The following is a 144,179-nucleotide window of genomic DNA, read 5'->3' as shown; positions in this document are numbered from 1 at the left end:
TTTGGTCCTGTGTAGTTGTCTATCGATGTCGTTTCAAGGTTGGTTGTTCTGTTCCTAGTATTCCTGTTCTTGAGTGTGATTTGAGTTTGTTTCTGAATAAAGACTGCTGCCCCTATCCTGCTTTCTCTCTGCTGCAACCAACCGTGGCAAAAACAAAGCTACAGTATACAGAGCTAGAAATGCAATTCACTCAGGCAGGAAACCGCTGTGCAACAGTGAAAACGGGCCGTCCGGAAACAACTCCATCCAGAAACAAGACCATGCAGAAAGAATTAATGTAATTACTTTTCCGTCTGAAAAAGTAAGGGATCACTCTTGATACTTTTTAGAGAATTAGAACAGTAATCTAAGCCATTGAGCGTACATCGGTTTCGGTTCGCTATTGCAGTGCATTGTGAGATTGATATTTGATATTTTGTCAGTTGAATACTTTCTGGCCCCACTATAGTTACTATTCAGTGAGGAATTAGAAAGTTTACCAGTATTTGTAAAAACGTTTGTAGAAAATTAAAACTCTACTGCAATTTCTCTACTATTTTATGTGTCTTTAGAATGAGTTGTAAAACCTTCAACTGAGAAAGTCTATATGTCTATTATTTGGGTTGCCAGGCATTAAGCAAACTCACGCTACGAGTTCCTAGGTGAGGACACAGATAGTTTGCCGTGCTGGGAGAGATGACCCAGTGCAGTGACAGGCAAAGCATTGCAATGCAGCGTAAAGACACCCAAACTATTCTCTGAGCGTGCATTAGATCCCTACATAAACCTTTGATGGAATGTTCCCTGCCCTGGCAGATGCTGACGTTCAAAGAGAATGGCTTTCATTGGTAATTAAGCCGCTGTTGTGGTGCCCTACTCCATCTACTAAAATCGAAACAGTTTGTTTTTCTAGGCCACTGGTCTCTTTTTCTGCATTCTACTACACTCTTGTGCAGTGTTGAAGAGTCACTAACTAATTGAACTACATTCTTCTGAAGCATCTCACCTGCTATTCCACACTCTGTTTTCCTATTTTTCCATCCTATTATCACACACACTTCTTGACTGAGGCAATAATCAAACATGCATGCCCAAAATGTATGTATCTCTGCACTGGGAAGCACTGGGTATTCATTTATTTTTTCTTTAAGCTCCAAAAACCATTCATCAATTGCAGTCTCTGTGCAGACACCTACAAAGCAATTTACATATTTTTGATAGCAAAATACAAATTAATATTGTAATATTTATTATATAGCAACAACATAATAATGTATTTGGCTAGCATAGTGTTTTGCAGTTTCATGTAGTGTAAATGTATCTGCTCAAATGCAGTCCCTAAGTGCATATTGCATATAAGTGCAATTCCAATTGTGTTTGGCGCACATAAAACTGCTCTAATTGCAGTATATTTATTTTAAAAGATAGTGTACCCTATCCAAATAGATTTCAAAAATATTTAATCACTTCAAATTAGGTGTTTCAGTTTTGAAATCAGTTATCAGTTTTAAAACAGAATCACACATTAGTGGTTGTTTTCCATGATGGTGTTTTGAAACTCATATCAGTGATTTGCAGATGGTTTGGAATTCATAATTTTTTATGCATCTGTTTTTAAGCAAGTCAAGCAGAAGTGTGAGTTTTATTTGTGCTGCTTGCAGCTGATCTTCCCTTGTTCTGCTACTCAAGGACACAATATGTCTAATATCCTTTACTTCAGTATCATCCATTATCCAGCTATGAATCACGTTACTCATAATTCAGAGGAGAACAGATCGCGACTGCCCTCCCGCATCTGCAGTTAGAATTTATAATGCCTCTGGGAAATATGGTCAGATGTAACAGAATGAGATTCGACTACTGGAGAGATATCGTTGAAACATGGTGTTCGCATTTATATTAGTGTCATATGGAAATTCTACACATTTACTTTTAGCCATTCTGAACAAAATTGATTTTCAGCCATTGTCACAGTGAGTATGGAGTAACAGATAATTTACTGTGGAATATTAAGAGAGGTGTTCACTTTCCATTACAAAGAAATGGGGGCGAATGCAGCAGATAAAACGACAGTGATGTGCCAGCATACCTAATCACCATTCCAAATCGTTTAGCTTAACTTCGGCTGAGCAACTGCAAGTCACTTTCTGCTACACTTAAAGCCAAGAGAGCCAACAAAACAACCCTCTGCCAAATCACCCTCCAGCATCTCTGTGTTGGGTTTGTGCTGTGTTGAGGTGCTGGAGTAATCCCTTTAGTCCAGAGGCAATCTGCTTACATGCCGAATGACTTTCCATACATAATTCCATCTTTACAAAAGAGACTCCACAGAAATGTCTCACCTAATCATAAGGCTGCAGCTGGAAAAGTGCCATAGTTCTGAAAAATTGACTAATGAAAGGAGTTTTGAGTGTTAAAATTACTTTCCAAATCTATGATGATACATTTGCAAAATTTAATTTGCTGCAAAAGGGATTCAGCCATATAGAGCAGGAAATGTGTGTGCTGTATTTCAGTTACTTTTCCTGCAAGAATAGAAGTCAATGTAAGTCCCAAGTTAGCTGGTAAACAAATCAAGTCTGCATGTGTGAGAATCTGTAATTTAAACAACTGTGCACATCTCTACTCGAGAACTGTTTTCAACACTCAATTTTAGATATTAGATACATGGAATCACATAACACATTTGTTTTCATGGTAACACTTTAGAATAATGGTCCGTCATTAATAAGTAACTATGCAGAAAGTAATGAAGGACTAATGAGTAGTACTAAATTAACACCTCAGCTACTACTGTTAACTAATATGGAAACAATATTAACTAATCAGTAAGTAATATTGAATTTAAGACTAAGATAGTTCCTTATTAGGTAATCAATAGTTACTTAATGAGATTGGCATCATTAAGAACTAATAAGTAATTATGACAACTTATAAAGAATTACTAATTAATTACTAATCACAACATTATTGTGACATTTTGAGGTTTTTGAATTCTGTTTTTGAATCTTTTTCAGTGTTTTCAGTTTTTGTGATTCGTTTTCCCCTGTCTTTGTGATTTTGGTTTAGTACTGTTAGTTTTTCCCTGTTTGTTTGATTAGAAATTCCCATCACCTGTGTTCTGTTAATTATCCCATTAGTCCCAGTTCATTTAAGCCCTGTGTTTTCCCTCAGTGTTTGTTGGTCGTCGTTATTTCATGGTTGTGTGTTTTGAAGTCCTGGAGTTTCTTTTCCCTTGTTCCTGTATGTTCATAGAAGTTAAGTTTGTAAATAAATTGCCTAAACCGCAGTTCCTGTGTCCTCGTCCTCGGCTCCCTACACAAGCCTGACAATTATTGTGTCTGAGATGTTAGCAATTATCTTTTTTTACCTTCAACGTGGTCATAAAATTCATCACTACTTACTCAAGTGTTACCTAGTCACTCTTCAAGGACTACTTGTGATCTGGACCATTATTTTAAAGTGAAAAAGATGTTTTTCACTTAAAATAATGGTCCAGATCACTAGTAGTTCCTGCATAGTGACTAGGTAACACTTGAGTAAGGAATAATCTTAGTACCTAATAAGGAATAATCTCCTAAATTTTATATTACTTACTGATTAGTTAAGCTTGTTTCTTTATTAGTTAATAGTAGTAGCTGAAGTGTTAATGTAGAACTACTCATTAGTCCTTCATTACTTCCTGCATAGTTACTTATTAATGACGGACCATTATTATAAAGTGTTACCTTTTTCATGATCAGACAGAAACAATGATCTATTCACAATAAAAGAAAAGAAAATGTAAAAATGCAATTGTTCCACAGACTAAGAGATCCAATAGAAAAACAACTAAGGTCTATTGACTGTCTAATCTATGAAGGGATTTGTCCATGGGTGCTCCTCAATTTATTATTTGGTTGAGCAATATCAATAATACTAACCTCCATCTTAGCTCTAAATTATTTATGCCCAACTTTATCGGCATACATACAGTATACTTGCATAGGGCAATATACTATATAGCATATCTCAACGGCTTGATTGCTTGTATTGTTGCAAAATGTAAACTATATTATCACTCAACTGTAATCTTCTGAAAACAACATCAAGCTGCTTTGAAACAATATGTATGAAAAGTGCTATACACACCAATCTGACTTTACTTGACTTGCCTTTTTTAAATGATGACAGATTTTTCACTTTTGGGCAAATTATTCCTTTAAGCTTGTGTTAGATTAACAAATTTGTTTAAAAAAATAAGGCACATACTGATCTGGTTTTGAGGAAGTTGATTTTATTTTCACTGTTAAAATTTACAATAGTTTCACAAAATGTTATTTTCCTTCCTACAGTATTGCATTTGTTGAGGAAAAAAGTTGCCATTTTGCAATGCCCTGCCTGTGAAAATTCTAAAGAGCCTCTCTGGAAAATATCAATCTGCACAATTTCCAAATTGGATTGTTTCAAAGATGGACCTATTTAGGAGAGACATGACATGCTGTACCTAACTATCTGAAGTGCCATCAAAGGAACACCTACTGTGAATGATTATGGTGCAATTACTACTACTTACAATGTCCCACAGAGGTACAATTGCACTCAGATATGGTATATGAGCACACACCACAACCCGTCATCACTGACAAAACAGGGACTTTTCTCTATCTTCCTCATCATTCTCAAGCTGTAACACTCTCAGAAAAAAAGGAACAAAAGCTGTCACTGTGGCGGTACCTTTTCAAAAGGTACACCTTTGTACCTAAAGAGTGCATGTAAGTCCCTCAAAGGTACATATTGGTACCAAACGTGTACATATTAGTACCTAAATGGTACATATTAGAACCCTTTTGAAGGGTACTGTCCCAGTGACAGCTTTACCTTTTTTTCTGAGAGTGAATATACCATCATAGCCAGCTGGGATTGTAGATTAAGAGCCTCTAGCTCTGAGGCATCATTATGGTAGCCAGTTTTCTTCATTAGTGATTAAGAATGAACTCACGTGTTTCCCACTGCATTCATACAGGGAAATGAATTTACAATGAGCATAAATGAAGGGGCAAATTACAAGCGCTGGTCTATTTGACGTCTTGAAGGTATTGAGAATAACGGTTGCAGACAGGTCTAATACAACATCTGTTTTGTACCCAGTGGTGGTGAATTCGAGAGTCCATTATCACTGTGACCCATCAAAGGACTATGTGAATGTTTATATCATAATTTTAGATTATTTATATTGAAAAATGTAATGTATTATTCAAAACCTCACATACAGTGGTTATAAGAATTTGCTTGTTTAATTTCATTCTACTATATTATTATACTGTATTTTAATGTCTGCTTCCTGTTTGCTACTTCATTTCAAATGTGTGTACAGACAGGCATGTAAAAATTGTCTCTCCTGGTATAGGTGGTAAATAAAAAAGTAGCAGTGACAATAAGGGAACATTCCAACAATTCCCCCAAGCTTTCCTTCAATCTTCAGCTCTATTCCTGCTCAAAAACTGTACCCTCCATTGTCTTTCCATTTTTTCTTTTAAAAAATCATCCATTTTATAATTTATCATTTCATCATCCAAATTATTTTCTCACCATTTTGTTTTCACCACCAGTTAAATTTTGTGAAAAGTGCAAAATCTTTATAATGAAGTTTAGTGTAGCATTAGCAGGTGGATAATCCATTAATTAAGAAAAGAGTATAAGTAGATCATAAAGTTGTATTAGACTGATTAAAGGAGCACAATATTTGTCAATCTTTTTGTAGATATTGCTGCCTGATATTGTTTCTAATGGAGAGGCATTTGATTCTGCTAACTTGTCAACTGCCATTAATGTCTTGGTTATATTTGCTTGGTTATACTTGGTTATATATAACGTTCAATGAACAAGTTTCAAAGAACAATCGTTGATATGTATGTGTCACATCATACACATACACATCCTTCTCGAGAGAAGGGGGTTCAGCGTCTGGACCTCGTGGCTCAGGTCCCGCTCATGCTGAGGCAGAGCGGCGATGTGCGTCATGGGGTTCTCAGATGGAGCTCGCTGATCGCCTTGAGAGGGGTGTTATCCTCTCAGATGATTCGGCGGCTGACGAGGGTGAGCTGCAGGTGGATGATTTTTCTCCTCCTAGTCCCGCAGAGATTGCTCTTCCGGACGAGCAGGAGATGGCTGATGAGGGTGGTGATAATCGGATAGATCCTGAATCCTCTCAGCCACCCTGCTCTGTGATTGCTGAGCTGGTGGATGTTATGGAACGCGCCGCGGGCAGGCTTCAGCAGAACGTTGGTATGTGTCGATGCTGCCCATTGATGAGACGTTCACGAACTATCTCGCGTCTTGGCGGGAATCAACACTGAGAGCTTCAACCCTGCCATCCAAACCGTTGAAACCAACATCGCGTTGGAATGGCAGAGCATACACATCGACGGGTCAGGCTGGTGCTGCCCTGCACACCATGGCGGTGTTGCAGGCATACCAGGCTGTTCTGCTGGGGGATCTCGACCAGGGGGCAGGGCTGTCTCCTGAGGCAGTTGCTGAGCTGTGCCGCACCACAGACCTAGCTATCCAGGCCACCAAACAAAATGCTGCCGCGATCGGCTGGTCGATGGCAGCGATGGTGGCCACGGAGAGACATCTGTGGTTGAACCTGGCTGACATTGGGGAGAAAGAGAAGGGCTTTATCCTGGATTCGCCTGTTTCGCCCTCTGAGCTTTTCGGCACCTCCGTAGAGGCCGGTGGTTGGAAAGTTCAGAAAGGCGAAGGCACGCTCAGAGGCTTTGAAAACTTGTACTGTATACCGCTGAGATCCGTGTCCATGCCCTGACAGATGGGAGGGCCTGGCCCGTCACGGTCCGAGGACCTTAGAAAGGTCAGAGAGCCAGCGTCACCTCTCATGAACCCCCTCCGTGGAGGAGTAGGTCATTTAAAAAAAATAATGGAAACGTTGAATGCTGCCGCTTGGTTTATTTTCTAAGCTCATCTGTTGATCTGTGGATCGAGCAGAGAAACTCCCCTCGCTGGCAAGGGTTGTAAGCGCTATGCTGAGTCATGCTCTCCTGGATACCCCGTCTCTGAGATCCGGGCAGAGTGGTTCACTGTCAGCTTCGCAGTCCCTCGGGTTGGATGCCTTACCTAAGGCAAGTGTCCAGAGGCTCTGTCTTCGGACAGATAGGAAGTTGGCCAGACTGAAGTGTCCCATGTAAGTGACAGTCTGGCATTTCGGGTGAGTATGTTCCCCTGAATAGTGATTAGCTGGCGTTCCTTCAGGTTCCCTAGCCACATTCCCTAAAACGGACCCATTCTAATGTGAAGCTGTGGTCCTAGGCCCTTGAGCAGGCCCAGGTAGGCCTTTCATTAAGCAAAGTTTATGGATGTTTTCCTGCGAAGCATATAGATTGGGCTATGACCATTGGGAATGCTGTCACTGACAGCCCAGTGTGACCTGAGGGTGAGCGGTTCTGGCATTTCATTTGAATTTGCTGGTTCTGACAGTTGTCACAGCCAATGGGCATGCACTCCCCTTAGCATGGCGGCGTGGGTATATCGTTCCCACTGCATCATTCGACGCAGTGCGAATTCCCATTCGAAAGGGAACGTCTCAGGTTATGACTGTACCCTTTGTTCCCTGAGAACAGGGAACGAGACACTGCGTCTTTTTGTCATGTCTCGGGGCCTGCTTGCCAAACAGTCCCTTCAGATGATAAGGTGAATGTCATGTTTGCAAGGCGCCCTTATAGTAATTTCAGACACCTGTCACGCCTGAGGCGTTCCCCAATGCATCATTCGACACAGTGTCTCGTTTCCTGTTTTCCGGGAACAAAGGTTACAGTTGTAACCTGAAACGTTTTCATTTAATAAATGAACAGTTTGGAAATGGATCCTTATCTCTCCATGTTGAACCCAATCCTGACAGAAGAACGGACAGGATCTACCAGTGGTTTGTCATCTCCTCTTGACCTAGGGTAATCACTCTCTTGAGGACCATACCTGTGATTTTCTGGACCTTGCATATCAGACCCACTACCCTGAATGTTCCCTGCTAACTTTCTACAGTGCCGGACTCTGAAAAAAAAAATGTTAACTTTAAATGTACAACAGCTTCACACTGGGGCAGTGCCCTTAAAAGGACAAGTTTGAGCCTTATCAACCCTTAAAAGCTGCATTTTAGACCCTGATTAGTGATTAGTAGGGGTGTGACGAGACTAAAGTGCAACGAGATTTCTCGTCGAGTGAAAAGCTGTCTCGTGATATCGCCAAGACAGATTGTGAGGGTGAAATTAACCTAGAACAGTGGTTCTCAATTCCAGTCCTCGTGACCCACTGCTCTGCACATTTTGTATGTCTCCCTTATTTAACACACCTGAACCAGATCATCAGCTCATTAGGAGAGACTCCATGAACTGAACTGAGTGTGTCAGATAAGAGAGACATACAAAATGTGCAGAGCAGTGGGTCACGAGGACTGGAATTGAGAACCACTGACCTAGAATATGCCACAGTTGCCACCGCTACATTCACATTACATTCCGGTGCCCACCGTGTCACCGCCTCCACTGTCGTTTTGCTTTTTTTATAAAAATAAAAACCATTGTAAACTATTGTAAACGTCTGAGTTTCAGTCGCACACAGTGCAGTAGGAATCACAGTTTACTGATCGCGTGACGATGGCTGACTATTCGTTGCGCAATAGAGCCAAACGTATGATAAATTAATGATAATAAATCCTATTTGGTAGAATGCGAGCTCAGCACCACTGTTCCTTATACACAGAGTATGTGTGATTGCGAATTTGAAATTGAATGTAAGACACAAGCTCCCTGATGCGCGCAAATTATGCTGCATACATACAATAGCCTGTCTCCCAATATTAAACCTATCTCTGGACTGTTTAGTAGTGGCTCTGGTCACTGTTTTGGTCTCTGTTTTCACTTTGAATATTGAGAGAGTACTCTAACGTCTGAAGAACGACAGACAAGGAATCCTCCATTTCTGAACTTTTAATCGGAAAGCAAGAACAGCTGTACACAACTCACCAGCTTAACTCACTCGTTTGTTTCTCTCTACCCGGCCTTTTTCTTTTTCTTAACCCTATAACTGCCGGTGCAAAAAAACAAAACAATTTCACAACAATTATAAAGAGTCTGTGTGCTACAGTACTTTGATTATGGTTGCTTGCACTTATTGTTTGCACCTAATAAAACTATTTATTTTTGTTATTTATACTGTTTTTATTTCTATGTTCAATTTGTGGAAAGGTGTTCAATTCGGAGGTCACACACAGCCTCAATCAAAAGTTCTGGAAGCTCATAAATGTGCAGGAAGAGACCCATATGAAATCATACAGGAGAAAAGCCAGTCAGTTGAGTTTGTGGCAAAACCTTTTACAGTGCTTTTATATTGTTGTCTTTCAATGCATTTGATAATTCACACTCATAAAGTAGAACAGAAATGACATTCATTACAAGATTATTAGTTAAAACATTTCAAAATGCACCTGCAGACTATTTTTCCAGTCTATTTCTATAAAATATTGTGCAAAAATCTCGACTCGTCTCGTTCTTGTGAACCCAATCTCGTGTCTCGTCTCGTGAGATAAGTGTCTCGTCACATCCCTAGTGATTAGTGATATGTACCCTTAAGGTACTATAATTAACTTTTATGGGTAAATAAGGTATGCCTCTTCAAGATGTCCCTTTAAGGGTAATACAAATGAGTATTGAGTCCATCAGATGCTCAACCATATCTACTGTCTTAGGACAAAACCTGCTACCAAAACTAAAACCCCATGAACAACAAAGCATTTATCAAGGACTACGATCATCTGCCTTTGGACTCGAGAGCAGAAACGCAGACTTCATCTCAGAAATCAAAAACATAGACATCATCATTCTGCAGGTGATATGAAGCAGAGGAGATTGACCCACTGGTTGATCCCACATGCTACAGATAACTCATTATCCCGTCCATTAAACCATCTGGAGTGTCACAGGAGGACTCAGGGAGCGTGTTAATCTGGTACAGGTCAGATATTGCCCACTCCATCTGAATAATTAAAATAAACCAATTTTATCCATGGCTAGAAATTAACAGGTGTAGGAACTGAGAGTGATTTAGACTCGTTCAGTGAATCAGGGAGATGAATCGTTCAAACTGACCAAAAGAAATTTGATTCCAAATCAACAATCAAACCATAAAATCAGAAGATCCTGTCATGTGGTGCCAGACAAACTAACTTCTCCATACCAACTGGAGAAAGAACCATTAAAGGGCACCTATTATGACTCTTTTCACAAGATGTAAAATAAGTCTCTGATGTCCCCAGAGTATGTATGTGAAGTTTTAGCTCAAAATACCCAACAGATCATTTTTTACAGCATGTTTAAATTGTCATTTTTTGGGGCTCAGAAAAACGTGCTGTTTTAGTGTGTATCCTTTTAAATGCAAATTAACTGCTGCTGCCGGCCCAGGGGGCGGAGCCTCACGAGCTCGCGCTCAGAAGACAATCTCAACAGAAACTCTCAGTTGCGGTGTTCATTTCGACTCGGAGTTGGACAATAATGCCCACAGAGCCATAGAATATATGCTGTATAGAGATAGAACAGGTATAGTTTAGTTTAATTATGGTTATAATTTATTTGTCATCTGCTTTTATCCACTATTAATACAAGCCTGCTGTAGCAAACCCCGTCCGAATGATGACCAAAATATACTGATGGGTTCAATGACGTTTATTGTACATGACACACAAGATGAGCGTTAGTTTTACTCCAGAGAATCACTGTAAGAGCTGAATAAACACAGTATAAGAAGTGAGCTGTGGCGGATTTCACCCTCCAGCGAGCCAAAGTCTCTTTCTACAGCTGCATCCCCGCGTGTGTGTGCTGAACTTCAGTATACCTTTAAAGCCGTGACACGCAACGGATGGCTTACGTAGCGTCGAGTTTCACTGTAGCAGCCCTTGGCATCAATAAACCCGTGTAGAGTTCGACCGGTGCAAATATCTTTATTGTTTCTTCACGCACCGTGAAACTAAAACAAACAAAGCCACAATATATCTTACAATACACGCATCAAAGACACATCTTCCATTAAATTAGCATTACACAATCGATTTTTCCACGACATCAACAACAAATAAAATCAAACACCTACCTCGCTCCGCTTACCAAGGGTACAAACATCTAACAGAGGGTTGGGAAAATCCATTTAATCCTCGCCATTCCTTTAGACAGCGTACTACATGCGCCAAACGCTTCCTGCTCCGATGTGGATGTATCTTTTAACGAGCGGAGCCACTGAGCTTGCTTATATCAGTTCCGGGGTGCGTCTGTTACCCGGACGTGACGAACTCATATTAACGACACAAGCAAAGTAATGTCCACTTACAATTAAAGTCTTATCCATAAACCCTTTCATTATCATCAACATACACAGCGAAGTACACAAAACACTCGTTACAACTAACAGTAAACAAATATATACACACCTTTTCAGTGGGTGCTTAATAAACTGGTAAACTTTATATCCGTAAAATGACTCGATGAGCTGTCATAAAGTGCGCGCTCTCACTTTCACTTCTGCCGTGGTCAGTAACGTTAGGACTGTCATTCTGAAGACCATAAGCTGGATCACAAACAGTAGGCTACAGATCCATCCTCGAGTAACAACGAGAGTAAATGAAGACTGCTATGTTCATTCTTACATCCAACAACAACACACCTCAATCGCTTAGGAGACATTCTTGTCTACAGCTGCTCAAGCGTCGAACAATGGCGGACTCTGTGTCCAGCTCACTCAGGGCGGGTCTATGCTCAAACTGAAGTGTCAATCAACCGGCGTGGGAGGGGCCTGTGCAATTCTACGTCACATGGTGCAATGAGAATCTGAGAACAGAAATTTGTATCATTCTAGGGTGGTTTTGCTCACACACTGCCAACACACATTTATGTTCAAACACCATGTAAAAGTGAATTTTGCATAATAGGTGCCCTTTAACATGTCAATGGTTAGGCAGTTTACCCAAGACGCATGGTCAAACAGCTGACACATTGTGACTCCCACAAGGAAAATCGTCAGTTAACACTAAAGTGAGGTTGATTCCCAAGACAGAGACTTAAAGCAAACATCCCTGTGAGGCCTTTTTTGACCTCTTGAACACAGGAATAAAATCCTTTCTAAAATCCACAGAGACTTTGTGCTAGACGGACCTATATTCAACTGTCATTTCATTGCATAATTCTACATAATTCTACAATAATCCATTACTCATTGTTCATGTCCTTTTGAATAACCATTTAATAGTTATTGGTATCAGTATGAATTGTTTTCCATTTCTTGAATTTTGGTATTAATCAAATCTGTGTAAAATGTATCATATTCTTATTATAGAAATCATGTCTAAATTATCCCCTGCTAAGAGTAGGAAAGTTAGAGACCATGTGACTAATAAGATACAGTAACTTGTTGATTTATGTATGGGAGGAGACAAACATCTGTAATGACTGGACCGATCAAACACACCATTGTCCTGTCCATTGTCTTAAACACACACTTAATCTTCACAACCCCTCACCCAAGCAGACTCTGTGATGTCTGGTTGCCCCACTGTGAATGATCACCCTTTTTCTCCACTCATACACTTCAAAGACACTGGGAACATTGATTGTTCTCAATGAGAGAACAGTACAGGCGCGCCGGCAGGCTCCACACACACCGAGCCGTGTGTACCTTCCTCGAGCTTAACAGAGTCAACTAACTCCTCAAGTTCACCATCGCTTTGTAACTTCAAAGTGTAAAAAATCGATTGTAACTTCATCAACATCAGCCCGAACTATCAAGACTTTCTCCTCGTCTGTATATCCGGAAGCTCTTCAACAGCTAAGGCAAATGCAAGTATCGTACAATATACTAAATCGCTGTTTAGTTAGTCAAAGTTGTGAACCCCTTTGTTAACAAACTAATTGTTCTTCCAGGAGGCTTAATGACTCTTTTCATAGCTTCATTCCCAGTGGGCAATTGATGTTGAAAAGACATCAAATTGATGTCAAACATTGACATCAAAAAACAGATAAAAAATGCAGGTCAAAACTTGACATCAATCTGACATCCACATACTGATGTCCTATTCTCGACCAAAATAACGACACAAAAGTAATAAAATGCTGAAAAGATGGAAACTTCTTGAGTCTGCCGCCTTAAACTGTTATAGTTGTTATAGTTATAATGGTATCACTATAAATTAAACAAAATGTGAATAATATCAAATACTTAGCAGTGCTCGCAAAATCGCCTGCCCGACGTCCCGGGGCTATTGTGTTTTTAAGTCGGGCTAACGTTACCAAAATGCATAACCGGCCTGCCCGACGGGCTATCTGAAATAGTGTTCGCTTCAGTCTTGTTATAATCAGATTCAGCGCGTTCTTCATCTTCAATCCGCAGCGGCGCCGAGCAGAGCACACGTCAGAAACAGAGGACAGGGTGTGTGTGTGTGTGTGTTCACCTGAGTCTCATTGGTCTGTCAATGTCAGAATATTTGAGATGACCAATCAAATCAAAGTAGGCGGGCTTTATATACACAGAAGCTGCTGAGTGCGAATTTGAGCAGAGCGACTGACGCTTCAGTTTACGGTCGAGTTCGAGATGAGATGTAAGTTAGCTAAACTAAATATTTCATATTTGACAGCTTTTTTAGGTCATACATGTGACATTTTGAAATGACAAAAATAATCAGACAAACGAATATACTTTTGTCGAATTTCGCCATTTTGAACTGAAAATAGGCCTTTGCAACGTGACTAATTAGTTTACTGTCATTGTGAGGGGACATTAACAGAGCATTAACAAAGCCGTTTTCATCATGTTAGGCAGAAGATTAATAATGAATGTGTACATGTTGAGAATTAATATACATTTTGTAGCCTTCAGTAAATAAAAAAAGTTCAGCTTTAGGAGGGGAAGAGACAGGGCAAGATGAGGAGACTGAGAGAAGAAAGAGTGATGGATAAGAAGTGAGAGCTGAGCAAGTATTGACACATAATCTACTGCCCACTGACATTGTTTTAAAGCTATTTCATATCCTTTTTTGGCCTTCAAACGTCTTGAAATGGACATATCAGAGAAATAAGACCCCCTAATAACCTTAAATGTAGGACCTCTTTGATTATAAAGCCCTGTCTATGGCTCTGTATTAGGAATGCGATCAATAATTAATGTGTACATATTGTGAATGAATTTAATAAACTTAGTTAGGCTACCTAGCTTTCTTAGTAGCTTTCAGTAAATGAACGCGTCTGAGAAAATGATTCATAAATCAATCTATCAGTTGACCCTATGTTTACTTCACTGACAGACAAAAATGAAAAGCCTATATCAGTCAAAGCTCAGATTTAGGAGGGGAAGAGACAGAGCAAGAGAAAAACTAAGAGAATAGGAGTGATGCTGATGAGGAGAGAAAAATAATCAGCTGCCCCTGCACTTGCATGGTTTTAAAGCTATTGTTATCCAATTTTTTTGGCCTTCAAAACATCTTAAAATGCACATATGTAGATCAGAGAAATCAACATTTTCTCGGGGGTGCCCCCGGACCCCCCAAACTAGGCTACCTCACATTCGGGACCTCAGTGATGATAAAACCCTGCCATCTGCATGTTAATGAAACTTAATAGTGAGCATTAGACCCTAAACTAAAGTGTTACTTTTATTTTTTTATATTTTTTTATCATACTCTCATTGGGGGCTGAGCCACAGACACAGACTGATTCATGTTCCACACTGATCACAGACATTTCAGTTTAGCTAGAACCAGATGCATATGATATTTTGTGTTTTGAAAAAGTTTTTGATTCATTGTTTTGACTCCTAACAAATTTTCTACATTAAAAATTGTCTTTTTATCTGGGCTAGTAACATTCATTTCGGGGCTACCAAAATCTGAAGAGTGCCGGCCCGAAGGGCTACCAGCGATTTAGAAATTTTGCGAGCCCTGCTTAGAGTGGGGTTACAGCAAAAATGCTGTTTGTAATGAATTACAGTTCAATGTTGTTAATCAACAAATCAGTATCATTTTTAGTAAATGTAATAATTACTTCACTGCTTCTATTTCAGCGTAAATCAAATTAGAGACCAGTTTCTGTCAGGACCACTATCGTCAAATATAATTGACAATTAGTGTGACCGGTCTTTGTTGGAACTCTGCGTTGTGTTGATATTGAGTGAGACCGGGCAACAGAAATTTCACAGGCCGGGTTTTATTCTGCATGAATAAAAATAAAAGATTACAAGCTCGAGTCTGTGGCCTTCTTTCACAGTTCAGCCTCTCTTCAGTCGCATTTACCGCGAACTGAAACACAATTTACTCATTTTGACATATTTCAGTTTCTCAAATAAACAACTCAATATTGTTTAACATATTTCATTAAAAAAATAAAGCATTTTACATAAATTAAAAACAATATAAACAGAAACATGAAAGTGAACATACCTGCATGAATAAAAATAAAAGATTACAAGCTCAAGTCTGTGGCCTTCTTTCACAGTTCAGCCTGTCAGTGAAAGGCATTATTTTAGCCAACAGAGCTTGCACACTCATGCTTACATTAATGAATTCTCTCCAACAATACATGCTTTAACTCATAACATCATTCACACAAACTTCATACATGTTTGAATACGATTAAAGTGCATTTTAGAACAAATTACATGTTAGAAATATGACATCTCAATTAATAGAAATCAATATTAGAAGAATAAATGAAATTCCAGAATGCAAAATAATGAAAGAAATATAACAAATGATAGTAACAAAGGGAGATTTTGAGTGAAATTAATTAATAAATATAACACCCGTTACATTAGCATACAGTTAGGATTGGCGGTATGGTTCTGTTCTGGGCAAGAACTAGCATGAATAAGAGCAATAACCCCCCTTAGGGTAAACAGAACAGAACCAACATGAATGTATTGCAGATATCATTAATTCAAGATTTTAAAGTACAACATAATTAGAGAATTTATTCTGATTCAAAGGGGAATGAGAAGGCCAAATCCTGACTGAAGAGAGGTGGAGCTGGGGAGAGAGGAGGGTAATTCGCTCCTGAGAAACGCGATATCTGCTGATAATACTGAAGGAGCTTATACAGTATATGAATACAGTGATAGGCGTCGTATTCCTACAGGTAGATGTGGATCAGCTGAGAGTTACTGATGCGACCTTGACTAACGTGACCTGCCAGAACTGATGCTACGCTTAATGTGTTTGTGATTTAGTTAAATATAACTTTTTTGCACATTCGTGTGAGTTGATTCTGGTCTGCTTATAAATCAATGTCAATTTTACGATTATGATCACAGCTACATGCTAAGAAAGAGTTATTTTCTGTGGCCACGGAAAATATCCTTTCTGAAGAGTTGATAGACAATCAATACTGAGTGTTCCCTGGACTAACAGATTACTTGATGGAAATATTAATTCCGATAATTCAGATACATGAAGTTAATTAGATTAACTGATCCAAATATTTACAATTAATTATAACAAGTTATGATTCATTATTCATATTTCCTTTTTGAGCCAAGTTTAAAAACTCAGGATAAGACTATGGGTTAAGAATAGTAAAATGGCCTAAAACCAAGGTTAGAGCCTAAAATAGCATCATGCAACCCACCTTACTACTCGTGTCTCACGTATTTTTCTTGTCCTTCTTTACTCGGGTTTTTCTTTTCTTTTCCATTGAGAGTCTTGTTTTCTAAGTTAAGTTTTATTTTTTGTTATTTGCAGCAAAGCCACAGTCCACTGAGTCCAGACACACTCAATTATCAGGAAGACAAACACCTGCCTGGATGAGCTGCTCTCCCTCCACCTATTCACAAGGCACAACTATGGAGAAATAAACAAAAATGGAAGACATCTTCTCCATTTAAGTCACATACTGGGTCTGTACATAGTCAATGATAGGTTATGAGGGGACTCTTACAGTAGGTACACTTATAGCTCATCACATGCCAGCAGTACAATAGACTTGCTTTATTACAGACCTAAACCCAAACTCTCTGGAAATTGTAAATGAGGGCCCAAATGCAGAGAGATGCTAAAGATTAGAGAGATTATTGAAAACTCAAATGTAGGTGCAACGCCATCATCTCGGACAAAGTAAGGGACAGGCAGAGTTCGTTACACATAATCTGTGCAACAAGGCAACCAAATCCGAAGGGTAATCTTAGACATAGACATCAAACTTAATCTTAGACATCATCATGCAACAGGTGATATGGAGCAGAGGAGATGGACCCACTGGTTGATCCCACATGCTACAGATAACTCATCATCCCGTCCATTAAACTGTCTGGAGTGACACAGGGAAGAGACTCAGGGGGGTATATTAATCTGGTACAAGTCGGATATTGCCCACTCCATCAAAATAATTCAAATAAACCAATTTTATATATGGCTAGAAATGAACAGGGGTAGGAACTGGAAATGAATCAGGAAATGATAACTCGTTTAAACTGACCAAAAGAGCTGAATTCGAAATCAACGCTCGGGACCATAAAATCAGAAGATCTTGTCGTGTGGTGACAGACTAACTAACTCTTCCATAGCAACTGGAGAAAGAACCATTAGCATGTCGCAAGACAGCTGGATGGACATTTAAAATGGGTTGATACAAGGAAGAAAACAAAACAAAGAAAAGAAAAGACAGGACAGAAAGGGCATCTAAACAATCCCAGTCCTGAAGTTATACAGTAAACATTATACATCTTTAATGCTATTGACATAACCTTTTCGCCACATAGACTTTTCACCATCAAACTTTTTATATGTTATACTTTGTCTTTGATAATACTTAGACTTTCCTGTTTAGGCAATGTGACATTTATCATGTCACAGCTTTCTCTCAATCCGGTCTCAGTTCTGTCAGCAGGCATTACAGCTGACTAAAACATTTACCCACTAGGGACAAATAGAAGCAGAGCTTAAAAGAGCCAGACCTGTCAATCCAATCCATTACTCCCAGGCTGAACCATATGGAGTCAGTCAGAATGAGAGACAGCAACTTTTTTAAAAGGTCAGGTTGCTCATCTGAGTTATTTTTCATTGACTAGGTCCCCTAATGGTCCATTTTAAACATAACCAATTAACCCCATGGATTACATTCAACCTAACAGACCCTTTATCATTACCAAAGGTCTAATAAAATAACAACTGAACTTAAGAACTTATAATAGGCCGCTTAAATGCAGTCATGTAAATGATGACCTTAGATGTTGCTTTAAAGTCGTACATAGCAGATCAAACAATATTTTGATAAACATCTAATTACCCAGGGCAAGGCAGTTTATATCCTCCGTGGTAAATTCACATGTCTTGCTTCAAGTGTAATTCTGGGCTTAATGGCACTGTTGTGCATTAATGCTTCACTCAAGAATCTATGCATTAATTTGGCTCCTGTTCATCAGGCTTAATTATAGCCATTAAATGAATCAGATGAGCTGCTACAGTCAAGGTCACTGGGGTTTTGTATGGAGAAGGCTTAAGTGCACTTTGGAGAACAAATGGTTAGTTTTTCATTGGTTTTCTAAAAGCTAAAGTCTAAATTTGTTAAGACAAGAATGAGTAATACATCACAAAGGGCCCTTTGAGCACTCCAAATCTAATGCTGAATAAATAATTATTAAATTCAAGTATGACTAAAAGCAAATGAAAAAATAATCTGAAATTATGCCTCTAATTTACCATATGGCTCTGAATTGTTTTCTCAACTTTGTAGAGACAAAACCATCAAACTGAATGAACTCAAATAACACCTTTTATAAGGAACTTTGTGGCAGCAATGCTAAATATTTACTCTTTAAATTTTGAATGGAAATTTAATTAAACTATTGTTTGTTGCAACTATTATTGGTAGATTTTTTTTTTTAATGATTGATTTGTTGATTATTATATTTGATTATTATTATAGCTCTGACAAGACTCTCAACATTTCTTTCATGGTGCTGTGTGCAAATAAATCCAAACATAGAGGTTAACAAAATGAACTATCAAGAATAACTTCTATACACACATTGAAGAGAACACAGAAGCTTATCACACAGTTACCGTTAACAATGACGAACACTAAACTAATGAAACCAAGGGCTTAAAGACACAGAGAATGCAATCAACAGAACAAGGAACAGGTGCAAAACAAATGAGAAACTATGGTAACAAACAATGAACTAGAACTCAGGCAAAACAGTGACACAGGAAATGAAGCCAAACAGAACGTGATGGTGACGATTACAACACAAAATAAAAAAGGTACAAGACAGTGTACTTAATTGATAGTTAATAATTAGTTGGGTTAATTATTCCTTTAAAGATGCACTCAGTATTTTTTCTCTTTAAAAATGATTAATACTTTTGACAAATAAATGCACATGAGATCTTGAGAGATGCTTCTAGAAAACACCCATCCAGGCTTTTGCCATGACTGATGCCAAGTGCTGGAGGAGTGTTTTTAATTAATTCGGTCTTGATAGTTTTACTCTTACATTTTAATAAAACATTGTGTACATTTTGTGAATAGTTACAATAATTTGTATTTAGACAATTTAGACAATATTTACAGGGGATAATACTCCCTGTAATTCACACCATGGAAAAAGTATCTGCACAGTGAAATCTGAAGATAACTAGTGACATCATCCTTGATCACATACACCTCAACCAGTTTTAGAAGTTAATCAAGGCTATTCGTTCCCTATCCCATTGAAGTTTATGTGGAGGAATCTCCTCTACTGAGCTGAATTAGGTGTGTGTTAATAAATCAGCATCAAATCAACCGTCTTGCACAGTTCCCAGAGAAAAACAGATGCTCCATCTATCTGGGGACAGTGGAATTATTGGACATTAAAGAGTCTCAGGTGATAAAGCAGGGATGATCTGAGCCCTGCCTCAGTGGATAAATCTGAAGTCAGCCATCAACTGTTATGCCATGTTCCGATAATTAGTCTAATAAGTCTTCCAGGATATCTATAAGCAGATGGACTATATATTTGCCTGAGTTAAATCAACAGCTTACCTGAAGAAGAAAAGAATGTGACTGAAAAGCAGATGTGTTGAGTAGGATGTTTCTGCTGACCGTTATTTTCCATTCAAGTTCATCACTTTGCTTGCTGTTCCAAAGATGATGCTATGCACACAATTGGTTAAAAGGTGGACACCTTCTATGAGGTCTGGAAATGTAAATAAATATAATAAACCCAAACTACACGGAATTCTATAGTTAACATTAACAAAGGATCAGAATACGGTTGCCAGACCTGTTTGGAGTGCTAAATACAGTTCCGTTCATAAACAGTAAAAATAGTAATATTAAAAGAACCGTTTTCTATTTTAATATATTTTCAAAAATGTAATAGTGAAGTTCCTTGCTATCTTGATATATAGTCTTGTGTTTCATTTCAGTTTGTCAGATACAGTCTTTGCATGTTTTCTGCTTAGCTGTTTCATTTTAGAGTTTTTATTTCATTTTTTAGGATACTTCCTTCTTGGATTATTTCATTTTTAACAAACACTGTAAAGAGACCCAGAGCCCTGCATATTCCCACCATGGAACCTGAGCCGACGCAAACGCCTGCCACAGACCCCCAGCTTAGGGAACGGTCCGTCCCATTGTCATCGCCCTCTGTATTGTCTGTACCTGAGCCAGTTCCCAATGATCAGTCCATTCTGGAGAAAGAACTCATCAATTTGCCTGTCATGGAACAATAGCCCTTATACCATCTCCTTAAAGTCCTTCCTGCTCCACTGGTCCCGTCCGGCATGTTAGACTCTCTGGTTTTGCTCAGTTCCCCTGTCTTTTTCCCTCCGCTGGTTCCGTCTGGTGTTGGTGGCTTCCTGGCTCCCTCCAGTTCGCTGCCAAATTTTTTATTTTGTTAATATTTTTTCTGAAGACGAACATAAATAATGATGGAAGCCAACAAATAAAATGTCATGAAACAAAGTAATCCACTGCTGACTTCAGCAATCCTTGTTGCGTTCAAAAATTAACTCAATATGTAATAAAGATATCTCAACACGATACAATTCTGGTTATTTACTATGGTATCTTAATGCGTTTTGTGACAAGGTAGAGGTTTAAACTGCCACAAAACACAACCACTAGAGATGGTGGAGCAGGGTTGGCAAAAATGATCTTTTATTCAGCCAAGAACTTAGGATGGGCAAAAGGAATTCAAACACATCTTTTTCCTGGTCCAAAATTGGATTGCCACATCCTATGGATGTTTTCCTGGTCCAAAATTGGATTGTCTCCATGTGCAATTTGTTGAATTTTTACCCATTTTTTGGGGTCGAAAAACCAAAATGTGGTTCACTTTGCATACATCTGATACTTTTTGTCTGAAGAACAAATGTTGAAGTTAGAAATATATCAAAAATTGCATAGAACATACCTGCTGAGTGCCAAAAAAATATATTTTTATATTTAATATAAAGTTTGTATGCCTGCCCTGTAACTCAAGTATTAAAGATATCTAAATATCCTTTTAGATTCTGGTTCTTAAACTTTTCTTTTGTCAAGATTGTTGAATTTTACCCATTTTACCAAATGTGGTCATTGCATACAGCAAACACTTGTTTTTAAAGAGGAATTGTTCCGGAGGTTAGTGAAGAAAGATGAACTTTGACAATGTTTGGCTGACTTGATGGGCTGGCAGATTTGGGTGCTAATTAACTGATTATTTTAACAGGAACAGTGAAAATTATAAGGAAATGGTCTATAACAATATTCAGTTAATTAAGAAATCATTTTGATGAGACTTGCTACATATTGGGTTACATTAACTAATGGCTTGATCATAGATCATGCATAAAACCATATCAATACAAAACAATGTTCTGGATATATGTGTGTTCATCCTAGGGATGAGCCTCTATAGGGAGATCCGTTTGGACCATTTCTCTGATGATACAGTATGATTTATCAGTGATGCGGGTTTATGATCTAACTCTTTTGGTGTAACCAGGCTTTACATATACATCGATACATCTTTCAAACTCAGGCTCGAAAAAATGGCTTTCTTTCCTCTTTTAACCTGTCCATCAAGTTGTGATGCTAAATGTTTTGAGAAGCGTTCAAAGCAATCTTTCAGATGTAAATTCTTTGTTTTTCCTTTCAGTCCTTTCAGCAGAGCCAATTTTTCATCAGAGATATAATTAGCAATTATGCAAAGCCTCATCCCACTCAATGCTTGACATATTGACTCAACATGCATTCTTGGCATTAATGTTAACACAATTACAGCTTAATTTAAGGGCAAATATTTATGAATTTATTTTAACATTATTTATTTTTACACTCATTGTCACTTCTTATCACTTTATTATTTTGCTAATTCCTGTTGATAAATCGTGAGCTTAGAATTATAAGGTTCTATCTCCGTTTAGGGTAGTTCTGAGATATTGAGCATCAAAGTTTTTACATCCCAGCTGGCAAAACTGTTATGTAGTATAACCTACTATTATAGCTCAACAAGACCATCACCCTACAGGTACTTTGAGGATAGAATATCAAAATCCTGGCACATTTGGAAATGGGATTTTTTAAGATGGCCCAAATGGAGATAGAACCTTATAATTCTGAGAGCTCTGATTCTGTTTGGAATTATAAGGTTCTATCTCCACTTTTACAAATAAAACCCCACATTTCAAAGAATAAATGTATATAACCATTGATTTGAATCAATTTATATATTTATAATACAAGCACACAGCTTGTAGTATATAATATAATATAATATATAATAGTATAGTATACATCAAAGCCAAGCAAGTTTGTAAGAAAAAATGTTATTTTTATTTTCAAAGAACATGGACATGGATGCATCCTGATGCATCCACCACCCCCACCCCCTCTGTGCTCTGAAACATTTTAAAAAATGAAAGATGGATTAGTTAGAAAGAAAGAAAGATTAGTTAGAAAGATAGAAAGATGGATTAGTTAAAAAGAAAGAAAGAAAGAAAGAAAGAAAGAAAGATGGATTAGTTAGAAAGAAAGATAGATTAGTTAGAAAGAAAGAAAGAAAGAAAGATGGATTAGTTAGAAAGAAAGAAAGATGGATTAGTTAGAAAGAAAGAAAGAAAGAAAGATGGATTAGTAAGAAAGAAAGAAAGAAAGAAAGAAAGATGGATTAGTTAGAAAGAAAGAGAAAGAAAGAAAGAAAGAAAGATGGATTAGTTAGAAAGAAAGAAAGAAAGAAAGATGGATTAGTTAGAAAGAAAGAAAGAAAGAAAGAAAGATTAGTTAGAAAGATAGAAAGATGGATTAGTTAAAAAGAAAGAAAGAAAGAAAGAAAGAAAGAAAGATGGATTAGTTAGAAAGAAAGATAGATTAGTTAGAAAGAAAGAAAGATGGATTAGTTAGAAAGAAAGAAAGATGGATTAGTTAGAAAGAAAGAAAGAAAGAAAGAAAGAAAGAAAGATGGATTAGTAAGAAAGAAAGAAAGAAAGAAAGAAAGATGGATTAGTTAGAAAGAAAGAGAAAGAAAGAAAGAAAGATGGATTAGTTAGAAAGAAAGAAAGAAAGAAAGATGGATTAGTTAGAAAGAAAGAAAGAAAGAAAGAAAGAAAGAAAGAAAGAAAGAAAGATGGATTAGTAAGAAAGAAAGAAAGAAAGAAAGAAAGATGGATTAGTTAGAAAGAAAGAGAAAGAAAGAGAAAGAAAGAAAGAAAGATGGATTAGTTAGAAAGAAAGAAAGAAAGAAAGAAAAAGAAAGAAAGATGGATTAGTTAGAAAGAAAGAAAGAAAGAAAGAAAGAAAGAAAGAAAGAAAGAAAGAAAAAGAAAGAAAGATAGATTAGAAAGAAAGAAAGAAAGAAAGATGGATTAGTTAGAAAGAAAGAAAGAAAGAAAGAAAGAAAGAAAGAAAGAAAAAGAAAGAAAGAAAGATAGATTAGATAGAAAGAAAGAAAGAAAGATGGATTAGTTAGAAAGATGGATTAGTTAGAAAGATGGATTAGTTAGAAAGAAAGAAAGAAAGAAAGAAAGAAAGAAAAAGAAAGAAAGATGAATTAGTTAGAAAGAAAGAAAGAAAGAAAGAAAGAAAGAAAGAAAGAAAGAAAGAAAGATGGAATAGTTATTAAGGATAGATATATAGATAAAGTTTGAAGATAGATAGATAGATAGATAGATATAGATTAGTAAGAGAGAAAGAAAGAACGATTGATTCGTTATAAAAAAAAGATAGAAAGATGGAAATGCCATCTTTTGCCGGCTTCAATGTCCAGGCTAATGTCCAGCCCTTAGCTCTGTATCCAGGCTACAGAGCTAAGAGGTGGGTTTTGATTGGTCCGTCCGTGTTCATTCAGGGTTTTGATTGGATATTGAATCTACTGGAGATAGAACCTTATAATCCCAACTCGGTTTATGTTTTGTGAGATGGAACCTTTTTATTTTATTAATAACTAGTAACAAAATATTTTTTTTACAAAAATAACACCACACAGGCATTAATAAACACCTAATGGATCAGATTATGTCAAAAACTCAATTTCGACAAAAAGTGGAGATAGAACCTTATAATTCTAAGCTCACGAAATGTGCACCTGTCGACGCAGGTGTTGCAAATATACATGAACATATACAGATATTGGTGCAAAAAATTGTGAATCATAATTTTTGTCATACAGGCTCTATTCAGTGCTGAAAATAAGTTGCCGTCTGTGTAATATTTAATTACAAATTTTGTAAAATTAGTAGAGATAGAAGCGATGAATACAGTTGTCTGAGGAGATGAGAGGAAGCACAATTTAAAAAAAAATTAATTATACTATCTCTACAATATTATTTTGTTCCTTGTGGCTGAGAATAACATATAGTGGAACAAAAAAGTACAGGGCAGGAGGTTGAGCATTACAAGCCAAGGTTCTTTCAGTCATATTTGTAGAAATAGTTTAGTCAGTCCAATTCAGATTTCTGTAGGAATACATATTATTCAGCTTCAAGTAAGAATGTAGTTCTGTCAGCTCTGAAAAAAAAAATCTGGCCATGTTTAAATGCATTCCATAGAAAACAGCACAGGAAAAAGTCTGCATTTTATGTGCCTTTGGTGAAAGGTCTACTTAAAGGTCCTTGCACACTGAGTCCGAATTTCTCGCACATTAAAAAATAAATACGACCTCACGTTGTGTCAATCACATTTAAACACTGCCTTCGAAACTTTCGTCCGTCATTAAAAAAAAATCGGTAACACTTTATTTTGATGGTCCCTTTTGAACGTGCTGTTGACTATAAGTAACTTTGCAACTATATGTCAACTAACTCTCATTGGAGTAAGTAGACTGTCTGCTTAATATCTGCAAACACTTTATTGTGATGGTCCTCCAACAGACACTCTACTGACTATAAGTAATTTTGCAACTACATGTCAACTTAATCTAACCCTACCCCTACCAGTCTACTAATACTTAACTAACACTCTAATGAGAGTTAGTAGACATGTAGGTGCAGCGTTACTTATAGTCAACAGAACGTGTTAAAGGGACCATCAAAATAAAGTGAAACCAAAAATTCTGCAGTTTTCGCATCCATAGCAAGCATTTTGAGATTTTTACAAAAAAACGCATACGTATATTCAGACTCGGTGTGCAAGGAGTCAGGACCTGGCTTCGTTTTTATTGTGGAGGACATCGGTTTGTTAAGCCAGCTTTTCAAAAGAGCCTAACAGTAGTTACCCTGGGACAATATACATGCCAAACCACTCTAAAGCATCACTGTGACTCCTTATTCCCTATATTGAACAAAAAGTGCTTCTTCAAAAGCCTCTTGGTTATTTCTTTGTCACTTTTCATTACAGTTTTTTTCGATTGCTAAACGACAGTGAGCACAACTGGAGCTACATGTGCAAAACTCTAACTACAGTCTGCACTACCAACAGTCAGCTGAGCTAAACAGTTCACATCACCTGCAAAACTCACTCCAAGCAACACAACTCTTAACACATGGCTCAAAACAGGCTCAGTGCAGCCAAACACTATACACAACCCTCACTGAGATAACACACACTGTCACTCAGAACACACTGAGAGTAAAAACACTAGCATCAAACACCAATACAGAAAATACAAACTTTTCATCTTTACAGTTTGAACAATTTCAGTGACTTCATACAAAGTAATATTTTCTTCAAAGAAAAGAGTGACATTCTTTCACATGATTTATTTAATTTTTTAGAACATAACAATTCTTTAAGGTAAATGAAAATTAGCAGTTTGCTTCAATAGTCTGTAGTAATTTACGGAATTACAGTAATGAGAAAAAAAAGGTAGAAACTAAAAGTACATACTGTAATTCGAACAAATAATTGAGAGGCTAATCCTGCCTCTCTCTAGCATCAGGCCACAGGTTTTCATCAACATCACATCTAATGTTCTCTCTTGCCATGCACCTGGGGAAGAACCTTCTGGAGTGCCTTATCCATCCCTGGCAGTCGTGTCCTCACATCCGGCACGCATGGCTTCCAAAAGAGACATTTGGTCATGTGGGTTGTGACCAAACACTTTCCACCTCCACCCATACAGAAAAAAAAAATATTGAAATATATTTTACGTAAAGTGTCGAAAATATATGTGGCATATATTCCAAATACATTGAAATGTATTTGCATTGTTGGTCACTTATATTTATCATTTTGAAATATATTCTGAAATATAACAAAAATATATGATGTTACAGTAAGTGTGAAATATATTTACATATATTTAACTAAAATATATTTATTGGGCCAATTTCGAATATTTGCATATATTCCAAAAATATATTTCATTCAAATATATTTATTTTGTGTATGGGAGCCTTTCAGCTGAAATTGCAATCAGCAGTGTTTGAAAGGCACAAGGCTGAAATCTATTCTGTTTTGAATGTGTGGTTCACAGTTTTGACAGCAGTGTGTTAGCATTTGAACAAAGTGCTGTAAATCCACAGTGTTGTGCAGGTTGTGGTTAAAGTCATGGGATAAGTGTGTAGAGTTTTGAAAACTGTGTTCAAGCAATGAAAAACGAACTAGAGTTTGGTCCACATGAACTGCTGCTGTGCAGACTGTAGTTAGAGTTTTGCACATGTGACTCCAGTTGTGCCCACTGTCGTTTAGCAATCGAAAAAAACTGTAATAATGCATTGTAAAAGTTGGATGAGCCCAATACTGAAGAACTGCATAAAGCAAATAGCTAGGCTACCTCTTTTATGCGATATACTATACAGCATAACACACACACAAACACACACTATGACAAAATGAAACTGTTATATAATCATGCAGATAATGATATTGGATACAATGTAGAGTTATAAAGAAAAGATTAGCACTTATAATAGGTGTGAATTGCTGAAATTTAAATGTCTGTGCTGATATGAAAGGCACATAAATGTAAATCTAATGGATTAAAATTATGCCTCTGCAATGTTGAAAACTTTCTGTGCTTCAACAGAATCATTTCAAGGTTCTTAAAATTCAGTCATTTTCAATTCTTTCCAAAGAAAAACAGCCCAAGGGTACCACTGGAGATGGCAATAAAAACAGAATCAGTGGCTCCGGAACCACACAGGACAAATTACTACCACAGCACTGTTATGTCCATGAAGGAGAGAGAGAGAGAGAGAGCGAGAGAGAGAGAGAGGGGGGGGAGGGGTGAGGGAGAGGAGGGTGAGAGAGAGAGGAGAGAGAGAGAGAGAGAGAGAAAGAGAGAGAGAGAGAGAGAGAGAGAGAGAGAGAGAGAGAGAGAGAGAGAGAGAGAGAGAGAGAGAGAGAGAGAGAGAGAGAGAGGGAAAAGAAAACCTAATCTCATGCTTTGGGAATGAGTCTGGGGGCAACTTTGCCTCAGATGTCTTCCACAACCTAATTTTCTTCATGGCAGGAGGTATAGTGTTTACTGGATGTAATGAACATTATTTCCAATGAGACTTTATTTCTCCAAATTTGCATATGACCGCATTTAATAATTTTCATATTATAAATGATTATATTTGTCTGTTGTGATGTCTTAAGGCCTGATATTCACGGCGAAGTTCTTCGTTCTTAGGGGCAAACAGAAATTCGAAATACCATTGCAGCGGTATACTGTTGGTGAACATCCCGATGCATCCCACACATAAAGTATGAAAATATGTGCTCCGTGCTTTCCTTTCAGTAATAAAATAAACACAACAGATATGAGAGTGGTGAGAAAACGTCAGTAAATAAAGAGATCATAGCGATGTGGATATGTTTGCTCAAGCTCTGCAATTCAGCATTCCATGCAAGTCACGTTTATTTATTTACCTCTTTATACATAATGTTTTAAAGCAAGTAGTTATGTGGTATTAAAAAGGAAAAAAACTGTGTCAGTGTCGTTTTCGAATAGAATTTAAAAAAATTATAGAAAATTAGATTTTCCCCTACGCACCTGACTTAAGTTTGCCTGGGGCATCTCCAGTCGACACCCAAGCGTTTACACTCGACACTTAATAATATGTATATTATAATCTAGCACTGCGTCTACAGTTGACAACTGGCTTCGAGTCGAACGACGCAGCGCAGCATTAACTAGACAGACTCCAGACAATACCTTCGAATATGCTTTAATCACGGCCGGAGGATCTCAGACCAATTTCAGAGAGAATCCCACCAGCAAAAACTACACTTCAGCTAAAGCTACACTTTAGCTGCATCCCAAACAAGTGTGCCGCACAAGTTCTGAAAAGGGAAGCCAAGGCATATCTATCGCCCCCTGGTGACTGACTGCAGAATAGATCTTAAACCCTGCCCTCTCCATGTAATCAAACGGGATGTGAGCCAAACTTAAAAAATCAAAATACACTTCAGTTCATTTTTTTTTTCAAAGATGGTTGCTATCATTTTAGGTATAGTTCTCATCACTCAGAACTGTGTTCGTTTTTCCAATAAGTTTGGTTTTGGTTCGTTTTTTGATGTTATAAAACGTAAGAAACGTAAGTGTGTAGCGTCATGATTGACATGTGTGCTTGCGATTGAGTCCTTTTACATGTGTGGGCCGGACCTACAACAGTCTACCCCAGAATTCATTGCGTTCCGGATTACACTTTTAAATGTAAGTATTTGGTTTCAACTTACTCGAATATCTAATGATACAAATGTAAAAATAAAAATATTCTTTAAAGCAGTACAAATGTTGACATCTTATTAAGATGCGATTTTATATAGTTGTATACTTATACATATTTATAATGTACATAAATAGACCATGGTGAATATATATAGGCAAGTTGTTAACCCTGTTTTGTTTTCCAGGCACTTGGTTCGGCCTTTGCTGACTTTGTGGCCCTTGGGAACCGTTTTCACAGAAAAATATATGCCTTTTTGGCCATTCAATTCCATGACAATGGCGTTTGACGGCCTGAAAACAGGATTCAAAGTGCAGGTTTTCTCCATGTAAACTACAAAAACCTAATTTATTGCCAAAGGTGACCTCATGCACATGCGCACTACGTGTCCAGTCTATTGGCGCGTAGTGTTTCTTTACAAAGTGACATCGCCAACTACTGGCCTGGTAGCAGAATACAGCGTTTTTAATGAACGGGGATAATTTTGGCAACGTTGTCTATACATGAAAAACACAAAGGAAAAACGTTTCCGTTTTTAGTACATTATTGTCGTGTAAACGCACCCTTAGATGTGGCAAGCTCTTTCAGGACTCTTTTAAATAGCGCTAAACTTAGCAGCACACTTGTTTCAAATGAATCAATTTCAGAACCCCTTTTGCTCTCTTGCCATCTTGTTTAATCTGTTAAACAAATCGCTTTTGAACTGCATAGTTTGGATTCTGCTATGTGAATTTGGCACAGCCCTAAAAATATTGTTCCATTGCATGCCTTCAAAATGATTGGCTGTCACATAAACAGTCAGCCAAGAAAGAGGATGAACTCAACAGCGGGTCTTCATTGATGGGTGAGCACAGCATACAACACAGGTGAGCAGAGACAGAAGGAAATAATTATGTGGATGAATGGAGTATGAAAAACAGTCCTTTTACTTGCAGGTGGGGAACAATGAGAAATGTAATCAACAGGGAAGTATAGAGTTACTGTAGGAACACACAAGGAGAACAGGCAAAGAATTCATGGGTGAATGTGCTGGGTATATATGCAATACTGATGTTCCCTTTCGAAAGGGAACTCGCACGGGAACGCCTCAGGCGTGACAGGTGTCTGAAATCACAATCAAATCACGGTAATCCTATTGACCGGCGATAGCCCATGAATCATTAACGTGTGACCTGGAAGTATATAATCTTATCTTGCAAAACATGACATTCATCTTTTCGTCTTCAGGCACTGTTCTGTCTGTAAGCGCTTGAAAATCAGGTAATTATGAAATGCACTGAGAAGGCTGAGTGCTTTCAGAAGTATGCAGACCCGTGCTCAAGATATTTGACGCCGGGTGACATACACAAACTGTGCGTTTTCTGTCTGGGAAGGAAGAGTTCGCACAGGCAAGTCTCGAGGGAACTGTCTGTGCAAATTGTGAGCGTTTTTCTTTGAGAGTAATCCTCTCAGACGATTTGACGGCTGACGAGGGTGAGCTGCAGGTGGATGATGAAAGTTTTTCTATGAAAAAGAGAACTTAGTCTGGCAGCGAGTGCTCTTCCGGACGAACAGGAGATGGCTGATGAGGGTGGTGATAATCGGATAGATTCGCACACTAGGGGAGAAATCGCTCGCGATAAGAGCGGATTCTACCCGGTCATAAACCACCAGCTCAGGTAAGCCTTCCATGGTGGTGTTGCAGGTATACCAGGCTGATCTGCTGGGGGATCTCGACCAGGGGGTGGGGCCCCTGAGGCGGTTACTGAGCTGTGCCACACCACAGATCTAGCTCTCTGGGCCACCAAACAGACTGCTGCTGCGATCAGCTGGTCGATGGCAGCGATAGTGGCCACGGAGAGACATCTGTGGTTGAACCTGGCCAACATTTGGGAGAAAGAGAAAGGCTTTCTCCTCGATTCGCCAGTTTTGACCTCTGAGCTTTTCGGCACCTCTGTGGAGGCGATGGTTGGAAAGTTCAGAGAGACGAAGGTGCGCTCAGCAGCATTTAGGACCATGTATACCACTGAGATCCATATCCACGCTCAGACAGACGGGAGGGCCTGGCCCATCACGGTCCGAGAACCGTAGACAGGGCCAGAAAGCCAGTGTCACATCATGTACGCCGCCTCCGTAGAGGAGTAGGTTGCAGAAGAGGCACGAGTCCCGCAAAAAGAGGGATCTGAGGAAGGTGATCCAGCACAAACACACACAGCGTCAGTGATGGATCACCTCCCCTGAGGGCGTGATTATATCTTAGCCCTCTCCTCTCTTCCCCGACTCCCCAGGCACTTCTTACATCAGGCCTGAGGCTGGGCCCATGGTGAGAACAATGTTCTGATGGTCCGCCTCTGATTGGTTAGTGAGAGTGTCTCTTTCAGGCATCTAAAGGTGGTAGACTCCATGCTCATAAAGAACTGTCTGGTGAGTCTTCACTTCGCACGCCGCAGGTGAGCTGAGTTGGTCTTCTTTAAGAGTAATTTTTGTGTGCAACTAAATGTATCTCTCTACAGACCTCGTTCCCTGTATAGAGTTATGGGGTCACGTCAATGTCAATGTCATAAGGTAAGGTCAAATTTTTTGGTATTAGGGCCTGAAGTTCCCCTGTTAGGTGGCTAGAACAATAGAGAAAAGCACCAGTTGTATGGGCTTCTTTTGTGAGTATGTAATGGCTTCCCTTGTTGTCATATGTAAGATAAAGCGAGGTGTGCCACCGCTCATAGTTGTAAAACTATGTTTATAGCTTAGGCTTCCTCTCATGGTGAGATTATTTGAGGCCACTGCTCATTCATATAAAATATGTTATCACTGGAGAGTTAAGTGGCAGAACGTCATTCTAGAAAGAAGAATGGGAATGTTTATGCTACTGCTTTTTTTTTTTCTACACACACCTGTGTTAGCCCTCGGGCTATTAGCCACCTCAGGGTAGAGTAGTTGGTCTCTCTCTCAAAACAAAAATTATTGGAGTATAGACTAACGCTGGAGCTTCAGAGAGAGTTCTTATGTCCGGCCCACAGGACCGTCTGACATCTTTTGGTCCCGAGTACATCGCCCCCTTGAGCTCTGTTTGGGTTTTTAGTAGGCTGAGCGATTCTGCAGCCCCTCATAGAAAAAACTCACCAGGGCCACCTCTGTAGCTGGCCTAGGCTATGCTAGGGATAGTGGAGGCGTTCTGCTAAAGCATTTCTGCCTCTGGCCCTTCACTTAATGTAGGTTTTTAGCATCCCTATATGACAGCCTCCTCCCATGGGAGTTGTTAGGCCAAGGCCCGCCCCCTTCTCTGCATTCTGGGGCGAGAGGAGTAAAGCAGCTTGGTGTAGAGGCATGATTTATAAAGACCCTGGGTTAGGCCTCAATAAGGCTCAAGAGGGCGCGGTAGGCCAGCTTACCTCAGGTGGTTGGCCTTAGTAGTTCGGGCAGTAGACTCACTGATGGGTAGTAGACCTTAAACAGGCCTCCTCGGAAGGGAGTCCTAACGTAGTGGGACAAACATTATAGCTGCGACCAGGTAGCTAGCCTTATTATGCCTCCTGTGGGTTGCCTCAATATTTGTGTTGGTGTAGTATGGTTCCCAAAGGCAAATGCGTGTAGCAGAATAGACTGGCTATCGGCTAGTAGGCCCAACTAGAGTCCCCGGCAGCATGAATTTGGCTGACAGCACTGACTTGCTTCAGGCCTAGTAGGCCTCTCAATCTTCTAAATGAGTCTTGAGTGACGGGGTATACAAACAGTGGTGTTTATGGTCTTGACCTTAGCAAGGCCTCCCTGACCCTGAGCCCCATCATGGGGTGCTCGACTGTTAATTCACTGGCCAATCAGACAATTGGCTTCAGTGGGCCTCTCTGGAGGCTAGCCCCGATTATGATCAGCCGAATGAGATTGACCACTGTTAGGCGGTTGGCCTTATCAGGCCACCATGTAGCTCGGTCCCCAACCTTACAGCCATGGCAATCAGTTTTTTACCTAAAGAAAACTTTCAGACGACCGGCTTTAACAGGCCGCTCCGAGACTGAGCCCCAAGATTGGGACTGATACCCGGAATCAGGGTTCATAGCAATAACCAGTTTTAGCTTGCTATCAGGTAATAGGCCTCTCCAGGCCTCCTTGAAGGCAGGTAGTAGGCCTCTCCAGGCCTCCCTGAAGGCAAGTTCCCAAAGATGCTAGCTATCAGGTAGTAGGCCTCTCCAGGCCTCCCTGAAGGCAGGTAGTAGGGCTCATCAGGCCTCTCTGAAGGTGAAGTCCCAAGGATGGGCAACTGCACAGCTAGCTGTACTAGCTGCCAGGTAGTAGGGCTCACTAGGCCTCCGATTTCCCAAATATGGGCAGTAGGTAGCCAGCCCTCTGGTTATCAGGTGGTAGGCCTCACCAGGCCTCCTTGTAAATGGTCTCCCAGCGACGTTGTGTTCTGGCAGCTAGTGGCCACTTGCTATCAGTTCAGCTCTAGCGCCCTAATATGACTAAATGGTCTTTTTCTGCTACTGGATTCCTTCCGGAACCTCTTTTATCTAGCCTACAGCCTGGTTTGCCTACCAGGCAGACCATGTGCTCCCCTCATTGAGGGTCACTGTGAGTACTCGGCCTCTTGAGTCTGGTGGCATTTCGGGTGAGTATGTTCCTCTGAATAATGATTGGCTGGGGCTCCTTCAGGCTCCCTAGCCACATTCCCTAGAAGGGACCCCTTCTAATTTGAAGCTGTGGTCCTAAGCCCTTGAGCAGGCCCAGGTAGGCATTTCATTAAACAAGGTAATGAAGGTTTCCTGTGAAGCGTATAGCTTGGGCTATGACCGTAGGGAATGCTGTCAGCTGACAGCCCAGTGTGACCTGAGGGTGAGTGGTTCTAGCATTTCATTTGAATTTGCTGGTTCTGACAGTTGACACTTCCAATGGGCATGCACTCCCCTTAGTATGGCCGCATGGGTATATCGTTCCCCAAAGCGCCATTCTATGCAGTGTGATTTCCCTTTCGAAAGGGAACGTCTCAGGTTACAACTGTTACCTCTGTTCCCTGAGAACAGGGAATGAGACACTACGTCTTTTCGCCATGCCTCGGGGCCTGCCTGCCTAACAGTCCCTTCAGACGATAAGGTGAATGTTGTGTTTGCAAGGCGCCCTTATATACTTCCAGGTCGCATGTTAATGATTCATGGGCTGTCGCTGGTCAATAGGATTGTGGTGATTTGATTGTGATTTCAGACACCTGTCACGCCTGAGGTGTTCCTCAAAGCGCCATTCAACGCAGTGTCTCGTTCCCTGTTCTCAGGGAAAAGAGGTTACAGTCGTAACATGAGACGATCCATTAACGGGGAGGGTGTGTGGGTGATTGGCACTGACAGTCACATACCTATAGTTTATTTATCTGTTTTGAAAAGATGGCTTGTTTGTGGCTTTGTATACTATAATTATTGTTTGGGAGGCTACACTTTTGGAGAGCCTAACCCAACACTGCTATACTGTATATGTATTGTTAATCAGTGTGATCGTTGGCATTTCACAAGGATATCTCAGGCAGGTAAGGAGTCTGTAAACCACAATGGATACCATACAAAGGCTACGTTCAGACTGCAGGTAAAATCAATGCCCATATTTTTTTGCTCACATGTGACTCAGATCTGTTTTTCTCATGACAGTCTGAACAACACAAATCACATGGGATCTGATCTTTCTGATTCAGATTTATGGCACTTCCATATGTGGTCCTGAATGCAATACAGGTCAGATGTTTTGCAATCTGAACAGTCATATCGGAAATTATTCAACTTTTACATCACAGATCAACATTCGTCATTCGTCTTCAAAGATTGTACATACCCCAAAGTTATCAAGACAGTTGTGAAAGGTAGTCAGTGAAGACAACACATACATTTAACTGTATAATTTCTATATGTTACATACAATTAATGGCACCCCTGGTAAATATGATCAAAAATGGCTGTAAAAAAGAAATCTGCATTGTTTATCCTTTTGATCTTTCATTCAGATCAAAAGGATAAAAGGATAAAAGGATAAGGGGGGTGGGGGGGGGGGTCACATTATGAAATAAATGTTTTTCTCCAAAACACGTTGGCACCCCTAGAGGTTTTTTACAAGTAAAATATCTCTGAAGTATATTCCCATTAATTTTTGTTTTTTTGTTTTTTAGCACACCAGGGTGACTAGGAACATGAAATTGTCTAGCTATGACTTTCACAGGAGTTTAAATATGAGGAAACACACAAAGGCCAAATTCCGTTAATCATCCATCACAATGAGTAAAACCAAAGAATATAGTTTTGATGTGCAGCAAAAGATTGTTGAGCATCACAGAATAGAAAGTGGCTGTAAATATATAAAGAATTGAAAATCCCCATTTCTGACCATCAGGGCAATAAGGAGGCAATTAAGAAGTTCCAATCAACTAAAGATGTTACGAATCTGCCAGGAAGAGGACGTTTGTCTATATTGTCTTAATGAACAGTGAGGAGGAAAGTTTATGTGGCCAAAAACTCTCCAAGGATCCCAGATGGAGAATTGGAGAGATTACTTGAGTCTTGGGGTTCAGAAAGCCTAAAAAAAAAAAAAAAAATCAAACAACCCCTACATCAGCACATGTTGTTTGGGAGGATTTCAAGAAAAATCATCCTCGCTCCTCCAAAAATAAAATCCAGCATATTTCAAAATATTTCAAAAAATCAAAACCTGACTGCCTCTGCTAGAAATCTTATAATGGGCCGTGGTTGGATCTTCCATCAGGACAACAGCCTGACATCAAACATCAAAATCAACACAAAAATGGGTAACTGAGCACAAAATGAAGCTTCTGCCATGACCGTCCCAGTCCCCTAAACTGAACCTCATAGAAAATTAGTGTGGTGAATTGAAGAGAAGAAGCGTCAGCATGAACTTGTGAATCTGAAGGATCTGGAGAGGTTCTGTATGGAGGAATGGTCTCTGATCTCTTGTCAGTTGTTCTCCAAACTCATCAGGTATTATAGAAGAAAACTCAGAACTGTTATCTTGGCAAAAGAAGGTTGTAAAATAATTATGGCCAGCGTGTTTTGGAGAAAAGCATTTATTTCATTATGTGATTTCCTCCCCACTTTCAATTCTTTTGCTTGTGAAAGGTTAGATTTTTGTGATTTTTTTTTTAATGAAAGATCAAAAGGATAAACAATGCAGATTTCTTTTTTACAGCCATTTTTGATCATATTTACCAGGGGTGCCATTAATTCTGACCACAACTGTATATATTGTACAGACTGTATGTGAGTGTTTGTAAGCAGACAAAAGCTTTGGTTGTGAAATTATATTTCACAAATAATCTGTTTTTTGAATCTAAAGTCTAAACAAATAAATAAGGCAAGAACAGTATGCAACTCTCATGAAATCACTGAGTTTTCAAAATGCATCTTTTGTAAATTGTATCATAAATTTCAAAGCGATTGAAAACCCTGTAAATTAAAACGGTTAGCTATGCAGACTCAAAGGCGGCCTTTCTTAGAGCACCGTTTATGCTGAAAAAGTTGCCATGGTGAGCAAGAGTTCTGTGATCAGTTTGAATCAACCAGCAGCTAATGAACTTTTAACTCTGTCTGATGTATGATTCTTTTTCTCACTGTTCTCATTACGGATGTTTCATCACACACTAGCAGCCGGCTCCTCAGGCTAGCATGGTTATTAAGACCTAAACCCAGTGAGATGAAAAACCAAGAAAAGAAAAAAAAAACCCTCACTTCTTTGGACTTATTGATTTGCCTTACCGGGGGCGAGGTGTTCGACTGCCACTCTATTAGGGGAAAGCCACCTACAAGAAATGGATGTTGAAACATGAAAAGAAAGAAAATTGAGATTTACGCTTTTGTGTTCTAGTGTTTTGTATAGGATGGTAGGCTATGGATTCGATCACAGAGAAGTGTCTTAGTAATTTTTGCTCTAAAATTTCTGAAGAGTAAAATCAAAATATGTGTTTTAATAATTGTTTTTGAGAGTTTGTTCAAATATATGATAGTAATAGGGATGGTTGACTTACTATAGAAAACACAATTTAAACATATTGCTACATTTACAAATACAATTGACTGTTTTTCAGTAACAAGTCAAAACAAGTAATGACTAGTGCTTTTTGGTGAGGTTAATCCTTCTTTATGAACTCTCATAGGATCTATTGTTCAAACATATAGAGATCTTTTGACACTTATGCTGTATTTGAAATAGAATATACTTCCCTACTATATAGTATGTGAAAAAGAGTAGTATGTCTGAATACATAGTAGACACTTTACTATCCCATGAGGCCACAGGAGGGGATTTATGAATAGAGGTGGAGCGATGCAACTGATGCTGGTAGGTCACGTGATAACGACAACATGGCAGATGTAGTACGACCGAATTTCATTCATACTACCCATATTCATACTATATAGAGCATACCTTTTTAACAGTCGCAAAGTAAATTCAAATTCAAATGTAGTCCCTGCTCAGATAGTATGCGATTTTGGATGCACTGATTTCAGACTCAGTGTTAGTGTATTTTTTCACAGTGACAATTTTCACATGATTTAACACCCAAGTGCACCCAAATTCAACTTATTTCTCTGCGCAGGAGATTTCTGGGTTACTCTTTAGTTACAGTGTAATAATACATTTAAGTTCTGAGTAATATCAATTAAAGTTTGGTTTAAGGTTAGTTGCATATTTAAAAAAATATACATATTTGTCCGTAATAAGTACATGTAACGTATAACAATGACACTGTAAAATTGTAATGTGAATGTTCAGTTTTGGTTTTGTTTCACTGTGTCCTGTTCCAGTTTTGCCTGCCTAAGTTAGTTTCCTTGATTGTTAATGAGTTCTCTTACGAGAGGTTCTCTCGTATTGCGTAAGTTGCTTACGCTATGAGTAAAGTAATCTTTTCTCGAGATATGAACCAAAAAATTATCCTTAATTTTTGTATTTATTGTCAACGCAGTGCAGCATCAGGCAGCCTACCACTGAGCCTCGCGTGACGCGTCATAGCCCGCCAGAATGGGGGTGGCTTAGTGTATATAAGGAAGGGCTCGGGGGCTGCTTACCTGATTTTCATCTCTTCAGCGAAGCTCTACGCATCGCTGGACTCTGAGAGAAGCCGCCGCATTCGAAACAAGCGACCAGCAAGCTTAGGATAGCGTCTGAACAAGCCGGTCAACTTCACCGCCTTCAGCCTGCCGTGCCTGCTACGCTATCCGGTGACATCAGTGAAAGTGTCCTTTTTGCTTACTTGTCTGTGTGTTCGCTGCTGCGACGCACGTGTCTGAAAGAGCACGAGGTGTTTGTTGCAAAATGCCTCGCACTTCCTGTGGCTCTTGCAGAGCCCCGCTCAGCGACGGAGACCGCCATGTGATCTGCGCTCTCTGCCTGGGACGAGACCACGCAGCCCTCGCTCTGTCTTCGGGAGGCTGTGCCCACTGCGACGAACTAACAATGTCGACCCTGCGGGCTCGACTTGCCGTGTTCGACGCCGAAGCTGTCACTCCGCCTGTCTCTGGCGGGCCGCGCAAGAAGAAGCGCCGCTCCCAGAGACCACCGGAGTCCGATGTGGCCTTTGAGTGACAAACAGCTGTGGTGATTATCAAGGTGTCCATGGTGACTGATCAGTGGTGGCAAATAGAACTAGGAACACATGTGACTAATGAAAACAAACAGAAGGTCCATGAAAACTAAAACAAACAGAACATAATGGTGACAGAACGCCCCCTCCCAGTAGGCGCGACCTCGCGCTGTAACAGAAGAAGTGAGGGAGGGATGGAGGGGGCTTTGGAGGTGGCCGAGGCGATGCCGGAGGCAAGGAGGCAGGAGATGGTGAAGGGATGGTGAAGGGATGGCAAAGGGTAAGTATGCCGGCAGAGGAAGCTGGAGGAAGTTCAGGCGGAGGGTGGCTGACTGGGAAGAGGCGGAACTGAAGGGACCCGGGTGATGCAGATGGTGATGAGAGCCTGGGAGGAGCCTTGAACAGGGGCGAGATGGTAGATGCCCAGGCCACAGCCAGAACAGTGCTCCATGGTGGCATCGATAGAGGCAGGAGCCATGGTGGTAAACATCCTGACGCCACCATGGCGCATTCTTCCATCTTAAAAATATATATAAATTACGTCATATGCTCTCAATGACAAATGTACAACAATTAGTTCATGCGTTCATGACATCAAGGCTAGATTATTGTAATGCTCTTATGGGAGGTTGCCCTGCACGCTTAATAAATAAACTACAGCTGGTCCAAAACGCAGCAGCTCGAGTTCTTACCAGAACCAGGAAGTATGACCATATTAGCCCTGTTCTGTCAACACTGCATTGGCTCCCTATTAAACATCATATACATTTTAAAATATTGCTGATTACTTACAAAGCACTAAATGGTTTAGCTCCCCAGTACTTGAGCTCTTAACGCATTATAGTCCTTCACGTCTATTGCAATCTCAAAGTTCCGGCCAGTTGATAATACCTAGAATATCAAAATCGAATGCTGGCAGTAGATCCTTTTCCTATTTAGCACCAAAACTCTGGAACAGTCTTCCTAATATTGTCCGGGAAGCAGACACACTCTGTCAGTTCAAATCTAGACTAAAAACACATCTCTTTGACCTAGCATACACATAACACATTATAGACTTCTATAATTCAATGTTATGCTGCGTAGATTAGGTCAGCCTGAACCGGGAACACTTCCCATAAATCCTGATGTAATCGTTACATCATAAGAAGAATGGAGTCTACGCTAATATTAGTCTCTCTGTTTATCTGAGGTTTACCGCAGTCCACCGGATCCAGATCTGATGAAGGACCTGCGCCTGGACACGATGATAACACAGTCCTGAAGTGTCAACTAGTCTCTCCCCTGTGAAGACCTCCTTCCCTTCCCTTTACCTCTGTACAGATAAAACATAGTCAAAATAGTTCCGGTTCACATGGATACTCTGAAGCGATAAATAATTCTGTATTATACATTTTTAAGGCCAGACAAGTAATTAGGTGAGGTCAATTTGTAAAGAAAGACTACACGCCTGTGTGCATATATATTCAAACGCACACACCTATAGACTAAACACGTAATACACATGTGCACGCCGTCAGCGTTTTCACAGGTTTGCGTTTTTAAAGCTTGCGCAGAGATAAAAAAAAAAAAAAAATATATATATATATATATATATATATATATATATATATATATATATATATATATATATATATATATATATATATATATATATATATACATATATATTTTCTTCAAGGCTTGCACCTTGGAACCTATTTCAAGGTGTGCGTTCTTGAGCCACCAGGCACTGTTGCTGTGCGAATGAGCGGGCCGGAGCGCGTTAAGGGTTTTCTGTTGTGTTAGCGGCCCCTAAGTTAATAACTAATGATCTCTGCAACGGAAGTGAATCAATCAAAAATAACTTTATCTGGACAATAACTTTGAAAGATAAAATGATAAAAATGATAAAATACGGCCGGAGGTGATGGCCGGAGGTGATGCCGCTGGAGCGAAAGCCCGCCGCATAGCCAAAGGTCTGAGGTGGAGGAGTGACGAAGGAGACCCTGGCGAACGCAACTGAGCCACAGCGACGGCCTCACGCGATGCTGGTGTGGGTCCAGAGGGCAGGGGCGAGCAGTGGTGACCGAGGGCGGTGGCAGAGCCTGAGGGATGGCTAAGCGGGCCGCAGATGAAGGGATGGAGGGCTGAAGCGCAGCAGATGGCCCGCAAGTCCACAGCGCAGGTGTGGCAATGTCTGATGGAGCCGACTGACCAAGGGAGCCCAAAGAGTCCCAATGGCCGATGGTCCAGCGTGTGCGAAGCGAGCGGTGCAATGACTGCCGAGCGATGTCTGCAGAGGCTGCAGGCGAAGTTGTGGGCTCCTCTTTCCCAGGCGGAGACGGCTCCCAGCTGGCCCGAGATAGATCCGTGCCACTGAGAGGAGTGGTGGATTTGGAGGGACTGGTGAGAGATGGTGACGAGTGGGTAAAGGGAATGGCTGAGGGCTGAGGACGATGGAAGATAGCTAAAATTAGTCCAATGCAAAGGGTCCACTCGTCTATAGTGGTAGGGAGAGGGAGGCTGGGTGGGTCTGATGGGACTGAAGGTGAAGAATCATTAGCTTGAAGGGTTGAAAGTGGTGCTGCCAGTCTTACTCTCTCAGTGGTGGGAGGGTGGGCGGGACTCTCCTCCTTGCCCTCCGATTCCACGGAGGCTCCCTCGTTGACCACGCAAACCTGGTCAGACTCACGCATCTCAGGCTACGTGACGATGTTGGGCACAAATCCTCTGTGGCTTGGGCTCGCAACGGAGAAGAGCTCGAAGTCTGCGGTGGGCTCAAACTGCTTTGTTCCGACCAGAGGGTTCTGGCTAGGTACTGGGTCTGGAGTAGGGCTGGTGACGTCCTCCACGGTGAATGCTGATCCACAGGAAACCAGCACCCACTCCACATAATCGGCGAAGCTCCCTCGAGGAGGTTCCCTGGACAACTGCTCTCGGGTGGTGATGTTAAGTCCCGCACATAGAAATGTACAGAGGCAGTCATCCAGGAAAGTTGTCTGAGGCACAATATCCAGAAAATCTATTAAATGTTCCTCAAGGGAGCTATTTTCCTGCTCAAGGCAGAGCAGCTTGACTGCAGGGAAGTCCATGATGACAAAAAAAAAAAACTAAAACCGAAACAAAACACAGAACAGAGATGATCAAATAGAACTAGACGGCAAATAGAACTAGGAACACGTGACAAACGAAAACAAACAGAACATAATGGTGCCATTAAACCCTGCAGTTGAGTTCATTCTCCATCTGAGCATCTGATGATCCATGACATAGGTGTCATGAGAATTACAAATGTTTCTGTTACAGACTATATATTCATTTCTTTGTAAGAATTTTTTTTTTTTGCAAAGAGGGAAATTGGAAACAATGCAGAAGTTAGCAATATCAGGGTTTTATAAGCGTTGTTTTACAAGCACAGCAACTAAAATAATTAGTTCAATATAATGAATCAATCATCTTTTCATTACACCCATATCCATAACAAATTTTGATATAATAACTTTGATATAATTTGTAATCATTGCAGTTTTATAGCTGTTGTAAATAATATAATAATAATACATATAATTTAATCAAATATTCATTGTACAGTATTAAAATAGATCCCTGAAAAACCCATATTCGTCAACCTCTAAACAGCCCATTCATCTGAATCGCTCACCATCGTCCTGATTACCTTATACAGTCTCACAACATTTTATTTAGTGAAGCAAAGTTTTTTATATATATATATATATATATATATACACTCACCTAAAGGATTATTAGGAACACCTGTTCAATTTCTCATTAATGCAATTATCTAATCAACCAATCACATGGCAGTTGCTTCAATGCATTTAGAGGTGTGGTCCTGGTCAAGACAATCTCCTGAACTCCAAACTGAATGTCAGAATGGGAAAGAAAGGTGATTTAAGCAATTTTGAGCGTGGCATGGTTGTTGGTGCCAGACAGGCCGGTCTGAGTATTTCACAATCTGCTCAGTTACTGGGATTTTCACGCACAACCATTTCTAGGGTTTACAAAGAATGGTGTGAAAAGGGAAAAACATCCAGTATGCGGCAGTCCTGTGGGCGAAAATGCCTTGTTGATGCTAGAGGTCAGAGGAGAATGGGCCGACTGATTCAAGCTGATAGAAGAGCAACTTTGACTGAAATAACCACTCGTTACAACCGAGGTATGCAGCAAAGCATTTGTGAAGCCACAACACGCACAACCTTGAGGCGGATGGGCTACAACAGCAGAAGACCCCACCGGGTACCACTCATCTCCACTACAAATAGGAAAAAGAGGCTACAATTTGCACAAGCTCACCAAAATTGGACAGTTGAAGACTGGAAAAATGTTGCCTGGTCTGATGAGTCTCGATTTCTGTTGAGACATTCAGATGTTAGAGTCAGAATTTGGCGTAAACAGAATGAGAACATGGATCCATCATGCCTTGTTACCACTGTGCAGGCTGGTGGTGGTGGTGTAATGGTGTGGGGGATGTTTTCTTGGCACACTTTAGGCCCCTTAGTGCCAATTGGGCATCGTTTAAATGCCACGGCCTACCTGAGCATTGTTTCTGACCATGTCCATCCCTTTATGACCACCATGTACCCATCCTCTGATGGCTACTTCCAGCAGGATAATGCACCATGTCACAAAGCTCGAATCATTTCAAATTGGTTTCTTGAACATGACAATGAGTTCACTGTACTAAAATGGCCCCCACAGTCACCAGATCTCAACCCAATAGAGCATCTTTGGGATGTGGTGGAACGGGAGCTTTGTGCCCTGAATGTGCATCCCACAAATCTCCATCAACTGCAAGATGCTATCCTATCAATATGGGCCAACATTTCTAAAGAATGCTTTCAGCACCTTGTTGAATCAATGCCACGTAGAATTAAGGCAGTTCTGAAGGCGAAAGGGGGTCAAACACAGTATTAGTATGGTGTTGGAAAAAAATCATGTAAAAGAAACTTTTAGATACTTTCTTGTTAGTGTGTATTAAGAGAAAGTTTTAAGGTATGAGAAATGTTATAATACTAATTAAATTAAACGATAACTGAAGCATAAATTGTTAATGATCTGCTTGTGACTTAACAGTAACTCATTTTTTATGAAGTGCAGTGAGAGCATCTATAATCATTTGGATAATTACTGTTATTGAATAATATCAGTCCACAAATCTGACATGATGCAGCCTGGGATCATAAATCATTTACTGTGTTCATTCATTTGGTAAGAGGAGCAGGACTAAGTCTGGGTTCTCCCAATGTTTTTTTCAGTTTCTGTCACCTGATGGAGTTTGGGTTCCTTGCCACTGTCGCATTTGGCTTGCTTAGTCTAAATTTTTCTTAATATTGCCAATTTGACTGCACTGACACAATCAGATGAGAACAAAATTTGAACTCAATTGAGCTGGATATTGACACTGTTGTCTTCTTTATAGAGCTCTGAATCTAATTGATGCATTTTGCTGCATCGAAATGGTTTTTCAAATGAATTGAATCAACATTGATCTGACTTGAGCTGATAACAACACTATTGTCTTCTCTAGCGCTTCTTTACAACAGAATTTGTCTCGTATTTGGTGAAGCTTGCATCATTGACACTATTTTCCTGTTCATTACCGTGAAGCTGCTTTGAAACAATCTGTATTGTATCAAGCGAGCAATAAAGGTAACTTGACATTGTATCAATCACACATTCAATGCCAATTAAATAACAAAAAATATATAGGTCTGCTAGCTGATAAGAAAATGCCACAATGACAGATGATAAAAATATAAAATAAAATAAACTAGCTAAATAAGGAAGTAAATAACTCAAGTCAAGTGAATAGAAAGGAAGACAAATACGCTATATAAGGCTAACAATTCATGATGCTGCATTTATTATTAGGGTACTGGATATGGTTAGTTAAAGTGAAATTATACAAAATGGAAAAATAAATTCAATTGTGCTACTAGTATGATAATAAAAATGCGTGTTTTTTAACTAATACACTATCAGGGCGGAACTATATATTTGACGGAACGTTTTCTGAACGGAACAGTAATGGGACGCACCGCAAACACTTCCTAACAACACAGCTCGATCATTCATTACATTTAAAACGAGCCAAAACATTCCACTTTTTCATGTAGTTTTGACATATGGCTTCAACCATGATTCCGTACACTGTCAATATTAAACTGGCCGCAAGAACACTGACCGGAACCGTTAATTTACAGAACAAGACAGCAGTGGACTGGTGAGTAGCTTTAGCTTCTGCAGACTGTCAACACATACAATCATGATCTAACCAACAGAGTTTGACGTTTTCAATAACATCATAAACATTATTATCATCACATTGCTTTTGTAGACATGTGTTTCGTAGGATATATATATATTTTTTGAAAGTAGTCTCTTAATGTCACCAATGTTGCATTTACTTAATAAAAAATACAGTAAAAACAGTAATGTTGTGACATATTATTACAATTTAAATGAACTGGTTTTTGTTGTAATATATTTTACAATGTATTCCTGTGGTCAAAGCTGAATTTTCAGCATCATTACTCCAGTCTTCAGTGTCACGTGATCCTTCAGAAATCATTCTGATATGATTGGGTTCTAAAGAAACATTCCTCATTATTATCAATGCTAAACACAGTTGTGCTTACTTATAATTATAATATTAAATATTTTTTGGGAAACTTTTTTCCCCCTTATGGGAAAGGCACATTAATTACACTGTTTAAAAAAGACAGTAAAAACATTTATGAAATTAATAATTAATTTATTTAATTAATAAATATTACAAAAAAAGTTCCATTTATAATAAATGCTGTTCTTTTGAACTTTCTGTTTATCAAACAATCCTAAAAAGCATTCACAAAGTATACATTATTTTACATCTTATCCCAAACAAAAAAAACAACAAAACAATTTGAGTAGCTAAAACTGTTATCACCATTGATAATAATAAGAAATGATCTTAGAATGATTTCTGAAGGATCATGTGACACTGAAGACTGGAGTAATGATGCTGAATTTTCAGCTTTGATCACAGGAATAAATTGCAGATAGAGAAAGAGAGCCTATTTATTGTCTTTACATTCATCATAAGTCAGTGCCAAAAAACAGTGTATAGTTAATATTACAAGATTACACGCATTACACATAACACTCGTGTCTGGTTGTCATTAAAATCCATACGCATTGTTGCTAAATGATGAATAAATGGACAAAGATTTACTGCTTTCCCAATTGTCCTGTTTCAGTTTTTTTAACTGATAGCTCCAGATCTTTGCATTAAAGGGACAATGTGTAGGAATTTCTCCCATCTAGTGGTGAAATTGTATTTTGCATTCAAACGAATTGTGCTCTTCAGCGCCTCGCTTTTTCAGATGCGTGTTGCATCTACGGTAGCCGTTACGTACCATAAAGCTATGACAGGATGTCTTTTAATAGCACTTCATCGAGTTCTACTGTCTGTCTATATAATAAAGTACACAACCAAGCAATGAAAAAAAGCTTGTAATTAAGACCGTAACATTGACTTACCTGTCGAGCAGAAAGCAGGCAACTTCAGCGTCTCTTTTGAAAGCTTTCTCCTGCATTAGCTCTTTCCACCTGGAAAAAGCTATCCCGACATTAACCCTTGTTTTTTGTAATCTCCGGTCACGTTTCGTTTTTACGGTCTACTTTGGACTTTTTCGACGACGAGGACTCCTTATCCTGTGACTAACCGTACAGTGCAGCCTTTTAAACTTGCCGGGGCAGTGACAAGCGCCTCTCACTGCTCTGCTCCTCCATTTCTGCTGGTTTCAGTCACGTGACGCTGGCTCTGAATGAAAATGCGTTGTGGAAACGCGTTGGCCTAGTACTTTTTGTCCCTCTATAGTTTTTCAAGATGGCGGAACTACATGGAAGCCTCCGTGGACCTACCCGTCCCATGTATATAAAGATAATAAATTCTTTGTTTACGAGGATTAGTCTGATCATTGGCAGAGGTATTTGAACACCATTGAGGACATATTTAAGAATAAAAATATTGATTTTAGATAATAAAATACCTAAAAAACTACACATTGTCCCTTTAAATTTGTATTCTAATATTTAGAAAAATAAGTAAAGTTGTGATAAGTGGAATGTTGTTACAGTGAAATCAGTGTAGATTCGCAGCACACACACAAATCTCTTATTTATTGTTTGCAGTGCTTCAGTTTAGACTGTAAATATGCTTGTATGGTTCTGATGGGATGATATTACACACACATAAACATGTTTTCTGAGTTTGTTTGGCATTGCTGATAAGGTTTGAGTTGTCACCAGTGTTTCAGCTTCCGGTTACTACAGCGGGGAAGTTCCTGTAATAAATCTTTGTTCCCCATTGTTTCAGTTCCTAAATTTACTGGCCACTATTGTCAATCATAATGCAGATTTTCTGTTTTAATTTTTTTTGGGTGGATTTTGAGTAAGTAACATAACGGTAACACTTTACAATAAGGTTCATTAGTTAACTACATTAGTTAACATTAACTAATAATGAACTGCACTTATACAGCATTTGTTCATCTTTGTTAATGTTAATTTCAACATTTACTAATACTTTATTAAAATCTTGTTAACATTAGGTAATGCACTGTGAACTAACATGAACAAACAATGAACAGCTTTATTTTTATTAACTAACATTAACAAAGATTAACAAAAACAGTAGTAAATGTATTGCTCATTGTTAGTTCATGTTAGTTAATACATTTACTAATGTTTAATAAAGGAACCTTATTGTAAAGTGTTACCAACATAACTTCATATTTAGAACATTATTAACCGTATCCTACAATACTGTGTCTTCCATTGTCCATTATTTTGTATTTATGAATGGTGTGCTGGATGTCCTGTCAGTTTAGGTCAGTGTGACTGGAGAACATTGAAGTGCTCTGAAACCTTGAAAACCTTTATTTCATCAGATCTGGCTTTAGGTTATTATTTTGTTTGTCTTGTGTACTTCAACAGGCTTTGAGTTCTGGCAAAGATATACTTTCCTTTATGATGTCTGTGCTGCGGGGATAGACTAGGTGAATTTGACAGTATGACTTATTGAATATTGTTGATAAAGGACCACACAATATTGGAAACAACGGACATTGCGGTATTCTGTTTTACTGCGATATACTGTATATTGCAATATAAAAAACAGTTTCACTAGATGAATTGAATAGTTTTAATTAATCATTCTAGGATTATTGGGGGGATTTTGTAGGGGAGTGCGTTGAAAATAATAAACAAAATAAAAGCATAGATTAATACAATAGAACAAAGATACAAACAAAATGAACAGTAAAATAACACTGCATAGTCTTCACTGTATAAATTGAATATATTTCATCTTTGTTAAAGCTATGGAAGTGATTTTCTCTTTGTATTTTGTTTTTTTAACATTAATGACACAGACGGCAGCAGGAATTTTAGGCTGCTGTCACTTTAAGAGCTAATGCACAGATCCAATATAATAATACACATTCATTTTCTTTCTCAATTGTTTATGTTCACGTAAGCCATAAGCGACTATGTTTACGAGGATACTCAGGCACTTTGACTCAATTTTGCTTGTATGTGTGTGTGTGTGTGTGTGTGTGTTTTAATGGACACACATACAAGCAAAATTGAGTCAAAGTGCCTGAGTATCCTCGTACACACGCACACACACACACGGAAGAGAACAGAATTAGGTGTTCATGTGCTTTCTGCGCGGCTCTGTTGCACTTAAACTGTTTAAACTGACAGGACCTAAAACACGTGCAAATGATAAACTTTCACTCTATGATGGTTAAACTTCGCAATTAATCTGTGAATCGCGTGCGTTTCGAACGGTGGTGCCTGGTCCGAACGGATCACGGATCAATTATGATCTCTACCGCAATACCGATGTTAGACCGATATATCGTGCAGCCCTGTCATTGATTCATGCATTTAAAAAAATATATATATAGTTGTTGATGGCTTGGTTAGATCAACAGTTTAATTGTCATCTGATCATAAACTGTCTGTTTTATTATGTAACCTTAAAATAACCTTAAATTGGTTGAATCTCATGAAACATTCCTATAACGTGTCTGGGTCATATTTCAACCTATTGTAGGAAATTTTGTTTAAAGAAAATGAGGATTTATAGGACCATTACATTTTTTGTGTTGTAACTGTGATTTCTAATTTCCCATTCATATCTGTAATGTGAAAAAAAGCATGAAATAGGCTTTTATTATATCAATTGTTTTGTAAATGTATTTGTGCATTAACTGTCCACATTGTTAGATTCACCCTGCTACTGTTTTCATCTTCCTTCTGTCTTTGCTCAGGGGATGGCAGGGTCTGATCGCTCAAGGCTGTCACTCCAGTATCCTCATCATTGACCCAAATACAGCTCAGACCATTCAGGTCCTGGAGAGACACAAAGCCAATGTGGTCAAGGTGGGTTTTAAATATTTGTTCTATTTGTTTTACACATTGTTCACTTGACCCAATATAAACGCTGAATAGCAGATGTGTGCTTTTCTTGGTTAATTTGTTGAAATTCTGACAAAATATTCACCATCAGAGAAGATGTTAACCATGGTAACAAGAATCACTCCAAAAGGCTGTCTACACCTTTGACTGTCTAAAGCTTTGCAAGGGACGTAATCAAGTTGGTTTCCCTATTCTCTCAAAGAAACGGGGTTCCCATGGTTACAGAAATGGGAATAGGAGGGAATTAGGTGTGGGTGTAATGACCAAAATCTTATGTCACGTTATGAGAAATATTTCTCTATAACGATATATATCACCATAGAGTCATTTTTGTTATTTTATTATATTTTTGTTATTACAAATAAGCAAATTACAAACAACAGGACAAATACAATAGAACAAAGATAGAAATGAATGAAACTAAGTTTTTCAAGTACTGTATGTTTATTTAACATGTCATGTAGTAAGAAACGCTAGAAATTGAACAATCAAATTTAAAAATAAAACACTGCATAGTCATTACTGTATGTATAATTTGATTCTTATTAAAGATTTAAAGGTCCCCTATTATGCCCCTTTTCACAAGATGTAAAATAAGTCTCTGATGTCCCCAGAGTGTGTATGTGAAGTTTTAGCTCAAAATACCCAACAGATCATTTTTTACAGTATGTTTAAATTGTCGTTTTTTGGGGCTCATTAAAACGCGCTGTTTTAGTGTGTGCCCTTTAAATGCAAATAAGCTGCTGCTGCACGGCACAGGGGGCGGAGCTTCATGAGCTCGCTCTCAGTCTCTCAGGACAATTTCATCTCACGGAATGATGATAATATCAGAAACTCTCAGTAACGGTGTTCAGTTCGAGTCGGACAATAATGCCTACAGAGTCAGAGTGCTGTATAGAGATGGAACAGGTATAGTTTAGTAGTTTAATTACGGTTATTATAACGTATTTGTCATCTGCTTGTATGTATCCACTATTAATAGCCTACAAGTCTGCTGTTTCGGACCAGGTCCGAATGATGATCAAACATATACTGATGAGTTTAATAAAGTTTATTGTACATCACACAAAAGATGAAGCGTCAGTTTTACTTCAGAAAATCGCCTTAAGAGCTGAGTAAACACAGTAAGTTATAAGAAGTGCGCAAGTACATAAGCGAATTTCGGTAGAGTTGAGGGAGCATTTTCTTTAAAAACAAAATAATTCCACCTTGTCTTCAGCGGCTGCCTCAGATTTCGGGAGTAAATAGAGAGAGCTATGTGGATTAATACATCCAGCCACACAACACCTACAACGCTTGGGAGACATTCTCATCTATGGCTGTGAACTCGATCAGGGCGGGTCTATGTTAGAACGGCAGTGTCTGTCAACACTCGTGGGCGGGGCCTGTGCTTAGTGATGTCACTAAAGCCGCATTCTGAAAACAGGTCGTTGGGAGACACTGCTGATGATTTATGGGGATTAATAAAAAAGGAGTGAGTGGATTTTTATCACTATTGGGTGGTTGTGTACACACACTGCCAACACACATTTATGTCCAAACAGCAGGCAAAAGTGAAATTTGCATTATAGGGGACCTTTAAGAGTTGATGCATCCTGTCACCGTTTAAACGGCCCTGTCAATCATCTTGTCACAGTTAAAATCATCCACATTCAGTTTGATTTAATTTAATTTCCTACAGTATTGGAGAGAAATGTAGAAGCATGTTGATCTGCCAGTTGTGGGTCTTTCATGCGGAGTGTGTTTGTGTTTGCACAATGATGCATGTAGAAGTTAATGACCAAACGCATCTTTATAAAAGTTCACAATGCTGTTGCTGATGAAAAACAATGTGGATGACATTGATTTTTTTTTTTTTTTTTTTGTCAAATTAAATACTGATTATAAATCACTCAAACCTTCATCTAAACGTCTCTACTGTTGTTAGAAAAGGTATCAAAAAAAGAAGACCAAAAATCCTCAATCTCTTTGACAAGAAAAAAACAGACTTGTGAGTGTGATTGATAGGAGCCAGAGAATCCATATTGCAAGTGACATCTGAACCCGGAAAGAACTTCCTTAGTTTGACATTTGTGAAATAAGTTGTATGGAAAACCTTAAATTGATTCAGACTTATTCTGGCAGAGGATGACGAAGAATTAACCCTGACACCACCATTCAAAGCGACGTCCAAGTTCTGTCTCCCATCGATCTTTAAACTGAGAGGTAGATAGCAAAACAGAAGGAAGAAGTAAGATCTATAAAACACAGAGCCATGTTTATGTGTTAGGCAGTTCTCATATAGAGAAGATTCAGACAAATCTGGAAAGGAAGATTAACTAAATTATGCACTTGGTAAATTAGACCTTGGTATTTTCAAAAAAACAAACAAATCAAGGTCAGAAAAAGATGCAAAAACTCCATCAATCAATAAATCAGAAAAACATAAAAGTCCTTTTCCCATAAAACAAAAGCTGTGAGGGCACAAACAGATTGCTATTGCAAACAAGACCTTAGAGAGAAGAAGCAGCGAGTATAAAATGTTATTTAAATTGCCTCCAAATCCTAAGTGAAGAGCAGTCAACTGAATTTGTAGAGTAATTTGAGGGACGACTAGATAGGATTGTGCTTCTACCCTTCACCGATCAATATGAGGATAATTATACAACTGTGAATTGTGCTAATATTTGCCACCCAGCAATTAACCAAAAAATTAACCAGGGAAAAATATGAATCTGCCCTGCCATAAAGCATCTGATCATAGCAATGTGCGGATATGTTTGCACGAGCTCTGCAATTCAGCACTCCAGTCACATTACATTTATAAAAACAGATTTCATGAAAGCAAGCAGCTTCACAGTGTATTAAAGGGGTGGTGTAATGCCCTTTTCACAAGATGTAAAATAAGTCTCTGATGTCCCCAGAGTGTGTATGTGAAGTTTTAGCTCAAAATACCCCACAGATATTCTTATATAGCATGTTAAAATTGTCACTTTTTGAGGGTGAGCAAAAACGCACCGTTTTTGTGTGTGTCCCTTTAAATGCAAATGAGCTGCTGCTCCCAGCACAGGGGGCGGAGCTTCAAGAGCTTGTGTCCTTTTACCTCACACAGACATGCACTGGAAATGTCAATGCTTATGTTGAAACTGGAGTCAGACAATGATGGAGAGACTCAAGAAGAAGTGACAACATGTAGAAGCAACAGGACGTTTCTGAATGGTTAGTTGATGAATTTATGTAGCTGATGTGTAGTTATCTTCTAGTCATTGATTAGCATATTCTGTCATGATAATCTATAAATCTTGTTCCCGGGGGCGGGGTTTATGTAAATTTTAGGGTTGGTGATGTCACTAACCCGGGAGGAAGCTCGTGTAGTCCCTACCAGCCGTTTGCTGTAGTCCTTAAAAAACGATTTCTTTAAAAGCAAATATCTCCCTTTGCTTTGAACTTTTGAGCGTTGTAACTTTGCAGATGTTGTTTATGCTCAAACAGCAACATTACACACTAACTAAAGTTAGAAAAGTGAAATCATAATCAACCACCCCTTTAAACACAAAAAAACAGTCTCAGTATCGCTTTCTATTAGAATTACAACTTAAATTTCTGCTATAGAGCAGCTCTCCAGTGTGTTCATGTACTCGCGTCTGACCTCGACGACTGAACAGAAGAAATGAGCCGGAGATTTCCACGACAAAGAAGGCGGAGCCTCACATATAGTCTCATGCCAAAACTGACAATTCTTATCATTGTGGAATATTGCAGTATTTATTATAAATGAATTATCCGTGCACATCATTATTTTTTGAATTCATGTGACTCGTAATCTTGAATCAAAATAACTTCCCCTCCCTCTTGCAGCAACTATTCTCTTCGCTGGTCTCTCTCACTCAACCTGTCACTCACATGAGATCCACCAATAGCAAACCACAACCATCCAAAATCATTTCCCACCCTACGTTTTTTTCTTGCTTGAGAAGCCATTTCACTTGGATATATAGGGAAGAAATAGTCACAATAAGGAAGAAAAGGATATTGCAACCTCTGTTTCATGGCGACTTTCAAGACTTTTCAAGAATTTTCGTGAATACTCCACACGATGGCCATTCTGACATAATTGTGTGCGTTTTTGACCATTCAAGTGCAAAATAACATCTTTCAGTGTCTTGAAAGAGAACTGAATTTCGGGATCGCATGGCACAGCTGACTCGATTCTGCAAAAAAGCATTCACTGAATGTTGTCGTAATTCATCATAAACAGAATTAAAAAACACAAGCAATGATCATTTGATTGTTATCAGTATTGCACATCCTGAAGTAACTGTTGTCATTGCAGACAGCAGAGGCTGGTATCTTTACTCAGTGTTGTGTTGCAGTGCGGACTGAGAGGCTGTAGTTTATTTGAGCTGGTCTGTGTGACTGCAGGCTGCTTGACTCATGAGTTATAGCCTTCAAAGAAGCCTGCATTTGCCAGCAGTAGGGAGCCCTGCTCTCTGACTTTGTTTTCCTTCCCCGCCGTGTGCTTCATAGTTTATACCATGTGACCACCACCATAGCTGCAAAAACGCAGGCCTATCCACTTTATTTTGCAATGTGGAAGTAAAATATTTCCTATGAATGTGCAAAACTTCTGATGAAAATATCTCGATGAATAACAAAGTGCAGTAAACGGTAAAAGTATTTGTGCTACAAATCTGTGTGTTTATGATTGCTACAATACATTAAGATAATATAAGAAATAACAGTTTGCAATATTGAGCCATTTTGTAAAGCCAAAAATAACTGGAAATGACATTCAAGTAACAAATGTCTGTGCCCACTCTGGCATTACAAATAAGGTGGATAAAAGAACATAATAATATAATATAAATAATAATAAAAAAGCATAATGTTTAATATGTGAAGCAACATTGATGTACTACATTTACTCTGATGTATTGGTCTTTAGCACTTGCGTTTTATTGGTTGTTCATCCAGTCCCTAGGGATTTCATTGTGGTGTTTAGGGCTGTCATAATTCCTCGATTAAATTCAAGTACTCGATTAAAATAAAAAAAAACCCTCAATTGCAATTTACCCGGCAAAATACGGGAAGTGCCGCATTCCAAGGATGAGAATCCATGAACCACATTATTAAACATTTTTATAAGGCTGCACGATACATTAAAACCATTTAAAAATCATAATATAGCATAGTGCTATAGTGTGATTCAATTAAATAAGTGTATACAGGGCCTAAACCTAACTTTTTTTGCTACACCTGCCGATGGCTGGTGATTTAAGAAAATTACCGGCCATGAAACGTTTTAGGCAAAAACAGGCAGTAATGACACCAACATTTTAGATACCAGTGAAAATACTCAATTATCTATTCCAATTTCGATACCACAGCTAAAACTACTAGTAATTAGTAATTAACTAATATAACTAATATAAATTTAAAACATTATTAATGACAAGTAAACAGTCAAAAATAAAATAACAACAAATAATTCAATTAATGCAATAGTTTTTACAAATGAAATAAACAGTGCTTTATTAGGTAGGCTTTTCAAGTAGGTCTGACAGTAATTTTCAGCTATATTTTCAGAAATTTAATAAAGTAATCAAATGTAAAATAACACTGCATAGTCTTCACTATATAAGTTAGACATACATAAATCCTTAATTAAAGTTACAAAAGTTATTCAGTCAAGAGCAGTGAGTGATTTTCCCTGTATTTTGTTGTTTGGTTAACATTAAAGGGTTAGTTCACCCAAAAATTAAAATATTCTCATCATTTACTCACCCTTAAGTTGTTCCAAACCTGTATGAATTTCTTTTTTCTGCTGAACAGAAAAGAAGATATTTTGAAGAATATGGATAACCAAATAGTTGATGGGTCCCATTGACTTCCATAGTATGTGAAAACAAATTCAACTGTTTGGCTGTAAAGGCTAGAAACTAGCATTTCTTATGAAAAATAGCCGCCTACATATTTAGAAACAATAGCTACAACATGACACATCTGTAACATAAGTCTATGGGCCTAGCGAAAAATCTATTCCCTTAACAGATCTTTTAGAAATTCTGCAAGAATCAATAAGAGTGGTCATGAGTAGTTTAAAAAGCTTTCTAATTTATGTTGGTGCAGTATGATGTTTTCTCCTCTTCTCGCCAGTCTTTATAGTTTATGTGGCTGTTTTAGATCATATTTGACTTTCGATGTACCATTTAAAAGTAGTAAATTTTCAACAGAATTCAAATGAGTCACACATTTTATCATCGATGTCGCTATAGAAACAGCAGACGCAAATGTTATCACACTCTGTATCAGTCATATTGGCTTCAGTCATGCTGCGCAGATAATTGGTCCTAGTTCAATTTGGTTCAGTAATGTTTCCATTAACCATGGTATAAAAATTTGGTTGTACTTGCTAGTTTTGGTTATTGGGAGGGGGAAAGGTTACCTCTACATCCATGCATACTACTCTACATTGAAACTGAATGACTTCTGGTCTGTCGCTTGTCGGAGATTGTAGAAAGGTGGCTTTAGGCTCTTTTGACTGGACCAAATGCTTAGCAACATGTATACAACCACTTAGAAACCAGAATGTACAAGTGGAAAAACTTAATTTTGTCCTGTTTTTACTGCGTTAGGTAAAATGGTCCAGAGAAAACTACCACCACAGTCTCAGCTCGCCCTACTCTCTGCGCCTGGCATCTGCGGATGCGGCAGGGAAGATCATTGTGTGGGATGTGGTGAGTGGAATGGCACACTGTGAGATCCAGGAACACACCAAACCTATTCAGGGTAAGAACACTTTTTACCAAGCTCATCTTAAAATAAACCATCTCTGTGCTGGTTAACCAAGAAATGGGGAAAAACAGATGATATATTAAATATTTAATATACACTATATGGACAAAGGTATTGGGACACACCTCTTAATTATTGAATTCAGGTGTTTAATTCAATGCCACTGTGTCTAAAATCGAGCACCTACAGTATAGCCATGCTGTCTGTATGTACAGACATTTGTAAAAAAAAAAAAAAAAAAGGGTTGTTCTTGTTCTGAAGAGCTCAGTGAATTCAAGTGTGATACTGTGATAGGATGCCACCTTTGCAATAAGTCAGTTTGTGAAATGTCATCCCTGCTAGATATTCCACGATCATCTGTAAGTGGTATTATTGGAAAGTGGAAGTGTTTAGGAACAGCAGCAGCTCAGCCACAAAGCGGAAGACCATGTAAAGCCACAGAGCGGAGTCACTGGGTGCTAAGGTGTGTAATAGTGGCCAATGCTCTGCTGATTCCAAAGATGAAGAGTTTCAAACTTCATCTGGCATTAATATCAGCAGAAAAACTGTGCGGCGGGAGATTCATGGAGTGGGTTTCCATGGCCAAGCAGCTGCATGCAAGTCTAACATCACCAAGTACAATACAGAGTGTCTGATGGGGTGGTGTAAAGCAAGCCGCAACTGGAGTCTGGAGCAGTGGAAACGTGTTCTGTGGAGTGAAGCTTCTCTGTTTGGCGATCTAATGTGCGAGTCTGGGTTTGGTGGATGCCAGGAACACCTGCCTGACTGCATTGGACCAACTTTGTTTGGTGCTCTACTGGATAAACATTTCAAAACCTTGTGAAAAGCTCTCCCAAAAGCTCTTTGTTAGATAAAATTGGATATCGTCCAATGAAGTCAATGATCAATGAAGAGCATGAAGTACCATCTTCAATATTAATGTCTATTTATTTAGAATGCTATCAATGTCATTAAAGTCCCTGTTGGTGTAATGGTCAGGTTTCCCAATACTTTTGTCCATATAGTGTATATTAATCTTATTATGTACGATTTTATTTAATTGGTTGATATTTATATAGACTTCCAGTCAAAAGTAGTGAACTTATATCATGAATGATCAATGGATTTTTAAATAAATGTATCTATCAAATGTATATATGCATTTTAACTATCAACAGCAGTTATGAATCTTTGGTGGAAGAAAGTTGCCACACACACAAGACAGCTTTTTTTAGGAAACACTTACTTTTCACTATTTCCTTATTTATTGACATACTTGTTCCGATTCTTATAACCATCCATTTAGATATTTTGCTTTGTGACGTTATTGCAATTAATTAAGAATTAAGAAGGTTCAACACAAATTCTTATTGCCATAATGAATTTTATATTTAATAGCCATGATTCACATTCTCGTTGTGATTTTCATGAAATGCTCATTACTGTAATACAGTAACTATCTACTGCATTACATCAAAAATTACTCTAATACAGTTTTTTCTATTTTGCTATTTTTTCTATTATACATTTTTCAATACAGTAAAGAGTAAAATACTTTTTTGCATTGCCGTGATGAGAATTAGTACCAAATTTGTCAGTTGGTGGAAGTTGTAAGAAAGCTTTATTTTCAAGCGTAATTGAGTGTGTTCTTTCTTTCTTTCTTTCTTTCTTTCTTTCTTTCTTTCTTTCTTTCTTCAAAATTAAAAAAATAATAATTTTACCCTGAAATGCCCTTGAAAAGCTTTGTGAGATTCACTCCAATAAATCTCTGAAACTTCCAGAAAACAAATGAATGAATGAATGCAAATCTCTCCTCAGATATGGACTGGCTGTGGGCTCAGGATGCTTCACGCGATCTACTTCTGGCTGTCCACCCTCCCAACTATATTGTTCTGTGGAACGGAGACACTGGCACCAAGCTGTGGAAGAAGAGCTATGCTGAGAACATACTGTCTTTCTCCTTTGACCCCTTTGAGCCCTCCAATCTGGCATGTGTGTATTCAATCACATTCATAATTGTAATTTGTGATGCACAGACGCGTAGATCATTATTAGTGATGTTCGAATTGCATACTAATTCTTATTTTGAATTTGTTATTTCTCCCTGATTTGTTAACTGATTCACACAGCTTGGACTCTTTGTTGTAATGAAAAAAAAAATCAAACAAACAATTAATGACTTTAGGGTGAAATGAATTTACTCACAAATCACATAGTTATTGTTCACTCAATACAATGTTGTACATAGGAGTACATTTAAAAATCATCAGTCTAACTGTACTTTACTGAACCTTTCAACATTGCTAAAATATTGGTTGCAGTATCTGTGTTCTGTACTGTATCGTACATCCCGGATAGAAGTCATTATTAAGGCCCGTTCACACCAAGGACGAACTGTAAAGATATAGGTTTAAATATAGTTTATTCACACCTCAGCTATAACAATAACGGCACAGAGAAACTGTCCAGTTGATAAATGATCCAGTTGATAAATGATAAAAACATTGAGAGCCAATCAGAATCCATCCTGCTGTAACGAGCTCGAGCATTTAAAGCGGCAGATTCACTTAGAATAAACAGAACGATATCATCCGCTGGTGTGGACGCTATTATAGTGGTCTTTATAGTTATCATTCTTGGTTTGAATTGGCTTTTAGTGCATACTGAATGTTTTTTTATAGTTTAACTGTCCATTCGCTCAACTGTTTCTCTAATGTCTGCCATTTATTCCTTCCTGTCTCTGTCATAGTGCTGACCAGTGAGGGTATAGTGTTCATCACAGATTTCTCACACTCTAAACCACCGGGCAGTGGAGGCAAGAAGGTGTATATCGCCAGTCCTCATTCCAGTCCGGCCCATAGCAAACCTGCCGCGGCTCAACCCACCGGTGCCAAAAAAGCCCTCAACAAGGTCAAAGTGCTCATCACCAATGAGAAACCCACGTGAGTCCAGCACAGCCCAGAAACACCATAGCACTCTGAGCAGCACATACCGAATGTTTGAATGACAATTTGAAAGAAGTTGGAAAGAGAGTGTTGAGTATTTCCAGGCCTGTCGTGTGTATGTGTTTGACATTAGAAGCATGTTTGACCTTGTATTATCTTTGTTTGTAAGCTGGGTGAGAATGAGGCTGGAAAATAGCTCAGGACCCTTGCCTACATCTAGTATTTAACAGTATTTTTAAAGAGCAACCCCTTTGATGACCCTTTTGAAAAATGTATGACACAAAACAGCCTTAACCTGTTAGCCAGCAACCCTACTTTTGAAAAATCCACAGAAATGGCATACCCAAACTAAAAGAGGTACAGTTCATGAACCCTTTGCACTAAAAGCACAAGTATGATCTCATTTGAAAGCTGACACTTAGCAGTTTATTGTAAATTTTACAATGAATTATTTGCATAATGAATAAATATATAGCTTCAAAATTTTGTAAAGTTATTAGAAATATATTTTTATGAAATATCTTCATGAGAATTAAATTGAAGTTGGCATTGTATCAATCTAGAAATGCATTGCAGCTATAGCCACATGTCTACCATGTTATATTTCAAATCTGAAGATAGGTCTAAAACTCTGTATTAGTGTTGCACGGTGTACCGATACTTCAAAAGTATCGCGATACTCAGAAATTAAAAACGTCACGATACCTAAATTTATCAGTATCGATACTTAAAAAAAAAAACTAAAAAAAAAACGCCTCCCTATGGACATCTGTGTTTTTTTCCTGACGCACGCAGCAAAGAACCTGCCGCTGTCAGTGTCATGTGACAGAACACTACAGCGAGATGGCTGCATGTGCGAGCACAAGTGGTCCACGACTCGTAGAAAAAGATGACGCGAGGAGTGACATATGGAAGTACGTTGCCTACCTTGCTCTGTTGCACGGTGCACCGATACTTCAAAAGTAAATCGCAAATTAAAAACGTCACGATTCCTTAATTTATTAGTATCGATACTTCTAAGAATGACCGCGTTCCAGATTTGTAAGGCCGGCGACACACTGGCTGCGTGTCGTGTCCGTTTTTATTTCGGCTCCCATGTTAACTGCCTGCGTGACACACGCGTCTGGGCGCAGCTCGAGACGCGCGGAAAACGTGTGCATGCTAGAAATAGAACCGACGCCTATTTTTCACGCGACACGCAAGCGTGTTGGAAGCGTTTCCAGGCAAAATAGAATAGGAAAAGATGTTTCTATGTCATTTTGACACGAATACATATTAATAAATGACATTTTGATGTTTGAAAGTTTTGACATAAATACAATATAAATGTAATTTAAAAAAATATTATCGATTTTCAAATATTGCACCTCTCAATACAGAACGAATTATTCTGTAGCCTATTTTGCCGTCAACACTGCCGACGTTGTCTTTGCTGCTATATATTTATGTTTAACATGAAGTATAGGCCTTCCACAACTCTCTCCCCACATACCAAATATATCACCAATGAGGCTTATCATATGTTACCAATATTAAACATTGTTTAATATAATCGCTGTTCATATTTTTATTCAAAGTTCAGAATCAAGATAAAGCTCTTATGTTTCTTATGATAAATGAGATAATGCTGCTAAATTTATAAAAAAATTTACCTTGAATGTCATTGCTCTAATTTATTTTTTATATTTTGATATTTCATATTTTGTTCAAATGTTTAATATATCTGCTGTTCATATGTTCATTTATTAGTGTGTTATATGATTAGAATGTTGTCCCGGTTTTAAAATAAAGCACAGCAATGATATTTGAGAGTGTTTCTCCCTTTTCAGGAAAAGTATCGAAAAAGTATAGAAATCGCAATACTTGACTTGGTATCGGTATCGAAACAATAATTTTGGTATCGTGACAACAACACTACTCTGTATTTAGTTAAATATTTTTGTATGACTTTATTTTGATTAGACTCTAAAATTAGACTTACATTTTTAATTAAAGCAAAAGCATATTAAATTATACAGTGCTGGAAAACATCAATTCTGTTGGTTGGTAGCCTTATTTCTCTGATGTTTCATTACACAATTTATGATAATCTATATTTCATAAAATGGAACAAATTGTCATGAAAATGTTTTGACAGTTAGAAATGGTATTGTGTTGTTGTGTTGAAACTGATACATTCAGACATTTTTGTGACAGTGGCAATTATTATTATTATGATTTTTTTTACCATTGCGGTGCTAAAGGGCCAACCGCTGACAGTTGACACTGATTGTAAAAGGTCAGAAGAGCGAATTTTATCTTCCACACAAGATATGAATAGCTATTTGATGCTGAAACCAAATTACCTGCGCCTGTGAAATGCGTTATACAAATAAACTTAACGTGCCTAACCCTAACCCTAACCGTGTCCAACCAGCACAAACTGTGTAAACATTTTATTTGTGGTGAGATAAAGATTGGAACTAATGAGATAGTGTTTTTCTCCTTTGCCATTCTAAAGGATGCGAATACAGGGATTAAAAGTGAACAAAAGAAAGAAACATTTATAATCCCCTCCTAAGGGGGACGTGAGTGAGGGTTTGGGAAAAGAAACGAGATTCCATGTCCAGAAGAACAGGCTAATTCATGGAATAGGTTATTGTTCAATTTGTGGAAAATTGGAAAACAGAATACTAAACCAACATATGGCTTAATTATATTTTAAAGCCTACCCCTACCCCTACCCCCTAACCCTACCTGTTAGGAGCACAGAACCTGATGACACAATTAGTGTGACAACAACAAACCACAACTTGCTCCTCACACAGCGCCTTCAAGATTAAAATTAGCACTAGAGATTGATTTGTTTGCTATCCACCATTTCAATCCCGCATGTAAATGCAGCTCACCGAACATGATGTAAAACTCCGGACCAGTCGGTTGCGTGCATCCGTTTTTTAACGATTCTTGACTGTCGTACAGAATGGCATTAAAGACAACAGAGATCCCACAGTGTGACATGGCTTATAGCTGGGATCATGTTCAGTTTCTATTCAGTTTTCATTAATATTTTTGTTAAAGGGTTAGTTCACCCAAAAATTACTCACCCTCATGTTGTTCCAACCCCATAAGACAGAACGCAGGCTCACTATTGGCCAGCATCACACGCATCACACACATGACCAGCGTCGGCCAATAGTGAGCCTACGTTCTGACGTACAACCCAGAAGCGCTGCGCTGTTACACTACGTGAACTCGTGCACGCACAGAAGAAAATGAATAGTTAAATAAAGTTGTTATTTTTGCACACAAAAAGTATTCTCGTCGCTTGATAAACTTATGGTTGAGCCACTGTAGTCACTTGGACTATTTTAAACATTGTCTTTACTAACTTTCTGGGCCGGTGTGGTGAACAAATGAGTCCTATTGAAGAGATGAGTCCGAGCTTAGGACCTCATTAGTATGCCAGTAGTATGCCTGATCTAAATCTGTTCTTGTGATAACTTGTAGCTAACGTGAGCTGTCTAAACTGTTAATAAGAAAAATAGTAATATACACAAATAAACATTATTTTATGGTTCTTTTCATTTAAAAAAAGTGTACTTGTAACATATTGTGCTGATTATTACGATAAAAAATAATGACATGATTATAATTGCATTACGAATTGCTGTGAATACGGTAAGGCAGTATAAGCTTAGGTAAAACTCAGCTAGCACGATCATCGGATAATGTTAGCTGTATGCTATGCTACTATCTAAGCTAACTAAAAAACACACTAACAACGAGAAATGTTTAATTTCACAATCTATAGCTTCGGTTAAATACTAGTATATGAAACGTATAAGTTAAAATACATTAATGACTCGTTATAACGTAGTACAAACGTCTTCTATAATAAAGTGATTTTGTATGATTTGTAACCAGGCACTAAAGCGATTACCCATAAAACGTGCTTTGAACCAATCGGATTGCTAGGGTCCTACGCTCTGACTCATCTCTTCAGTAGGACTCATTTGTTCACCACACCGGCAAGTTTCAATCCCATAGAAGCCTATGGAGGAGTGATGCAGCTCTCAGATTTCATCAAAAATATCTTCATTTGTGTTCTGAAGATGAACAAAAGTCTTACGGGGTTGGAACAACATGAGGGAGAGTGATTACTGACAGAACTTTCATTTTTGGGTGAACTAACCCTTTAAGTTAGGAGTAGGAGCAATAAACAAATAAATTAATGTAAAATTTGTAGGTGGCCAAAAGGAGTAGATAACGGATATTAATATATATAATGTGCATTTTGGCATTATTTTGCATTTGCATTTTTGCATTTGTCTGTGATCAAACAAACAATTAAAAAGAATATAAAACTTGAGGTAAGAATCGCATCCTGTATGAATGATCCTAGTCTTTTCTGTGATTTCTGCATCTCAATCACCTTTAATATAATATTCCATTTATTATGCAGCCCCAGTGCTCAGAGCTACAGGAACACTTTTATTTTCATGCTCCATCATGTTTTCCTGCTAGACTTGTGTGCAGACAGAAGCGGGATGATGAGGCCAGGACACATTCACTTTCTCTCTCTCTTAATCTCTCTCTCTCCCTCTCTCTCTCTCTCTCTCTCTCCTAATCTCTCTCTCTCTCTCTCTCTCTCTCTCTCTCTCTCTCTCTCTCTCCTAATCTCTCTCTCTCTCTCTCTCTCTCTCTCTCTCTCTCTCTCTCCTTTGACATTCAGTCAGTCAAACTGTATTTGTCTGATTCCTCCTGATTCATCTTTCTGGTCTTCCTCCATCTATGTGCTCATTGTTTTGCTCTGTGATGTCAGTGGGAGTTTTTCATGTGGTTTTATTTTCCATCGATCGTGTCTCTCACTGTCTGATTGAATGATAGCAGGTCTTAGTGGAGCACCTTGTCTCACTCTTCTTCTGTTGACTGCTTTCTTATTAGCAGTCGGGTTTCCCCAACCCACGTCCCATTGCCTCCTACAGTCTGATTGATTCAGCTTATTCCCAGAATTGATTTCCTTCCTCTAAACCAAAAGAAAGCCCATTCAGATCTCATTAGTCCTGCAATTTAGATGGAATAGATAGTGAGAGAGCAACAGACACAACTGTAGAGTGAATTTTAAAGGGCTCATATCATAGTTTTTTTTCCATTCCACTAATAATAGCATTCAAGTTTTGCAACAAAAACAATCATAATTTAGTTTTTCATGACCATTTTCCTCCCTCTTTATGGAGCGTACAGAGTCCTCTTGTTATGCTTAATGCAGTGGGGTGTTTTCATCGTGCGTTTCAAAACTTTTTTTTCTCCACTCACCAGTACAATGTGTTGTGGTCGGTCACTGGCCCAAATCAAAACATTCTAGTCTCTTTATATGGCTCGGCTCCCTCCTGTAAGTCTATCAGAACGTTTTGCCCATTTTATCACTAGGAAAATGATCGTAAGTCATTTTAGAAAAGTTATAGCACACCTCTCTTCAACAAGCTGCATCCTTTGAGATTAGGTTTTTAAAATCACTAATTCTCAATTTGAGCAACAGTATATGCTTGTCTTACACCACTTAAATAAGAACCAGTAAGGAATTTAATAATGAATGGTTGAAGCCAATAGCCTTGTGCGTAGCGCTCTGACACACACTCGGGCAATCCGAGTTCGAATCCTTGTTGTATTTTCCCATCACACTCTCCCACTGCATTTCCTATCTGCTCTCTATACTGTCCTCTATAGAGATGTTTCTGCAGAAAATGCATTTGCAGTATATGACCTTTAAGTAGCGCTTTAACCATAGACTTTTAGTAGTCTTATAGGACCTACAGTGCCTTGCGAATGTATTCATACCTCTTTTTTGTTATGCAGCCTTATGCTAAACTGCTTTAAATTACTTTTTTCACACATCAATCTACACTCCAGACACCATAATGACAAAGCAAAAAAACAGATTTGTGATATTGAAAATCAGGGCCTCAAGACATTTTGGGTATGATGCTACAAGCTTTGCACATCTGTTACTTTTGAAATGCGACAGTCTCAGCTTTCAAACTTTTTTTGTAACGATATTCAAACAATAAAGGCTGTTTTGTCACTTTTTAATGTGGTGTGAAAGATTGATGTAACACAGTTCAGGCAAAGCAGGAGCGCATGTGAACTGATAATCTCTTCCGCTTTACTAATAGTTACAGCACTAAATAAACATAAATGAACATCAGAAGGTACGTTGAAAGATATAGTGCAACTATATTGTGTCTTCACTGAGAAGAGGCTTGAGTCTGGCCAGTCTGCTGTAAAGCCCAGATTGGTGGAGTGTAAGTTTCTCCCAACCTCTATATGTGACCCTGGATCACAAAACCAGTCACATGTCGCACGGGTATATTTGTGGCAAAAGCCAACAATACATTGTATGGGTCAAAATGATCGATTTTTCTTTTATGCCAAAAATCATGAGGATATTAAGTAAAGATCATGTTCCATGAAGATATTTTGTAAATTTCCTCCCGTAAATATATAAAACATTTATTTTTGTGAGTGAATGCCGCACAATCGCCAACATAAATGGACAACTTTAAAGGAGATTTTCTCAATGTTTCGGTTTTTTTGCACCCTCAGATTCCAGATTTTCAATAGTTGTTGAACCATACATCAATGGAAAGCTTATTTATTCAGCTTTCAGATGATGTATACATCTCAATTTCCAAAAATTGACCATGTGACTGGTTTTGCAGGGAGCTCGACCAGAGTGACCATCAGCTTCTTGGTCACCCCTCTAACCAAGGTCCTTCTCCATCGATTGCTCAGTTTGGCCAGGACAGGTCTAGGAAGTGTCCTGGTTGTTACAATCTGCTTTCATTAAGGATTATGGAGGCTCCATGCTTTTTGTGAAACTTTGTAGTCTTCCCCAGATCTGTGTCTCGACACGGTGTGCTCTGCAGACAGTTCCTTTGACCTCATGGCTCGGTTTTTCTGATATGCATTTTCAGCTGTTAGTCCTTTTATTGAGAGGTGTGTGCCTTTCCAGATCATGCCCATTCAGTTGAATATGGCACAGGCTAACTCCATCCGAAGTGTAAAACATATCAAAGATGATCCAGCGAAATTGGAATGCTTCTGAGCTAAATTTCAATTGTCCCAAAAAAGGGTATGAATACTTATGCAATTAAAATATTTTTTATTTTTATTTTTAATAAATGTGCAAAATTATCACAAATATGTGTTTTGCTTTGTCGTTATGGAGTGTAGATTGATGTGAAAAAACAACAAAACTTAAGCTGTTTAGCATAAGGCTGTAACAACAAAATGTAGAAAAAAATTAAAAGGAAACGAATACTTTTGCAAGTATATAGGACCTAGTATATAGTTATCAGGCAAACTTATCAAGCAGTCAACCTTGCTTTGCCAATGGGCTAGATTTGACGGTTTCAGTTGTTGGATAATCGAAGAAAAAAAATTCATGTTCACAGGAACAAATTTAGGACATTAGTGCAACTTATGTCGACCTATATGCATTTATTTAGAACAAATTCAAGCAACATAGTAAACGTCAAGACATTTTCCTGTTGGCTACACAGCAGGCATACCACTACACCGTAGTTTTACACATTTAATAGGTGTGCTGTGCAGTTATTTATTTCAATGAATCTTGTTAAAAAATGTTTGCCATAAAATAAAGTCAGGGTTAATTAAAGCAAGGTATAATCCACAGCTAGGTGTGCATAGCGTTTTAAAGCACAATGTGGAGGCAAAGAATTCATTGCAGGCCATTTGTCACATGCAGGTTCATGAGTTCACGCTTGACACACTTGCGAAGTGTGTTGTAAGCGCTTTATGTTGTGAAGTGTGATGTTAGTGCTTTTGAGGCCTGCTTAAAATGTCTTGAAATTTTGCACACACAAGAGAAACATTGGCCATTAGGCCCGGGCAAGAGGAGCCGCATGGGTGGGCAGGGGAATCTACAGCGCACCCTTTTGCACTGTACATAAAATTAGGCCATATATTGAACACAGTTATGCTCATACGTTTTCCTAACCCTTGCAGAAAATACAAGGCAAAATAAGAGGGATCATTAAAAATATATTTATATTTATATTTTATATATATATCATTAAAACATTTTTTAGTACTGTCCTGAATAAGCTGTTTCTCCAAACATAAGTTTACATATAGTCTAAAAGACAAAGTAATAACTTAATTTACACAAATGAAAAGGTTCAAAAGTTTGCATATCCTTGAATCTTAATACCGTGTCTTATTATCTGGATGGTCAGAGACTCGCACTTAAACTGCCTGCAGTTCTATATACAAATCCTCCAGGGCCTGCACATTCTTTGTTTTCGTTTTTTAGCATAATCTGCAAATTTGAACTCTTTACAACAGTGAATATATGATTTTAAGATATTTATTTTCACACTAAGGACAATTGACGGACTGATTAAACTATTACAAAAGGTGAAAACATTCACTGATGCTAAAGAAGGAAGCATGATGCATTTAGTTGCATCAAAACTTCTCGAATCGGATGCTTGTGGTAAATTGTACTTATTTTGTCTTCTGGGAAACATGTAAATATCTTATGTAGTTTCTGAAGTGCAATGCTAAATGAAAAAAATATGATCTTTAAACGAAATGTAAAAAAAACAATTGCACATCTTCATCCTGTTCAAAAGTTTTCCAGATAACCAAGAAGCAACTATCTGTGCCGATTAATCAGCAAAAATAAATAAATATTTTTTTATTTATTCACTTAGGAAACTAACAGCCTCTGTGGAATCGCTACGCTGTCATTTCACTTTTGTTGTCACTACAAATTAGCATCGCAAGAGCCTGATGCCACAGTGCTCATAATGTAGACAGTTCAGTTGATTGTAATAATATATTTGTTTTAAATAGATTACATTTAGAATGCATTTTTCTGTTAGAGAGCATTATTGTGTGCTACTCTCAGTATTTTGAAATCATTCTTTTTTTACTCTTTTATTGGAGTTTGTGCATGTAATGTTTTGATTTATGTATACAATTTTATACACGCATTCAGAGCCTATAAAGTTTGATGAAAGTGACTTTTTTTAAAATTACATTGTTTAAACAAGAAATGCAATTTATAGTTTACTTTGGTTTGAATGCACAGAGCATAGCGGTTGTTGGTTGTGTTGTATCTGTTGAATAATTAGCAATTGAGTTGCATAGTTTTGGGTCCTGTTTTTAATTTTGAAAAATCGTTTATGTAATGTAAAAATACCACGTGAGTAGGTTCACACTACACAGCATTAGATGACAGATTATTTTCATATGTAATTAAAATGAATCGAATCAAGAGTTTGTGAAACGAAATAGGAAAACTGTACTCATGATACTCTATCCTAGGTTGTAGCGCACTAGCTTTTCAAAGTAGACTCCTTTGACCGTGAACACAGAAAGACACGTTAGTGGACTTTGTTTTCAAGCACTCAAGTCTCTTGCACATGCTCTGTTGTAAGCTCACCGTCTGCGTGGTCACAAAAATTGGGCTATTTTAATCCCAAAGTATACTTCAGCCGTCCGTGGACTGTGAGTGTAACGCCATTTTCTTCATCAAGAGGGTCCATGGATGTGAATGGAGTATACTTTGAAAGTGTAAATGTAATCTATTTAAAACAAATCTATTATTACATTGGCTGAAATATACTTTGTGCTTAACTTACTGCCTCAAATGGCTTATTGTTTGAATAATCCACCATACTGTTTAAATGGTGTATCCAGAGAAAGGAAGCATTATAATGTATTGAAATTGCTTTTTTTTTTTTAATGAAAAGCTATAGTGCATTACACTGTCTATTTTAAATAGTTATGAAAGACTTCATAAAAACATCTGAAACCCTTGTTCCCTAACAGTAGTGGGCTGTGCATTTCACACCTAGGCCTTCAGGGGTGTCCTACCTTAATGAATCCACCTCTTAATACTATCATTATGATGCCACGGCTATAGAAACCATCAATATTATACAGAAATGCAGTATAACAGGCTGTTGCATCACAGACGGGTATCTCATGCAGTGAGAATGAATGCACAAAGTGATAACTTAATTTACACAAATGAACAGGTTCGAAAGTTTGCATATCCTTGAATCTTAATACCGTGTCTTATTATCTGGATGGTCAGAGACTTGCACTTAAACTGCCTGCAGCTCTATATACAAATCCTCCAGGGCCTGCACATTCTTTGTTTTTGCAAATTTGAACTCTTTACAACAGTGAATATATGATTTTGAGATATATCTTTTCACACTAAGGACAATTGACGGACTGATTAAACTATTACAAAAGGTGAAAACATTCACTGATGCTAAAGAAGGAAGCAAGTTGCATCAAAACTTCTCGAATCGGATGCTTGTGGTAAATTGTACTTATTTTGTCTTCTGGGAAACATGTAAATATCTTATGTAGTTTCTGAAGTGCAATGCTAAATGAAAAAAAAGATCTTTAAACGAAATGTAAAAAAAACAATTGCACATCTTCATCCTGTTCAAAAGTTTTCCAGATAACCAAGAAGCAACTATCTGTGCCGATTAATCAGCAAAAATGCAAAAAAAGCTATTACTAAAGCAAGAAACCCAATTAACACAATTCAACATGTCTTTGACTGCAGCCACAGCTGTGCCACATACATCATCTCTAGCAGAAGCATCCGCTCTCGGTTTTCCATGCTTTTTTGTTGGACCTTTTGAGTTCTCCGAGCACGGAAACCCCGGGGATTACGGTTTTCCCTGGGATTTGAAATTAAGGCAAATTCTGTGTTTTTGTGCAAATTCTACAGGAAAGAAAACGCAAAAGCATAAATGGCTCTTGAAAACTTGTTTTGAACAATCAAAAGTATGACATACATTTCTTTAAGGTGATATGTACAAAGTATTTTTCATTAAAAATTATTTAAACCCACATTTATTTATTTTAAAATCGCGATTTTAATAGTATGAAAATGTTGAAAATAATATAATAATATTGAAAATGAAAAAAAGAGAAGAATTTTCAATCATAAATTTACAATAAAAAAAAATCTATCATTTTCAGAACAGAAAAAACGGGGGCTGGGTTAGCCAGGGTTAACTGTATAAACAAATGTAGGCTAAATACAATGCATTATAGCCTACTCACCAAAACTACTGATTATTTGTACTCAAAATCCATCCTCCTTTCTTTCCTCAAGAAGACTTCAATTACACTGTTGTACAGGTTATCTGTGCATTTCAGTTCCAGCAATAAGTCCCTTTCTATCGCCATCAAGGCTAATGCTGAAAGTCGAGTCTGTCCAGTCTTATTTCTGGCATAGGTTTTAATTCTCTTTAGGGCTGAGAGTGTCCGCTCGACAGAAGCCGTGGACACAGGGACAGTCAGCGCCAAACATGGCGATGTGTACAGCTGGCCCATGCTCTCACAGAGTTTTCTGCTGAGGGAAAATCAAGGAGATCAGCTGGACTTTTCCCTTCAAAATCAGTCATGGCGTACATTACAGTCAGTTCTGTTTTTAGCCGGGACACTCTGTGTTAAGTATGTAAGTATGGGGTCGAGGAGGGAGAGAAACATCAATTTTTCATGGTCTTGAAATCTATTCCGTATCTGGCAAAGAATGTGGTCCAGAACAGTGCTGTGGAGTTGGTGGTAGTATGCACAAAACTCCTACACCCTTGCCAGACAGAATTATACATCCAATGTTTTGCTCTGTAGTATTGCAAAAAGCACATCTGAATACTCAAAAATCCCATTAAATGTGTGAAGCACGAAACAAAACTCAAAAACATCCAGATGTGCATTAAATGCATCAGCACAGAGTCCTCGTCATACTCATCATGATGTTTCCAGTATGTGGTGAAACAGCTTTTTTTTAGGGCATCTCTCTTCTCAAACCTGTACTGACCAATCTTGATGTGTATTGCCACCACGTTGGTGCCACAGGAGGAAGACGCCGCTGGCAGATTTCGTCCAGTAGTTGCATGTGCCTAGGGCAGTGGTTCTCAATTCCAGTCCTCGGGACCCGCTGCTCTGCACATTTTGTATGTCTCCCTTATTTAACACACCTGAACCAGATCATCAGCTCATTAGGAGAGACTCCATGAACTGAACTGAGTGTGTCAGATAAGAGAGACATACAAAATGTGCAGAGCAAGGGGTCCTGAGGACTGGAATTGAGAACCACTGGCCTAGGGGATCTGGGGTAAAATGCAGCTAGGCCATTTAGGTTGGCAAAAAATATCTTGCATTAAGCTTTGAGGCTCCTTGACTCAGTACTAAATTCAGTCGATGTGCATAGCAGTGTATGAGTAAGGCCATAGGTGCCCTCTCCTTAACTTTAGATGACATGACCGGTGCGCCATCAAAACACTGTGCCACAACTTTATCTAGACATTCATATTCCTCCAAGAAACTGACAATAAGAGCAGCAATGTCATCAGCTCGCTTGCCTCTTGTAACCTCTTCAAATCTGAGAAGTCACATAACGCAGTGCGAGCTGCGCTGCATTACTCGCCTCTGTCGTCTCGTCCACCATAACAGCGAGAAAGGGTGCTTTATTAATCTCCTTTTTCTCTCTTCTCCCATCACTTCAGCAGTGCCATTGATCAGGTCGTTTTGTATTTTGCCTGACGTCCCACAAAACACTTTGTTAGTGGACAGGTGGTAATGTAAGTCTGTGTTGTTTTCAGCAAGAAAAGAAAGAATCTCCAAATAGTTGCTTCTATTTCTGGATCCAGCGCTTTCATCGTGTCCCCGAAATGAAAGTTCTTGTTTACCCAAAAATATGACACAATCTATCAGTATTTTCAATATTTCCCCATTTTTCTTCACCTTTTCGTTGTGGAGCTCCGTTTCCCTGCGCATCTGTTCATTGAGCTGTAGATCCACTCAGGTTTCCCCAAACGTTTTCAAAAGCACAGTTGCTTGTAAATGTCCGGCTGTGCTTTGGTGTCTCACTGCTGCCTTGGTTAGACTACTCAAGTTTGCAAACCCAGTGTGTCTCCAAACACCAAGTCAATCGACTGCAAATAACAGGCATTCCCAGCAATACAATTTGCAGTGCTCCTCGGTGGCTCCTGAGCCAAGGGTACCGCATTGAAAGTGACGGGTAAACCCTTTCCCCCACTGTTCCCTAAATAGGGAACTAAACACTACGTTAGTAGCTTACACTTTGGGAGCACCGCGGCTGTGTGCATCCTTGGTTAAATCTCTCTTCCACAATCTCCTCCATCTCCTGCAATATAGTAAACTCTATTACCATCCAGTTATTTTCATTTTCATGTACAGCTATTATTCTGAATTTCTTACCTGTTTTTACCATCTTCCCATCTGCTGCATTAAAGTCTATCCTTATCTGTCTGAGTCTGATATTCTGTTACACATGGGCTCAACAAAAGACCCTGAAAGACCATCTAAGACTGCAGACAGGTCCCAAGAAGAAACAGTCACAAGATAGAAAGGTCTCAACCCTTGCATAAAACTAGAAACAAGTGAATGTTTACCCAAAGACATATTCCCTTAAAGACAGACCAGACTTTGGAGGGTGGCATGAAGAAGGGCAAATGCGCTTCAGTGGTTTAACGACAGACTCCGTTGGGGATCGGGAGCACGATGGAGCTCTTTGACTGCCTCGGGGTTTAAACCAGCTCCTTCATCCATGTGCTTGAGAATATCTCTGCTTTGTAACTCTGTGAGACAGCCATAGTGTGCAGCACTACCAGCTGCCATGTTAGAGTTCCCAATCCTGCAAGGTTTTGATGGCAGTCGAGGCCGCAACTTGGAGGAAGAAGCCAGCGAACTTATCCTCGATTGCTGGCATTCTAATATACATCTGATGCACTGAACCAATTTCATTGGTGAAGTCAGAGGCAGCTGCATTAGTAGTATACCAGTCTGCTTCTAAGATCTTGCACTTTGCCACAAGGAGAATGTGAAATTCAGCTGCTGAAGTACAAATAATAGCAATGAAATAACTTTGAAGAAAGCACAGGCCATATAAATCTCTTCTTAAAGAAGAAATCTAAGGCGTGATGACGTGGATATACAATACAATGGATTGGCGTGTCTATACAGGCTTCAGACAATCGCTACCACCCATAGAATCAGCTACTATCGCAGCATTGAAGTGAACCTATCAAAGGGAACATAATGTCTGTGTATTTTTAGCTGTAATCATTATTTTTCACTCTGCCCACTCTGTTACAAACACTTTTGTAAACACGGATGATAGTCGGGTCAGCCTTGACTTTGGGTTTTAATGATGCTGTCATGTGGGTGGTGTGTATTTTTTCCTCGTTATGGAATAAAGCCTCATATCTGTTCCTGTTTTTTCTCTTCGCAAGCCGAAGGCCACACAAGCTCGAGGGCCCTTTTTAGAAACAACGTCTCTCTGTAGCGTAAAATAGACAAAGTGGTTGTTAAAAAAGAACAAGAGTGTGTGTGAGAGAGCAAGAGTATGCTTGTGTTCTTCTGAATGCGCATGTAGGAGTGAAGAATGAGAGACTTAGCTTAGGGGACGCTGTTATGGATGACCACAGTTCCTCAGGACCACACACCTGACCAATCCCACGCTCGCTGCCAACCACATACTCCCTGCCAAACCTGACTTACTTCGTGCTCTTTTAGTTCCAGACAAATCCTTTAATCATGATTTTTCTGTCTTGCACTTCCTTTGCTCTGGCATTTTAAGCCTGATAATTTTAAAATGTCCATACAAATAACTAGGGAGTCTGCAATAATATTTTCTCATGAATGCTGTTCAGGCCGGCTTCTTTTTTTGGAGTTATGTGGTCAAATGTGACAGATAAATATTTATTGAGATTCACCCCCATATGATTTTGACTGATTTTTATCATATATTAAATATTCATGTTCATGGTCATGTTCACACAGCAACAAAATACAGTTGTCAGTCCTACATTTGAGTCCTTAATATGGTTGTGTTCACAAACACAGTTTGGTTAATTATCACATTGGGCCCGCACTATTTGTTAATTGCTTGTAATTTGTTTATTTGTTATTACTGACTGTTTGCTTGAATGTTTTGAAGCTATATTTAGTTAATTGAAAATTACATAGAAATCACAAACATACAATTGTTTTTATTTATTATTCCTTTGTAATTATTTTAAAAAGTACTTTCAATCAAATAAGTAAAAATATATATATATATATATATATATATATATATATATATATATATATATATATATATTATTTTTTTTTTTTTTTTTTTTTTTTTTTTATTAAAATCGTTTAAACTAATTACCTAAAGGCACAGTGTGATAGAGACCCGAACGGTCACAAGGAGAATCGCACCATGAAGTAAAAACCAGGGCGATGTTGGCATCCAAAAAGATGTTTAACAGCAGATGTGCAAAAATGTGCAAATAAATATGGTAAGAGAAATAAAAGATGTTATTAATAAAAACTAGAACTGTTGTGTACTAAAACAGTACAAACTCTCCTCTTTATCTGAGGCCAGAGTTTCAGTGCATTTTTGCAGCGCTTTAATAACCTTATTCAAATCTCAAAAACCATGATCCACCCAATCCCCCTTCCACTAGTGACGGCTGCATTAAATACACACATTTTTCCGCCTATTAATTGGATTAATTTTTTTTTCTAAAATGAACTCTTGCTTTACCATGATTAATAAATACACAATATGATTAAGAACAAGAGTTAAAACAAATCAATAAGTACAACAAAATAGGACGGATAAAACCAACACATACATTTGCACAACATTTCCATAAATAGCTAAAATGAGCAGTAAGCACTGCAGTTCATGCTCTCCTTAAGGCCACTCCCACTCAGCTAAAATGAGAAATATAAAACAGCAAACCCCACGTAAATATAAAAAAATGTATAGAAACAGTAAAAACAGTGATGGAAGACAAATTCAGTGTCTCTCCATCACACAGTATGTAGGGTGAATTCAGGAAAAAAGTGTCCCGATCAACCCTGAATTCACCCTAAGTTTCCTCGCTAGTGGTCGCTAATTCAAAACTATAACAATATCAGTGTGAATGAGCGTGGATTCCGTGGAATCATGGGAGTTGTCGTCTTCACCTCCACAGCTGAATGAAAGCAATCCGATGGGACTCGGGCAGAAATCATGTTTAATTGATGAGCTAATGTATTAAAGTTTTATTAATGTTACTGTGGTATAAATCAGGGTGAAGAGAGCCGGTGGAGCGATTTGCTAATAAGAGGCAGATACCTGTACGACACACCGGCCTGGAGTCCCATGGGATGACGACAGTGAAGGGTGAGAGAGGACCAGGCCTGGGATATTTTATGTTGCTGTTTTAGGCCCTGTCCACACGAACATGGGTATTTTCAAAACCTCAGCTTTTGCTATGCGGTTTGGCCGTTCGTCCACGCGCAAATGCAGTATCAGGTCACTGAAACCGAACCTTTGCCAACTCCTGCCAGGGTGAAGATTTTCAGAAACGGAGATTGTGGCTCGTGACGTCGGAGCTCGCGCTGTTATCTTCTTTGTTTGACGTCAGATTGTGCGCTGGTATCTCCTTTGTTTACATGAGGCAAGTCTGTGCAATGGCGGATCTAGCCAAAATTTTGCTGCTAATAACTGTGCTAACAGGGCTTATCACATGTATACAGATACATGCACAGTTCTCCCATTATATTGCGGAACAGAGGCGTCAGAAATGCAATACTACGCAGGACACCGCTTATGACAACACGGTTCTCAGCCTTACTCAAGTAATGACTGCACTTTTCAGTGTCTTCTATAAGTGCTCAGATGTCCTCAAAAGTTAAATAACCACTAACACAACTTTCAGTCAGGAGAAACGCCACACTGCTTCCGAATGCTTGGGATTCTATTGCAGGAATATTATAATGCCATATACAACTAGGCAAGATGAATGTTGTTAATAGCTGTTTTTATTGTGGTTGGTTTATTTTTGTTCTAGAAACAATTTTGCATTTCTGTGTTCTCATTTCTCATTTCTTTTTTTTCATTCATGTATTTTGAAAGCAACTGGATCACAGCATGTGTAATTTATACATGCTTTTGTTTGTTTCATCTACGGCTCTCCCAGAGACAACATTAGTGTGTGTCAGGGTTGTTATGTACCAGTTTTCAGAGGGAGAAATGATCATTTCCAGGGCTGCAACAACAAATAGATAAAATTGATAATAAATGATAATGGGAAAAACGAACATGAAAATCGATTGAGTCTTCACGCTGTGTATGGAAAACATCTGCCAGTTTACAGTAGTGAAAAAAGCATTGCCATGGACATAACATCTGTACTGGTTCATTTTTGTTTCATGTAATTACTCTCACATGACAGGCAGTGCATTTATCATTTAAAGACATACACGCATATATAATGTTAAGAGGAATGAAGTGGACAAAAAGAGCATGCAAACCTATTAAAACTAATGTAATGTCTTCACTTAAATATCACATGATCCTTTATAAATTATTCTAGTATGCTGATTTGATGCTCAAGAAACATTATTTCTTATTTTTGAAAACATTCTGCTAGGGCTGCACGATAATGGCTAAAATGATAATCACGATTATTTTGCTCAAAATTATAATCGCGATAATTAATCACGATTATTCTCATTTGAGAAACTACAGAGAAAGAGAAGAGACAGTTAACGGTTTTGCACGAGTATTTGCGCAAAATCCGCGCAGATTTGGTTTACACGAATTTCCCCAGCAAAGTGAGTAAACATAAAAACATGATTTGACAGCGATACCGCCAAAGTTAATTTTTAGCCGCATTTGGCGGGTGTTAATTTCAAACCATCAGACTTCATTTAACCAACTACAACTTCCTCATACAGCAAGTCAATACAAATGGCATGATTTAACGTTAGATGAGCGCTTTGTGATGCGTCTTCACATTAGATCTTCTAAGCGACACATTTCGGTTGGAAATGAGACAAAGTACAGATCCAGATCGCTCAGCAAATTCGTACTGCAAAGAAGAATAGTCTACTTGTTGATACACACTGAAAACGGGCAGTGGCTGTCGTTTTCAACTGATACACGACACATCATGAAAACTGGTAAAAACTTAAAAAAATAGAACAGTGAAACTCATTTAGATTGTGTGATTTAGTTATTGTGTGATTTAGTCACACAAACAGCACAAGTGGCTTGTGAAGAAACAGACTGGCTGTATAACAATTTCATGCAAACAGAAGAAATGTTCATGCTCCACGCTGTGGAGATCAGTGCTTTTTCCGCAGTGTAGAGCGCGCGCGCAGGGTTGCCAGATTGCACCGACTAAGTAAAACATGGGGAATAAAATGTAAGAGAAAAGCTCTGTTTGGGTAATTTGGGAGATTTAAGCTATTTAGATCTGGCAACCACAAACATCAACAATTGTGCTTCCACTCCTTTATTATGGGGTTAAAATTGTTGCATTATTCCAAATGAATAGATTGAGTTTCACAAACAAATGCAAAGAGATTCACAAAAATGTATCAAATTCACAAATAAATAGATTAAGATCCACAAATAAATGTAAAGAGTTTCAGAAAAAATTATAAAACTCACAAATAAATAAAATGAGATTTGCAAATAAAAAATATATATTTACAAATGTGTTTTATGTCACAAACACAACTCTGCCTGGCATTTATTTGTGAACCGCTTTCTGTGCATTTGTAAATCGCTGCAAATCTATTTATTTGGAATAATGCAACAATTCTAACGCCATATTTTATCTCTTTATCAACTTTTTGAACCTCCCTCTGTCAATGGAGCGACAGAATCTCTCAGATTTCATTAAAAGATCTTTATTTGTGTTCTGAAGATGAACTAAAGTCTTATGGGTTTGGAACGACATGAGAGTGAGTAAATGATGACAGAATTTTCATTTTTGGGTGAACTAACCCTTTAATTGAGAAGCACAAACAGATCAAGTAGTCAGATAGTGACGACACCAATTACCTCACAGCAATTGACTACGCAAGACCATTTACCATTGAACACCTTTGGATAAAGATGCATAGTGATCTGATTTGTGTTGTAGAATTGTATGCAAAAGCTGGTTGGGCCATTGATAAACACTGAAGCAGGATAAATTGATGTTTTAAAAGTGACCTGGCTATGTGTGTGTGTTTGATTGCAGGGCTGAAGCAGTGACTCTTAATGACTGTCTCCAGCTGTCATATCTGCCATCTAAGAGAAACCACATGCTGCTGTTGTACCCCAGAGAAATCCTCGTCCTAGACCTGGAGCTCAGTCAAACCGTCGGAGTGGTCGCCATCGAGCGCTCCGGAGTGCCTTTTATACAGGTGTGTGTGTGTGTGAGCGAATGTAATAGGCTGCATGCTTTAATAGAATGGGTACCTTTTTTAGTTTGATAAAGTGATTTTTTTGTGTTTTAATGAACTACATTGTACCATCTCAAAAAAACAGATACAGGGATCTCGGTACAGTACACACAGGGCCTAAAACTAATTTTTTGCCACACCTGCCACAAAAGAAAATTTACCGGCCAAAAATATTTTTTATCAGCCATGACACAAAAACAGGCAGTTATGACACCAACATTGTAAATACCAGTGAAAATTCACATTCCTCTATTCCAATTTGATACCACAGCTAAAACTACTAGCTTAACTATAATACAGTACATACAAATAAAATAAACAGTGCTCTTCAGCCAGGTCTAATAGTTTTCAGGTACCGAAATTAAATAAAGTAGGCTAATCAAATAAATAACACTGCATAGTATTCATATCCTTTTAAAGTTCAAGAACAGTGAGTGTTTTTTCTTTGTCCTTTGTTGTTTGGTTAACATTAAAAATGCAGGATTATTAGGATGCTGTCACTTTAAGACCGAATGCACGCACGGATAATGTGTTTTGTGTTTGCGTTCACTTACGATATAACAAACTATGTTTACTAGGATCCTCGCTGAGACAGGCGTTTTTTTACATAATTGTTACTGGCCAACTGGCGACTGACACCATTTCATACAGTCACCAATGCCGATTTTTACTTTCATTTGGCACTTGGCGAGTGTAAATTTTAGGCCCTGAGTACACACATTTACACAAATAAACCAAAAACATGAATCAAAAACATTTCAGTGCAAGACACAGAACATCAATTTCTTTGCTTGTCGTGCACCATAAACACTGTGATGGCTGTTAACAGACACTCATGCCACACAGATAGTGCTTCTCACATGAAGAGCATGGGAGACGTGATTATTTCTCCTTATGTTAAACACGAGCAGAAATGCTTAAAGAGACACAGAGACTCCTTGACTCTGACACCTCATTTACGGCACTCATTCAAGCAGATAGAGAAGCACTTATCAGAGATACTGACATACAGACAGAATAATATTGTCACTATAAATATGGGCGAAGCGCTATTGTTCTGTGGTGGCTAAGCCCAAATACGGCTAGAGTGCTCAATGTGGAAAACATTAACCCAAATACATCACTGCTCCCGAAAAAACACCTCATAAAAATACTACCTGCAACTGCAGATATCAATAAGCTACTCTCTGATAACTCGAGCAGCCGGCATGGGCACACTGCAGATAGATATCTAACAACAGTTTTTGAGTAGTATGGAATTTCAAAGTCAATACCGAACCAAGTGTAACTGTATAAGGAGTAAGTAAGAAGGCAAAGCTTTAGCCTGTATGTATTGCACCTTTTAAAAATATTGTTTAAAAAGTGCTTTACCTTAGAGCAGGGATGGGCAACTTCGGTCCTGGAGGGCCACTGTCCTACAGAGTTTAGCTCCAACCCTGAAAAAATCACCTGCCTGTAATTTTCTAGTAATCCTGAGGACCTTGATTAGCTCGTTCAGGTGTGTTTGATTAGGGTTGAAGCTAAACTCTGTAGGACAGTGGCCCTCCAGGACCGAAGTTGCCCATCCCTGCCTTAGAGAAATACATGTGTGCATTCACAGAAATGAAAATCATACATACACACATGATAGAGATAAGATAATAAAATTAAATACAATAAAATAAATCAAGGAAATGTCCCAGTGAACAAAGGTGTTTTGAGATACTTCTTAAAAGTGCATATTGAGCCGATTGCATGTAGGTTGTCAGGTAGAGAGTACCAAAGCATGGGACTGAAATGACTAAAGGCTGACTTGCTTAGGTGTTTTTTTTTACAACCAACAAGTTACCATTGGAGGATGTTCGGAGTGATCTTTACTAAAGAAATCAGGCATTACAACACATTTTGATGTGTTTTTTTTCTTCTGAAATATCATCTGTATCTCTGTTCTATGGCTAGCTAATTTGAGATGGCAAATTTCCTCAGACATTGAATGGTGCAGGCTAGGGATGCACCGATACCAGTATCAGTATCGGGCCGATACTGAGCTCATGTCCTCTTACTCGCTCCGATAACAACAACCGATACCAGGCAGCGTTTGTACTCTTGTGTCCTGACAAATAAACACGGACAACATAAAGTATAATGGGGATAAAAAAAGAAGGCTGTCTATGAAGTAAATGTATCTTATCAGTGGAATATTAAATGAAATATAGTAACACATAGCTGTGGTGCGCGAGCTGATAAGGGAAAAACGAGCAGTGGATTGAGTGCACAGCGGCACAGACGCGAGAGCTGGTCGAGCAGACGTCAGTGGAAAGTTTGTAGTTCAGTCAAATGTCAATGGCAAAGAAAGTAAAACGAGGCATGTAGCTTATTATTTACGTTAACTGACGAGAGAGAGAGAGAGAGAGAGAGAGAGCGCACTTCTGTTGAATGCTCTTGATTGCTGATCGTTTACTCAGCACGTGTTATTTGGATTAAAACTAAATCGTATATGTAAGTAAAACATGAACTGTTACCTGATTTATGTATAATGAGTGATTCCCTAAATTATTACAGGATGTTTGCAGGTCAAGAAGTTCCATGAACACAAACATCCAAAACGCGCGAATACTGAATTGATTTGTCTTTCTCGTCTCTTGCTTGTAGGCTACTGACGAATTCAAGTGAACATAGACAGTATATTCAAATTTAAATAATTTAATGTATATTTAATGTTAATCAAACATAAATCACTCACTGCTCTTGACTAAATAGGCTACCTTTTGTAACTTTACAAAAAGATCAAGTAACATAAGCTCATACAATGCATTTTAGCAGGCTTAATTAAGCATGGAAATAACTGAAGGAAATATTTATTTGATGAACAAATTAAGCCAACTAATATGATTTATATTCTTTTGGTCTCTCTACCAATACATTTAAAAATGACAAATGCAGTGAAAATACAGGTATCGGTATCGGCGAGTACCAAAAATGAAAGTATTGGTATCGGACTCGTTCTGGAAAAAGTGGTATCGGTGCATCCCTAGTGCAGGCTAGCAAATAATCAAACAAATCAAAGAAAATATGACCTTTTACATGGGACTTTTCGTGAAACAGTGATTTTGAGAGACGCCCGTTTCCAGCCTCAATATCTCCTGAGTTTTTTTTTTTTTTTTTCTGAAGTAAAAATGATACTTTTCAAATAAGTTTTGATAGTTTCAGGGGGCTAAAATAACAGACGGGGGCTGTTTTTACACAAAAAGGGTCTAGAACCGCCCATATCTTTCATAGACACTTGACACAATGCTCAGTTCATGCATTTTATCAAATTAATTCCATATTTACACAGTAAAAGTTGGCATCACCTGTTCACTGTTGTTCACAATTATTTACACATATGTACCGTACATGTGTGACACAAATGGCACTTGTTTTTAGAATGATCCATTTAAATGTAATTTCTTGAGCATCTATGTGCATTCGATAATGCCAGTGTGTCTTCTGATCTGTTTTATTGTGTTTTGTTGATTAAAGTTGTAATTAAATTAAATTGAATTTAAAGCTTCCCGCCCTCCCCTCAATCAGAGTTCTGGCAAACACACACACACACACACACACACACACACACACACACACACACACACACACACACACACACACACACACACACACACACACACACACACACATGCATTAAGTGTTATAAAGCACTTGTCAGGAAGGCAATTTGCATGACTGATGGTGCAGCTGCAAGCTCTCATACTCTGAATCTAGGTTGACCGTGGGAGCCTGGCATAAGCCAATAACACACACTGAAGGCTCACACATTCGTCCTAGTTCTTCTCTTACCAGAACCCAAATACTCTCAACCAACACTTTTTTTAATATTCAGTGTACATAGAGGTAGATATGTGGTCCATTTAAATATGTAAAACAGATATTGTTAAAAGAACAGTTTACCGAAACATGAAAATTCTCTCATTATTTACTCATTATCATGTTGTTTCAAAACCATACTTATTATTTTTCTTTTAACAAGAGCTTGGACAAGGAGTTGTATTGCATGCTCCGATAGGAAGGATCCTCGTAATGTTAAAGGAACACTTAAAGGACTTTTTGGGACTTTAGCTTATTCACCGTATCCTCCAGAGTTAGAAAAGTCCATACATACCCTTCTCATCTCTGTCTGAGATTGTTATTTGCACACGCTGTGACTATACAAATCACAACATGTAAAAAGGAAAATGTTGGACTTATTTTGTCCCTTATTGGGAGCAGTATGCTAGCTGGAGCCATTTACCTCCAGTATTTGTGCTAAGCTAGGCTAGCGGTGGGTGCGTCAGAGATGAGAAGGGTATGTATGGACTTATCTAACTCTGGGGGATACGGTGAATAAGCTAAAGTCCAAAAAAGTCGGCGTGTTCCTTTAAATAAGGAAAATCTGCAGGACCGGGCAGTTCTAGCTATGTGGTCTGTGAAGTTTAACCAATCGTCAATCACAACTCCAAGGTTTCTGGCTGTCCTGGATAGAGTTATGGTTGACGAACCTAGCTGGATGGAGAAGTTGTAATGAAGCGTTGAGTTGGCTGAGAACACAAGCAGTTCTGTCTTTGCAAGGTTGAGTTGAAGGGGATGGTCCTTCATTCTTCCTGGCTAATAACTGTCAGTGTCCTGGTAGTGGGAAACTTCTTGTTTATTGCCTTTTTTTGCTATCACATATTTTAGTAACCATCATAAATTAGGTATCATCTGAAAGCTTAAATGTTCCAAATCCATCCTATGAAGACCATTTTGAAATTGAACATTGCGTTAACATGGAAATTATATTTAAAACCTTTTAGCGGGCTTAATGTTTGTGATGTCTACTTCAAATTTGCAACACAACTTGGTTAAACATATGACTTAGAATTTGTTATATCAATCTTAGAACTCGTTTTTTTTTTTTTTTGTAAAATATATATTTTGTATATAAAAAAAAATGTTTACTTCAGTACATTTGTTTTAATGTAAACTTAAACTTCTAAAACTTTTTTACATTTTCCTATTTTGAAGTGCAGTCACTTCTGCAATAAGTTTCTTTAAAAAGAGAGCAACCTTAGGTCTGTTTTCCAAACCATTCATGAATTACAAACATTTATGTTCAGATCTGTGCTAAACAGGGGGTGACAGTTAACAGGTTAAGTGTTAAAAAATAGCAGTAAGATCGACACAAGAGCTTCATATTTGGTGCTTATATTGCATTATACCATGCCTTATATATACATAAATTAAGACTGTACATTTTTGTAATTTATATGATGTCTAAAATTTGGCTGGGAAAACATTGAAGCCTCTAATGCTTTCTGTCTTGTGTGTGTAGGTGATTCCTTGTGCCCAGAGAGATGCTCTCTACTGCCTCCACGAGAACGGTTGCGTCACCCTGCGTGTGTGTCGCTGCACAACACCTTCTCCTAATGAATCAGGCAAGACAGCCTTTGTTCCTTCACATCTGTTCTTCAATCTGGGGCTGAGGCATATACGTCATTTTACATCGCAATTATGGTATACATAGTTAGTTAGTTACTTTTATTGTCCACAAGGTGGAAATGTGTGTCTGGCTTCTCCATACAGACATCAACACTACAAATTCAAACTATATACATACATTACATTTCATCTGCCTACAAATCCATGTCTACTTCAGTTCAACTTCATGACTCAGCATTTACAGTTGGGACAAATTACATCTGATACACATTTTTCCTTGCCCATGGTTGCCTAAAAACGGCTCTTTGATGGTACCAACTGGAATTAAAGGACAAATCCAGTGAAAAATGAACCTAGGGGTAATTAACACATGGTTACCGAGTCGATCGTTCCCTGCGATGCGTTTTCATGAAAATCGAATGTATAGAGTTTTATCTTTAAAAACAGATTAGCTCATAACACTAGTATATGGGGCACAGAGTAAGTAAAAGTAAATCGCTAGTTAATACCAGTCATCTTGGAAAACAGTCTCGACTAATCGAGCCACGAACGCTACGTTAGATTTCACTATGCGTAATTCCTATCGACCAGCTATCCTATCGACGGCGTTCGTGACTCGATTAGTCGAGACTGTTTTCCAAGATGACTGGTATTAACTAGCGATTTACTTTTACTTACTCTGTGCCCCATATACTAGTGTTATGAGCTAATCTGTTTTTAAAGATAAAACTCTATACATTCGATTTTCATGAAAACGCATCGCAGGGAACGATCGACTCGGTAACCATGTGTTAATTACCCCTAGGTTCATTTTTCACTGGATTTGTCCTTTAAGAGTGTAGGGCATAAGAATGATCTTCTGTAATGCTTTTTGTTTTATTTGTAATATATGAATATCATTTAGTTGCCTTTGTAATCGTGTTTTCTACATTAAGCACTTTAGATAATTTTGCTTTACATTTAGCACTCAGATTTCCATACCATATAAAAGACGTGATAATCTCAACAAGATTTTTATAGGCCATTATTTTGAAATAGTTTACTCAAACCAAATGTTTTGTGGTTGTTCCAGTGACTGACCCAGAGCAGAATGTCCAAGAGTTGGTATACGATCTCCGCTCCCAGTGTGACGCTATCCGTGTGACTAAGACCGTGCGGCCCTACCGAGTGGTGATCTGTCCTGTCAATGAGAACAGTGCCGCCCTGGTGGTCAGTGATGGAAGGGTGATGCTGTGGGAGCTCAAAGCTCATGCCAGCAAAGCTTCATCCAACCTGAGGTACAGTTTTTCAAAACATATTAAAGTACTGAATATGAAAACAATGGGTTATTCAGTTTCACATAGACGATTAAAAAAACCCTGCAAAACCTGTTGGTAGTACTGATTTACATTGGTAGACATGTAGCAGACTTACAAATTTTACTATAATGAAGGCTTTGCTGATTTTACTTGATATACCTTCTTGGAGCATCAATTTTACAGTTTAAATCTAATTTAATTAATCGGACTTATTCAGCATATTACTTTCTGACTTAACCAATGGTGTTGGTTTTCGATCTTGTTATTGAGAAAAATATGATTTCACTGGTATTGGTATCAACAACTGAATTTTCATATCAGGACAACCTTACATAAAACACCGATTTTTTACAGCCAGTTTTTAAAAGCACAATAAAAACATGCATTTTATGAAACTTAACATGCCCAAGTTATATTTCATCCCAAAATCCAGATAAAAAAATAAATAAGAAGTTATATTTTGCCAAACGAAAGTGTAACCTGTCTGAGGACCATGCTGCACTGTGATATTTCCATGGTCATTTAAAGGGGTCATGACATGGATTTTTTTTTATTATTTTAATGTTCCTTGAGGTTTACTTATAATGTTGCAAAATTTTTTTGCAAATATATATATATATGTCTTGCTCTGGAGGCGGGCATATGCAAATGTATTTTCCTGTGTGATGTCACAGATCCCTCAGTATCAAAACGAGTCGTTTTTGGAGCTTGATTAAATAAATGCTTTGTTTATAACAAGGATGTTTTGAGCTATGAAAATATATTTGTTTAATGGTACAAAGACCTCTATTATGTGAAAAGATCAAGGCAAATTTGATTTCTCATGTCATGACAACTTTAAAATTCAAGTCATCTTTATTTTAATAGTGCTTTATTACACGGCTCTGTGGAATACTTGATTCTGATTGGTCAATAGCGCTATTCAGCGGTAAGTTATTCCCAGATAACAACCGCTGAAAACAGATAACGCCGGCTCATCCGGGTTACTGACGTCAGCAGCGCTATACGCCGACTAGGAACGGGTTTCTTTGTGGAAGTTTTGCGTTTGATGAGCTAATAAAATATTAAAACTCAGTCGAATCAATATTTTGTGAACAGTTATTTAATTATGCCATCCAGTATCGTGGACTCGCTCTCTCTTGTTTCATACAAACGAAGCTGCTGCTGTTTTGTGACTATTGTTTTGTACACTGTTGGATTATGAGATACAAACAGGTACGATTTTAAAACAGTTTAATCTGAAATCAATATATTTTATCCCCATAATTATTTATGTGGTGAAATGCTGTGTAATGAGTGATATGAATGACTGTATACCGTATCTCTTAAATGTCCATTTAGTTTGAACTTGCTGCTGTAACTGCTCTCTCCGTAGAAACTTTGCGTTTAAAGACCTAATAAAATATTCCAACTCAGATCAATATTTCGTTTCGAATTATTTAATTGTGCCGTGTAATAAGCGGGATAATGTACATCCAGCCGGTGGTTCTCTCAGAATAACCCCTTCAGGCTGATCAAGACCTCTGCTTCGCGTCGGGGTCCTCACCATCCGGTCGGGGTTATTTTGAGAGAACCACCGGCTGGATGCACATTATCCCTTACTTATATAAGGCAGATTGTTTCAAAGCAGCTTTACAGGGATCTGCAGGGAAATAATGATTCAGTGATTCAAACATAGTTCAATGCGGCTGCAAAATAGCTCTAAAAAGAAAGAAAAATGTAATTGTTCAGCTTCAGTGATGATTCAGTTCCGTTTTAAAGATCATCAATTATTAAATTAGTTCAATTCGGCTATAAAGCAGCTCTGGAGAAAACAGTGATGTCATCTTCCAGCTCAGCTCAGTTCAGTTCTCGTCACATACTGTCAGTCCAGTCAGATCAATAATATTGAATATTAAGAAAAAACTAAACAAAACACTCTTATTTAAATTGTGCAATTGTAGTCAGATTTATTATACTGTTTATATGTTTGTTTTAATAAAATGTATTGTATTTTTCATGTTTTGTGAGTTCATCCACTATACATTTTCTTTCTCTCAGTTCTGGCTTGCCTCCTTTGTATTCTCCGGTGAATTTCTGTGGGACACCTTTACGTCAGAATCAAAAATGCATCCCGGATCTTTCCCTGAATACAATGATTGGTAAGATAGCCATCCGACTTCGACCCAAACACACACACACTTTTCTTTTCTTCCACATGATTGCCTTATCCTGGCTTCTAAATATAACTCATTTAAACAGTCTCGGGCTTCATTCTCCTAGCCTTTGACTTGAGGAGATATTTCCAGGCTGAAGACCCTGTGGCCTCACTCTGCTATCTGTCTTTTACAGTATCTGCACATCTTATTTTCCCTTTTAGAAGCCCAGCACTGATAACACTCATAGCCTGTGGTCTGGTTTATCTCCTGTTGTGTCTTTAATAATAGGCATTTGGTGGGCGTTCGGGTCTTAAAAGAAGAGTTCTAAACCTGAATTATTTTCTTTCTTCTTTGGGATACAAAAAGAGGATTTTGAAGAGTTATGCTGGTCACTTTTTTCCAAGCATTTACAATAAATGGGGAACAATGCAAAAGCACCATAAAAGCAGTGCACAAATTGAGGAGAACTGTGGGTGTCGGTCAAATATCAAATATTTTTGTACAAGTTAATTTTAATAATTTATTAATATTTTATTTGCAATTGGTTTATTAAAAAAAAAAATAATAAAAAAATAATAATATATATATATATATGTATGTGTATGTAAGCTGTCAGAAAGACTGAATTTAATGAACTATAATACAAAAATTTATTCCAACATTTTAATGTCATTTCAGGCTACATGTTCTGTCTCTTTAAAATCATTAAAAAATCATGCATGCTCATTTTTGTTACTGTTAAATCTATTTACTGTTGCATTAATAAGTTCACATGCCACTTACAGAATCTCTAAAGTGTTAATCATTTCAACAAAATAGGAGGGTCATAAAAATGTGCATGTTATTGTGTTGTACTATCCTGAAAAGGCTATTTTACATAACAGATGTTTTCATATAGTCCACAGGACAAAATAATAGCTGAATTAAAGATCTGGATGTAATGTCTCTTTTCGCTCAACTGCCTCAAAGAGCTGCTCTGTTGTTTCATTTAGATCAATTATGTGATCTGTCGCTGTTCCAGGTCACAGTCTGATTTCTGGAGTGGACTCCCCGCGACCCCTGGCAGATCAACAGGAGGTACATCTGAAGTTCCTGTTGACAGGGCTGTTGTCTGGCCTGCCCTTGCCCCCCTTCTCCCTGCGGATGTGTCCTCCGCTCACCACCAAGAACATCAACCACTACCAGCCCTTACTGGCCGTGGGTGAGTACTGCACATGCAGAGACCACACACTTTCCCCCTCCATTATATAGCTGACATTTAAACATGCACGCGCACACAGCAAAGTACTGGTGTGCAATCTCAACTCTCATCAAATAGAACAGATAAAGACACTTTAAAGACTTGGACAGTGGCTTTCTGGCTTTGTCTTGGGTGCTGTTTGTCTGTGTCATGGGCGTCAAGCCCAGAATCAGTTTAGTTTGTCTGTAACTGATCAGGAGTTATTCTGTAAAAGTTGGTTATTCTTAACTTCCTTTAACTTCCTTTTAATTTCCTTAAAATGTCTCTCTTCCTCCTTTCCCTCCCCACACACAACTTCAGTCTATACTAGAATATATTTTTCTGGTAGCAGTTCAGCTACGATTGGTCTCTTCATTGCCCTAGCTTTAGAAAATGATTGGCTACAGGAAGTCTATTCAGAGATTATGTTATCAGAAATGATAACAACCCCAGCATCTGTATTATTATCTTTCAATATGTGCAGCATTCAATGAAAAAAAGTATTGTAATAAAATTAATTAAAGAGAGTAAATCACGGAAACTTCTAAGTCTGGCCATTTTAATATCAGCATAAGGTAGGATACATGTTTAGATTTCTTGGTTCATTTACATGGATTTAGTATAGGTTGTCACTTCTATAAACTCATGTGACATTCATTTAAATAAGGCTTTTATAGTATATAGCAGGGCTATTCAATTAGTTTCATTCGAGGGCCGCATTATCAAATCGAAAAATTGAGGTGGGCCGGTGGGTTGGTTTGGGGGTTTATCTTATTTATTGAAACATAACAGTTTCAATAAATAAGTTAAAGTAACCCTAAAAAAGTGTGGTATTTACTTGGAAATGTGGTACCCAACAGTAGCCTATGCAAATATATAAAACCATAATAAATAAAAAACTTGATAATTTACAGCTGTGTACAACTATTTTCCTTGGAACAAATAAATTATTTATACAAACTTATAGCTGTTGGTGAGAAATAATAATAATTGTATTTATAATTGTTATGCTTAAATGAAAATATTCTGACAGTGAGACTTGTTAACCACAGGCTACTCGCTCCCACTGTATAAAAAATGCCTAAACACAAGTTAAAAACTACACGCACCTTTACAAAGAAACTGACATAATTTCATAACAAGCATTAATTATATATTCCTCTACCCACCTAATAAAACTAATGCAATATAAATCACTATATTTACTATTATACTATATAATATTATAGTGTGTGTATATATATATATACTATATTTATTTATTACTACATAGTATTCAATATAAATATTGCACATTTCTGCCCAACCATGGTAAATTACTACAGTACATTCATGGTAAATGTTTGTAAGGGTGATTAGGGGATTTAAAGTCTTCTAATTTCGTTCATGCCACAATGTTTCTCCTGCTTTCCTCATCAGTCTTGTTGGGAATGTTGAAGCTGTTTCATCCGATTTAATACTAATTAAATCATCGAGTGATTTGTGGTTTGTAACAGAGAGGTTTCTGTCGAACTGAAACGCTTCCCACTGGTTGTCGCAACGCTGTTTAATATAGTGTCCGGGACCGGGAGTAAACGCAGCTCCATGCTGGGCCGTGTTAAAACAACTAGTGAAACAACTGAAAACAGCACTATTTGTTGTTATACTGACCGAGAAACCGCTTCAGATGATTCAGTGACGGAGCGGTCCGAATGAATCCGAATAGTTTTAGACCGTTATGCAAGCGCGTTTAGAATCGAACCAAAATAATGATTCATTCACGAATGATTGGTAGCCTATCGCTGGTTCAGTCGACATAAATTCGGGATAATTTATAATTATATCGGCACATATAATAACTGCTGAAATATTCGCACGTAAAATGTTTCTCAGGTCAATCGGAGCGAGTATCAAACTGAATTAGCCGCACCGCCAGGAAAAGAGGAGGAGGGAGGTTGGTGCCGTCGGGCCGCATGGAGATGATTGGCGGGCCGCCAATTGAATAGCCCTGAAAATAAATCATTAGAAAACATATGTGATGCTTGCAACCACAGCGCACGGCCTTCTGTAACACCCACTTCTAGAAAACACACACTCCTACTTCTGCAATAAACACAGAGACATTAATCCCGAACAAATTGACACATAAAATCACTGTCAGGTGTTAAGAATTGTAAGTCAAACACTGTTTAGAAAACTAGTCCGATACAGTCATTCATTTAATCAATTCATTCAAATCACTGATTCGTTCAGGAATGAAGTGACTGCCTAAATAAATGGGCCATTGAATTACTGACTCATCCAATTCTTTTAAAAAGGCAGATTGATTTAGTAACATAACACCGCTGTGTGTTGCTCGAAGACTCCAAATAGTTCTGCTTTGGCTTTGTTTGGAACTATTTTCATTGGCAAAATAGAAGAAAAAAACAAAAAACTATGTTGAAATGAAACTCACAATATTAACTTGTTTATTGAACTGTTGTATAAAATCATTATCACATTTGAAAGAAAAAACTGCACTCATGCTCATGTGATATTATGTTATATTATATGAATATTAGACAAACTTTTTTGTCCCCATATCTTGAATTTCGGAGGCTTTCTAATTCTGCATTTTAATAAGCTACAACACAGTGAACTTTTTTTTTTTTCTTTTTTTTTTGCATACTCTGGGTGGGTGACATACTCTATAACATCGGTTTGCACATTGTTAAAACAAGTTACAATATTATCGTAGACGATACAAATCTCACACCCCAATTTGACACGCTTGTCAGTTGAATGATGGAGTTCAACTATTGATATTCCATTCTCAAAATCACGGTAGCATATCGTGTATTAAGAGTGCACATATTGATGGAGTTTGTTTTTTACACAAGTAACATTTCCAGTCTTTCTGTGAGCGCGACCTGATTTTTTGACAGCAAAGTGAATGAGCCAAGAAAAGGAAATCATATGAGCTGAAATGAAAAAAAATTGATAAAAATCTAATGCAAACGTCATTCATCACAGCATTTCAAACCAGCAAGGCCATATATGTTCCGTTTACTCAATCATCTCTTAATTAAACGTTCTGCAAAGATTGAAAGCTTTGCACAGATATTAAAAACTCAAGTGCACAAGTCACAAAACGTATGAAACTTTGTAGACTAATGTATGATTTCAGCTAGCTGTCGCTAAAAATAGAGCTCCAATTGAGTTACATCTGTTGCTGAGTACCAGAGAAACGGAAAATAATTTACAGCTTAAAGACCTCCTAAATATTTGAAAATCTGTTTTACTGCATTGTAGAAATATCAATGTTTTAAATGAGGTTTCACCCAGTTCGATCCACGGATCTTGCAAATTGTAATTTGAGCTCTGTGATTAGTGGTCTAATTTTCTCTACTTGTCATCTCATTATTGGAGTCAACACAGCGGTCCAGTCTTGATGATATTTTGTAGCTCCTCGAGTGCACTATACATCCAAGTGAACAAGCACACTGCAGTTGTCAATACCCTGTAACGAGAATCCTTCTTGAAGGATGCTTTTCTAAAGCATCTCCATAGTACAGTTTTTGCCTCAGGGAAGATACAGAACTTCAAACTCTCTTTCTGCTTCAGTGCTCAAGGACTGTTTCTGAATCATTCCCAATGGTGGCTTTTTTTAAACCATCTAAAAACTTCAAAGAAGCGATCTTGACGAGAGGTCATCTGGCACTTGAGGGAAAGAAGGTCCATATGCGACATTTGTATGTGTGACATTTGAAGCCAGACAATTGTGCAATTTTGGAGACATCAGAGTCAATCAGTTTAGTCTACGTACAATACATAATGGCATGTATCTCTCTTTGAATAGACTATGCGCATATAGTCTGACACTGTGGTGCCTGCTACAATTACCCTGTGTACATTATTCTGTGCCAAATGATTCTATGGACTTTAGCAAACATCCCTTTTAGAGCTACTTCATATTTTGAAACGCATCACAGTTCGATTATGGGTTGCACACTAGTCGATGCATTGGGTCTGTGCCGGCTGTTTGCTGGTCACGACTTGGCTTGTTTGATTGTTTTCAATTGAATTTAATTGATGTATAATCACAGTTTAATAAAAACACATTAATAAATATGCAAGGATCTATAACTGCAATAACTAGAATCATGATTAATTGATTAAAGGGATCCTATTAAGGTTTTTTACGTGTTCATTTTTCTTTTGAGTGTAATGTTGCTGTTTAAGCATGAAAAGGCTTTGTAAAGTTCCAAAGCACAGTACCTCCGGCGGGAGTTTTCTCTATATCAGTGCGCACTGTTGCTGAACTCCCTGAAATGCCTCTATAGATGGTATGCGCATCACCGTCACGCCCATTAAGTGGCAAAAAGAAACACATCTAAAATGGGAAAGAGCTTTGCGATTGCCTGTACAACTAGATTTGACAAGAAATATGAGGTATATTTTTATACTGCTTTTATATAAATATATATTTTTATAAACTCAGAAACAGAAAAGAGAAGCCAATGGATCGCTGCAATTCATAGAAACAACTGGATCCAGGCAGCGAAAGGTGGATTTGCAGTTATCATTTTGTGTCAATATGTTGAATTTAGGGGTAAAATCATACCCTATTGACATCAATTAAATATTTACCATCTTATTCTGCATAATTGGATGTTTTTAAATAAACACTGACAAAAGCTATGGTACAAGTTTTAAGGCTAGATGATATGATTTTATATATATATATATATAACATTGATATAGTAAGTGATCACCTGGATTTAGACCTGTATTGTATTTATATAAAGCATTCACAGGCAAATGTGCTTTATGTATTTCCCCAGTGTCTAAATCAGGCACATGTCAATATCCATGGATCACTGGATCTTTGTTAAGTTGTAAGGAACACTATATCGAGTCCAACCTTTAGTTTAAACCGATAATCGTTTGTTTTATTCACGTTTTCGCAGTTTCCCCTATTAAATCCAGCCACGCAGCAGCTCTTCTGCCACTCAGTCCGGCTGAGGGAGTGTGTTCCAGCGGGAAAGTGATGTCAATGCATACCCTCTAATGTAGTCTTGAGTTTTCTTCTGAGAAAGGCATATACGCAGAATAAAGGGGCGGATCCCCTGAGTTAGTAGTGTGTTGAAACTTGGGGTTATGGTAATGTACGGGACATTTCCCCAAACTCGCTCAAAGCGCTTGACCAATTACAACACACTGCTCCAGCCGACCAATCAGAGCACAGTGTGATTTTAAGAAGGAGGGGCTTCATAGAGACAGGAACTAAACAGAGCGTTACTGACAGACTGGGAAGTGAGGAGCTGCAACAATGGAGAATATGGGAAAAAATAATGTGTTTTTTGAACATTCAAGTGTGAAAACATTCTAGTAGAGCCCTAAAACAAAATCAACACTTCGAAAAAGTCCATAATAGGTCCCCTTTAATAATTTTATCTGCACATTTCTACTCGCTCAAACAAATTAGAGAAAAATGTACCCTCAAAGTCAACTGGCATGCCACCTCAGGTCTGTCCCATCACTGAAACTCTCTGAAACACTTCACTACCTCTCAGACTACGCAGTCACTCTCCTCTCACTTTCCTCTCAGTGCTACATCTATCAACCTCCACTGACGGGATGAATGATGTTCTGTTCAGTCTGAGCAGGCTCTGTTATGAACAGTGTCATCAGAAATTACTTATGAAAATGTAGTTTGACAAGTTTTACAATGATTATTATTATGTATTTGTAATCAAAGGCAACAATTGTTAATGCCTTAACAAGAATAATTCAAGTAATTCAATCATGTTAACTAGCCAATTACAGCATTCGTGTGTGTGTGTTTTGCATGTTTACCCATTAGGTACAAGCAATGGCTCTGTGCTGGTGTACAACTTGACCAGTGGCCTCCTGCACAAAGAGCTGAGTGTCCATTCCTGTGAGGTCAGGTAAGAAACCTTTACTCTGTAATAATATACCTATTCACCCATTCATGATGTGACATGAGAATCATACCATACAACAGAACACTGGTGTTCAATCCTGGCAGCCAAATGCATGAACAGCCCCTATATGTTAAGACTGTGTATTAACAACTAGTTTGATAAAAGTTTCAAATTAAAATAGACCACTTTTTATGTAACTGACTTAGTTATGAAGCCTTGAAAAAAATTAGATGACTAACTTTAAAAGACTGCTCTAGGCAATTTATTCAGCGGGATCATGGGCTGTGTCCCACTACACTTTGCGCTTTTGGAGCATTCGTTTCAGAACCTGATGGATTTTCTCCTTTAGTTTCGTTTAGGCATATGAGCATACAAATCACGCTCGGATCCACACCAAAGTAATTGGTTTGAGAGTGCAACAAACTCTGGAGTGGTTTTACCTTGTGGTGAGAAGGCTATCAAGAATCACAATGAGTTTTATTCGCCAAGTGTGCACAAACACAAGGAATTTGTTGTGGTTTTCCAGGAGCTCTAAATGCATGGATGCATACAGACATATAGACATATATGACACAACTAGAAAGAACATTTAAATAAGACTAAGAAAGATAATAATAATAATAAAAATAATAATAACAAAGTGGTATACATCTGGAACAGAAGACTTATGTACAGATTTGTGCATTATGTACTGTATATACAGCTGTATAAATTAAAATAAGTATATGTATTACATAAAATTCAATTATTGCCTCTCTCTCAGGTACTGAGGTATGAATTATAGAAACAGGTAGTAGTTGCTGTGTTAATTGTTTAGGCTGGAGATAGTGGGGATAATGGGGAAAAAAACAGTTTTAATGTCTAGATGTTCTAGTGCACATAGATCTGTAATCCAACCTAATGACCAACGAACCAAGTTGCATCATAATTCATATTGGGAAATGCATTACCTAAAAATGGGCAATGTCTAATTCTGAGGATGAGCACAATAGTTAAAATGTCATTACTCTGAAAACATTGCATTAGGTCCTAAAAGCCTCGTTCAGACTGTCAGTCCAAATCCGATTTTTGTGCATATCCTATTGGAATCTGATTATATTTAGTAAGTGTGAACAGCAAAAAATCACATAAAATGTGATTTTTACAAATCCATTTTGAGCTACATTCATATGTGGTTTGAAATCCTATTCAAATCAAATGATGAAAATCCTTTTTTTTTGTCTGATTTTGCGGGGTTTGTCACTTTCTCATACCATGTGAAACGTAAACATGTCACGTTGTTGGAGGAAACATGCTGAAAGTTGCTGCAGAAACAAGGTTGTGTTGTTACAAAATGTCGGTCGAGCAGAAAATTGCAACAATAATGGAGACATGTTTTAAAACCAGCGGAGATGACAGCACGGAGTAAAGCCACACACATCAGCCTCCTACATTTCTGTTGTTTTTGGCGAATGTCTATTGCCCTGCTCATCGACACCAGGCTTCTGGAGAGGATGTAGACTCGTACGCAGGAGAGGAGACTGGAAGGTGCAGAGACTGTGGCTGTTTTACACAAGCATCAACGTCTTGAACTTGATGTGAGCAGCAACCGGTAGCCAGTGAAGAGAGATAAAGAAAGGTGTTTCATGAATCAGTGGAGAGGAGCCAGGGTAATGTAGCCTATCTGTGTGTACATGGATGAATTATGGACCATGATGGATAGACGCCAATGTGCATTTTTTTTTTTTATACAGTGTTCCTATCTCTATCTGGAGCATTCAGAACCTATGCAGAACGCAGGGTTAGAGCCTCCTGCTGGCATCACTAACACATTTTCACCTATTTTAAGTTTCAATAACTACTAGATAGACAGCTATCTAGCGCTAACATGTTTCACATTAGATAGTCGAAAAGTTTTGAATAACAAATGACAATTCTGATTTTGGGACAGCCTGAACATTACATTATTTTATGATTTTGCCGTAAATAATTGGCACACATGAAATGTTCTCGCTGAGTCTTGGTGCCATCTTGTGGTGTAAATGACTGGAAAGCACTGAGGTCGGAAGTGGAACATTTCGGCCTGGATGTTCCCACCTCACACCTCTCAAATGTGGCATTAGGATCACTATAATCTTCCAAACGGGTGTGTTGGAGCTAAACTCTGCAGGAAGGTGGTCCTCCAGGAGCAGGATTAGACACCCCTGCCATATTCATTTTATTTCCAATGGTTTTTCATAGTTTTGATGACTTTACTATGTGTAAGGAAAACTGTTTCCTGGTCCAAGCCTCTGCTCGTTTCATTTGAGAATATCTCAACAGCCGTTTATGCGCACTATTTATTCATATCACACATTAAAGCTAAACTTTAATGAACTCATGCTGTACAACACAGTCTCCAGGCTCACTGCCTCCCAGACATCAATGTTTTAATCATTCAAGGGTTTAGGATGATGACTTTTTGGTAGTATTACATCACATTGCAAGTGTATATTAGCACCATTTGTTGTTTTCTTTTGGCATCTGACCCAAATATGGTGACGCGTTACGTCAGATTTATCAAGTGGATTCTTTTAAAATTCTTTTAAAGTGAATGTCTTCATTGTATACATTTTTGTTTCCTGTAAACGTGTTCCCTAAAAATTATGCCGCAGTGTTTCCAACTTGCATTATGATTCACTGAGGATTGTCGAAAACAATCTCAAGAGATGATGAAGCAGCACTTCATCTAAAGTCATAAAATGAAGTTAATCATTCTGTTCGTGTGTTCACTGCAGAGCTCAGACCCCATGACACACCGGCCGCCCTCATTTTTATTAATTATCTCTCTCTTTATTTAAGCAGGCGCCATTTCCCCCTAATAAATTAAGCGAGAGATTTAATCAATTAAGTCGTTTAGCAATTGATTGAAAACAAACACCATCCATTGTCTCTGCATTGTCTCGGCACTTTCTTGTGAAATGGAAGCCTTTCAGAATGTTTGGTTAACTTTTATTAGGGAAGGTTTTAACTGAGGAAGTTTTGTCAACACTGCTCTAATGACAATGAAAATTCTGTTTAAAAAGCGTTGTTTAATGCCTTTCTGTATCCTGTATGCAACGTAATCAGAGGTCCCAGTATACTTTCAAGCATATTAATTTTTGTTCTTTGCTAGAGGGCAAGAAAAAAAAAAAGTGACCAAGTGACAAAGGCCAAGTGACAGTATACTGTTTTCAAACATACAGTCCGCGCTGGTGGTCGCAAGGTTTTGATTATGTAAAAATGTCCTGTGCGTTATGCTCTAACAACAAACACACAACAAACATTGGCAGAAGTGGAGCGGCAGAACACACCCACCTATTCACATAATCATCACGGATGAATGGTTCGAATATGCAAGCTTAAACGTGCTACGTAACACGAGAATGAACCTCATTGGTGCTTGCAGAAGCTCAAACATGCTGCGTAACACGAGAATGAACCTCATTGGTTCTTGCAGAAGCTCAAACGTGCTGCGTAACACGAGAATGAACCTCATTGGTTCTTCTGCTGAAGCTCAAACGTACTGCGTAACACGAGAATGAACCTCATTGGTTCTTGCAGAAGCTTAAACGTGCTGCGTAACACAAGAATGAACCTCATTGGTTCTTGAGGAAGCTCAAACGTGCTGCGTAACACGAGAATGAACCTCATTGGTTCTTGAGGAAGCTCAAACGTGCTGCGTAACACGAGAATGCGGAAGCTCAAACGTGCTGCGTAACACGAGAATGTACCTCATTGGTTCTTGCGGAAGCTCAAACGTGCTGCGTAACACGAGAATGAACCTCATTGGTTCTTGCGGAAGCTCAAACGTGCTGCGTAACACGAGAATGAACCTCATTGGTTCTTGCGGAAGCTCAAACGTGCTGCGAAACACGAGAATGAACCTCATTGGTTCTTGAGGAAGCTCAAACGTGCTGCGTAACACGAGAATGAACCTCATTGGTTCTTGAGGAAGCTCAAACGTGCTGCGTAACACGAGAATGAACCTCATTGGTTCTTGCGGAAGCTCAAACGTGCTGCGTAACACGAGAATGAACCTCATTGGTTCTTGAGGAAGCTTAAACGTGCTGTGTAACACGAGAATGAACCTCATTGGTTCTTGCGGAAGCTCAAACGTGCTGCGTAACATGAGAATGAACCTCATTGGTTCTTGCAGAAGCTCAAACGTGCTGCGTAATACGAGAATGAACCTCATTGGTTCTTGCTGAAGCTCAAACGTTCTGCGTAACACGAGAATGAACCTCATTGGTTCTTGCAGAAGCTCAAACGTGCTGCGTAACACGAGAATGAACCTCATTGGTTCTTGCAGATGCTCAAACGTGCTGCGTAACACGAGAATGAACCTCATTGGTTCTTGCAGAAGCTCAAACGTGCTGCGAAACACGAGAATTAACCTCATTGGTTCTTGCAGAAGCTCAAACGTGCTGCGTAACACGAGAATGAACCTCATTGGTTCTTGCAGAAGCTTAAACGTGCTGCGTAACACAAGAATGAACCTCATTGGTTCTTGCAGATGCTCAAACGTGCTGCGTAACACGAGAATGAACCTCATTGGTTCTTGCAGATGCTCAAACGTGCTGCGTAACACAAGAATGAACCTCATTGGTTCTTGCAGATGCTCAAACGTGCTGCGTAACACGAGAATGAACCTCATTGGGTCTTGAGGAAGCTCAAACATGCTGTGTAACACAAGAATGAACCTCATTGGTTCTTGCAGATGCTCAAACGTGCTGCGTAACACGAGAATGAACCTCATTGGTTCTTGCAGAAGCTCAAACGTGCTGCGAAACACGAGAATTAACCTCATTGGTTCTTGCAGAAGCTCAAACGTGCTGCGTAACACGAGAATGAACCTCATTGGTTCTTGCAGAAGCTTAAACGTGCTGCGTAACACAAGAATGAACCTCATTGGTTCTTGCAGATGCTCAAACGTGCTGCGTAACACGAGAATGAACCTCATTGGTTCTTGCAGAAGCTCAAACGTGCTGCGAAACACGAGAATTAACCTCATTGGTTCTTGCAGAAGCTCAAACGTGCTGCGTAACATGAGAATGAACCTCATTGGTTCTTGAGGAAGCTCAAACGTGCTGCGTAACACGAGAAGGAACCTCATTGGTTCTTGAGGAAGCTCAAACGTGCTGCGTAACACGAGAATGAACCTCATTGGTTCTTGCGGAAGCTCAAACGTGCTGCGTAACACGAGAATGTACCTCATTGGTTCTTGCGGAAGCTCAAACGTGCTGCGTAACACGAGAATGAACCTCATTGGTTCTTGCGGAAGCTCAAACGTGCTGCGTAACACGAGAATGAACCTCATTGGTTCTTGCGGAAGCTCAAACGTGCTGCGAAACACGAGAATGAACCTCATTGGTTCTTGAGGAAGCTCAAACGTGCTGCGTAACATGGTAATGAACCTCATTGGTTCTTGAGGAAGCTCAAACGTGCTGCGTAACACGAGAATGAACCTCATTGGTTCTTGCGGAAGCTCAAACGTGCTGCGTAACACGAGAATGAACCTCATTGGTTCTTGAGGAAGCTTAAACGTGCTGTGTAACACGAGAATGAACCTCATTGGTTCTTGCGGAAGCTCAAACGTGCTGCGTAACATGAGAATGAACCTCATTGGTTCTTGCAGAAGCTCAAACGTGCTGCGTAATACGAGAATGAACCTCATTGGTTCTTGCTGAAGCTCAAACGTTCTGCGTAACACGAGAATGAACCTCATTGGTTCTTGCAGAAGCTCAAACGTGCTGCGTAACACGAGAATGAACCTCATTGGTTCTTGAGGAAGCTCAAACGTGCTGTGTAACACGAGAATGAACCTCATTGGTTCTTGCAGATGCTCAAACGTGCTGCGTAACACGAGAATGAACCTCATTGGTTCTTGCAGAAGCTCAAACGTGCTGCGAAACACGAGAATTAACCTCATTGGTTCTTGCAGAAGCTCAAACGTGCTGCGTAACACGAGAATGAACCTCATTGGTTCTTGCAGAAGCTTAAACGTGCTGCGTAACACGAGAATGAACCTCATTGGTTCTTGCAGATGCTCAAACGTGCTGCGTAACACGAGAATGAACCTCATTGGTTCTTGCAGAAGCTCAAACGTGCTGCGAAACACGAGAATGAACCTCATTGGTTCTTGCAGAAGCTCAAACGTGCTGCGAAACACGAGAATTAACCTCATTGGTTCTTGCAGAAGCTCAAACGTGCTGCGTAACACGAGAATGAACCTCATTGGTTCTTGCGGAAGCTCAAACGTGCTGCGTAACACGAGAATGAACCTCATTGGTTCTTGCGGAAGCTCAAACGTGCTGCGTAACATGGTAATGAACCTCATTGGTTCTTGAGGAAGCTCAAACGTGCTGCGTAACACGAGAATGAACCTCATTGGTTCTTGCGGAAGCTCAAACGTGCTGCGTAACACGAGAATGAACCTCATTGGTTCTTGAGGAAGCTTAAACGTGCTGTGTAACACGAGAATGAACCTCATTGGTTCTTGCGGAAGCTCAAACGTGCTGCGTAACATGAGAATGAACCTCATTGGTTCTTGCAGAAGCTCAAACGTGCTGCGTAATACGAGAATGAACCTCATTGGTTCTTGCTGAAGCTCAAACGTTCTGCGTAACACGAGAATGAACCTCATTGGTTCTTGCAGAAGCTCAAACGTGCTGCGTAACACGAGAATGAACCTCATTGGTTCTTGAGGAAGCTCAAACGTGCTGTGTAACACGAGAATGAACCTCATTGGTTCTTGCAGATGCTCAAACGTGCTGCGTAACACGAGAATGAACCTCATTGGTTCTTGCAGAAGCTCAAACGTGCTGCGAAACACGAGAATTAACCTCATTGGTTCTTGCAGAAGCTCAAACGTGCTGCGTAACACGAGAATGAACCTCATTGGTTCTTGCAGAAGCTTAAACGTGCTGCGTAACACGAGAATGAACCTCATTGGTTCTTGCAGAAGCTCAAACGTGCTGCGTAACACGAGAATGAACCTCATTGGTTCTTGAGGAAGCTCAAACGTGCTGTGTAACACGAGAATGAACCTCATTGGTTCTTGCAGATGCTCAAACGTGCTGCGTAACACGAGAATGAACCTCATTGGTTCTTGCAGAAGCTCAAACGTGCTGCGAAACACGAGAATTAACCTCATTGGTTCTTGCAGAAGCTCAAACGTGCTGCGTAACACGAGAATGAACCTCATTGGTTCTTGCAGAAGCTTAAACGTGCTGCGTAACACGAGAATGAACCTCATTGGTTCTTGCAGATGCTCAAACGTGCTGCGTAACACGAGAATGAACCTCATTGGTTCTTGCAGAAGCTCAAACGTGCTGCGAAACACGAGAATGAACCTCATTGGTTCTTGCAGAAGCTCAAACGTGCTGCGAAACACGAGAATTAACCTCATTGGTTCTTGCAGAAGCTCAAACGTGCTGCGTAACACGAGAATGAACCTCATTGGTTCTTGCGGAAGCTCAAACGTGCTGCGTAACACGAGAATGAACCTCATTGGTTCTTGCGGAAGCTCAAACGTGCTGCGTAACATGAGAATGAACCTCATTGGTTCTTGCGGAAGCTCAAACGTGCTGCGTAACACGAGAATGAACCTCATTGGTTCTTGCAGAAGCTTAAACGTGCTGCGTAACACGAGAATGAACCTCATTGGTTCTTGAGGAAGCTCAAACGTGCTGCGTAACACGAGAATGAACCTCATTGGTTCTTGAGGAAGCTCAAACGTGCTGCGTAACACGAGAATGAACCTCATTGGTTCTTGCGGAAGCTCAAACGTGCTGCGTAACACGAGAATGTACCTCATTGGTTCTTGCGGAAGCTCAAACGTGCTGCGTAACACGAGAATGAACCTCATTGGTTCTTGCGGAAGCTCAAACGTGCTGCGTAACACGAGAATGAACCTCATTGGTTCTTGCGGAAGCTCAAACGTGCTGCGAAACACGAGAATGAACCTCATTGGTTCTTGAGGAAGCTCAAACGTGCTGCGTAACACGAGAATGAACCTCATTGGTTCTTGCGGAAGCTCAAACGTGCTGCGTAACACGAGAATGAACCTCATTGGTTCTTGAGGAAGCTTAAACGTGCTGTGTAACACGAGAATGAACCTCATTGGTTCTTGCGGAAGCTCAAACGTGCTGCGTAACATGAGAATGAACCTCATTGGTTCTTGCAGAAGCTCAAATGTGCTGCGAAACACGAGAATTAACCTCATTGGTTCTTGCGGAAGCTCAAACGTGCTGCGTAACACGAGAATGAACCTCATTGGTTCTTGAGGAAGCTTAAACGTGCTGTGTAACACGAGAATGAACCTCATTGGTTCTTGCGGAAGCTCAAACGTGCTGCGTAACATGAGAATGAACCTCATTGGTTCTTGCAGAAGCTCAAATGTGCTGCGAAACACGAGAATTAACCTCATTGGTTCTTGCGGAAGCTCAAACGTGCTGCGTAACACGAGAATGAACCTCATTGGTTCTTGCGGAAGCTCAAACGTGCTGCGAAACACGAGAATGAACCTCATTGGTTCTTGAGGAAGCTCAAACGTGCTGCGAAACACGAGAATTAACCTTATTGGTTCTTGAGGAAGCTCAAACTAATGTCTTCACGTTAAGTGATTCCAAACACACATAACAGAATACTAAAATCTGTATTAAACACTCGTATACTCACTTGCAGCGGCTTGTCTGTATCCACCAAAATATTCATCCAAAACATAAATTGAATCAATAATAAATTATAAATGTGTTCAGCATTCTGTAACACATTTTCAAATTTTCTATGAAATAAAAATAAAGGAGGCATTTATACAGCACTTTGTACTACTGTACACCCAAAGTGCTGTACAATCATATCATGGGATCTCTCCTCAACCACCACCAGTGTGCAGCATCTATCTGAATGATGTGACGGCAGCCACAGTACAACAGTGCCCTTACTCTCACCACACACCAGCTACAGGTGGAGAGGAGAGAATAATAATAATAATAATAATTCGTTACATTTATATAGCGCTTTTCTAGGTACTCAAAGCGCTTTACATGAAGGGGGGAATCTCCTCAACCACCACCAATGTGCAGCATCCACCTGGATGATGCGACGGCAGCCATATTGCGCCAGAACGCCCACCACACACCAGCTTACTGGTGGAGAGGAGACAGTGATGAAGCCAATCAGTATATGGGGATGATTAAGGAGGCCATGATGGACAGAGGCCAAGGGGCAAATTTGGCCAGGATGCCGGGGTTACACCCCTACTCTTTTTCGAAATTTTGGGGATTTTTAATGACCACAGAGAGTCAGGACCTCGGTTTACTTCTCATTTGAATGACGGTGCTTGTTACAGTATAGTGTCCCCGTCACTATACTGGGGCGTTAGGACCCACACAGACCACAGGGTGAGCACCCCACTCACTAACACCTCTTCCAGCAGCAACCTGGTTTTCCCAGGAGCTCTCTTATCCCAGGTACTGACCAGGCTCAACCCTGCTTAGCTTCAGTGGGCAACCAGTCTTAGGCTACTGGGTGATATGGCTGCACTATTTAAACCCAACATCCCACTCTTGCTTTTCTAATACCTCTATTATCTAAAACTGCTAGAGGGAACCAAAAAATGATTAAAGGATTGACATCAGTCAGAAAGAAGGTGAAAGCAAAGGTTGGTCAAGGGGGCAGTGTTGGGGAAGGCTTATCTCGTTCTTTTCACTTATTTGTTGGAGGATGTGTGTGGGATTTCTTCTTGTTCATGGTGAAATATAGATGTGTAATATATAATATAAATGTATTTTCACAATTTGACCGCTCTAGTCACATGGTAATCAATGATCTCCTGCTTTTTTCAATGATGAGTTTGTTGAAGCTTGATGCATAAAATCCTTCTGTGGCTAAAAAAAATGTCCTATAGTGAGCGGGATATATAAAAAAATTAGCGTATGGCTTCTGCAGGCATGTACTGTATTATTATGATGCCTGAATCCTCCTCAGTTCTTTACAATTTTACAATGTAAATCTGTGGTGAAAAATGGAACTGCAGCGCCCTCTAATTAAGAGCCATTGGGGCAGATCTCAGACTGCCCCGCTTATATTCACGTTACCTTACAAAAACCTCACTCCAGACCAAGACAATATCAGTCCAAGACAATATTCAGCTACGTCTATATTAATCTGCATCAGATCAGTAACTAGTTGGCATGTCTGTTCTTTGTATCAAATTAATGAAAGTTTGAATGTGAATAACCTTTATATAGTTCTGTAGTTTTAGTTTAATGTTTGCTCTGGGAATAGAAATTACTTTCTTTTTCTCACCGGAATTCTTCAACAACTTAAAACATTTTAAAACAACATAAGGCAATAAATACTACATTAAGGCAATTTTAAGATAGCATTCTATGTGTGCCTATCAATCAACATCAGAGTGCCTCCATCAGGCTGAATATAAATGCTGAACCTCTGCCAAAAGTGTGTCTGCATGTGTTGAGCGATTAGAATATAAAGCTTACAAAATGTTTATCATAAACTAGCGCTAAGACCCAGAATCTATCCTACCTAAATTTACGGTCAGGAGTCGCTACCGCTCATCATGCCACACATGCACAAAGTCTAAAACTTTCCCCGGCCCTATGCCCTCAATCCATAGAGGCTCCTCATTACCATATCATTTGCATTTTTTCAGGAGAAGTGGCCTAATTAATCAAGTGGCCATTTTATGTCTCATTAGTGCTCTCTTCTTGGATCCCCCAGCCAGGACACACCAGCCCACAGAAAGTCCATTATTCTTTCTGCCTTTCCTGAACACAGACTTTCTCTAGACTAATATTTTTTTTTTTTTCTTTTTTTTTTTAATCAGTCCGTTTCGATTTATAATGAGGGCCTTTCACGTTTAGATTTTTTAAGAGCATAAGTAGGAATTCTGAGGATGCTGTTGTGATATATGTGTTGTAAAAACAAAGTGCAGTAAGTGGAAAAAGAGGAAATTCGGAATACACAGTCAGGGTGTGTTCACACTTGACATGTTTGGTTGGATTAAAACGAACCCTGGTGCGATTGCTCTGTTAGTGCGGTTCATTTGAATAAGTGTGAACGCCAACTGAACCCTGGTGCGCATCTAACAAGTGGACCAGGATCGCTGAAAAGATGGTTCTCGGTCCACTTCCAAACCAACTCTGGTGTGGTTTGAATGAAATATAAACTCAACACAGATCAAAGACATGTAAAAAACCAAAAACCCGACATGATGTCACAAGTTGCGACCCTAAAAAGTACAGAATGCTCATGCATACCTGTTTTTTCTCATCATACTCGTGATGTTGCTCATCACAGTTTGGTACAGACCATTTGGTACATGGTCTAAAGCACAGGGCGCAAGTTCACTTAGAGCAAGTCCGAATCCACTTTTGCTAGTTTAACGACGGGACAAATGGTCGGCACTCCCGGCGCATGGTCTAAAAGGGTTGTCCCTATTCTCTTAATGAGTAATGGGTGTGTTTTGGGATTTACTTGTGTTAAACCAATCAGAGTCTCATCTCCCATTCCCTTTAAATGCCAGTTGCGCTCGCGCTATGGCGGATTCGCTATTTACATGACGGAATTTGATAGTGGAAAGACCGAGCGTGTCTCCAGAGCGCAAACGGATCTGCTCATGCGCGAGGTTAAAGTGCGCTAGCAGACCATCTACGGGACAAGCCGGATTCCACCATATCTTTATGTACACAATAATAATCTTTTACATTGTAATCCTTTTATTTTTAATATTTGGCATGTTTGTGTGCTGCTGTACATCCCTGTGTGCTTAATAAGCAGAGTGTACGCGCGTTGTGGACCCGCCTATAGGCGCACATTACTAACGCGCTCTTTAAATAAAAAAAAATAAAAAACGCCATTGACTTTAGACCAGGTTTCAGTTGGTCAATGGCTCAGTCTATTTCTGTTGCCTCAAAATAGCAACGCTGCAACAATGCGCCAGAACACACCTCATTGTCAGACCAGCACGCCTATGGGGGCGCAAATGCATTTGCTATTTAAACAACGTCACGCAGGATGTGAAAATAATAACTGCGTCGGTCTGAAACTAGCAAAAAACACTTGCATCGCACTTGGCGCTGCTTTGCGCCGTGTTCTAAAATAGGGCCCATAGTCTCTTACGGAGCTATAACATCTGATATATATTAAAATAAAAGTGATCAAAGTATTTTATAGCCATACTCTATTTTTTAAGCTCCCTCCCCAGCCCACCTAGAGTATTTTTCAAAACTAACCTGAAAACATTTTCTGTTAAGAATTTGTCATTGTATTGATGTCAAGGCCATGGGAACATTAAAGTATTAAGTCACACACAGCAAAAAAAGTTTAAGTCATCAGGTTACGAGTTGTCACTTATTTCTAATGTGAGCAGATTAGCCAATCGTAATGTCTTGAATGTACAGTAGCAAAAATGGCAAAAATAATTCTAGAGGTCAGAAAGAGGGGGGTTGGAGATTAATACATTTTCTTCTAATGTTTTTCCCTTGATGTCCTTGTCTCTTGCAGAGGAATTGAATGGGTTAGTTTGACTAGTTTTCTGTCCTTCGCCACCTCTGTTCCCAACAACCTTGGACTTGTGAGGAATGAACTGCAGCATGTGGACTTACGCACAGGTAAATCACACACACTGACACGCATTACACACTGGTATTTTATCCTGATTGTACGTACATTGCTCAATCTCCTTAAAGTAGGGTGCATTCTGACTGTCAGTGTTCATTGGTATCAGCTGGAATGAATTGTTCTGAAAGTGAATCCAATTATATTATTCCAATGAGTCATTATCATTATAGCTGTGATGTGGATGTCACTGTTTCTTATTGAACTAGTTATTGTTATTGTCCTTTGTGTGAACGGGTCTTAACTCATACCACATCACATGTGTGGCTTGCTATTATGGCTCTAAAGAGTGAGCAATGATTTGGCCATACAGGTGTGAATGACATCTGATCAAAACTCATCAATTTTTATATAATACCTTCAGATTAAAAACAACATATTATGTCTAACCTTATAGGCCAAGTACATTTCACACTGTTATTGGCTACATTTTTTCTGTATTTGCTTCATATGCATGGATGTTTTGGGAAATCTTATTGGGTCATGTGCATGAACGGTGTGTAATGTCAAGTTAAATACAATTTCATAAAAAAAAAAAAAAACATGTTTCAAGACTCTCACATTGTGTTAAATTACATTGCTCTCTTTTTTTGTTAATTAAGCTTGTGTATCAATATCAGTTAGGTCATGCAGGCATTGCTTGGAAACTCCAGTGAAAGAACTTAATGAATATTGATGCACTATAATCAGCTTATTCTCTGGATGATGAGCAGTCTCACACTTCAGTGTATCTGTTTTTCAGGCTATAAACTAGGCCTACTATGCAAATGTCACATTAAAATTTAATTAATTCATTAAAGCTGCAAGCAGCATTGATTGGGACCTCACACGTTGGTGCACATTTGGGGTGCGGGTGTGTTTTTGAGCATTCCTATACCTCTCAACAAGTACTTCCTGTTTCAAAATGCCGATGAAGAGAGATGTGTTTGAAGTGTGTGAGTGGCGGTAGAAGTGTAGGAGAGATAGCTTGTTGAAGGTGTGAGGGAATCGGGTCTAGAAGGAAGGTTGAAGAAGGTCTTCTGCCTCTGTAAGGGGAGAGGAGGAGATTATTAGCTGTGGATGTGATTAGTCTGAGTTCCCAGATGTGTGAAGTTAAGAACTGACTGCTGATGGTTGTGGATTTGTCTGTGAAAAAATGTGCTAAAACTTTAGCTTAAAGAGGTGGTGGGAGGTAGTGGAGGGGCTGATAATTCTAGAGATCCACAGAAAAAGAGAGAGGACCCAGACATACACTTTAGATATACAAAGACGGTGCAATCACATTACTATGAATAGGAGAAAGTTCAATGTGCAATATGGCAGAAGAAGTCCCAACTTCTAAATAAAAGAGCCAGTTGCTAGTTGGTAAAGTCATTACATGACTGCAGCTGCCCTAGAAGCTTTGATTGCCATTGAAACGGTGTTTTGAGATGTGCATTGACTGGTCCAACCTGAAATATAAGCTTTTTTTTTTTTTAATGCTATGAGCATTTGAAACAACATTCATGTCAGATCTTGTTGCTGATTTAAAAAATGTTATTTAAATGTAAGTGTGGCAAGTAGTTGAGATTTCAGGATTCCTACATTCAAATAAATAGGACTTGGATTGGAAATCAATTGGTCTTGGAAGCCTGAAATATCTGCCCGGAGGCTTTGCAAATATGGCCGCCGAGGAATTTTGACAGGCTAGCAGGATTGTGTCCTCTTCTGTGTGGGATGTTAGAGTGTTTTTGTAGAGAGGAATGCGCTGAAAACATGTTGAATAAGGACACATAGATTATTAAAAAAGTAGGAAGCAGAAATAGAAGGTCTTTGCTTTGTGGACTCACGCAGGTTTTACCCGAGTAGGTCTTGACACAAGGAAGGCTGACACTGACACGGATTCCAATTAAATATATGGCTCATCAAAGCTTGTGTTAATACAGCTGTTTACGCCTTTATAATTAGCAAACCAAAACGCAATAGCACACAAATTACTTTTAATTGAAACTACTGCCTGCGGGACAGTTCGGCATTTAAGTGCAATAGATATAACAAGCAATAAAAATAACGGTAACACTTTACTTAAAGCCTTTATGTATAATGCATTATAAAAGTATTGATGTTTTGTAATGCACCGTATAATGCATTGTATGGTCTAAATAATTGTAACCAGGATTATAATACATTATATAATACACCTTTAGAAAGTATAATGCATAAATAAATAAAAAAGACAAACAACCAATTTCAGATGTAACAAGGGATCTGTGAATATTATAATGCTTTTTAACTTTAGTTACAATTATTTATGAAAAGATAGAATGCTTTATAACTTACATTGTGAATATGTTTATAATGCATTATACATAAAGGCTTTAAGTAAAGTGTTACCAAAAAAAAATAGCTGCTTCTTGCTGACAGACATTATTATAACAAACAAATACAAAATTAAAATAAAAAATAAACAATAAACAATAAAACAAATAAATCCTCCAAATATTCATCTTAACGACAGAAACGGGCTATTAAGCAAACACTTATGTGGTACTGCCGTCTCCTCTTAATTGCTTTTCCTAGAATTGTTTAAGCATAAACAAACGTTTGAAAATAAATTTTACCAAAATGTAAGTATTTGGTATGGTTTGATAAACTCTATATCAAATACAAAAATCTGAAGGGCTGTTTAAATACTCTTTGGGCCCTATTTTAACGATCAAAGCCCATGGTCTAAAGCACGCGGCGCAAGTTCACTTAGGTCGTGTCCGAATCCACTTTTGCTAGTTTAACGACGGGACAAATGGTCGGCACTCCCGGCGCATGGTCTAAAAGGGTTGTCCCTATTCTCTTAATGAGGAATGGGTGTGTTTTGGGATTTACTTGTGTTAAACCAATCAGAGTCTCATCTCCCATTCCCTTTAAATGCCAGTTACGCTCGCGCCATGGCAGATTCACTATTTACATGACGGAATTTGATAGCCGTCTCCAGAGCACAAACGGATCTGCTCGTGCGCGAGGTAAAAGTGCGCAAGCAGATCATCTACAGGACAAGCCGGATTCCACCATATCTTTATGTACACAATAATAATCTTTTACATTGTAATCCTTTTATTTTAAATATTTGTCATGTTTGTGTGCTGCTGTGCGTCCCTGGGTGTTTAATAATCAGAATGTACACGCGTTGTGGACCCGCCTATAGGCGCACATTACTAACGCGCTCTTTAAATAAAAAAATATATATATTGCGCCATTGACTTTAGACCAGGTTTCAGTTGGTCAATGGCTCAGTCTATTTCTGTTTCCTCAAAATAGCAAAGCGCCAGCAATGCGCCAGAACACACCTCGTTTTCAGACCAGCACGCCCATGGGCGCGCAAATGCATTTGCTATTTAAACAACGTGGCGTAGGACGTGAAAATGATAACTGCGTTGGGCTGAAACTAGCAAAAAACAGCGCTTGGCGCTGCATTACGCCGGGTGTAAGATAGGGCCCTTTGACTTCTTTTCTTTGACTTTCAGATTCCGCAGATGCACTATTTCTCTAAGCTCCATCTACTGTCAAGCATGAATTTGCATTTTCATTAATTCAGCCCCCTCACTCCTTCCGCCATGCTTCTTGTTTACGTTGGGGTTGTTAACATCAGAATACACATCTTTTTACCTCTTTTACACAGCATACACACAGTGTTGTTAAATTTAACAGGCTGATGTAAAAAGTATTGTAAAAATCGGAACAATTCGTAATAAGGTATCTAGAATCATTAACAATATTTTAAAGTGCCCATGATAACAATACCATGCATGTTCATTACTGCGATATATCATATTACAGGAGACCAGCACATGTCTACCGAGTTGAAGTGGTTTATATTCATTCTGTTTTATGTTTACAGAACTTTACTTGTTTACGACAGCTTGCTTGTGACAGCCTGATAGAGTGTTTTCTGGGTCATCTGTGTGCGTGTGTGGATTGTATACGGCATGCAAATCCTGACATGGCCTTTTCATCAGTGTTTTGTTGTTGTTGATGTTAACAACTCTCCTCCATAGTCTGCACTCTTTTGGTTGATTAGCTCCCTGTCTTCATTAGAACAGGACCTTAATTAGGCCACTCTTTCCATACAAACTTTGTCTCAGTGAATATCACACACTTGCACACACTTACACAATCCTTCACACACTAGCTAAACACTTGACAATCTGGAGAGCAAATCAGGGCTCTGCAAACTCTCAAATCATTGAGTCGAGAGAGTAGGAGATTGCTGTATATAAATGTCAATCGACTTAATTTTAGCACAATATTTAGCATTTTATACATACAAAACACAGCAACCCACAAAAATGTTTTTAAAGGTACTGAATGTTAACTAAAAAAGCTACTTTTTAATATATTTTTATGAAATAAACCATTACTATATGCTGTAGATAATCTACAAGAATCTAGAAATATAGCGAAATTAAATTACTTTTATATCGTACTGTGTTTTATTTATAGAGCATAAAAAGCATGTCGTACATTTATATTAATTTAGCATAGGAAGGTTGCTTACCTGTCTATATTTCATGATGTTTCAGTCGATTTTACACATTTTAGTCTGTCAATAGTTCAACTAGTAAAATGTGTACAAGCTTATATAACAATAACATGTTAACTAATGTAAGTAAGAATAGGCCTAAATGACTTACGATGATATCCTCCTCTGGATCAAGCCTCACAGCGCATCCTCCAAACTCGATGAAAAGCAGAGGAATGAAGCTTGATGGTTTATTTATCGACGTGATGGGGGCGTTAACAGGTTTGCGTGCCTCACTTGGGCGATTACTGTGTGATTAGCTTATGCTGCGCGTGGGTGTGTTCACATTCAAAATAATGAGCTCAGACGCTAAAGATTGTTGGTTTCATATGTATTACATAAACAGAGAAAATATGTTTTCCATATGAATTGCTTAATTTAAAAGTAGACACTTCAAACTTTCTAAAGACATATCTCTGAATTCGCTGAATTTCGGGAACATTTTCGGACGCATTTCAGAGAAAAAGTTCACAGAGAGACGGCAGAAAGCACACCCTGTTTAATTTCTTTATTTTACAAAAGCGCAACGTTTTGTTGTTATTGTGAGTGTACTCAAATAAAAGTAAACCCTTTACAGTTTCGAATGATGTATTAAAAATTTAGTATTTTAAGTCGATTTAGCTGCTATATGTGGAAAAAATCCACCAAAATGCGCCGGCACGTTCATCGACCCCAAGGGGTTACTTAAATCAAATAACTTTCATTGTAACTCAACCACAGACACAAGTTAAACACTGAGTGAAAGTCTTGGATGCAGTTACAAGCAACATAACATTTTGTGACTGTGATAGACCGTATAAACTGTAACGTATAAACAGTATACTGTACTGTACATGTCAATTATAGCACCCACATAAAAATCCACAATATACTGATGGTACTCAAACAGAATAAGCTTTTTACCTCCCGTTATTTCTGCGGTAAATTAATTTGCTATGGTGCTATTTCCATTGTAGTGGACAGCAGGCAGAGAGGATGGCACATTTTTCATTTCCATTTCCACACAACTGTGTGGAAAGGTTTCAGTATAATGGGATTAGAGTTTTGTTGACAACACAAACAAATACCTTTTGCCTTCAGATAAAGCAACATCTCTCAATCACAGATCGACCCCCTCAGTCACAGGAACTGCTTTTCCCCCCAATTCTAATGATCATCAATTCCTTAGGAAAAACTTCCAGGAAAAACTAGTTTTACCATAAGGCTGAAGCCACAAAGAAAGGACAGATCTTCACAATTCTTCAGAGTTCAACATTACGCAATCATGTTTTTGAGACTGTTTTCAGCACAATGCCTAGGTTAATCCACAATTGGTTTGAAAAGTGAGCTATGCATAGGTAAAAATTTGATGCTGTTCTAGCTGTGAACTGTGATCATACAGCTGGCTAATCTAATAAAGGTCTGAAAGGTGTTTATTGAGGATTTATATGGACATGGTTTGTGCGTGTTTTATATAAATTACTTACCTCAGGCATGTGGTTGCTCATTTAGAATACGAATTCATTAACATTAGAACGAAGTTAAGAACAAATTCATGTGCGTACGCACGTGTTGTGAATTAGGCGGAAAGGTTTCGTGAGAAGTTCAAATGTGCGTATAAATATGAATAATGTACGCAATTAATGAATGAGACCCATTGCTCTTAGGTACGTCACTCTGCAGTGCAATTGTGCTTGAAAGGGACATGCATGATTTATTAACCATCTTTCTTTAAATGTTGCTTCATAGCACTCCTCCAAACAATCAGGTCCATGTGAAGTATTTGGAGAAAAATGAGCAGTTAGAAAGACAATGAAGCAAAAAGTAATTTAATGCAGTGTGTTACAGTAATTTATTTTTGGGCATGGGATGTTTATATGGGTAATAAAAGTAAACAAAAAAATAAGCGAGCAAATTCGGACACGGACATATATCCACTTGACAACTTCAACCAATGGACACTTTGTTCCCAAGGTTCTTTGCGTTTGCAAAAGAGTCTCTTTCAGACGGTCAGATCTGCACAAGGTTCACACACATACAATTCAGTGGCTCTCAGTCCTGGTGTGTCTCTGATTTACTAAACATAATTTATATCATTGGTAGAAGTGCCAAATCCTGAACTGGATGTGACTGAGGTGTAATGATGAGGTGTAAGTTGTCTGCTCCTGCAACTGGTGATTGTTTTGTTTTTTTATTGTGCTTTGTGTTGATTATTGAGGGAATAGTGTGAATGATGAACAAGTGAGAGATTTCTGACACCAGTTGACACCAAAATGGCACAGTTAGTTGTTTTACGTTAGTTTTAAGAAAAACTCTTTCCTGCATTTGTGTGCAGATCCACTTGGTTTGATATTTTGTTTTTTAATTTGATGACATTGACATTTTTAAGTGTGTCTTAAGTGTCCAAATAGTTTCACCGTCAGTATAATTAGGCTGTGTGTCCACCAAAGCATTTTTTCCCCAGAGGCCAGCATCATTTTTTATTTTTATTTTCAATAGGAGCGCTGCGTAATTACCAAAGCCAGCAGCGTGACGAGGTGCTGCATGCTTGGTGTTTTCTTTTCTTTTTCTTTTTGCTGGACAATGAGAGATGAAAAATGTTCCACTATGGGTAAAAATGCAGGACCTGTCACTTTTTACCCAGCTGTGGAAGAGGGCCGGAACAAATATTACATTGACCAACAGTCTCACCCTGCTTGTACAACAATGGAGAATTTACAGAGTATTAATATAAAAAATAATGCTTGGAAGAAGGTTTTGTTAGCCATGGGTTTACCAGGTAAGCAGTTAAACACTGCACTTCCCAGCTGGCCATTTTCAGAAGCGCGCCTCAGCTAAAACCACTTTGGTGGACACACGGCCTAAATCTACCATACAAAGCGGTCCCATAATTTGTATGTTTCGTTTTATATTTGTTCGTTTGTTTGAATAATGAATATTTTGTGCTTTCTCTCTCAGGGCGGTGCTTTGCATTTCGAGGTGAGCGTGGGAATGATGAACCAGCCATTGAAATGATTAAAGTGTCACATCTGAAGTAAGTAACATAAATTCTTTTCACTCTGGCGCAAACACCTCAGTGAGCACTTAAACACGTTTCCCTCATCAGTGGTGTCAAATACGGACATGCACAAACTACTCTCTGTAACTATTTGGTATTATCTGGACGGTGTCTGGAGTGCACGTTCACCATCTCTGTCTACTTCCACTCTCACTTTGCAGTACTTCAACATGGGGACGTCCTGAGTGATGTCTCATTCCTTAACCCTGCAGTAGAGGGGATTTTATTTATTGTTTGCCATCGTTTCAAAACTATCTCCTTTATCACTTTCCAAACTGCAGTTTGAAACCGTTCAGTCAAGCATGAGCAAGTCAGAGTCTGCTGGTTGTCAGCCAACCCTAAAGACACCTTTTCACTCTTTACAACAAATGACAGACAATATTGATTTCCATTGGAGAGTCTCACAGTGACTGTGTAGCTCTGTGAATGTGACTGTGAATTTTTAGATCCATTTTGAGCTTCAAGTTGAAATATTTACACCGTATTGCAACCCTTACAAATCCTGCTAGAGTGGATGTTTATGAACAAAGGAGTCCAAAACAATTATTTACATTGTTTAGCATTGTGTAGTAGTGGTTCCTAATATTGATAATAAATTGGCTGGGAACCACTGGTCTAGTCTAGAGCAACACATTACATAAAACGTTTAATTAAAATAATTAAATGCACAGCTAGCCGTGGATTATCCCGCTTATACTTTGACTGGAAATGACCGTTGGGTATTTTAGCTATGAATCATTATATCTAGCATTCTGCCTACTTTAAATAAGACAGAGATAAAGTAGTTTTTTTAAAGAGAGTTTGTGTTGTGTGTATGACCTGTGTTTGTCTGATGTCTCTGAATTGCAAAAAAATTCAGCAACGATGGAATAATATGCTAAAAAGTGAAGCTGAGAGTGTAATTACTTTAAAAACAGCAATGTTACTTACTTGTTGCTGAGAAATGTAATGTAGCAAATCAGTAGCGAAGCTATTTACCCAACACAGAACGGTGAATAAATTGACTACTAATGGTGCATATGTAATGGTGCAGAAGGCTTTGTTGGTCAGTCATTCATCTATTAATTTTATTAACCTATGTAGAGACTATGTTTCAGGCCATAAGCAGGAAAACACCCTGGACAAATGGACAGTCCATCACAGAGCTAACACAGCTGTACATTCACATTCACACTGACACAAACACACATTCACACTCACACTATAATTTAGTTTCTCCAATTCACCTATGCTGCCTGCTTTTGGATTATGGGGGAAATTGGAAAACCCGGAGGAAACCCATGCCAACACAGGGAGAACATGGGAACATGGGAACACAGAAAGGCCTCCTGGCTCAAACCAGGGACATTCAAATTCAAATCGGCTTTATTGGCATGACTTGTAAAGTATTGCCAAAGCATTGGCCATTACATAAGCAATGAACAAATAATCAATAAAGTCAATAAATCAATCAGTAAACAAATACAAGAATGCATTTTTATAAACAAGAAATAACAAGAAAAAAAAGAAAAGAAAAGACGATTAAAATAAATAATAAAAAAGCTTGTACCTACATTCGTACCTACATTCAGACATGTTAAGAATATTTCTGACTTTAGTTAACTTTAGACCTTGATGTGAGACAACAGTTCTACCCACTGAGCCTCTGTCCCGGCCGGTCAGTCAGTTAATCAATGCTAACTTTAATGAAGCCAGATTGTGAAACGGTCTACAGTACAATTCCAAAAAGTTTGATATGCTTACTTTTAATGTAGGATACTCTTTTTTTCAGAAATGTCAGGTATAGTCCAGAGGATGAAGTAAATGTATGTGTACATGGTCTTGTTTAGGCAGTACCTGGTGGTGGTGTTCAGAGATAAACCTCTGGAGCTCTGGGATGTCCGCACAGGAACATTGTTGCGCGAGATGGCCAAGAACTTCCCTACTGTCACTGCCCTGGTACTGTATCAAACTCACACTGCTGTTCTGCTTATTGCTTAAATAGTTGCTTATTGTTTTGAACTTCTATGTATCAGTCCGTCTACATTACTGTTTAGCTTTTTAAGTATGCACTGCAGTTTTATTACAAGTTTTTGAACTGAGAGATTACTCTGAATCTTTCTCTGCAAAGAGACTGGCTTTATCACCACACAAACCCATTGAAGGGTGAAGTCGCTGTGGGGTTTTGACTACAAAGCCAGTAAACATTGTAATGGCGCCGCTAGCGATGACTCTCAAATAACCCCAACAATAACCTTAGTAATAAATGCAGTCTCTCTCCTGGCAACCTGTCTGCCAGCTCATTTGCATCTTGATTACTTCCTAGGGGTAAAATCTGTGCTGGTGACTTCTAGCGATCAGAAATTACAGAGTTTGAAGTGCTTTTAAAGCACAGTAATATCTAGGTAGCATTTGGCAGACATAGGAAAATTGGGTAATGTTTGATCCGTTACGCCCCATAGAATCCAAAGAGACCAGATTCATGATTCTAAGCAAAAGGTTTTTGAAATTATAAGAAAATAGACATTTACTCTAATCGTGATCAGTTGGTGGCACTGTTCCAAAACTGGCGATAACAAGTTTCATGAAGTAGCGGAGATGTATTTCACAGTTATATTTGTTGTTGCATTATTCCTTTAACATTCAACCTAAAAAGAAGCCAATAAAAAAAATACACCCCAGGTGAATTGGGAAAAGAACGTTTAACTAATAGATGTCACCATACTTGATTAGAGAAGGTCTTTTTTATCAGTCCATAAATCAGAAATTACTGTCAGCCAAAAAAAATAATAATTTATTTTCCAAAATGTACTATAAAATTAGCCAAAATATATACGAGCAGACACCTCTGTAAAAACCTTCAAAATATAAAATAAAACTGTAAAGGCAATACTGCATGAATATCTGAGTTTGCTTGAGGGGAAAATCCTCACAAACCACTCTCACCTATTACTGATCTCCACAAACGTTTGTATGCTTCTTCAGAATCATATGTTGCATATCCTTATTTGAACCCCTAATAATAATAATAATCCTGTCAAAAACAATAGGGTTTATGACCAAATGCAGTTTATGACCCCCTTCAAAGAAAACATTTAATCCCCCGTCAAATATTTTCACCAATATTCTTTGAGCATTTGCTTACATTAAAACTGTCTGTGCAGTGACTCATGATAACATGTATTTGTGTGTAAACAGGAGTGGTCTCCTTCGCATAACCTTAAAAGTCTGAAGAAAAAGCAGCTTGCTGCGCGCGAGGCCATGGCCAGACAGACCACCCTCGCGGATGCGGAGCAGAGCAGTGTCGAGTCCTCGGTCATCAGGTCTGACGGAGTCAAAATCACAACTGTCATCATTTACTCATCATCTTCTTCTTCTTCTTCTTCTTCTTCTTGTTTTTCCTGGAGAACACACACAAAAGAAAGATTTATTGAAGAATTAAAACATGCAATGTCAAGCTCCGAAATAAAATGACCATATAACTCCTGAACTGTTTTACAAAACTTCTAATGTACACAGAGATTTATAATTAATTTGAAAAATGATTTGGACCATTTCAGATCTCTACACTGAAACTGAAGTCCCCTCTCCGCTGCAGCTCAAATGTTATTTGCGCCTATGCACATTCAAAATTGAAGATGCATTGCACCATGTTTGATGACATTGATTACATTGGTTCTCCTGTGACCAGCTGTGCCATGGCAAGTTTGAACATGCTGAAGTATGAATGTGATTACAGTGCAGGGGAACACTTTCAGTGCACTTAAACTTAAAGGACTTCAAGTGACTTCAATGCTTTTATTCAACTTTTTGTCCTTTTTTTTTTTTTTTTGGCTTGACTTTTGCTAGAGTCCAGCTGTAATTTAATAATCACTGGCACTTTGGTACACAGTCTAAGTGGTTTGCTGTTTGGATCAGAACTCTCAACAACTCTGTGTTGCTGTCTGTCAGTATGTTGCAGGACGCTGAGAGTAAGTCTGAAATGGGTCAGGGCATATCAGCTCGAGAACACTTTGTGTTTACTGACACAGATGGCCAGGTCTATCACATCACCGTGGAAGGCAACAGCGTGAAGGATGGGGCACGTATTCCACCTGATGTGAGTGTCCTTATGTGTTTTGCTTCTTAGTTCTGATCTACTGTCTTAAAAAACTAATTCTTAATCATAATATGGTAAGTTTCTATTGATATAGAAGGCAATATGCTTAATATGTAGCTCTGATTGACACATTTTGTATCGGGGGTCCCTGCTCCATGTCTCTATCACCTAGGGATCCTTGCCCTGAAAAACGTTGAAGACCCCTGCTTGGACGTATCATAATTATTTTGATAACTTTTGGTCGTATAGTCTATAGTTGCTTTGTACAGGGATTGATGAAGATCTGGCAAATTATTATTAGTACACGCCCTAATAATAACAATAAACAGAGCAGGTCCAAGAGGGTCTCGCACGATCTATCTATTGACCCTTAATATACAGCTGGAAAAATCTAATCTATGTCAACTGTCAATGTCAGATATCAACATCATCACAACATTTGTCAAGAAATTGCTTGGGATTTTTAGACAATTTCCTTTTTGAATAGAACCTAGTATGAAGCAAGATGAAATAATAATAATACATGCATGTAATGCATGTGATTTTAAAAATGTTGGGTTCATTTTAGTTTATGGACCAATTCTCGCTAGTTACTTATTAGCATCCGTATTACTAGTACATTGGCTATTTATTAGTACTTATAAAACACATATTAATGCGTTATTCTGCCTGACCTTATTCTACATCTCTGAATCCTAGCCAATACCTAAACTCAACAACTAACTAACTATTAATAAAGCAGTGATTAGGTGAGAGTAAGGTTAGTAAATAGTGAGAATTGGACCCTAATCTAAAGTGTGACCAAAATGTGGCCATGTGTTCAGCAAGTCAGTCAAATGATCTGTATGTTGTTGGTGACAATTTAATATATAAAGCTAAAAATCAGTTTGAAACCATCCTGTACACTCAATTTATTCCTCATTTTGAATGCTAGATTTCCTCACACATTTTGTGAGAAAGTGAATGTCGCACCCAGTCCAAAATAATTGCTTAGTACATAAACTTTTATTTTTGTATTCCTATAGCCTGTTTTGTCCCATCATTCAGATAATAATCAGTCATACATGAAAGCAGATTCTGTTTTCAGATTAACAGTCCTAGATACAGAATGTCATGAATACAGCTGTACACAATCTTCTGAATGGATCAAAGGAGTTTTCAAACATTTCCTTCTAATGTTGAAAAATCTGCAGTTTTCAACTTTTGAGATGAAAGAGGAAATGGAGAGAAAATTGCTCCCTTCATCCTCATTATCCTTTTATCTCCTGCAGGGCTTTTTTTTTTTTCACAAGCCACAATGCCTATTTCTGATCAGTTGTTCAGATCCATTTGCTTTTTATTTCACTGTTCGTATTTTGAGTTTGTAAGCAACCCATATACTGTATGTTTTCAACATAAACAGTGACACAAGAACACATATTCTTGGCCACCAGTGTCACGCTCCCTGTTCAGTTGTTGCATTAATTCTGTTCATTCAACTGTAATTTCTATTAAAAAAATAAGAGGAAGGAAAATACTAAACAAAGAAGAATTATATGAAGATGTAAAATGAATAGACTGAGAACTTTGTTTCAAAATGTTTAAAATTGCTATGTAGATATAGCACTAAACATGTTTTCTGAATTTGTTTAATCTGTTGGCATTTGTCATCACTCTATGGGCCCTATTTTAACCATCTAAGCGCATGGTCTAAAGCGCAGGGCGCAAGTTCACTTAGGGCGAGTCTGAATCCACTTTTGCTAGTTTAACGACGGGACAAATGGTCGGCACTCCCGGCGCATGGTCTAAAAGGGTTGTCCCTATTCTCTTAATGAGGAATGGGTGTGTTTTGGGATTTACTTGTATTGAACCAATCAGTGTCTCTTCTCCCATTCCCTTTAAATGCCAGTTGCACTCGCGCCATGGCGGATTCGCTATTTACATGACGGAATTTGATAGTGGAAAGACCGAACGCGTCTCCAGAGCGCAAACGGATCTGCTCGTGCGCATGTTTGTGTGCTGCTTTGCGTCCCTGTGTGTTTAATAAGCAGAAAGTATGCGCATTGTGGACCCGCCTATAGGCGCACATTACTAACGCACTCTTTAAATAACAAAATATATATATTGCACCATTGATTTTAGACCAGGTTTCAGTTGGTCAATGGCTCAGTCTGTTTCTGTTGCCTCAAAATAGCAACGCTGCAACAATGCGCCAGAACACACCTCGTTGTCAGACCAGCACGCCCATGAGCACACAAATGGGCGCAAATGCATTTGCTATTTAAACAACGTGGCACAGGACGTGAAAATGATAACTGCGTCGGGCTGAAACTAGTAAAAAAACCTTATCGCTGCATTGCGTCGGGTTTAAGATAGGGCCCCAAATGTTTTAGGTTGGAGTTGAACTTTGTTTTTCCTTAAAACCTTTTCTTTTAATGCAACATTGTGACAGCTCTATAGGTGTTGTGGCATATTAGCTGTGTCCTATGTCTTTTATGCAAGAAACTAAATGTCTTTTCTCTTTCAGGGCAGTATGGGGAGTATTGCCTGTATTGCATGGAAAGGAGACACTCTAGTTCTGGGAGATGTAGATGGAAACCTCAATTTTTGGGACCTGAAGGCCCGTCTTTCAAGGTACAAATGTATACATCACTGTTACGTCCCGTATTATAAGGACAGGTTTGGCAAGCGATTTTTATGTTGGTTAAAGGAAACCAGCCCCAGCCGACAGATCACCAACGACACAAAACTAAGTTCCACAAAAGTATAATTTATTTAAAGTGGAAAGAATAAATAAATTAAGGAGCAATGGCTTCAGGGTGCCCCAAGGCCAAAATAATAAACAAAATAAACTTATAAACAAATATATCTAAATTACCTAATCAGGGAATAAACAAAATTACAAAGTAACTTCCTTAACTCCCTATAAATAAACAAATCACAAACAAAATCAAATCAAAATAAATGGCAGGACACTCCTACGCTCCTAAAACAGAACCAAATTAAATCATCATAAACAAACGAACACAATAAACTGAAGGTTTTGGGATCTGCCGACGGGAGGAGGAATCCGGAGCTCTTCACGGCAACAAGCCAACGCCAGAATGAGCTCTATCTTCAGTCAGTAGATCCACCAATCAGACTCCACCGACGACAGCCAATCCCTGCACACATATGCAAAACAACACCCACACAAAACAGATACCTAGGATCGTAACAATCACTAATAACTCAGCAAGTCAAACATGTCTCCAGTCATGTACGTGTGTAAGCTGATTTAATTCCAAAACTTGTTGAACTATTTACTGAACTGAAGTGACACATCAAAAGGGACTGAGTTGAGAAAAGTACAACTGTGTTCATCACACACTCTTTTACCGTGTTGATATAATGTCACACTCATTTATATTTTTCAGAGGTGTACCTACACACCGCGGGTGGGTGAAGAAGATTCGTTTTGCTCCAGGGAAAGGCAACCAAAAACTTTTAGTGATGTACACAGACGGAGCTGAGGTCTGGGATACCAAAGAGGTGTGTGTGTGTGTTGTTTATTTATTATGTATTTATTTATTTAAAAAAAAAAAGCATCACTACTTGATTTTAACATGCAGATACAGAAGCACCACCGCTTCATTTTGCTTCAAGTCCTTATGAAGCAAGTGCCACCATCTTAGCAGTTCCCCATAGCAGCCATTTTCTTTCAAGGGTTTTTGACAGAATACAATATTTTATATCCTGGGAAACTCTGAAGTGTGTTTGTTGCTATATAATGTATATACAACAGTTACAGTAGTTCCGGTCCTCAAATTGAATTGGATGAGAGGCCTTTGAGAGTGCTGATGATCCACCAGTTTCAGTGTTTGGACTTTTCACTGCCTGTATTTTTCTTGAAAGATAATGCTGTCACACACACACACACACTCCCACAGGTGCAGATGGTGAGCAGCATCAGAGTGGGGCGTAACGTGAGTTATAGGATTCTGGATATCGACTGGTGCACTTCAGATAAAGTGGTGCTGGCATCAGATGACGGCTGTGTGAGAGTGCTGGAGATGGCCATGAAGTCTGCCAGTTACAGAATGGATGAGCAGGACCTGACAGGCGAGTGTTTTTGGCTGAAAAAAATGTCACAGTTTCAAATGACTGAAATGGATTTCAATCATGACAGCTCTCCCGGTAGTTTATAAAATATTTTATTTATGTAAATGGAATGTGCATGTGTTTGGTGGACTAGATTTGCTACACTGCTTCTTAGGGCTGCAGGATTATGACAAAAATCATAATTGTCGATTATTCCCTTGAAATTGTAATTGCAATTATTAATTATGATTATCACAATTTACATTGAATGTTTTGAATAGCTTTATACCAGTGATTCTCAACTTGGTTTGCCAGGGGACCCACATATCCCCATGGTCATCAAGCCACCACTAATGTTTTTAGGAATTATATATATATATATATATTATAATAAGCATATATATATATTATAATAAGCATATATATATATATATATATATATATATATATATATATATATATATATATATATATATATATATATATATATATATATTTATTATAATAAGCATATATAATATAATAAGCATATATATATATATATATATTTATTAATAATAATATTATAATAATATATATATATACACACCATATATGCCTATTACAATACATTTGTTTACACAACAATTGTTGACACACACACACACACACACACACACACACACACACACACACACACACACACACGCACACACACACACACACACACACACACACACACACACACACACACACACAAGTACTGTCCCCCTTTACTTAACAAACACATAAATTGTAAGAATATGACTTCTGCTAGAGAGTGAATGTTTTTGTGTGAACTATCCTTTTAAGAGCACTAAAAGTCAATGGGAAGTCCCCATTAGGATAGCTGATAAATGAGTTGGGGACCAGTCATCCTTCATGTTTGTATGTGCATATGCTGACACTTAATTTATGAAATTTGGTTAAGTGGGTCATGCCATCAGACAGACTTGTTGATGTAGAATAGACTGTGATGTATGCGTGGCTCTGTGGTGTCTGTTTCAGATCCAGTATGGTGTCCCTATCTTCTGCTGCCACGTGCTGCTCTCACGCTGAAGGCCTTTCTGCTGCTGCAGCCGTGGTGCGACACATTCACCATGGACATCTCTCAAATGTGCGTGACGGCTGCATTATTCTGTCACATCCGTTTCCATTCAATCACAGCACATTTTCATCCAGTCTGTTGTGATAACTATGTCTTCACTGAAACTGTTGACAAAATCTGACCAGAACAAAAGCCTAGTTAAAGAAAAAATAAAATAAATCTGCATCCATAAAATAAAACTTTTGGTAACATTTTAGTTTAGGGTCCAGTTCTCACTAATAACTAGTTGCTTATTAGCATACATTTTAGTTCTAACTGTTAATTAAACTATTAATAAGCAGTAATTAGGAGTTTATTGAGGCAAAGGTCGTATTTAATAGTGAGAATTGGACCCTAAACTAAAGTGTGACGAAACTTTTAGTACTTTCTTTTTGGTACTTGCTGATTTCATCAGTTTTCCAGCACAGTACAGAGGGGCTGATGGATTGAAGATAGTCTATTTATTTTCATTAAATGTCAACCCCATTAATAACATCAAATACAAGACACAATAACTGATCACCAAGGCATCATAAAATCAAAATATACTATTTACTATTTACTTAACCAGGAATCATATCATTGACCCAATTAGTTTAGTAAACAGTAAAAATGGCATAGTAATCAAGTGTGCACAGCAGTGACAGGAATGAATGAGCCAACACTCTTTCCTAGTTTTATACACATAAACATGACTTTTCATGTATTACCCGTCCCATTAATAACTTAATATGTTTCAAAGTTGAAGGCTTTTACATTTAATATTTATAATCCTTACTATGTTACATGTTCCCTGCAGTTGCAAAAATGGCGTATTGTTTCATATGCATCAATTTGATCCACTTGGGTTGTTTCCTGTTTTAAATATTTACTAATAATTAATTCATATCCGTTAAATGGAATTTCCTACAGGGTCCTTGTGATTGTGGAAAACCTGGAAATATCAGGAACTCATTTTGAGTGCTTGTGTAGTGTAAATCCTCCCAACAAACAAGCTGATCATTTCAGCAATAGCTCCGGGTCGTGCTTCATCACATTCTGTTTGGAGAGTTGGAAATGTGTAACTCTATCAAAATACACCATGACATAAACAATTTTATTATTGTTTTGAAGAACAAGAAACTTTGTTTTTCTTTTTGTGATTTCATATTTCATGCTTCAGAGAGTTTAATATAAAGCCTTTTCACAAAGTTCACAGACATGCATGTCAATATTTCAAAGTGAAATGTGTTTCTCTATACATCCCTTCACACAGATAATATTGTATGATCTTTTTTCTTTATTATTGTGGCATTTAGATACAATTCTGTGAATAGATTTGCAGATTCTCAGAGCGAATACTTGGAATTGTGATTTCCAGATCTGGAAAAGTCATAGAAATTACATAATCTTTTAATAATAAACTACATATTTTTTCACCTATATATTGCCCTTTTCGAGAGATTATATAAAGTCAAAGTCTTGTAGTAGCATGGATGTTACAAATTCTGTTGAGGGTCGTATTGGAGAAATTTACACACTAATACTGTAAGTATAATTGTTTAAATAAATCAAATCAGTTGGTGCTTGACATACGAATATAAATTTTCCCCATGGGTCTTCGTTTAAACGATTTGATCATGAACGCCTGAAAGCGTCTTAGAAAAGTCATGGCAATCCAGTGAACAATCAGTATGTCTGGTAACCCTTGTTTTGACAGTTTATTTTTGTTTAGTTGGTCTTGACATACTTTTTATAGTTGAACAGCAACTTGATTCCAGACAAAAGATGAACTCTTCTGCTGACTTGTATTGTGTGCTTCCATCCTTAGAGACTACAAAGAAAAAGATGAAATCAAGGGACTGATCCAGGAACAGCTCAACTCTCTTTCTAAGTTTGTTCACTCCCAGAAATAAGCACAGCACTTTTTCTATAATAATTCTGTAATTCAAGTATGGTATTCAAGGCCATTTCTTTGCCTTCAAAGAAGTACCTATTATTAAAAGCAGGAACAAAATGATCCTCAAATAGCTCAAGAGCTTTTTAAAAGCGCATGCTGATGTTTTCATTCTGGGTCATGTCTAACTAGTTTTTTTTTTCTTCCCACTCAAGTGACGTCAAAAGCGTTCTCCAGGACCCAAATCTGAACTTGCTGCAACGCTGCCTCCTAGTGTCACGGTAAGTGTCGGTTCAGCAGGGTTGTGCACCAATTTAATTGAGAATGTATTCCAGTTCAGCTTTAAAGGATTAGTTCACTTAAGAATGAAAATATCCTGATAATTTACTCACCCCCACGTCATCCAAGATGTTCATGTCTGTCTTTGAGGAAAACATTACAGGATTTTTCTCCATATAGTGGACTTCAATGGGGTCCAACTGTTTGAAGGTCAGTTTCAGTGCAGCTTCAAAGGCTCTACACGATCCCAGCCGAAGAATAATGGTCTTATCTAGACAAACCATCGGTTATTTTCTAAAAAGAATAAACATTTTAACCACAAATGCTCGTTTTGCACTAGCTCTGCGATGCGCCACGCAGTATGTAATCACGTTGAAAGGTCACCGTGTTTAGTTTCACAAAGGTAGGGTATTGCCAAAAACTTTTTCCTCCAAATTCAAAATTGTCCGACATCGTTGTTTTACCCTTTTTGTAAATGGCGTTTGATTAGGCCCAATCCCAATTCTACCCCTTCCCTTTCCCCTACCCCTCTGTTTTGCGCGTTCATGTGAAGGGGTAGGGTTGTCTCGATTCTCTTTTGGTTGGAGGGGTAGGGGTAGGGGGAAGGGCCAGATAACCCTTCAAACGAAGATTTTTCGGGGCCACACTTCAAACAAAGGGGTATGAGAGATGTCCCTGCATACACTGGCTACAGAGGCAACATGGCTGCCCAAGCGAAAAAGGAGACCCATAAATGTGCGCATTTTGGGCATTAATAAGTATTTTAACGACAAATAATCATTTGCTTTGTTGCATTCAATCTTGTGTTCATATATACGGTCATGTTCTTCAAAGAAACGTTTGCAAAAAAATCGCTGAAGTTCGCTAACGATAGTCCCGCAACATATTTTCATGTCTGATAACTGGTGAATGTAATTGCGGCAGGGAATTGTCTTATCTTTTACCGAATGTCTGCTATGCATCTCCTGTGACGTAGGCGCTAGCGACGGCGTATAATAACGTGTAACGGTTTAGTAGTGGTGTCCCATTTCTTAGGGGAATATTTTCACCCCTATGGCTTGCCACTCTGTTTCAATGGGCAAGGGTTAGGGGTAGGCGAAGGGGTATTAAATATAATTGGGATTGGGCCTTAGTCTTTGCACGTTCACTTTGTAGACACTAGGTCGGTACTTCCGCCTATGTCACACGTGACCTTTCAACCTGATTACCAGAGCTAGTGCAAGGTGGAGAAAAATCCTGGAATGTTTTCCTCAAAAACCTTAATTTCTTTTCGACTGAAGAAAGAAAGACATGAATATCTTGAATGACGTGGGGGAGAGTAAATCATCAGGAAAGTATAATTCTGAAGTGAATTAATCCTTTAAATTAAATAGAACCCTACTGTATTTGTGAAGATTTTCTAATTATACATATTTAGTGGTCCAAGCACCTTCACTTTGTTGTTGTTGTTGTTTTTGCCTTGGAGTTCCTCTCATTATTATTAATATTTCATCAGGCTGTTTGGTGATGAATCAGACCTGCAGTTTTGGACAGTGGCTGCTCATTACATCCAGTCCTTTTCTCCGAGCTGCCAGCCCAGCGGATCTGTCCCAGAAGGCCAAGCGGCAGCTGAGGGCCCCCAGAGCACCCCTGGGAGTCACCTGGACATCTGCCATGACACCCTCTGTGAAAGCTCCTTCTTCCAGGTATGAGCTGCTGACATGTACTGAACAATACATGAATATGAGGATTATGGAAGAGGATATTACTGCCTCAGAACCAAGAATGCTTTGAGTCCTTGTAGCAATAATTTACAAATTCATACATAGTGATTGTGAACGAGCACCGATTTGCCTGAGATTTGGGGTTTTTGTTCAGGGATTTCCATAAACTGTTGCAGAGTGGAAAATCGGTGGTGGAATAGTGCAGTGTGTGTGCGGCATTAGAGACATCCTTTTTTCCCTGTTTTTTTTGGGTGTTACATCTGTTAGATAAGATATTCATATATGTATGGTTATTGTTATTGCTCATATTATTAATGCTAGGGATTTGAACAGTAATTTGTAAATTGATTTGTTTTTAGTTTTCGATACAGATTCCTGGTTGACCATTCCTCTTTTACGTCTACATGCTTCCTGTTCACTAATAAAAAGAAAAAAATTGCTTGTTTTTTCTCTCCATGTCAATCATATGCACCCAATAAAACCAACTGTTGTAGCTTATCCACGTTGTGTGCGCTAAATAGACGCTGAACTCAGTCAAAACGTGACATCGGAGAAGCATTAATTAAACGTCTGTTGCGGTCTCTGATTTCGGCCCTCCAAAATCATTTCATCCTAAAACTAAAAATAGCCGTTTCTGTCAAACATTTTCAGTGGACAAAATTTCACTGCATCCCTAATAGAGACGCTTTAGACATGCACTGAGCAACCACCCAAAACACCCTACCATTGTGCCAGCATGAGAAAGCACAATTCACATCTACTGAATGTGCAGTTGTAGTTCTATTCTACAGTTTACTGGATGGCATTAATGGAGCATCAGTGATTAGACTGGGATTTGAAGTATACTAGTAAATTTAAGACACAATGATTCTTGAGAGGTCTTCAGAGAGAGAGAGATCCTGAATATTAACACCGCAATATATAGCAGGACTTTAGGGGTTTAATTATAATAGCCAGTTATTCTTCCTTAATGGAGAGAGACTGTCATGCTGAGTTATTTGTAAATAGTGCAGTTTACACCTAAAATTAAAAACACTCCATTATACAGAACGCATTTGCTTTATTGTGTGAAAAAAGTACATTATTGCTGCACCTTTATCAGCAGTAAACCAAATATGTTCTTTTCATCTGTGAGTGCAAAACTTAATGCCACAGTATGCATTGCTCCTGCAATAAAGTTGTTGTGTGATCGCCAGGGCGTTGTTATGCGGTTAATGAGGAGATCCATGTGGTTATTGAGTATTCTGTGTAGTTCTTTCGGTGTTGCTTCAGTATGTGGGTTTTCTGGATGGTGCTTGGTAGTTACTGCTCCTGGTCACATCTGTCTTATATTCTATCTGACGTCCACAGTGCCATAGATTACCAACCCTCATTAATAATCATTGACTTCTGATCACTTTGTGGCTGCAAGCATGGGCCTGTTTTTGCAGCTTTGTTTCATGAAATGGTCTGGTTAAAATGAGGATACACATTAGATACACATTAACTTGAACATTTATGTATGTAGTACTCCATACGTCATTCAACTTATATTTCTTTTTTTTTATTTCAAAAGAACAAGGAAAATCCAGTTTTTGTTTTGATTATGCCAAAAATTGCTGCACCATATAACATCACAACATTTATTTCCATCAAAAGGTGCATCAATGTTTGGTCAAGAGCTTGTATTGTCAATGCAAGAGTCCGGCACTCTGTAAAGTCTCCTCCAGCACATCCCAAACACTTTCAGTGAATTTAAGCTCTGGACTGGAGAAAATTATTCTTCTTGCTCCTCACAACCGTTCTTTCACAATCTGAGCCTGATGAATCTTGACATTGTCATCTTGGAATATGGCCATGATGTTTCTTTTTCTTCCTAAATGGTTGTTTAAGAAATGAAAAGCTACACACTCCATCAATTAGGGTTAGAAAAACTGTTACCAAACATAGAAACATAATAATCACTGCAATAATGATCAGCTGGAAATGTTGACCACAAACACAGAGGTTTTTCCAGATTGTCCGTCACTGCATTCTCTCTGTGTTTATGATTCTTTGGCGCATTTAGCCGCTGCCAACAACGCGCTGGATCCTTCACTGAAACTGAAAGTAACTCAGTCCCGTTAAACATTTACTCTTTGAATTCTTGCATTAACTAAAGTTTTGCTAAGAAGTATTTCCTACTAAAGCAAGGTGGTATTTGACTCTGGTTAAGCGTTTCCATAGCAGACTGGTGGGAGTGGGCTTGGACGGCAACATGCCCAGTGCATTATGGGTGTTGAAGTTTTCCTACTTATTTGTCATTTTTCTCTGATATCGCTCTTCAGGTTGCACTGATTTCAAGTTTTTTTTTCTGCCTTTTTACTGTAGAGGCAGCCAAGTTTTATTGAAATCCAATTTTGCCAGCAGTAAAATACCCCTTTAAGGGAAAATGCATTGAAGAAATGGCCTTTCATATTACAACAGATTTGAATTTTGCAGAATGCAATGAGACTCTAGACTGCGCAAACCCAGCGTGATCGGCTGGCGATTTGATTTCGCCCTGCAGCTCAGGCTGGAAACCTGTACATTTATCTCTGCTGCTTCCTTTACAAATTTGCAGGAACCAATCACAAACTGGCTTATCCACCTGGCGCGCTATTGGCGGGTTTAATCCAATCCAATTCCAGGGCCGTTACGGCTCTGTCCAATTCCTTTTAACCTCTCGACGATGCTCAATGGCTTCTTTTTAGCAAACGCTCGAGTGGGTGTAAATACCACTAACTTTCATGTTTTTTGTTTGTTTGTTTTTTGCATAACTTGCAAAAATTGCTCGATTCCATTGCTGTTTCTGCAAACCGCTGATCAACACGTTTGGTTACACGTTTCCTGCCTGGAGTTTTCGCGTCGCTCTGCAAAGTACGTTACCCGGATCGTTGGTCTGATTGGTTGAAGGACTATCCAATTGTGTACAGAGTCATTTGAACTATGCCCGTTGATCACGCCTCGTGTGCAGTCGAAAATACAGAGCAGACTCCCCAGACCAATGTTCAGTCTTAAAAGATTGAGCTTGGTCTGGTGATAGCCAGACTAATGAGACTCATCTGCAGGGCCCAATTAGCAAAGTTTGTTTTTCCAATATGTGGTTGAGAAAGCTGTCTGTCTGATAATGTTATGCTTCTAACAAGCATGTATTTAAAGACACCATCTATATTTCATTATTTGCTGATTTCCAAGATATTGTGAAATAAAGCTGGCTACACGACTTTCAAAGTGGCTTTGTAAAATCACACTGCATATTTTAGCTGTTTGTCTAACGGAAAACTGAAAAACAGCATAATGAAGCTGTAAGAGTCGGGTGTCATTTGAAGTGTTAATTGATTATTCAAATTAATCTCTGCCTGTTCTCTAGTATTAACATAAGGGGAAACAAATATGACTTCCCCCTGAGGGATCAGTAAGGTACATCTATCTTCAGAAACATTCTCTCCACAGGGGAGGAAGAGTTAGACATTTTTTCAGTCCTGATTGGGCTGCTTAAAATCTAAATATGGATTTGATCTAAATACCTGATCTAAATATGGATCAGATCAAAACAGGATTTTTTTCATTCTTTTGAAACATAAGTTCTCCTCAAAAGAGTCAGTTTGCAAGCAGCAGAAATACGCCTTCATGCAACGCACATTCAGTAGACGTAAGTGTTGTTCACTCTGCTGCGTATAGTAGCATCAAATTAATAAAAAATGTCAATTATATTGACATATTGTTTATATGTCTTTATATAAATAAGAAATGGTGCAATACGGTGATCATCAGAGAAACATTGTGTACCTCTGATATAGAACTTTTGTCTGTGTCTTTACGCCCCTTTTATCTACCCAGGGAATTCCCACAGATATTCGTCACACTTGTTTACATTCACCCGAAGGCTAATGCAGATTTAGCAACTCGGGCTATGGTGAAGTGCGTGCAGCGGCTTCAGGGGATTTCACCTGAAGCACCAAATTTCATCATGGGCGATTTTAATAACTGTAAACCAGGGAAGTCCCTGTGTAACTTTTATCAATATGTCACCTGCGCAACACGACGGACCAAAAGTTTGGACCTCTGTTATGGATCCGTCAAAGGTGCTTACAAATCCTACAGCAGAGCTCCACTCGGCATGTCTGACCATAACTCTGTTTATTTGGTTCCGTCTTACAAACCGGTACTGAAGAGAAACAAGCAGGAACGGAAGTGGGTTCCGGTTTGGTCAGAGGACTCAATCCAGTGTCTACAGGAATGTTACGGCTGCACTGACTGGGATCTATTCAAAAATGAATGTAAGGACATTGATGAGCTCACAGAGACTGTTTCTGCATACATCACCTTCTGTGAGGACTTAGTCATCCCTCATAAACCCATTTCCATATATCCAAATAATAAACCATGGGTCTCCAAATCTGTCAAAAGCATAATTAATCATTGAAATATTAGTTTCAATCAAGGTAACACAACTCAATACAGAGTACTTCAAAAACAAGCTAAAAAGGAACTTAAGCTTGCAAAACTTAATTATAAGGACAAAGTTGAGAACATGCTGAGCACAGGTAACTCACGCCATGGGAGGGTGTGAAAGCCATGATGGGGATGCAGCCTAAGAAGTGTCCGATTTCTCTAAATGGCATGTCAGACCTTGCCCTCTCAAATGATTTTAGTGAGGAGCTGTCAGTTTTTAATAACGTTGACCCTGGGCAAGGTAAAGTCCAGGTTGACAGAAACAAGGTCCTGACACTCTTCAGAGGTATAAAGGAAAGGAAAAGTCCCGGCCCCGATGGCATTGGAGGCTGTATATTAAAGAACTGTGCTGAACAGCTGGTAGACATTTTTTGTTTTATTTTCAAAATGTCCTTACATCTCCACACCATTCCTCGCATTTGGAAAGACTCAATTATTGTCCCGGTGCCTAAAAATAAAGCTCCAGAGTCTCTTAATGACTTTAGGCCTGTGGCGCTCACGTCCCTCACTATGAAGACGTTAGAGAAGATTGTGAAGGACGAACTTTTGAACTCTGTCCAGGATCTACTAGATCCGTTTCAATTTGCCTACAGACCGAACTGGGGAGTGGAAGACGCAGCATGTACTCTTTTTAACTTGACCTATACACATCTTGAGGGTGCAAAGAGCTTTGTGCGGCTGCTTTTTATTGACTTTTCTTCAGCTTTAAATTGCATCCAACCACATATTTTAGCAGGGATTTTAAAGAGTACCTTTAATATCGATCCTTGTCTTATCTGTGGGTTGATGAACTTTTTAACTAACATGTCTCAATGTGTGAGAGTGAATAGTATTTTATCCGATTTCCTCTTTTCCTCCACTGGTTCCCCCCAGGGCTGCGTCCTCTCCACGATCTTATTTATTTTATATACAAATGCATGCCAAAGCCAGCACACTAGGCGTCATATCATTAAGTTTGCTGACGACTCGGTAATAGTGTCGCTGCTGACACACAAGGACCCTGAGCATGGCGCTATTTTAAATGATTTTACAGAGCGGTGTAAGTCGTCTTTTATTAACATTAACGTGGCAAAAACTAAAGAAATGTTTTTAGTGATTTTAGAAAGAACCCCCCCCCCCACCCTCTCTTCTACCCTTATTAATGATCAAGCTATAGAAGTGGTGAAGCAATATAAATATCTTGGTATTATAATCGATGACAAACTCACCTTCGAGCCACAAGTTGACGCTGTCTGTAAGAAATCACATCAACGCATGTTTTTTTATTGTAAACTTCGCAATTTTAATGTCGATAAGACTTTTATGAGGATGTTTTATTGTTGTTTTACTGAATCCATTCTTTCCTTTGCCCTTGTGAGTTGGTTTGGGCCCCTTGCGCTTAAAAACAAGAATAGGCTGGAATATATATTTAATGTGTGCAGCAAAATTTCCCACAACTCTCTGACTGACTTAAATTATGTATATGAGACAAGGACCCTTAAGAAGGCACAATCAGTCCTGGCTGACCCAAGTCACCCCCTGAACAGCTGCTTCATTTTGTTTGACGCAGATTCAGTCTGCCTAAATGCAGGACAAACAGACATAAAAACTCTTTTGTCCCTGTTGCTATAGGTTGTTTTAATAAGTCAATGTGAGTTGTGGACTTCTGTGTAGTATGTATTTATTTAGTTTTTTACTGATTGTATGGTTGTTGTTTTGTATAATTTGTGTGTTACTTATGTCATATGCTGCACAACGAACTACCCCTCGGGGATAATAAAGACTCCTTGAACCTTGAACCTGAGTTCTGTTTTCGATCATGCACTGCGCATGTTTTTGATGACTTGAGATGAATGCAAATGCACTGGCTAGTAATGTGTTACAGTAATAATATTACTTTCCCCAATAATGATTTCTGTAATGAACTACTAAAATAATTTGTATTTCATTCAGAACATTCCTTTACGGAACACAAAATGACATACAAATCGCATTTTCTTTCTCTGTCATTTAGAGGTTTCAGCTGGAGCGAGTTCGTCTACAAGAAGTGAAAAGGTCCAGCTACGAACACACCAAAAAGTGTGCTGACCAACTGCTGCTGCTGGGACAGGCAAGTACCTGCACACTTCTGATGGAGTTTACATTACGTCATTATCAAAAAAAGAAAAATATTTGTTACAGTAAGGTAAAGTAAAATCATTAATATATATATTTATATATATATATAATAAACAAACAGGATGCCACTTTTTGCCGTCTCTGTTTCCTTTCAGTGAACTTGTTTTTGGAGCAAAAATGCAGCATATAGTCGCATAGTTTTTTGTTTTGTTAATCTGTTAACTCTTTAAGGTAAATATACAGTATTTGGTGCATTTATTTCCTTTTCTCCAAAAATATTTCCTTTTTTCGACACCCAAGTGTCTACAGTTGACACTTAATAATCTTTATACTCTAGCACTATAACAGCGTCTACAGTCGCGTCTACAGTGGACAACTGACTTCGAGTTGGACGACGTCTCGTCCCTTTTCCTATAACACTATCAAAGTGTCTAGTAAGCTTCCCTTACTAACCTGCTGCGCAGCATTAACTAGACAGACTCCAGACAATGCCTTCGAATATGCTTTAAGCAAAAGAAACAACCAGCAAAAATAATACAACAGTTTTTATAGAATAGGAGCATGGCAAAAATGGCACGAAACATTACTTAATTTCCCTACAATTTGATTGGTTCTTCATATGCAAACCCTTCTCTTACTAGGTAGAAGCAGCTTAGATCTCAAATCATTAAAAAAAATGGAAAAGGTTAGAAGTTCAGTTGATTACTCAATATGTCATGAGACTATTCTAGACTGTTATATTTTTGATATTGTCTAGTCAGCATCTCAGAATTTTCCACTGGTTTCGACACAAACTTCAGAGTACATTTTGTTCAAGTGGTGGAGTGTTAGGCCTAAAGGAGAAGTAAGGTTAGATGTTAGAATTATGATAAGCGTGTGAAACACGAACAATACCGGACAACTGAAGAGTGCACAAAAAGGAACATAAATACATGGTGATGATGACAAAATAACAAACAGCTGTGATGATAATCAGTGACCATAGAAACTAATGAGTGGCGGGAAACAAGGACAAAGAAACACAAGTGATTAATGAAAACAAAATAAAAGTCCATGAACTGAATTAAATTTAACGTAACGGTGACCGAATGAATGTGTGTAGTATGAATTAAATTCTGACATACTGCATCCGCCATGTTGTTACTGTCACGCAGAGGTGGACAGTAACAAAGTACATTTACTTGAGTACTGTACTTAAGTACACTTTTTGAGTATCTGTACTTTACTTGAGTATTATTTTATCTGGAAATATTTACTTTAACTTCACTACATTTGAAAGACAAATATCGTACTTTTTACTCCACTACATTTCTGTCAAGGTCCTTGAGTAGAAAGTAAGGGGATGATTTTGGTTGCAAGGGTTGCATTTTGGTTGGAAATGAAAGTTGGGTTGACGTCAGAACTCGACTGATGTTGGTTTCTGACGTCAACCCGTCTGTCCAACGTTGGAGATTAACGTCAATCTGACGTTGGATTCTGACATCAACTTGATTTTCATTTTCAACGTTGGGTTTGGTCTTCTAAATGCGAATTTTGTCATTGTTTTGGAGCACACTAGCTTATAAAACCATGTGCAAATTTATAAGTCACTACCACTGCTGAGTAACCAAAGACAGTCTCAAAAACACGGTTTGAAATCGCTGGTTATTCTGACGTCACAAACTACCTTGTGGCTCATTTGCATATTCATAGAACCGCGTATACTAAATGAGGCAAGGGTGTCGAGTTACATTCAAGATATTTTAAGGCATGATGCATTTTTTTTTTTTCAAGGAAAAAACGCTTAAATATGTCATTTTGGTGATCAAAGATGAGTTTTAAGGGATAAAATGATTGACTACATGGGGATGTCACGTGACCTTCCAGCATCAGTTGCATCGATGCACTGCCATTCACGTATCCTCTCCCGTGGCCTTATGGGATAGTAAAGTGTCCATCGAATGCACACCTCAGAATCTCAGTGAAAGTTATCCGGGTACTTTTCGCTAACTGTTGTCAAATACTACTGTATGCAATTCGGACATACTACTCTTTTGGCGTACTGTTTTTCACATACTATATAGTAGGGAAGCATTCGATTTTGGATGCAGCGTGTGTGTCTCTGCAGCACATGTTCATTTGTCAGTATACCCTTCTCGTGATTGCAGAAAGAACATGTACAGGAGGAGATTATTCACTAATTAATTGATTGCAGATGATGTTGTTCACTCAGATGGACACAAATGCATTGGCCGTTAATATGCCTGGGCGGCTTTAATGGTTAATGGTTCAGTAGTTGTTTTTCCCATGAACAGCACACCTCACACATGACCCTGTTCTGCAGTCTCCTGCCATCTGCAGGACCTGTAGGGTGGAAATCCATCATTCATAGCTGTCCTTTCAAGAATGCTTTAGAGAGTCGTAAACTATGGGAACTGGAGAACTGTAGTATAAGAAAAACTAATAAGAAAGTGTATTTAGTTGAAAGAAATGAGAGATTACTAGTGATCTCAAAACTGATGGTAAACACAACATGATTGATTTCAGAGGCTTTGAAAGTCGTGCATTAGAGTCTTATTACTTTTATCTAATATGGCCAACCGGGATATAACATCAATGTTCTATTAATTTAAAGTCCCCCTGTGGTGAAAAGTCTGTGTGGTGTTTATAATATGCTTTAAGACAAACCATGTGCAAATTTATAAGTCACTACCATTGCTGAGTAACCAAAGACAATCAAAAATGCAGTTTGAAATCGCTGGTGTTTCTGACGTCACAAACTACCTTGTAACCAATCAGATCAACGTGTGATCGTCAACCAGTGGATCTCTGAGCTGAGTGAGTGAGTGGAGGCGGGGCTCATTTGCATATTCATAGAACCACGTATACTAAATGAGGCAAGGGTGTAGAGTTACATTCAAGCTATTTTCAGGCATGAAGCTTTTTTTTTTTCAAGGAAACAAACGCTTATTTATGTAATTTTGATAATCAAAGATGAGTTTTAAGGGATAAAATTATTGACTACATGGGGACTTTAAATTTAAACCCTATCAGTTGACTAATAATATTCAGAATAAACAATTATTTTCTCTTTGTTCATCAGACGGACCGTGCGGTGCAGTTGCTTTTGGAGACCAGTGCAGATAACTCCAGTTACTACTGTGACTCTCTCAAAGCCTGTCTGGTGACCACCATCACCTCATCCGGCCCGTCTCAGAGCACAATTAAACTGGTGGCCACAAACATGATCGCCAATGGCAAGCTGGCAGGTAGGGTGTGAACTGTATAATTATCTTTCTTCTATAGAGCACTGAAGGAGTTTGTCCATGCTCTTTTCCATACAATGAATACAGGCATTTATTAATTGCTGTAAACTCCAAAAAGAACTAAAAAGTATGATTAAAAACAGTTTGTACTACTTATTCACTATATAGGATACAAGCCATACGACAGCATTATGTGAGGAACAGACCAATATACATTATTGTGTTGTATTCTGGGATTGCCTTATCAATAAAAGATACAGCACATAGTCAAAATATGCTATCTAGCTCTTATTTCAAACCCCCCAAAAAAGAAGAAAGATAAATAGATATTTTTATTCATAAAGAAAATTATTAAATGATATATTGCATATTTTGCATGAATGAATGTAACCTTATGAAATTATTAAAAAATATTTGCATTGTGATACTAAATATATATATATATATATATATATATATATATATATATATATATATATATATATATATATATATATATATATGTATGTGTATGTATGTATGTATGTATGTATGTATATAAAATATGGACATTGTAACATGTCTAGACTTTTATTTATTTGCTTGTTTGTTTGTTTGTTTATTATTTTGTTAGAGTTTGCGTTAATGGGTATTAGTATGAGCTTATTAACTCATAGAAACATGTCAAAAGCACATCAGCCCTATTCCACTTCCAATGCTCCTGACTGTGTTTTATTCTCTCACCTTGTTGACTCTTAGAGGGTGTGCAGTTGCTCTGCCTGATTGACAAAGCGGCGGATGCTTGTCGTTATCTGCAGACATATGGAGAGTGGAACCGTGCCGCATGGCTGGCCAAGGTACCTCAACCAGACACAATCTGGAGCTGATATATCAACTATTCAGGATATATTCACTGTGACTTTACTTGAATTGATTTGTTCATATCCACAAATAAAATATTTTGAATCTACAGTACTTATACATATAGAGCTATACATTATATAAGTTCCCAAACTGGGTGGCACATCCGAGTTATTAAAATCTACCACAAAGTCATAAATACGAGTGGGAAGCTTGGGATTTTAAGCCCCGAGAGTTGGCGGCATGTCAGTGAGAAAAATGGTAATTAGCAGTGATATTATCAGGCTTTTTAATTTCCAAAAAAATTAGCTAATTCCATGCACAAAATATAATTGCATTGTAATATAACAATATAATATGTAATGATAAAGTACAAATCACACGTGCTGTCACTTTTGAGAAAAATCTAATTTGAACGGGTATCAAATATCAAGCAATGTATTCGAATATATACGAGTCAAAAAACGCATCATGAAGAGGAAAAAAACATATAGCCTAAGTCGCACTGGACTATAAGTCGCATTTATTTAGAAATGTATTTCACAAAAAAAAAACAATGTTACGGACGGGACAGTTCTCCGTTACGGACGTGAGCGCTCTGACAGCGGCACTAAAAGATTGCTTTAAAACTTTCACAGAGACCTCAAACAGAAAAACGAAAGAAAACAGACTGTTCTCTGCTTATGTCATCCGTATGAAATGTGCATTTCTCTCAGGCGTGTTCACTACTGCGAAGATCGCGAGTCAGCATCGTCAACTTCATCTTCAACTTCACACGTCAAATACACAGGAATGATTATCGGCCTGTTCACATCGGCCCTATTTTGACATCGGAACGATACCGATGTGTAAAAAAATGACCATATCGGCCGATATTATATCGGCGGCCGATATATCGTGCACCACTAATATCACGATACTGAACTCACGATACGATATTATTGCGATACTCCAAAACATATGATAAAAGGTTAACAACACATTTACTGTTAATTAAAATGCTAAATTTGGTATTACATTGTGTGTTTAAGTGAATAGGCTTGGACTTGGTGCTGGAAACCCAAAGCACAGGACAATAGAGACACCAGAATAACAATATTAATGATTCTGAAGCTGAAAATACAGAATTATTTTAGACGAATATGCTTTCACTCTGTCACTGACTAGATATATTTAAAATAATGTCGGCCACTTTTACTGGTAACATCAGACATTTGGCATTATTGGGACCCTCAAATATTCCCCCATTGCATTATTATGCATTATATTCAACATTAAATATAGTAGTTTAATGTAGTACTGACACTAAAACATTTTTTACGTTTTCTTTTATTATGGGGGAACTATACACGATACATATTGTTGCATTTTTGTATTGCAATATATTGTGACACGATATATTGTTACACGCCTAATTTGCAACATTCACTTCACCCAGTGTAGACAGCCTGAAGATGAGAAAATATGACAAGACAAATGTGATTTCGCCCTCAGCTTTACCAGTAAAACGGTGGGTAATTAAGAGAGACCACAGTGTGTTGCGTGCCGTGACTCAAAATATGCGCTTCTGACAGTATGAAGCGGAACAGAGAAGCCCGTTGTAGTACTGTATAATTACTATGTTATAAGTAAATCCTAGCAGATTTTGCAAGTAAGGTCATGTCTGAGAGTGTCTTTATGTGGGTGCATGCAGGTTGGGGGGCTTAAAAATATTTTTCTCTACAAAAGGGGGTCCGGCAGGAAAGGTTTGGGAACCACTGCATTATATAGAGCTATAATAACCAGACTTTTGACTGGTGACAAAAAGCCTTTGCAGCTTTTTCTGGCCAGTAACTGCATGTATTTAGATAACCAACCACAGGTTTTTTTTATTTATTATTATTTGCATGGCAAACAGATAAATCTCAAATTGAGGGTGCCACAGTACTAGACGTGGGAAGTGGCAAAGCGTGCATAGGCTTTGTGAGTTTCCATTTCTCTAAAGTAACAGGTGCACATTATTTTATCTGATGGACTAATAAAAAACCTTCCTCCTGACACTGGAAAATAATGTGGAAGCCAGACAATTAGGTTGCAGTTTGTTGTGATCAGTATGCATCTCTCTCTCTCTCTCTCTCTCTCTCTCTCTCTCTCTCTCTCTCTCTCTCTCTCTCTCTCTCTCTCTCTCTCTCTCTCTCTCTCTCTCTCTCTCTCTCTCTCTCTCTCTCTCTCTCTCTCTCTCTCTCTCTCTCTCTCTCTCTCTCTCTCTCTCTCTCTCTCTCTCTCTCTCAGGTGCGTCTGACCCCAGCAGAAGGTTCAGATGTGCTGAAGCGCTGGGCAGAGCATCTGTGTTCTCCTCAGGTTAATCTGAAGTCAAAGGCCATCCTGGTCCTGCTCTCATTAGGATGCTTTCAAAAAGTGGGCGAGATGCTCCACAGGTGGGCATTGCTTCTCCTGTTCGATTTTTTTTGTTTTGCCCCATTCAGTGTAGCATGTTGCCCATTCATCCATGATTATTTGATATCTTTTGTGGTTTAGTTTGTTTACTCCCACAGGAATAATATGAAATAAATAAATATATACATAAGCAAACAAAATTTTCATGTTGTTCCAAAACCGTATGGGAATTTCTTTCTTTTTCTTGTAACACAAAAGGAAATGTTTAGCAGAATGTTGGTATGGCATCGATTACATCACACTTGACACAGCATATGCCAAGTTTTGAATATGCAGAAATGTGAGTGAGATTTCAGAGCTACAGCAGAGAGGAAGATTATCAGTGAATAGCAACATTTTCAAAGCGGCATTTTCACTCGAATATATTGTCTTCAGAAGATGTGGATTATAGTACATTATGGTGTTTTTTTGGGGGGGAAGCAGCATGATAATTCTTCAGTACTTTTCCTTTGTTTGCTCTAAAAGTCAGATGGTTTTGGAATGACATGAGGGTAAATGATTGGGTGAACAAATCTGTTAAAATTGCATAATGAATTTTTATGTGAGATTTTGTCTCAATGTGTCACTCACAATGATGCATTTTTTCCAAACACAAACAATATTGATTGACATATCCTTTCCTAAACGTCATTACATTTGAATGTGCATGATAAATGACACGATGCTCAGATATTTCTCTAATACATCTTTACATTTCCTGACAGCATGAGATATTTCGACCGTGCTGCACTGTTTCTCGAAGCCTGCTTGAAATATGGTGTGATGGAGAGAAATGACGACGTTAATATCCTTCTGATGCATCTTCCAGGTTTTCAAACAGCAGAATGCAGCAGGGCTCTATTGAATTTAAAACTAATTTTGCATGATTTCTTTTTTCCATTATTATTAGTATTTTATATACTTTTTTATTTATTTATTTTTTTAAAGTAAAATAATGAAGACCCCAGGAAATAATTTAGATCATGTCTGTTAGCTTTGAGGCTATATGTAATGTTCTCCTAAATGTTGACACAATTTTAGTAGATTAACCTCTTCAACTCTGCCATCCTTCCCAGTCTTTCTCTTCGACTGTCTCATTTAACGCAGATGACTCTTAAAGGGATAGTTTAATCTTTGAGGGTCTAAATAAATGCAGTTTTGGCTTCCACTTTTATAACCGAAGCTGAATGTCTTTTCCCATGTAACGTGTCAGTCATGGTCCCACTGCGGCTAAACACTCTCAAGCTCCGCCTGCTACAGTAGCCACGCCTCCAGACACACGCTATTGGTTGAGCCTTTGGTTCACCTTTAAATATGTTTTTTGAAATTCAAAACACTGGAAATCCTTTTCACTGGCCACATTTCACTGGCATCCTTTTAAGTGTCACGGTAGGTTGTAAGTAGTATTGAGATAACGGTAACTTGATCTTTTGAACTTTTTTGTTTTTACTTGTGTTAATTTCTGATTCCCAGTCTTCCTTAACCACAGCATCTCCACATAAGCTCATAGGTGCTGCGTTTGTGGACTACGCTAAGCTGCTTCGCTCCATCGGGCTGAAACAGGGCGCTGTGCTTTGGGCGTCTCGGGCTGGAGAGAGAGGGAAGGAGCTGCTGGATGAGCTCTCCCAAACAGAGGGAATGGGACCAGAGCCCAGTCCCAGTGAAGAGGAGGAGAAGGAGGTGGACAGACCTCTTCTCAACATAGACTGAGAGAGGATATGTGATGAAAACCATAAAAATCAAGATGCAATATCTTCAAATCTCGTCCTTATAACACCCATAAGCATGCAAGTAGTCAACAAACACAAACACGCATATTTTCATGTAGTTTCAAACGGTTTCATAGTTGTCTTTTAAGCCTCTGCGCTGGTTGTGAGGTGTGTTGTATCCAAAAACATTCCCTCAATACACGTTATCCTGCTGTAATGTGTTCCAAACCTGTTCTTGTAATTATTTTATTGACCAAAATATATATTTTCATGGTGATTTAAAACAAACTAAAATAATAGTAATGCCGATAATTAATAAAAACACATTTTAAGAACCTTTAAAATGGATTATTATGTGTTGGACACTAAAAATGCTTATAATTTCAGATTAAGAAACCATTTAAAGAGAATATAGAAAAGAACTAGATGAATCTCATGAAACACGTCCCGTTTCACGCCCAAATCCAAAGAAAGCACTACGCTATTATATTTTTCAAAAGATTATTTATTGTTATATTAATAGTCATGGCTGTGATGGTTAAGATAATCATAGGAATTCAAACCTTTGGGGTTTATTGTATTTCTCTCTTTAGTCTTTAGGGGTACGGCAGCTTGTCACTGGAGCAGAACCTCTTTAAGGGACTTGATCTCTGAAGCTTATTTACCCCTTAAAATGTGCATTTTAGTATATGTTACCACTCTAAGCTACTAAAATGCACCTTTTAAGGTGTAAATGAGCTTCGGAGATCAAGTCCCTTAAAGAGGTTCTGCTCCAGGGACAAGCTGCCGTACCCCTAAAGATATCATTTTACACTTTTTTTTTTTTTTTTCTGACAGTGTAATTATTAAACATAATATATAAAAATCAGTGCTGTAATCCACAATTTAAATCTGCATAAATCACTGTCAAATTACCTGTGTGTATGTATGTGTGTGTTCTTTAAAGGTTTCATTAGCATCACATTTTGACTTGCGTAAAAGGTTATTATATGGTTATTTGATAGTTAAATGGTTCAGATTTAAATCAAAAATGAAAAACAACAAATTCATAATTCATCCACTCCTTCATGTGATATAATTCAGATGAGTGCTGTTCCTTCAGTAATGTTGCATATGTTGTATATTGGTTAATTTTGTAAAATAGTGAATTTGCCCTATATTTGCCTCAGCCATTAACTTAATTTTGTTGTTGGATTGCACTTGTTCATGCTGTTGTTTGTGTGATTTACTGTAGACAGTTTAAGTGTGATGTTGTGTTTTGTTTGTATGATGTTTCCACATGGCTTCAGATCTCCAGAGAGTTGCTGTATTTGGATATTATTGTCTGGTTGAAATGAGATGTGACTACAAACCCTTCATTTTTGTGATGCCACCATTGTGTCTGTGATTTAAAATGAAAGTCTTTTTTAATTACTAATTCATTTGTTGAATTATGATTGTTGGAATGCCCTGCCTTGTTTTGGTAGGCTATGATTGTGAGTAATGATTCATGACTTTATCCTTTAAATGTTCCTATTTAAACATAAGTAATGTTCCAGGTGTTTGAGCTTACTGTATGGATATATGCCTACTGCATGTATATTTTCAAAGTAATAAATACAGCCTGTACCATCCATTTAGATTTTCTCTATATTTTCAAAACACTTTTTATTATTAAAATAACCTACATTTAAGTTTAATTAATGGGCCATATTTCATATGGAAGAAGACAAAGGCTCATGAAACGAATTAATCATGTCTGACTGCGAAATTATACTTTTGCTTTGGTGTGATGTCAGTAAATCTGGGACGCGAGTAAATAAAATATACTGCGCCTTTAAATTCACAAACACTGCTTAGTTTTTGAGGATAAACTTCTAAACAACAAATATGCCCACTCCAGCTCGGTGCTGCCTGCTATTTATCTGTAGTGATGGGAGAGAAACAGTGCTTTTAGAAACTCTGAATCAACAACCATTTGATTCGGTTTCAAACTAAGCGTACTATCGACACCTGCTGGTCAAGAAAAGACATCATCAATAAAACAATAACGCAGGCTAAACTTGTAGAATGGCGC

The 144,179-nt window shown here is 38.4% G+C and overlaps 1 protein-coding gene across 3 annotated transcripts; it reads left to right on the top strand.

The window, feature by feature from the left end:
* Positions 1–44,596: 44,596 nt before the first annotated feature.
* On the top strand, positions 44,597–143,536 carry wdr11 (WD repeat domain 11). 3 transcript variants are annotated; one of them, XR_014603562.1, is made up of 30 exons: positions 44,597–44,820; positions 48,920–49,031; positions 55,682–55,835; positions 57,639–57,812; positions 58,570–58,762; positions 77,851–78,016; positions 83,382–83,484; positions 84,561–84,765; positions 86,827–86,927; positions 87,946–88,125; positions 93,968–94,052; positions 106,581–106,687; positions 114,163–114,238; positions 116,092–116,200; positions 117,440–117,564; positions 118,193–118,340; positions 120,847–120,953; positions 121,736–121,850; positions 122,249–122,420; positions 123,426–123,534; positions 125,315–125,377; positions 125,596–125,661; positions 127,155–127,344; positions 133,811–133,906; positions 136,997–137,162; positions 137,898–137,995; positions 140,271–140,416; positions 141,140–141,219; positions 141,913–142,422; positions 142,900–143,536. XR_014603562.1 is itself a non-coding variant. In XM_084093292.1 (29 exons), exons 1-29 carry the CDS (start codon positions 44,723–44,725, stop codon positions 142,122–142,124), a joined length of 3,756 nt encoding a protein of 1,251 aa, XP_083949418.1. In that variant the 5' UTR covers positions 44,597–44,722; the 3' UTR covers positions 142,125–143,536. The 3 variants fall into 3 exon arrangements, 2 of the variants coding, with proteins under 2 accessions (XP_083949418.1, XP_083949417.1); XM_084093292.1 differs by having other exon boundaries at positions 141,913–143,536; XM_084093291.1 differs by lacking the exon at positions 142,900–143,536 and having other exon boundaries at positions 141,140–141,222; positions 141,916–142,711.
* The last annotated feature ends 643 nt before the right edge of the window (positions 143,537–144,179 follow it).

This window comes from Abramis brama, assembly GCF_963993115.1.
Source record: "Abramis brama genome assembly, chromosome: 19".
NCBI lineage: Eukaryota > Metazoa > Chordata > Actinopteri > Cypriniformes > Leuciscidae > Abramis > Abramis brama.
Note: the sequence above shows the minus strand (reverse complement) of the source record. Positions and strands in the feature narration are given on the sequence as shown.

What these genes read in the sequence shown, in the direction of transcription:
- wdr11 (XM_084093292.1), top strand. Translation starts at nt 44,723, where the DNA reads ATGGCTTCAACCATGATTCCGTACACTGTCAATATTAAACTGGCCGCA. An exon ending in AAAGCTTCATCCAACCTGAG is followed by an intron (nt 84,766 to 86,826) that starts GTACAGTTTTTC and finishes TCTTTCTCTCAG; the next exon opens with TTCTGGCTTGCCTCCTTTGT. An exon ending in CGCTGCCTCCTAGTGTCACG is followed by an intron (nt 125,662 to 127,154) that starts GTAAGTGTCGGT and finishes ATATTTCATCAG; the next exon opens with GCTGTTTGGTGATGAATCAG.